The sequence below is a fragment of the Schistocerca nitens genome, chromosome 8 (genome assembly GCF_023898315.1).
Source record: "Schistocerca nitens isolate TAMUIC-IGC-003100 chromosome 8, iqSchNite1.1, whole genome shotgun sequence".
NCBI lineage: Eukaryota > Metazoa > Arthropoda > Insecta > Orthoptera > Acrididae > Schistocerca > Schistocerca nitens.
Window position 1 is genome coordinate 574,457,258 of NC_064621.1, and position 144,179 is coordinate 574,601,436.

Consider the following 144,179-nt stretch of genomic DNA (forward strand, 5'->3'; position numbering starts at 1 on the left):
AGTAGATTTACACAAGCACATACGCTGGTACGTAAATATTTGCGATTATCGTGCTATTGTAATATATGATGGGCAGCCAAGAACCTGCGCGTCTTGCGGCGGTACAGGTCATGTGCGCTCATATAACTCGGAGTGGACCAGCTAACTGCTGACGTAGCTCCTAGACTATGTTAACGTTGCCTTTAATTTAAAAGCTTCAGCCACTGGACAAATCCATAAGCGTCACGCTCCTGAATTTATCTAGGATCACGCTGTTCGCGGCAGTGACTGCTCAGTCAGTGTCGCCTGGCCACCAAGAGCTGTTGCATAGCGATTTGATTCACGGATCTAGTTATATGACTCCTTCGGTGTATAGCGTTTTTACGACTATGACGTGTAGGGCCTCAAGATGGCATCAATGTAATGCCGAAACTGGTAGCACATAAAAAGTTCATAAAATAAATTTCTACAATTAATATGGCTGTTGGTAAATTATTGCATCAAGAAAAATTTGCATTCGATATAAAAGTTAAGAAAATGGAGAGAGAATATGGTCCGATAAAAAATATTTCCAACAAGAAATGTACACCTAGAAAAACAATACAAAAACACTTTACCACACTTGTACAGCTGGAATATTTATATGGATGTGAATGCCTAACAGTGAACTATAAGCTGTAAAGATGGTGCTACATGAAATAAGGATTATTAGAAAAATAATGAGTGCAATAAAAACTAAAGATGGCTGGAAAATGAGTAGTAGTGAGCAGCTCTACAAAATTGTCGGGAATATTTCAGAGGTATTGTCTAAAAGAAGATTAATCTTTCTTTGAATATCTCTACGGAATGAATCAGAACAGACTAGCGAAACAAACATTCCCATATTCCTTGAAGAAGAAATCAGTAATAACATGGATTACAGAAATCAGGAAAATAAATAGAAAGAAATTATATAAAAAATCGGAAACAACAAACAGGAATATTTTTCAGAATAAAATACTAATGTTAGAACGCTTTCAATGCAGAGGCAATAAAAAATGAGGGTGACCATGAACAGAAGAAAGGAAATGACTACATAGGGAAAAGGAAATTAGTCATGAGAAAATAGGAAATGCACAACAAGAAAACAACAAGAATGGAAGTTGTTACGTGATTCTAGCTGTCCAATGTAAAAAATTTAAAAAAAATTGTAATACAGTGTAAGCCATACAGCAATTTAGTAACCATTACACAGTTATTTTTGTGCTCTCAGTCTGTTTCTTTGTTGTTGCGAAGAGAATAACTAAGCAGTTTCTGGCGTACTGCGGCCACTAAGTACGACTTACACATGGTATTTTCATGATGTATCAAAGCGTATGTGATGTATATGTCTCAATTTTACTGTCACAGATTCATGGTACAAAGTATGTGTGTTGTGGATGGACTACATGAGCAAAAAGGCAACTCCTGTAATTAGTTCAATAGCCCTAGGAAATAGTGACATTTGTAATGATATTCTAAAAATAATTTAGCTTGAAACAGAATTCAATATTTTTTGTTATACTTCTCCAAAAAATTTAATTTTATCCTTCAGAGCGTAATTACACCACCCCCCCAATTTGGGAACCACTGGTTTAGAGGATAGCTGTTTACAGAATTCGAGGAAATACTTGTCACCGATAAATCCAGAAATATTAAAGCTTATTGTAAAATCTGGGAGACCAATATTTTGCAAGAGTTCGTCTCATATGTCCACACAAGAAACGAAACCAAACTTTGAATCTAGTGAAATTATAGTAACTGAAAACGGTATGCCTTTGGCAACAAACCTAAATGCATGTATTTTACTCATACGCGTCTAAGTTTGTAACCTTGTACGCTCAGGGCAAGTTTGAACAAAATTCTTTTAGGTTTTTATGAGCTTCATCGTAAAACACTAAACAACTTCAACGCCGAGGCATCGATCGACTTGGGAACGGTCCTTGTCAGTCGCCCTAACACCTGCGACCTAATATCGAAAAAATTTTATTCTTATCCATATTCATTTGACATTGCCTTCGAAATAGCAGTCAAATGACATCTACAAGGAAAAATACTTACTGTTAGCGATTCACAGCTTCTGGTCCACCTCTGGCTGTCAGGAGGCGTCGCCACCTGTTTATATGCCATTAGCAGGTAGAGGGGAGGCCGTTATCCCCTGCGTGAGACCCAGTCGTGCTAGGAGAACACTAAACTATCTGTTAATACCACGGCAACAAAAGCGCTATAGGCTTCGAACAAGTGATAGGTGTACCTCACATATATATTTTATATAACGAATAGAAAAGTAAACACTCATCATTCTAAAGAAAATATCTGTATTAGTCCGCAGTTTTTCGTCTTATGTTAAGCAATTGACGAAAATAACCAGACATCACTATAAAGAAAATATCTGTACTTATCTGTAGTTTTTCGTCTTCATTGATGCAACAGACCAAAATACTAATTGATCACAACTGTATATATTACATTCGTACTGATACAGAAGTACCATTACTTCGCTGTTGAATTAAAAGTTATATGAATTTTACTGCAAGTATTACGATTTTAATTACAATATTCATCCTCTGCTGTTTCATCGCTGCCCATCCGCTCTTCCCTTAGGGTAAACAAAAAAACACGTAATCAATAAATATCTAAAAGTTACTAGCGGGAAAAGGCTTGGCGGGCGTAGTTAAATTAGTTAAAGGTTTCAAATTTCATTACATACTTTTTCAAATGCAAAATACATCAGCCTGAAAACATGCTATAACATTTTTTTCCTCTGTCAGCCACAACTAAAATCAGTTGCCAAACAGCTATTAGACACAAGTACATGTATATACAACATGAACTAAGAGTTAATAGTTTGTATCTTAAACGCTAAAATCTGGAAACATGTCGTTATATAAAATAATTAAAGGCTTTAAAAATTGTAGGCCATGAAATCAGTCAGAAAATGCCAGATATGCTCCGTTATCTTCACTGTGGTCTCCACATAAAAAAAAAAAAAAAAAAAAATGGCTACTGTCCAAATACTGTTCTGCCTTCAGTGACATTTAGTTTCCTTAATGATCCTTACGCAGGTTACGCATTTTAACATTTAGACGGAAGTTCGAAAATGAACTAGTGTTAATACAATGCATTAACATGTAGACCACAAAGAACTTATCAGTTAAACCCCTGTAACATGACTGCTTACAACTACAACGACCAGTGCGTCCACACTCTTTTAAAAACAGCTGACATCGTGCTCAAGGGCAAACGTATTCACCAAACACGGTGGGCGTGACGAAGATATACACATTACAACCATGCAGATTTTACTACTGTCTCTTACGATATGTCCAGAAAGGAAACCAAAAACTGTAAATGACCGGTAGCAGCGAACTCCAAGATCATAATACCTCGTGATCGATAGCAAGGACACATCAAACTTCCAACGACAGTTGCCAGTCTCCGTTGTTCGGAACGGAGTTCACGAGACAGACCTCAGTTAAAGAGAGGAACGTACAGTCTCAGCTCAGTACCTTGTAATTTGTAGCCAGAAAACATACGACATGCCACACAGTCCTCAAGGAACAAGCCACAACAAGCACCGGCTTCCACAACGCGTGACTCCAGTTACCACTTCCATGAATGGTCTAACCTATAGCTTCTTCCTTTTTACACACTGGCCGCTCTTATCAACTACGATACAAAAATGTGTTCTGCTGCACTTGCCGACCTCAAAACCAAGTAGAATAATCCTCTGCAGCAAAATCTCCCCTTCCGCAAACTTACGTCCACAGCCAATAATACAGCCGTTGAGCCCCGCAAGACTTAAACGCTCGCCACTAGCATATGCGAGCGCCGTTCCCGTATGCGGCCCTTGCGTACCATCAATTCACCGTAGACGACTTGCTACCCACTTCAGCTCTGACCATATAACCAACAACAGATATGAAAAGTGCGGGGGGACAGCGAAAAGGTAATAAATTAATTGAGGAGTGTTTCGCATTAGTTAGTACTTAGATTTGAAAATTCTGGTTTCATCACATTATAAGTTTCATTACGTTTGACTGTGAGATATAGTGAAAATAATTTCGCATGTTATTTCAATTTCTCTCAGCTGAATCTATGAAGAGTTTAATTAATGCATAAAAGTGTTGAGCCCCTTTCTATTTTGTCAGCAGGAAGAAATTTTTCCACTATGTGCAAAAAGCCTTCGAGATAAGACACAAGTGTGGAAGGAATATATAGAAGTCGGTATAGAGCCTGTTAGATGTAGACGCTAGTGCTGTCTTAAAAAGCGAAGAACCGACTCGGAAAAAGATGTTTGTGTCATATCTATTGAATAGCTCCTGCACTGTTCGTTGAAAAACAAGTGGAGAGATGAGAACATTTTGTAGCAGGCAATAGTGGAAATCGTCACATAACTGACTCATGTAGGGATGTTGCTGTTTTAAACCGACAAGACAACGTTATGTAACCTTGACGGGAGGGAATGTGGAAAGCTCCTCGTCTTAATGATGGCAGTTGCAGGTCGTCTGCCTTCCCACCGAGGACTCTGTCGTGACAAACATCCAACAGTGCCGATAAGTGGAGGAGGTTTCCTACATCCCAAAGACATTCACAGCATTCCTTTGTTCCAGCGGGAACGTCTTCTGACAGCTGGTGATTATAAACAGGCCTTTGTATTCTCTGCATCTGAGGACATCTAAGGAACTGGTCACGCAATGTGTGCAGTTTTATGACAGAAAATGACACAACGAATATCTCTTTCTGGGTTACAAGCGTATTAGAACATACTGATACAATTTTACGATCATAAATTTATTAATGCAATGAGCTTTTTTATCACATGGAAAGGCTGGCAATAATCTAAATTCCAAAGCAGATGTGTGAAAGTATTTTTTTTTAATGAAGGTTTATGTTCCCACTAAGTTTTTACATCTACAGGATCTTTCGAGTGAGGTTTGGATAAAACACCGAAGAAAGTGGCGCAGCGGTTGAGATCCTAGACTAGAAGTGTGAAGAAACTGGAATCCCCAACTAGTCAGTCCTTTGGTTTTGTAACAGCACCAGTCCATCAAAAGGCTAGACGCCACAACGATGTTACCTATTATAAGGATCATTATGCAGTCCATAGAGCGACGCCAAGCTGTGCCGAATGAGGAGCGTGTGCGCCAGTAGCTGCTCTAAGTTTGTTGACAGGCACAATAAAGTTTCTCCCATACCTCCACAGCAGTCATTACACACCAGACCGCTACAGTTTCCTTCAAACATCTTCAGACACTACGCCGGCACTATCCACTCATAAGTAATCCGCAATGAAGAACAGGATCATGGATATGTCCCGTGACATCGAGGTCATTAGTAACAGAGGACAAGCTCTAATTGTTCCAACGATAGGAACCAACCCGACATTTGACTAGAGCGATTTAGGGAAATCGCGGAAAACCTAGAGCTGAGCCGTTGTCCTCCTGAATACGAGTCCAGCATATTAGCCGCTGCGCCACCTTGTTCGGTATTATGGAAAAGCTTTCAAAAAATAATTCGAGCTCTTATCAGTTTCACTCTGCAACGTTGTTCCACCCGCAACTACTTCAAATGGCCCTCTTTCCCGACGAACAATGATATTTATTCCTAAGGCATTGTCATTGGTAATTCTTTCTGTTTTAACATCTTTTCTTTCAGAAAATGTGGAGGATATGAAAGTATTTTAATATTTTCGCAGTTGACATTATGTTCCACTAAAGTTATACTCAGTTTTGAGTGTATGTCTGGCGCTACCATGCAGAGAGATGCATTCGGAACTTGGGAAAAAATACTATCTACCGAGTAGCGCTTTTATAGAAGGCTGCGAGTGATAGAATGGAGCAGTGTGTGTTTATAGTGAATCTGTTTCACGAAATTCAAATCAAAACCCCATCCTTTGCATTTCAAGAACGTCTGAAGTAACTAAATGTGTCTTCTTACACATCATAGACGTTGTTTTGAAACATTACTATACACCTCAGTGATTTTACTGGTTGATACATTATTTGTGTGTAGTGGGGCGCGTATACCGCAGGAAACTTCACAGAATGTAGAAAACATTGGGATGTAGTACGTGAAAACCATCTTCAAATTTTATGTCGACAATTGTGTGCGATATTTCATGTTTTTCATTGTCAGAAAAATAAATGTTTGTTGGCACTGGTTTGTTATACTCTTTTCCATAATTGCCATATTGATGAAGTCATTCTAAAATTAAAAATTTAGCCCCGAAAATCCTAGTTTCACATGAAAAAATGAATCTGCTTAGGTTCATGCGACAAATGTGTCTCAGTTCACCGATTTTGAAAATCGGTGAGCTTAAATTTTTCTTGTAGTCTAAGTATATTATTTATCACAAAGCAAGACAGGTTCTGACCTTTATTTTTTAAATATATACTAAATAAATTTTTAACCATAATAATATTGACACATGCATATACTAAATACGTTTAATACTGTAGGAGCGATGTTTGTAGGGAATGTTGGTTATCAGTCTACATGATTCAACAGTAGGAATAGTGATTAAATGATCAGAGGGGACACCTCTCTTGCATAAAGGTGAAACTGTGTCTTTCCTTCAAGAAACGTTATAAATGTGACCTGTGAATGTTTGCCTGTGAATGTACAGGAGTAATAACTTGGTTCAAATGATTCTGAGCACTATGGGACTTGAAAGCTGAGGTCATCAGTCCCCTAGAACTTAGAACTACTTAAACCTAATTAACCTAAGGACATCACACACATCTATGCCCGAGGCAGGATTCGAACCAGCGACCGTAGCGGTCACGCGGTTCCAGACTGAAGCGCCTAGAACCGCTCGGCCACCGCGGCCGGCGAGTAGTAACTCCAACGTGCAGCCATCGATTGGCGATTCGTCCTAGGATACTCCCTAATTTTTGGAACGGCTCCAGTCCCTCTGGTAATGCTTTGTGTCAGCGGAAAAAATCAAGCTGTACCTTGATTCGGATTCCATATTAAACTGCAATTCTCCCTGTAGCAACAAACGCAGTGAGTAGACGCGGTTTTCCATTGTTACCCAGTCAACTGGTGCAAAAAGGCAGGTACATTATTCACTTTCAGAAACTTTCTACTAATTTCGTAATCTGCCGTACTGTCTGCGAAATGTTTTTTGTTCAGCAACCAAATAGAAAGAGTGAATGAGGTCAAACTTTATACACTTACGCAGTAAACATATTGTTATTAAGGGATTGAAATTAGTGCAGGAGTAGGTTTCGGCACACGTTTGTGTTAAACGTAATGGATTTCACGAAGCACAAACAGTTCCGAACAAATGTCGTATTTGGAAAAATTTTCTTCGTTAACGCCCTCACTAGTTCTGTTTCGGTGTAAGTCGCTAGCAGTTGGAAAATTACTGACCGCTACGCTGCTGTTTTCCCAACTGCCTATCTCGACAGAAGACGAGGCACTTCACTACATACAGTAATCGCTACTAACCTGGTGCAGAGAGTATAGTTGTGGTGTTTACCTTAGTTTTGAGAGCTTAGATTCAGAATATTGTAAAGTTCCGTGGAAGCACGTGCTTTAACTCGGATTGCCGTTAACCACCAGCCTAAAAGCTTAGGTCAGTGTCCAGACACATCACAAAGCTTTAAAATTTTAGTCACACTCGTCTCATAATCAAATAAAATCGAGGGCAGTTCCTCAGCTTCCGCCGTAGTATCACGATATAAAATGCACTCTGCTAAAATATGGCGTGCAGAGATTTGCAAGCTATAAACATCACAAAATTGGGGATTCTCTCGCCGTAGTACGAAGCCATGTGTAAGAGGGCAGTGCCCAATTCTAAGAGCTGTGAGGGTCTCTTCATCCCGCCTGAGCAGCCGGCATATGGTCGGATAGTTGACTTCATCAGCCACAGCTTATTTTCCCTTACCGCCAGCCATTCCTCATCCCGCATCTGCATGACCTTCCTATATAGCACAGAAACGACAGCCTGCAAGGAAATAGGACACTGTGCAACAATCTGTCCTCTGCAGGCCTCGTTGGTAGCGTGATCGGCCTGTTCATTTCTCGTATCCCCATATGTTCTGGTACTCAGCAGGATGACACCTACTTTCCCTGCCGTTGGAGCACGTATACTTGGTCATATATCAGCTTGGCCAACTTCTCAAATGGGTGCAGATTCTGTAACGATTGTAAGGCAGTAAGGGGATCGGAGCAGATGAGAAACTGTTCGCCCTGAATACGTTGCATCTGCTCCAGAGCCTTTAGGATCGCGTGGAGCTCCCCTGAGAAAATGGTATACTCGTCAGTAAGACGAATCCTGCTAACATGGTTGGGGAACGTGACAGAGCAGCCAAGACAATTCCTTTGTTTGGAGCCATCAGTGCACAGTACTGTGAAACCGTGATGCACATCTAAAAAACACAGATTGGAATTTAAAATCTTGCGTATTATCTTTCTTAACATTGCTCAGTCTGGGGCTCTTGAGGAGACAAGGGGGGTAACCTGCCCCAACTGCAATGAAAAACATTAATACCGGTCACGCCCATCTCTAAAAAACAGCCGGACTTTGTGGCCGAGCGGTTCTAGGCGCTACAGTCTGGAACCGCGCGACCGCTACGGTCGCAGGTTCGAATCCAGCCTCGGGCATGGATGTGTGTGATGTCCTTAGGTTAGTTAGGTTTAAGTAGTTCTAGGTTCTACGGGACTGATGACCTCAGAAGTTAAGTCCCATAGTGCTCAGAGCCATTTCAACCATTTTCTAAAAAACAATCACGTGCGCGAATCCCACAGGGCCCTCGTTGCCCGTTGCCACTTACGAAAAAGCTTTTCCATTGGAGGCCGGGAAACTGTATGGTATGCTGATGTGTGAGGCGTGGACAGTGTTTTATATTCCTGGCCCGTCTTAAGTATCCATCGCCAGATGTGAAGTGGCAGTTCTCTATCCTCTGCACATAGGCTTGGTATTGGGATATCTCTGAATGGCCCCACGGCCAACCGAATCCCTTCAGGGTGTACCACGTCCAACATCCATAAATAAGAGGGTCTCACAGAGCCATACACCATATGCCCACAACCACATCTTTAAGTAAAAGTGTCCGGCAAACCCATGTAATGGTTCAAATGACTCCGAGTACTATGGGACTTATCATCAGTCCCATAGAACTTAAAACTATGTAAACCTAACTAACCTAAGGACATCACAGACATGCATGCCCGAGGCAGGATTCGAACCTGCGACCGTAGCGGTCACGCGGTTCCAGTCTGTAGCACCTAGAACCGCTCGGCCGCATCGGCCGGCAAACCCACGTACCGTGCACCCATAATCTACCCGAGATTACACAAATTCCCTGTAAAACTGGGCAGGCAACTCTGGATAAGACATTTTAAAATACTTAGGAGCCTTAAGGGACCGTTTTTTCAGGTCCTTTAGATGTGGTAACCAGGTAAATTTACAGTCAAATATGAAGCCCAGAAACCTCACTGTGTCTTTAAAATTACGATCTGTGTCCCTCATCCTCAACTCAGAAGAGGTTAAAATGGAACGAGAATGGTTAAAAAGTGTGTTGTCACCACAAGGCACCACACTGGCTAGGTTGTAGGCTTCAAATCGACCGCGGTCAGTCAGCACACATCGGACCTGCGAGTCGCCACTGTCGACGCTATCAGACCGAGCGCCGCCACTCGGCTGGTCTTACAAGCTAGCACCTGCCCAGCTCTACAGCCGACTTTAATAGGAATGGTTCACTTGTTATAGTTTCAGAGATCTCATTTGCAGAGATGCTAGTTAGCATAGCCTTCAGCTAAGTCAGTAGCTAGGACCTAGCCAGGCGTCACATACAGTTTATTAATTGACAATTCATCTATATTTGTGAAGCAGTCAGAATTGTATAGAAGTATTCGCAGTTCAGTCTATAACTGCACTTGTAAATATTATTGTCAAAGTCAAGATCGACGTTCACCGCTGGTGCTGAATTAAAGCTAAATATTTAATTGTATTCTTGTCTACTATTACGGATCATTTACGTTGGGATAGATTTATTTATAATTTTTTGTTAGATGTTTTCGTTAAATAGCTGAATAAATTGTAATTAAGAATAATTTAACTAAGCAGAGTAGGGAAGATAAAGTCAAAGAGATGTTCATTGGGTGGACATTGTCGTAATGTAACGTCATTGCGTTGTTCGGTTGTTAAAACAAGTCGTTTGTGTTCCGTTCTGCTGTTCGGTCGTGCGCATATCTGAAAGGAATTAATTCGGGGACTAGAATAAACTGTCACATAATAGTTACGATTCGATGTTCCGACAAAAGGGGTTAACGTCAGTGTTAATTTGAATTGTGGGTGACAGGATTAGTTTTGACAGATACTTGAAAACGGACGTAACGAAAGTTGTTCGCATATCATCCTTGAACTTGACCTTTTATTTAATAAACGATTGCGGGCTCATTAAAAGCTATTATCTCATGATTAGGACCAATCCCTCTTTCCTCCTAGATAGTGATCAATCATTAACATTTACGTCATAAGAAAAAGGATTATTAATAAAAGTGATGTTAAATGACAATTATATTTTATTCCGTTAGTGTGGACCCGACTTAATATCTCTGAAATAACATTGATACATAATTTGTGTTAAATACTAAACTGATATAGGAAGTAAATTGAAATTAGTGAACATTTGGAGACTATAGAAGCAGAAGCGCTTAAGGTTTCTCTTCTCTAAAATGGCAAAATAGGTACGAACTTTAACTCAATAGTCGACATTATGTATTGCAAAGACATTAGCATTTCATACGTATTTTGACGACGCGCTGTTAAACAAGGGAACGTTGAGTCTCTGTACGAGTAATAAAATTAAATCTAAAAACATAATTAATAACGATGAACTCCGCTTTAACAAACTGTATTGCGTGTCGTCATCGGGCAATAACTGCTCAACCCTGGAGACGTGTGTGGTGAAATTAGAAGTCGAGCATATAAAACAAACTTAAAAATCCGTGCAAGCTACAGTGGAGTCGGTACAACACGACGTGGGCAGTTATACTACTAACTTTCTAATCACCTAAGATGTTCCAGATACATCGCGTCAAGTATAGTTCATCGATCCTCACGTCAGCCTACGTGACCAACGCGTGCAACTGTGGCCATACCTCTTGATCAGAATAAGAGTAAAATTGCGTGACTCAGCCGGGTCACTCCTTTTCCATGAGGCTCTTAGTTCCACCTCATGCACATCAAAAAGAATACACGCAGACTCCTGGATGAAAACTTAAAATCACCCATCTGCGCCCATTCATCCAAACGTCGAACAGTTAGTTGCCACTGACATGTTGTCGCTGAAAGGCTTGAAGAAGAGCAAAACACAGAGAGTTAATCCAAAAAACAAAGGACACTGGACTGGACTTTTTCACCAATGACGTAACTCCATTAATACCTATGGCAAAGACTGCCACACTTAAAACACTATCTTGAGGGGCACCACACTCCTTCTCAAACTGATAAGACAGGGCGTCACCGACTCGGTATCGAAAATACTCTGACGAGAGAAAGGACCGGATAAAATTGGGAAGACATCTACGAAAACCTCATTTGTGAATCTGCTCGAGGATAAGATGCCACCAAGTAGTAATGTAGGCCTTCACGATGTCAAAAAATATACATAGACGGTGACGCCGGTTCAGGTAAGCCTGTTGTATGCCCACCTCCAGGACGGCCAGGTTATAAAAGGTGGAGCCACACTGAAAGTGACTAAGGAGTTGCCTGGATTCTAATATACGGGCAAGGCGATGGTGCCTGGTGGCAACCTATATGAGCTATGCACTGGGACAGCAACGTCCAATCAATCGGCACTTTGCATTTTTCAATAATTAATTACAGCAGTAATGACAACCAGCGGCATGGATGTGAACAAATTTGCGGTTCATCGCGCTATGTTAACAGAGATGAGTAAGGAATGAGCAATGAAAATGTACTGCATTGTGTTAAGTGCAAATAATTTTTTTGGTTAGAGTTTCATGCGGAATTGTACTCAGGGTGCCGGTGGCGGAAAGCCAGCGGTGCGTCAGCCCAAAGGTCCAATTTTACAACCTCCAGCACTTCATGAGGTGGTGGTACCGCCAGGGCAGTCTTCAATGGCAGGGTTTTGATGCAACCCGACAGATAGGTAGCATTTCCGGCAGAATTTGTGGAGAGGCACAAACTTTTCAAGTAGGTTTCTGAAGCAGTGATGGAAAACATGTAGAAAATGCGGGAGGCTGTAGGGACTTACAGATATTTTTGGCCTCACCATAAGTGATACGCTTTATTGTTTTTATTTCCTGTACTTTGTGTTCCTCTAGAAAGATTCTGCAGTCCCTCCTCCAAACGGGGTGGTTTCCAGAGCAGTTGTTACATTTGGCAGGTGACGAGCAACCAACTCATTCATGAGCGACCTTACCATAGCTGCCACACGTCGCTTCTCCTTTACGCTCTGCCATGATAGATGGCATTTAAAACAGCGCATTGGGTTTGGGACATGCGGTCGTACGTTTAGGTGAAGAAAGCCTGCCTTGACGTGCTCTGGAAGTTTGGGCGTGTTGAAGGTAAGAATAGAAGAGTCGGGTTTCACCAGGTCTCCATCCATCATTTTCATAACGATCTGAACATCAATAATTCCCTCCGGAGAGCAAGCGCTCTTCAGCTCTTCGATAGGAATATCAACTAGGTCACTACATCACACAAAATCTTCGGCAAAGTTGAAAGCGCTGTGGGACTCTGCCTCGGTGGCATATTCCTCCAGCCACTTAGCACTCTGTAAGTTAATAGGTTGTTGCGAACTGCATGTTTCAACCAACAGCGGGCTATTTCGCAACCGCTGTACAGATTTTAGAGTCCTGGCAAAACTTTCTAAGCCTTTCTGGATGTAGAAAGGGAAAACTTTATCTAAACTTCCTTCTATCCTTTTTATTATTAAAAACATATTCTGATTTCCAGCCTGTGTTCTGTTACTCTTTACTGCGTTTTCCTTATTTACTCCCGCATCTGGAGGGCTGGCTATCTGAGCCCTCTTACTAGGTTGGGTGTTAATGCCTTCCAGTGGCCCACCATCTCCGCTGGGAGGAGGAAAAGAAAATTTCGGACGATCTATCCTGGTCCCACGAGCAGCTATGGAAATAATGGCCCACTCAGACACAGCCCCAGGTGCCTGAGTAAGCCTTATACAACTGTGGTGCGGCAGGTTCCTCAGAGGTTGTCCGCTAACGACTGACGGCTGTTCCACCTCAACTGCCGTGCATCTCATCAGCGCGCATTGTACCTTGAGATTATATATATATATATATATATATATATATATATATATATATATATATATATATAGAGAGAGAGAGAGAGAGAGAGAGAGAGAGAGAGAGAGGTTTATTCCATCCTCGCGATCCGGGCGCCAATACAGGGTCTTACGGACAATCAATCTTCCCACGCAATATTAATGAGTGGAGCAGGGTTGGGGGGCTCGGTTAGTGCTATGAAACGTACCCTCCGCCACACGCCATTATGTGGCTTGCGGAGTATGACGTAGATGGAGATGTAGGTAACACTAAGTTCCCAAGAAATTGTAACAGGTAGTCCCATACATCGCCACTTCATATTAACTTAGAGATAAGCCTCAATTTTTAGATGAAGAAAACTTTTAAACATTTCATCACTTACCTGAAGTTAAGACTCTCACATGACACAGCACTTGAACTCGTGTACAGAAAGGCTAAATAGGTATTAAAATACTTGGAGACCAAAACATTATATACAGACAGATTTCATCACTTACCTGAAGTTAAGACTCTCACATGACACAGCACTTGAACTCGTGTACAGAAAGGCTAAATAGGTATTAAAATACTTGGAGACCAAAACATTATATACAGACAGGATACGATTACTCTCACAGTGTCTGTGACACAGATGATCTGCTCTCCAGAATTCGGCTGAAGAACTGCACTATCAGGTACGACAATTTACCGGAAGGAAACTGCATTGCTACCAGCGGTTAATTCAAAACTCACATGTAACAGGTTGCCAGCTCTGGCCTCAGTATCTACAAAGTGAATTAAAAGTCATGCACATGAAAATTAATGTCTCTGTAAATGGGAATTGCGAGTAATTTGTTCAATCAGTCACCACAAGATAGTTACCAACAATAAACGGAGATGGTTAGCACACTGGACTCGCATTCGGGAGGACGACGGTTCAATCCCGTCTCCGGCCATCCTGATTTAGGTTTTCCGTGATTTCCCTAAATCGTTTCAGGCAAATGCCGGGATGGTTCCTTTGAAAGGGCACGGCCGATTTCCTTCCCAATCCTTCCCTAACCCGAGCTTGCGCTCCGTCTCTAATGACCTCGTTGTCGACGGGACGTTAAACACTAACCACCACCACCAATAAACGGAGATAATGTAACGTCTGCAGCATTGAGCAGTTCATTACCTGGTAAGCATCCTGTTTTGTCAAGAGGAACGAGCTCCCATTGCTGAACAGTATTTCCACTGTGATTCGTAAGTATTTGTTGTAGACATATTTCGTGGAAGACAGCTAAATGTTGCAGTCGTGAACAGTTTAACAGAACTGAAATTAATTGATCATTCCTGGGAGTGCTGATCAGTTGTAGACAAGAAAAGAGCCAGAAGACCAGCCATTTTCAGTCAGTTCACTTCTTGCTGAAGTTGGTTCTATGTTGCTGGAGATAGACATGTAACTCAAGGTAACAGAAATCTCTCTTGTTATCGAGGAATTTAGATTTTTTGGTAACGTGAGATGGTTCCTTTTTATGCTCTATTGTCTTGCACACTGAAACGATCTCCATGTGTGTCATATTTTCCTAAGTCAACAGAAATGGGTATGTGCTTCTCAGACGTGTTGGAGGCCTGTGCAATCTCCAAACGAGTCATATTTCATTGTGTTGACACAAATTCTCGTGTGATTCCTAATGTGGCTGCACCCTCGACCCAGTAATGCCAATAACATACCAATGTGCGTTTTGCACTACTCCAGAATAAATATTAACGTATTTTGAAAAATAATATAGAAAACTTTTTATTTATTTAAAATTTCGTACAAAGATAGATTTGTCATAGAAGAGTGCAGCTTAGCCTGTGAGTTTCCTCAATAATGCAAATAAGCGAGCTGTGTGTTTTGTACTGAGATAGTGAAATCTTTACCTATTTTGATAAATAACACAGACAATAAACACTGCTTTAGTCTGGTGAATTCTCTGACTTTAAGTGCGTGATCAGAAGTAGAACATTATTTTTTGTGGATTCTTGTCCGTCGTTGTCTTTGACATAAGCAAACCAAGCAGCCGCCCTATTTATGTAAAAACTTTTGAAACTAATGTGTGGCGTTTGGTGCTTTTGGAAGTTGTACTAGCATTATTGTGGTTTAATTGATACACTGCTTTAAATATCAATCTTAAACACATAATTTTTTAACGATTTGTTGTGCTAAATTGTCGGAAAATATGATGATCGTGGATGAACGTGCTGTATATCTCGGTGCTGTGTGGTAGTGGTGAGTGTTGTACCCTGGGGCACGTATCAGATGTTCGCCCGTAGCCAGCCCTGTAACAGGCGTTTAATATATTTTCTTGCGCTGGAAAAATACACTCCTGGAAATTGAAATAAGAACACCGTGAATTCATTGTCCCAGGAAGGGGAAACTTTATTGACACATTCCTGGGGTCAGATACATCACATGATCACACTGACAGAACCACAGGCACATAGACACAGGCAACAGAGCATGCACAATGTCGGCACTAGTACAGTGTATATCCACCTTTCGCAGCAATGCAGGCTGCTATTCTCCCATGGAGACGATCGTAGAGATGCTGGATGTAGTCCTGTGGAACGGCTTGCCATGCCATTTCCACCTGGCGCCTCAGTTGGACCAGCGTTCGTGCTGGACGTGCAGACCGCGTGAGACGACGCTTCATCCAGTCCCAAACATGCTCAATGGGGGACAGATCCGGAGATCTTGCTGGCCAGGGTAGTTGACTTACACCTTCTAGAGCACGTTGGGTGGCACGGGATACATGCGGACGTGCATTGTCCTGTTGGAACAGCAAGTTCCCTTGCCGGTCTAGGAATGGTAGAACGATGGGTTCGATGACGGTTTGGATGTACCGTGCACTATTCAGTGTCCCCTCGACGATCACCAGTGGTGTACGGCCAGTGTAGGAGATCGCTCCCCACACCATGATGCCGGGTGTTGGCCCTGTGTGCCTCGGTCGTATGTAGTCCTGATTGTGGCGCTCACCTGCACGGCGCCAAACACGCATACGACCATCATTGGCACCAAGGCAGAAGCGACTCTCATCGCTGAAGACGACACGTCTCCATTCGTCCCTCCATTCACGCCTGTCGCGACACCACTGGAGGCGGGCTGCACGATGTTGGGGCGTGAGCGGAAGACGGCCTAACGGTGTGCGGGACCGTAGCCCAGCTTCATGGAGACGGTTGCGAATGGTCCTCGCCGATACCCCAGGAGCAACAGTGTCCCTAATTTGCTGGGAAGTGGCGGTGCGGTCCCCTACGGCACTGCGTAGGATCCTACGGTCTTGGCGTGCATCCGTGCGTCGCTGCGGTCCGGTCCCAGGTCGACGGGCACGTGCACCTTCCGCCGACCACTGGCGACAACATCGATGTACTGTGGAGACCTCACGCCCCACGTGTTGAGCAATTCGGCGGTACGTCCACCCGGCCTCCCGCATGCCCACTATACGCCCTCGCTCAAAGTCCGTCAACTGCACATACGGTTCACGTCCACGCTGTCGCGGCATGCTACCAGTGTTAAAGACTGCGATGGAGCTCCATATGCCACGGCAAACTGGCTGACACTGACGGCGGCGGTGCACAAATGCTGCGCAGCTAGCGCCATTCGACGGCCAACACCGCGGTTCCTGGTGTGTCCGCTGTGCCGTGCGTGTGATCATTGCTTGTACAGCCCTCTCGCAGTGTCCGGAGCAAGTATGGTGGGTCTGACACACCGGTGTCAATGTGTTCTTTTTGCCATTTCCAGGAGTGTATAATGTTCACAACTGTAAGAAACCGTTCCAAGGTACAAACTGCTGAAATACCCAGTAACAAATGTCCTATTCAAATTTTATGGTGCTTTCAATGCTGTATTCAATAGTTATGTGTCATTAATCTACGAGTACTACACACCAATAATCAGTAAGTAAAATGAAATTAAGAAGAAATATTTTCGAAAACCAGTTTCAATTGGCGGCCAACAAAAATTTCCATTTTCACCACATAGAAAATTGTTACACTATTGTAAAAAGAATCAATTAATTTGTAAATACCATGTGCTTCGTTACAGAACACCTTCTTCTGCTTACAGGTGTAGAATGGTGCACGACCGACGAAGTGTGGCTTAATCGTTCACACATTATGATACTAAATTTTAAAATGTACAGTATTTTACTCAGCACAGAACTTTGTAACTGAAGAATTAACACCATCCTCCAAGAAATTTTAATTTATTACGCAGAACATAAATATGTAGAAGTCGCAATATTTACAAGCACTGAACAAAATGCCTCTTTAGAGCTATGGCGCTCTCTAGTGGGTATTCTTTCATGAGATTTTAAAATCAGTCACTGGATTGAAACACCGACAGGAAACGCGATGGGTTGCTAGGTACACTATCTTCCAGGCACAACAATCTCTCCTAGTAGAAAGGAGATACAGTCTGAATAATTTTTAACCCCTTCAGACCCTATGGCTACAATTACGTACATTAAATTACGTTAAGTGAAGAGGGCGGAGTGAAAAGTGAAAAGCTGGCGTTGCAGTTTGCTTGTGTGTACGTGTTTAGACGTTTACTTGAATTTTGAGAAACTTTCTCCTTCTTAAAGAAATCAGTGCCAAAGGTCACAGATCGTCGCATAAACCATTGTAAGCATCACATATTGCACCGGTGCAGAAGAAATTCTCTTGGTTTAGAATATATAGAAAAAAGCTACTGTTAGTGAGTGAATATAAACGGAAGATAGTAAACTGTTAGCAAACTTGCAAAACGCAAAAATTAAACCGATTTTTTAATTTGCAAAAAGAAGACTGCTGGAAATCTGACTTCAAGATAATTTTTATTCCAATGGAAAATTTATACATTTTACGTAAAAATAGTAAAAAAGTGTTTCTCTGATATCTCTGATATCTCACTCACGGAGAAAATGCATCTAACAGCTTTCATTAAATTTGTCGACAAGGTTATCCATCTGCTTGAGTGTTCAGTACGGTAACATATAAGAATGTATTTTGTTAAATTACAATTTAATGTTTTCTTCCAGAGCAGAGAAATATGAAAATACCAAAACAGTGTGAAGACTAATTTCTATGGTTCTATATACTTCTCAGCGCCTGTATTTTGCAACAAGAGTTAAATACAGTGGATAAATTATGAAATCACATTTTTTTACCAGCGGTTATCAAGTAGTGAATCCAACATTTTCTTATCTTAACCTTCGTCGCTTTACTTCCCAGTCATTTACTTTTAACGGTACTTTTACGTTTTCATAAAAGTATATGAAATGATTTCTATAAGCTTCATTTTATGTAGGAACACTCCTAGCCAAGGTAAAAACAATCCAAAAATTCCTTTCTAGGAATTACTTGTACATTCATTTTATTAACTACGGCTAACGCAGATTTCACTTGGTTATTTTCAGCTGTATTATTGTTTCTGCCTAGATATGACAGTTTCAGTTATCGAGTGATTACGGTTGAAGTACTTTTGCTGGATTCATCCATTGTGATCCACTTTATTTATCATTCTAAGACAGCCTGACCAGAAAACGCGTCGTCTGTACAATTGAAACATTTTGTTTGTGTATTTTTTTCAAGTGATGTTTTATTGGACCGTATCTTTGCGTGATCTGCTGTCTGAAGCACTAGTTTCCACACTGATCGTCTAGGACGTTTTGCATTTATCCCTTTGGGCCTCCTTCGACAGCTTGATGGACAATGTTTAAAGGGTTTCTACTTTACCTTATCCAGTTACATTTTGCAAATATCCCACTACCATTTTCTGTTCCCTTTATCGCCTATGGTGTAGAACTATGTCATGATATTAATTCGTATTGATTCCTAAGTATACCTCCCATTCAAATACTCAGCAGCTAAATCATTCTCTAAAGATTACATAATGTAAATGACATATAGGCCTACTCATGTATGCTGGTCTATTCTTGTGTACCTTCTTTTCTTTTAGGTGTACTTTGTGACAAATATATAAAATGAGTTTGAGAACTCCACCAGTCTCCACTCTTCCTGGTTTCCATATACTGATTGATATTCTCCTTCAATTCCGCTTTTTTTACTGTCTACCTGCCAGTAGACATGACTTAAGAGTATCAGATGTTCGAAGACAGTATGCAGAAGCAGAGACTGAACGAAATCTTGTGGTGTGTCTGCAGTGGTATGGGAAAGATATGTACGTTGAATACATGGAGTGGGTCACACAATAAACATGAAATAAGGTAGAGTCAGTTAACTGAATTTGAGGAGATCTGGAGTTCGCCTAAAAGATCGTAGTGACATATGCTGTTGCAGGCGTATTCTGGACGTCGCCATAGTTGACCTTATTTCACATTATATCCCGTTCTCTTACAAGAATGTACCTGTCATCAATCTGTTCCCGTAAGTTTCCTGATATGTGCCGATATTATGAGAAAGTAAACAGAGTTTTATTTATTATCAATATAGTTTTCCAGTTTGTGGGTTGTGACAGTCATTTCGAAACAGCGTATTTCCTATTCCTTGCATAAGCGATTTATTCAGTATTTATTCACTTATTTTATTTACTGGTGTCAAACAATGAAACTTTCAATATTATTAATAATCTATAAAATAATCTGTGTAACATATGTGTAAATATTGGGTTTAGCTGGGTCCTGTACGTGTTCAGTTATGACTCAATAGAAGGAAGCTCATTGGAAGGAAACACAGATTAGAAATCTTAGAAACAGCTTACTCAAACTTCCATTTGTCAACAAGTAAAGTATTAGCAGATTGCTTCCTTGAATTTGGATTTTTCCACTTCAGGATGTTCGTCAACGACCTTCCAGATTCGTTGGAGTACCTCAGCGCTGGGTTTCTTGTCAGTTGTGAAGATCTGGGCCATTTCTGCAAAAGAAAAGTTATTTATACGAAATGGGAGCTATCCATCTCACATTTCTATAAAACTAAGTACATGTACTTTGCTTGTATATGTACTACATTCGCAACAAAGTAGTGAATATAAAACAGTTGATCCGAAATGCAGTTTCACATTTTCTGTCAGAGCGTCATCTAAACAGCTAAGAGATCACTAGAGAGTTATTGGAAACTATACAGAACGCCAGAAAACGTTGCTCTACTACAGAATAGTGCAACAACATTGGAACGCTGCTTAGTTGTGAAAATGGTCTAGTCAGACTATTAGCAAACACGTTCTGCAACTTTATACTTAAAAGCTTAATTGTGTGCAAATCGTAAGGCTTCCGAATTACACCTTCACGTGATTAAGTTGGCCAGTGGTTTTTCAATGAACTGGTATTGGAACATATGAGTCCCCAATTTTTCACTTTGACGGAAGGTGCCTGATTTAGTCTCTGCAGATAAGGGAATTGTCAGAATTCCGATATTTCGCGCCAGAAAATCGTCATTTCTAAAATGAACAAATGTTCCATAATGTCAAGATGGTATTTGGTGCGTAAATTTAGCAGTAATAGTGCCAGTAACTTTCCATCTGAAACTTCATGGCAGATTAAAACTGTGTGCCGAACCGAGACTCGAACTCGAGAGCTTTGCCTGTCGCGGCAAGTGCTCTACCAACTGAGCTACCCAAGCACGACTCAGGACCCGTCTTCAGAGCTTTACTTCCGCCAGTACCTCGTCTCCTACCTTCCAAACTTCACAGAAGCTCTCCTGCGAAACTTGCAGAACTTGCACTCCCGGAAGAAAGGATATTGCGGAGACATGGATCTGTCACAGTTTGGGGGGTGTTTTCAGAATGGCTTTTTCACTCTGCAGCGGAGTGTGTGTTGATATGAAACTTCCTGGCAGATTAAAACTGTGTGCCGGACCGGAACTCGAACTCGGGACCTTTGCCTTTCGTGGGCAAGTGCTCTACCAACTGAGCTACCCAAGCACGACTCAGGACCCGTCGTCACAGCTTTACTTCCGCCAGTACCTCGTGTCCTACCTTCCAAACTTCCTGAGAAACTATCTGAACTAGCATTCCTGGATGAAAGGATATTGCGGAGACATGGTTTTGCCACAACCTGGAGGTGCTTCCAGAGTGAAGAAGAGCTTCTGTGAAATTTGGAAGGTAGGAGACGATATACCGATGGAAATAAAGCTGTGAAGACGGGTCGTGAGTCGGGGGCTAGGGTAGCTCAGTTGGTAAAGCACTTGCTCGCGAAAGGCAAAGGTCCCGAGTCCGAGTCTCGGTCTGGCGCACAATCTTAATCTGCCAGGATGTTTCATATCAGCGCACACTCCGATGCAGAGTAAAACTCTCATTCTGGAGCTTTCCATGTAATTACAAATTTCCCATTTGTGGAATATGATGTTGTGGAATAGTGAAAGGACTGTCCTGGATAGTCTGGTCTGGCGTTCTGTGACGAAATTTCATTATGACAAGTAGTTTCTTTCTGGTGTATCGCCCAACCTCTGCTTTGCCAATTACAACAGACATTGTAGTGTAGTGTTTCTGTCAGAAAGCATTTTCTGTCAAAATTTGTTGTTGTTATAATGTACTGTACGAAGTCCTGGATATGTATATTGAGCTTTGGATTTTCTTACGTCGCGGTGCTCCTACGAACAGACGAAAATGTTGAAGATGGGAGCCGGTGTGTCTCTTCCATCATGCAGCTTTGTGATGTATGTCTATATTGGAAACCGTGTGAGGTGTATGGTGTAATGGTTTACAGAGAAGAGGCAAATCTAACAGGAGCAGGAGGTGCATGAGATCCTCTTCTTTACTTCCTGACAGTTTCCCCAAATCATTTAGCACAAATGTCAGGATAGTTCGTTTCCAACGGACGTGACTCTCTTTCTTACTGGTGTTTGCCCATTCTAAGCTGTTGCTTCGTGCCTGGTGAGCGTCGATGATACGTACATCCTTAATTAGCCCTCTTTACTTTCTTCTGGAGGGGAGAAAGCAAACAGGGCACAGGATACGTCCTGCCCGCCAGTGACGACTCGCCTGGGCCTAAGAGCCTTGTAGGACTTGGGAGAGGGGCCTGAAGCTTGTTGTCGGCCAGCAGGTAACAGGGATATGCTCGAGCTCCATCCAGCTGTCGTAAGTAGTTACTAGCTATTGGAATATGGACTTTAGTTCACGCAGAGATGCCGTAAGTGACACCAGAGAAATTGCTTTGTATTCTCGAATGATTTTAGACGGAATATTTTTTGAAAATATCCGTGTGCATCGTCAAAGCGTGAGGAATATTTCTAGCGAACAATTCAACTTCTACGACTCAATCGCCATACTGATAGATCAAAAGAAAGAACACGCCTGAAGCGGATGTTTTACTTAAGTCCTTAGGACGAAGGTCAGTTTTCTCTGATTCTTGGGGGTTCTCGAGTGTAGCTTCTGACGTTAAACGGTACGTATACAGTGAGAGGTTTCTGATCCAGAGGTGCCAAGGAAGACTTCCTTTGTCGGTCACCCTACACTTGGTTCGAGATGTCGGTCGGCTCTGAGTTCACGCTAGACCGGTCACAACCAGCGGGTTGCTGCAGTCGCCGACCTCGCTCGCACGCAGCGTGATCGCCGTGCGTGCGCCGACAGACAATGGCAGCGCCTACCAGGTAATTAGTTGCGCTAACGCACTGTGGGAAAAAAACCGTCTGCCATTATTCAGCTCTGCCTCCGCTCCCGCCCACCCCCTACTAATAAATGGACGTAATCCAGAAATGTGACCTGGAGACTACTACAGACAGCCTGACAGTCACTCGAAGGACGACGTCCGGAAAGCTTCAAGGTGCCGCTTGGGAAACTTCGTCTACTGTCTTTCGTGGCAGAAGCTTAAAACATTTTTCAACTTCACACGTTGTGATCACGCTGATAAGGATGGGGAAATAATACATAGCCCGTAAAGAGTCATACCAGCAGCAATGAGGAACGTGCTTACGTCCGTGAATGAAATGGGAACTAACCTTTATATATGAAACGATGAGAGATACGCTCTTCTAAAAAAATTAACATTTATTTGCAATAGATGTAGATAGATATATAGTTATTAACAGAAATTGAATATGTTACTTTGAAATCTTTGTCTGCGTAGGAAGATAGCTAATCTTTTGCTCTCTTGCTCTTCTGCATACGTTTGGCGTTTCCCCAGGTCAGTCAACTTCTTCACCAGATTTGATTCCTTCTGAACTCGACCATACATTTTCTAGATACCACTTTTCGCATTAGAAGAAAACGTAGCAACAAAATTACTTAACGAAGTGTTAGTAAAAACGACATTTTATTGCTACGACGTACCCTTTGTCCGTCTTCTTCTTCTTCGTTTTGGGCTACTGAGGACTATGGAGCTTGTATCTAGTGTTCGGTGAAGATTTTCTTCTCTTCTTCTTTCAGTGCTCCACTTTCTGGTTGTGAGTCAGATTTATCTCGTATGTCTACTGTTACAAGTACTATGCGAAACCATTTCATACATGCTGGCCGCTGATGAATCGTGTATACGGTTAGAGTTAATCCCCTCAGCGTCAGCTAATGCCTGAAGGCATATAAGAAATAACATCGAAAGGATGACAGTAGTAATCCATTTTACTACGTAAGTGGACGGCCGAAGTCCCTCAATCCTTCTATGAGAAGAATGGACATACGAAAATCACCATTGTAGCTGTTCTTCAAATTAGACGAATTTCGTGGATATAAAGTAATTACAGTATGCCTTTGCAACATTGCTACATGTGCACCCGTCATCCTCATACTACGAATAATTTAAAATTCACTCCGCTAAATACATAACTTTAAGCAAAGCTCTTGATGGAAGTTCCATTAATTAAGTTCATTGTTTGTAATTTGATGTATTTCCTATAAAAATTTACGTCAGGCAGGCAATATAGAGCAATCTGCATTTACAAAACAAGTGGACCGTAAACAGATAAAAATCATTCTCTATTTGATATTTACACTTGCCCTAAATATAGCGCAAATGGAAAGGCAGAGTTTTTGAGATATCGGAATGCATATAACATGTAGGCTCACCATTTCCCAAATAGCAGAAGTGATCAATGAATATATCCTTGTCTCCGTACACCACATTATAGTCCCCAGTAAACTCCTTGTCCCCTGCAAAGAAAACGGCGAAAAGCATATATGTTTTGTGATCTACTTGAAGTCTAATTGTAACACATAATTAGCAATAGCTCATAGTATTATTTTACTTTTTATTTAAATTACAATTAATTTTTGGAACAGTTATATTGATACTGACGTGTAAGATATCTTGGAGAAAGTTACAATTTTCATTGTCTTTCAGAATAACCCGGAAAATAAGTTAGGCATAGATTTGTTCTTTAGACCAAGTATGTTCTCCTTTGCAATGTATTCTGCTTGTATCGTTTCTGTTTCTAATGTCAGTCTTTGTACCGCTGGTGACCAGTTATTTCCTATGTGGTTGTGAATGAGTAATATTGTAACTTGAGTAATATTGTGGCTTTTATACTATATGAATATGCGAGGAACCTGGTGGAACATATTATCCTTCACTTTATTATGTGTGATCTAGTATTACGATATCCACGTTTGGCATGTCTGAGACTTTGGAGAAATTATACTTCAGGGAAATGTTCTTGAAATATTTCACGATAGAGCTCCACTGGAGGAATGCAGTAAGAGTGACACTGGTAGAATGGAAACACTGAACTACCACTGTCTATATTTAGTAACACCATGTACCGATTTACGTTACAGGGTATTTTTGTAGAACGAAACGCGAAATTTCTGGTGTACTGAAACAGTTTATTGCTGGTATTCGATAAGATGTAGACTATTTGTTTATCGTATCTTCAGTATATGTGTAATAACTGACATTTCCCAGCGTTAATAATATATGTTTTGATGTTCTTTACGTCAAACCTAAGCGCAAGAGAAATCTTTAATGTAATATGAATAATACTTTAACATATACTTACATTTACCATCATATACCTTTATCATTCGGTTTCCTTTGAATACTGCATTACCTGACACAGGGAAACTGAAAAAAAGGTAAATAAGGCATTATTTTTTCTATTTCAATGAAGCAATACGTATTTGAAAAACATTTAAAATTATGAATGAGCATAGTGCTTTGATCTCTACAGCATTGTTCGAAGAGCGAATTTTATCAACAGTGGATGTTGTCGAACTCCGTGACTGTGCCTTTATAGGGTGTAAAAAAAAGTTCCCGCTACCGGTCGCAATAAAAGTCTGGTTAATTTACTCAAAACACAGTTGTGCGCTCCAAATATGCAGACTGAAAATGTTCTTCATTATCGATAAGCGAGTGTGTCACGCGTGAAAGTCTTTGTTGAAGCTGTTCTTAGCCTACTCACATCAAGACTTACAGAATCTTCTCCCTTTGTCATCTTACGTTAAGTTTCCTGACTAGTTACTGCTGCATTTTACGCTATTTCAAATACTGGAAGGTTATCATTTGAATCTCAGTTCCTGCTCATTCGTGTGAAAGTTTACTCTTCAGTTATTTTTCGTCCTAACCAGCGTGACCACTCCATCTAGCATTTAGTTGTCTACACCTACATCATACTCCGCAATCCACCAAATTGTGTGTGGCGGAGAATACTTCTCGTACTACCAACTGATCCCTCCTATCCTGATCTAATCGCGAAGAAGACTGATTGCCGCTAAGTCTCTGTATTGGCCCTAATTTCTCGAATTTTCTCTTCGTGGTTATTACACAAGGGGAGAAAGTAATGTATTGTACGATGATTCCTTGAAAGTGCTTTTTTCGAAATTTCAGTAGTAAAAATTTCCATAAAGAGCGAAGGCTCTCTTGTATCGAGTGACAGTGGAGTATGTTAAACAACTCGGTGACGGTCTCGCACCGACTTAACAATCCTGTGACGAAACGAGCCGCACTCCGTTGGATCTTTTGTCAATTGTACCTGGGAAGGATTACATATTGATGAACGATACTCTAGAATCGCTTAAGCAAGCGCCTTACAAGGTACTTTCTTCGTTGGTGAGTTACATTTTCTTAAGATTCTTTCAATGACTCTGTCTTCCATCTGCTTTTCCTATTATTTGCTTTATGTGGTCGCTCTGGATAGTTAGACCTAGTTATTGTCTACGAGTTCCTTAATTCTAAGTAGAGGATAATGCGATCATTCATTAACAGTGGTTTGTTTGCATTGTAAACAGTGTCATAAGCTACGCTGATGAAAAAAAATCGCAATACCAACAACGGATTTTGCAACTTAAACGAAAGATGGTAGGCGTGTTTCTGTATCTGAAGGATGGGGCTGTTCAAATTTCGCGCCAGTGGTAGAAGACTGGCGGTAGTAGCGCAAATCAGGCTTGCTCTAAATAGACACTGTTACAATTATGAGTGTTAATTAGTTTTGAGATCGGACGTGATGAGTTGATGATAGTTAAAAATGTCTTGAAGGAAACAAACCGCAATTATCAATGAAACTTAATATCTGAGGTCATTAGTCCCCTAGAACTTAGAACCACTTAAACCTAACTAACCGAAGGACATCACACATGCCCGAGTCAGGATTCGAACCTGCGACCGTGGCGGTTACGCACTTCCAGACTGAAGCGCCTAGAACAGCTCGGCCACACCGGCCAGCCGGTAGCAAAACAACTACTGAAATGAAATGTAGGCTGTCAGTAACTATACAATCGTTAGTGGAACAGATAAATTTGTTAATATAGAATTTAAACCTTAAGAAATCTTTTCTGGAAGTTTTCATCTGCAGTGTAGTGCCGTGAACGTAATTAAAACATCGACGATAAATAGTCCATATGAAAAGAGAATAGAAGTTTTTCAAATACGCTGCTACAGAAGAATGCTGAAGATTATATGGGTAGATAAGGTGACTGCCAAAGATATTAGGAAAAAAGATGTCATGGCACAAATTTTTCAACAGTTTGCAGATGCTGTAAAAAATATTTAAAGCCATTTAAAATAAATTTACTTGCCTCAATATCGATGTAGTATTCTAGACACAATGATGGAACAAAATCAGGTGGCCCTCTGTGTACTACCATTTGCCAAGACACTCTTTTCGGTATTACGAAATTATTTCTGGTAGTCTGGATTTTTCATAATTATTTCGATACTTACGATTGCTGACGCACTGCAATGCTGAAAGTTCTTAAATGAAAAACCTCTTTCGTATTGCGAGAAGAGTCCCACAGTTTACAGAAACGATGAAGTAGGTGTCGCGTTTTGGCCATGCCTCCTGCGTGGCGTGGTGTAGATTGTGTACTTACTCAGGTTGCCTGCTGAAACTGCCGTTGATGTTGAGTTCGTACGGATTCTCGCCGGGCGTCTGCGTGAGGGCGAAGCATCCGAGCCTCTGGTAGTCTGGCGCCTCATACTGGAACAGCACGTACCAGTCCTTCCTCTCCTGCGGAGAACGGAGCCGTCACAAATAGTTCTATAGTTCTCACAAGGGAACCTCCCCATCGCACCCCCCTCAGATTTGGTTATAAATTGACACAGTGGGTAGGCCTTGAAAGACTGAACACAGATCAATCGAGAAAACAGGAAGAAGCTGTGTGGAACTATGAAAAAAATAGCAAAATATACAAAATGAGTAGTCCATGCGCAAGATATACAACATCAAGGACAGTATGAGCTCAGGAGCGCCGTGGTCCCGTGTTTAGCGTGAGCAGTTGTGGGACGAGAGGTCCTTGGTTCAAGTCTTTGCTCGAGTGAAAAGTTTAATTTTTTATTTTCAGACAATTCATTTGTTGCAGTTTATGTGACAAACTCTTATGTTCTCATCACTTTTTTGGGAGTGATTATCACATCCACAAGAAAACCTAAATCGGGCAAGGTAGAAGAATCTTTTTACCCATTCGCCAAGTGTACAAGTTAGATGGGTGGACAACATACTCCTGCCATGTGACGCACATGCCGTATAGAATATAGCAGACGTGTTTTCCTGTGAACGAGTCGGTTGACCTATGACCTTGCGATCAAATGTTTCCGGTTCCCATTGGAGAGGCACGTCCTTTCGTCTACTAATCGCACGGTGTTGCGGTGCGGTCGCAAAACACAGACACTAAACATATTACAGTGAACGAACGGACAGATCATGACTTTGCGAAAATAAAAAAAATTAAACTTTTCACTCGAGGGAAGACTTGAACCAAGGACCTCTCGTTCCACAGCTGCTCACGCTAATCACGGGACCACGGCGCCCCTGAACTTATGCTGTCCTTGATGTTGTATATCTTGCACATGGACTACTCAGTTTGTATATTTTGCTTTTTTTTTTCATAGTTCCACACAACTTCTTCCTGTTTTCTCGATTGATCTGTTTTCCGTTTTCCAAGGCCTATCCACTGTGCCAACTTATAACTAAATCTGAGGGAGGTGCGATGGGGAGGTTCCCTTGTCAGACACACTCTCACATTGCGTGTGGCTAGAGGCCGCTCCTTACAAGACTAGATTGCATAATACATGGAATTTGTTCGCAACTGAGAATATGGACAACCATGAGCTATATAATGGAATGACGGCAGTGAAAATTTGTGTCTGACCGGATTAGAACCCGTGTAGCCCTATTATCGCGAGCGGCCGCCTTACCGTTAGGCTATCCGACCCAAACTTCCATATGTTGTCAGCCACGTGGCTGCAACGTGTATGGGTACATCCAGTATATATATTCCCGTGCAGGGGGAGACATTTTAACTGAAAGTCGTCTGACCGGCGTCGGAGGAAAAATACGGCATTGCAGTGCTTGTGTTTTCAGAAGTAGGGTGCAATGTTCCTTTCGGATATGGGTGCATTGTAGTTGCATCGCATTTCTGAACAAAACAGGCACTGTAATATGGTGTGCATTACATGAAGTTCATAACACTATTCGTCCAAGAATAAGGGGCACTCAAATGAAAGCAGGAACATGGAATAAAATAAATAAATTCAATATTCTTTCAAAAGTAGCCGCCAAATGTTAATACAATTATCCCACTGTGGGACAAGAAGGTCATTGCCTTCATAGAAAAACGTTTGCGATGGCCCACTGAACCAGTATTGTATCCTGGCGTGCACCTTTTCGTCTGTATCAAATCGATGGCCACGAATTATTCATCAGGACTCCAAATACACTCCTGGAAATTGAAATAAGAACACCGTGAATTCATTGTCCCAGGAAGGGGAAACTTTATTGACACATTCCTGGGGTCAGATACATCACATGATCACACTGACAGAACCACAGGCACATAGACACAGGCAACAGAGCATGCACAATGTCGGCACTAGTACAGTGTATATCCACCTTTCGCAGCGATGCAGGCTGCTATTCTCCCATGGAGACGATCGTAGAGATGCTGGATGTAGTCCTGTGGAACGGCTTGCCATGCCATTTCCACCTGGCGCCTCAGTTGGACCAGCGTTCGTGCTGGACGTGCAGACCGCGTGAGACGACGCTTCATCCAGTCCCAAACATGCTCTATGGGGGACAGATCCGGAGATCTTGCTGGCCAGGGTAGTTGACTTACACCTTCTAGAGCACGTTGGGTGGCACGGGATACATGCGGACGTGCATTGTCCTGTTGGAACAGCAAGTTCCCTTGCCGGTCTAGGAATGGTAGAACGATGGGTTCGATGACGGTTTGGATGTACCGTGCACTATTCAGTGTCCCCTCGACGATCACCGGTGGTGTACGGCCAGTGTAGGAGATCGCTCCCCACACCATGATGCCGGGTGTTGGCCCTGTGTGCCTCGTTCGTATGCAGTCCTGATTGTGGCGCTCACCTGCACGGCGCCAAACACGCATACGACCATCATTGGCACCAAGGCAGAAGCGACTCTCATCGCTGAAGACGACACGTCTCCAATCGTCCCTCCATTCACGCCTGTCGCGACACCACTGGAGGCGGGCTGCACGATGTTGGGGCGTGAGCGGAAGACGGCCTAACGGTGTGCGGGACCGTAGCCCAGCTTCATGGAGACGGTTGCGAATGGTCCTCGCCGATACCCCAGGAGCAACAGTGTCCCTAATTTGCTGGGAAGTGGCGGTGCGGTGCCCTACGGCACTGCGTAGGATCCTACGGTCTTGGCGTGCATCCGTGCGTCGCTGCGGTCCGGTCCCAGGTCGACGGGCACGTGCACCTTCCGCCGACCACTGGCGACAACATCGATGTACTGTGGAGACCTCACGCCCCACGTATTGAGCAATTCGGCGGTACGTCCACCCGGCCTCCCGCATGCCCACTATACGCCCTCTCTCAAAGTCCGTCAACTGCACATACGGTTCACGTCCACGCTGTCGCGGCATGCTACCAGTGTTAAAGACTGCGATGGAGCTCCGTATGCCACGGCAAACTGGCTGACACTGACGGCGGCGGTGCACAAATGCTGTGCAGCTAGCGCCATTCGACGGCCAACACCGCGGTTCCTGGTGTGTCCGCTGTGCCGTGTGTGTGATCATTGCTTGTACAGCCCTCTCGCAGTGTCCGGAGCAAGTATGGTGGGTCTGACACACCGGTGTCAATGTGTTCTTTATTCCATTTCCAGGAGTGTATATGGAAATCGCATGGGGAGAGACCAGGGCTGCATGGAGGATGTGTAAGGACTTCTCAGTGGAACTCCTGCAACGTAGGTGAAACAAAACAGGCAGCTTGTAGGTCCGCTCCTATGTAGAATACACAGTTTTCAGTTTGAAATACGTCTTTCTAATTTGCTGTCTTCCACATACATTCTTAAAGGACTTATTGAAATTTTCCACCTAGATTGTTTCTGACATGAATTCAATGTATTATATCATACACGACTAGCCAATTTGAGCCTTACAGGCCATTTTCGAGGACACTCCTTTCTCGTGAGGAAGCATCTCGATCATTTTCTTCATGCTGGGTAACACAGCTTTACATTTGTTAAGGGGCTCCGGAAAGGCTCAAAATCATGAAAAGTTCAATTTTTACCTTTTTGCGTTTTCTGAATCTGCAGACTATTACCTTTTATTAGATATATAATTTATTCAATTTCGAAGACTACAACTATTTTTAAATTTTTTTTGAAATGTGATCTACATGGGTGTGACCCACTGTGGCGCTGTTAAACTGCTGTCAAATGGTGTTATTATTAACGTCCGTGTTCATCAGGTACATTTTAGTGATGTGAGATAAAGTATGTGTTGTGGCTAGCCTGTGATGGTTCAATATATATCGCTGGTGTGATTGTCGATTGTTTCATGTTTATTTACTCTGTCGTTATCTCGAAAATATTCGTAATTAATTCTGTTTCTTGAGTCTCTGTTTTGTTGAAGTATAATAATGAGTAAAAGTAAAGTTATTAGAAATCCTCTGAAGGCTTTTAAGAAAAGGAGAAATGTTGGAAAGCCAAAGGTATTTAGAAATATGGGAATGAAGATAGGTTCTAATATGGTACGAGCGATGCTTGCTTTGGACAAGGAACGCCTTCGGGCTGCAGACAGGGCTGTAAAGAGTCTAGAAATACAAGCAAGAGTAAACAGGAGGAGGAACAAGAGGAAGCTGGAGGAGGAGTTTGCAGAGGATGAAGATAATCCATCCTATGGACCTGGAATGCACTAAAAAGTTAATCCAATCTTTGTCGCTCGATTCCCAAAACTTTTATTTTCTCATACTAATTACATGTTTTCTAAGGATCTTCCAAACATATTTCAAACTTTCAGTAAATGTTACACAGTACCTTCTGCATAATTTAACACAGCCTTTTTCCAAAAAACTGTATATTTTTGAATATATAAATAAAAAATTGCAAAAAATGTTGTGAATTATCATTACAATTGAAAAAAATCATCTTTAATAACTGAACTAAAATTTTGTAAAATCCCTGTGTTAAGCTGTAGCCCATATTCCAATAAATAATTTGTAAAAAGTTCAACTTCCTACCTCAAATACTTTGTGAGGAAAGATGTAATTTATAAGCGTTATTTTAACATTGCAAGTATAGGGCGTTCCGGAGCCCCTTAAAGGGCATTTTGATGTTTTACTTTGTTTGTTGCACAAGATGTGAATGGCTTATTTGAATTGTGGCTGTTGTTGTTGTGGTCTTCAGTCCTGAGACTGGTTTGATGCAGCTCTCCATGCTACTCTATCATGTCCAAGCTTCTTCATCTCCCAGTACCTACTGGAGCCTACATCCTTCTGAATCTGCTTAGTGTATACATCTCTTGGTCTCGCTCTACGATTTTTACCTTCCACGCTGCCCTCCAGTGCTAAATTTGTGCTCCCCAGATGCCTCAGAACATGTTCTACCAACCGGTCCCTTCTTCTTTTCAAGTTGTACCAAAACACGCCTCTTCTCCCCAATTCTATTCAATACCTGCAATACCTGCTCATTAGTTATGTGATCTACCCATCAAATCTTCAGCATTCTTCTGTAGCACCACATTTCAAAAGTTTCTATTCTCTTCTTGTCCAAACTATTTATCGTCCATGTTTCACTTCCATACATGGCTACACTCCAAACAAATACTTTCAGAAACGACTTCCTGACACTTAAATCTATACTCAATGATAACAAATTTCTCTTCTTCAGAAACACTTTCCTTGCCATTGCCAGTCTAGATTTTTATCCCCTCTACTTCAACCATCATCAGTTATTTCGCTCCCAAAATAGCAAAACTCCTTTACTACTTTAGGTGCCTCATTTCCTAATTTAATTCCCTCAGCAGCACCCGACTTAATTCGACTACATTTCATTATCCTCCTTTTGCTTTTGTTGATGTTCATCTTATATCCTCCTTTCAAGACACTCTCCATTCCGTTCAACTGTTCTTCCAAGTCCTTTGCTGGGTCTGAGAGAATTACAATTTCATCGGCGAACCTCAAAGTTTTTCTTCTTCTCCATGGATTTTAATATCTACTCCGAATTTTCTTCTGTTTACTTTACTGCTTGCTCAATATACAGACTGAATAACATTGGGGGAGAGGCTACAACCCGCTCTCACTCCCTTCCCAACCACTGCTTCCCTTTCGTGCCCCTCGACTCTTATAACTGCCATCTGGTTTCTGTACAAATTGTACAGCTGTGACTTATTAAACTGATAGTTCCGTAATTTTCACGTATGTCAACACCTGCTTACTTTGGAATTGGAATTATTACATTCATCTTGAAGTCTGAGAGTATTTCGCCTGTCCCACATATCTTGCTCACCAGATGGTATTGTCAGGACAGGCTCTCCCAAGGCTGTCAGTAGTTCTAATGGACTGTTGTCTACTCTGGGGGCCTTGTTTCGACTCAGGATTATCAGTGCTCTGTCAAACTCTTCACGCAGTATCGTATCTTCCATTTTATCTTCATCTACATCCTTTTCCATTTCCATAATATTGTCCTCAAGTACATTCCCCTTGTATAGATCCTCTATATACTACTTCCACCTTCCTGCTTACCGTTCTTTGCTTAGAAGTGGGTTTCCATCTGAGCTCTTGATATTCATGCAAATGGTTCTCCAAAGGTCTCTTTAATTTTCCTGTAGGCAGTATCTATCTTACCCCTAGTGAGATAAGCCTCTACATCCTTACATTTGTCCTCTAGCCATCCCTGGTTAGCCATTTTGCACTTCCTGTCGATCTCATTTTTGAGACGTTTCTATTCCTTTTACCATCTTCATTTACTGCATTTTTATATTTTCTCCTTTCATCAATTAAATTCAATATTTCTTCTGTTTCCCAAGGATTTCTACTAGCCCTCGTCTTTGTACCTACTTGATACTCTGCTGCCTTCACTACTTCATCCCTCAGAGGTTCCCTTATTCTCTCCCTGAAACTCTGTACAACCTCTGGTTCTTTCAGTTTATCCAGGTCCCATCTCCTTAAAGTCCCACATTTTGCAGTTTCTTCAGTTTTAATCCACAGTTGATAACGAATAGATTGTTGTCAGAGTCCACATCTGCCCCTGGAAATGTCTTACAATTTAAAACCTGGTTCCTAAATCTTTGTCTTACCATTATATAATCAATCTGATACCTTCTAGTATCTCCAGGATTCTTCCATGTATATAACCTTCTTTTATGATTCTTGAACCAAGTGTTAGCTAAGATTAAGTTATGCTCTGTGCAAAATTCTACCAGACGGCTTCCTTTTTAGTTTCTTATCCCCAATCCATACTCACCTACTATGTTTCCTTCTCTCCCTTTTCCTACTCTCGAATCACAGTCACCCATGACTATTAAATTTTCGTCTCCCTTCACTTCCTGAATAATTTCTTTTATATCATCATACATTTCATCAAACTCTTCACCATCTGCAGAGCTAGTTGGCATATAAGCTTGTACTACTGTAGTGGGCGTGGGCTTCGTGTCTATCTTGGCCACAATAATGCGTTCACTATGCTGTTTGTAGTAGCTTACCCGCACTCTTATTTTGTTATTCATTATTAAACCTACTCCTGCATTAGCCTATTTGATTTTGTATTTATAACCCTGTATTCACCTAACCAAAAGTCTTGTTCCTCCTGCCACCGAATTTCACTAATTCCCACTATATCTAACTTTAACCTATCCATTTCACTTTTTAAATTTTCTAACCTACCTGCCCGATTAAGGGATCTGACATTCCACGCTCCGATCCGTAGAACGCCAGTTTTTTTTCCCCTGCTAACGACGTCCTCTTGAGTAGTCCCCGCCCTGAGATCCGAATGGGGGACTATTTTAACTCCGGAATATTTACCCAAGAGGACGCCATCATCATGTAAACATACAGCAAAGCTGCATACCCTCGGGAAAAATTACGGCTGTAGTTTCCCCTTGCTTTCAGCCGTTCGCGGTACCAGCACAGCAAGACCGTTTTGGTTAGTGTTACAAGACCAGATCAGTCAATCATCCAGACTGTCGCCCCTGCAACTACTGAAAAGGCTGCTGCCCCTCTTCAGGAACCACACGTTTGTCTGGCCTCTCAACAGATACCCCTCCGTTGTGGTTCCACCTACGGTACGGCCATCTGTATCGCTGCGGCACGCAAGCCCCACCAACGGCAAGGTCCATGGTTCATTGGTTCATGGGGAGGGGGGGTTACAAGTGGTACAAATCCATTTTTGTTCATTCTGAGATACAGAGTCCTCAAGTTAAAACAGCGCTGAATAATCTGCAGTTGAGATACCAGAAATATTCAAGCATATGTATTCAAGTATATATATTCAAGTATATATATTTCTGGTATATATATCTCAACTCAGATCTTTTAACTATTGGGCTCTGTATCTCAGAATGAACAAAATGGACTTGTACCACTATCGAAATAAGGCCTTCATATAGTTACCTGAATTCTACTCAAAAACAGCTGAGGTGGAAAACTTCAAAATGTATTGCTGTGGTACCCAACATGAAGAAAATTATCCATATATTAAGGTTATAACGTGTCTGTTTCTGGTGAGCAACTTTTTTTTTCTCTTCTATCTGTGATCATTTATCGACTGCCGCTTATTTACTGCTGCGTGGATTGAATTGTTTCTCTGCCGGATGACTCTGAGGCGAGAGCGCCCTCTGAGCATTTGTAGCGACGGTGCGGTCACCACACGGTTTTGAGGGGAAGCAAAGCGTTCTGCTTCGTAGCGATTCCTTTTGAGCTACTTTCTAGTGAAGGCGTATTTTCGTTGCGTGTGATTTGGTGTGCTTTTGAACGCGTCTGCATTAAATTACACTGACAAGGTTGAAGAGTGGTAACTAAAGCCACCTTTTTATGGTTTTGTATTCGTCCAGTGGTGCTGAGAATTGTAATAATATTTCCTATACACCGTCCGCAGAATACAGTGTAATGTGTTTCTTTATTTTAAGATCTGGCAAGCTGTAGTGGAACGCTGTGGTTGCTTAGGTAATGTCATCAAATGAGTAACAGAGTGACACTCGAGGTTACGATCAATGATGGGCAGATTGCATTTTGTATTCGTGTGTTACGCACGATTCGTGATTGAATGTAGGAACTCTGTATCAATTTTACCAAAGGGTTTCGTTTCTTATGTGTTTTTCATATCTGCACTATGGACCAGGTCTTTCTTTTGTTGTGCTGGGAGCAAAACGTGAACCGTGCAACTGTAATCTGATTGTACTTTGTAAAATCTTTTTGTGTGTAGCATCCAGCAATAACTGTTAGATTAGTAAAAGGTCTCAGATCTTGATTTCTGTTTCGTTCCTTTCATCAGTTCAGCTAAATGATTTTCCGGTATGGTAGTACTGATTAACTATGAGGATTTGTATAAACGCCGGCTGTAAGAATAATTAGGGAAACGGTTTTATGCCTTTAGTTCACTTATTACATCGACAATAATGCTTACTCATGTCGTACGAATTATAAGTTATCTTAGTAACTATTTCGGATTGCAGTAGATAAGTTTGCTTCGCAAGTTTTAGAGCACAGGCTTTTACGTCGTCTTGTTTTGTTCCGTGACAGCCTTACGTTACTCACAAGCAGTAGTAGATCATTTCAGATGCATTGAGAATTTCCGTAGCGTTGCTTATGCGTGTCTGTGATGTCATTTCCAAAGTTTTATTCACTTGTAAAATACACCTCTTTAACTAGGGCAATTTCCAGTCCAAATTTAATATTCATTGCTATTATCAAAGTCACATCAAATAATTAATTTCTTATCAAGTAAATTTCGTTTCTATTATATGATTTTCGGTAAGGATAACTGACAGGTGCATGAAATTATTTATGTTAAGTATCGAAAGACATTTAGGCATTTACCTGAAGGACATGTTTCGAAGTATGCGTTTTCACTCAAAATTCTGAATTCTTATAATTTCTTTACTTGACTCTCTCGGTCTACAAGGGTGTTCAAAAATGGTAGACTGAACAGGTATCACATTTACGTAAGGTATACGTCATGAAGACCCATGTCTCAAACAGTCAATTTTTTGTGTTACTGTTGAGTCGAAATTTTATTTGCTATTAGCTTGCAATGTGTCAGTGCATTCATATTGTCTATTGCTATTAGAAACGGAAACCAAAAATTAACTATAGGGTGTAACATCGAAAAAAAGTTGATTTCCATGCATTATGAAACAGTCGTACATTGAAATATGAGTAATTTATAAGTATAGCTGCTTTGCGTATCCACAACGCGCATTTGTAAACACTTCTATGGCAACGTCTCTTCGTAGCTGCGTAGACGGCTATTGTTTTCGCCTACAGCCGTTTGCGCTTCCTCAGTTGTAAGCTGTCAAAAGCGCTGACAGGTATCAGGGATTTTATTAAGTTAATTTGAAGGCAGGAGTGTCTTAGTAGCGAAGAAGGAATGTATTACAACTCCATGCTTGATGCGGAATTTTTTCATGCATCTCAGTGTTTATGATGCCATATATCTAGGCATATGTGTCTTACAATAATGTATTTGTGCAGGTATATTCAGCGGCATGTGTGAATTCTGTCTGTGAAATACGTTGCGATTAGGTTAGTAGCAGCTAAGAAATAAATTTAAACGTTATGCATGATGCCCCGGTTTTTGACGCATCTCAAAGTTTTGACGTGTGATCTCCTGAACTATGATGGATAGATTGTTGCCTGATAGTAAGGGATACGTGTACCCAATTTGGTTGTAACCGGTCTAGCGGTTCAGCAGGAGATATTGAACGTATCTACGTATAGATATGTACGTACACCCATTTTTGTAATATATATGGGTTACCGAAAGCAGTTAATATATATGAATTCCAATTAGAATTTTATTGAATGAGGCAGATATTCTTTGCAAAATTCAAGCTAAACGCCGGCATCAACTATAAATATCGTGGGGGCTATTGTTGCATGTGATTTTCTTGCAGATACAAAGTACATAATTTCTCACAAGTATACTTCAAGGAGTGAACTGTAAACGAGGGAACATTCATTAGGATGGTCATGCTGTTTAAACATGCAAGGATATGGTATATTTCAACTACATTGTTTCAAGCAATCGTTACGATACGCACCACGCGTGGTTTGTGGCTTCCTCGTCTTGGAAGCCGGTTGAAAAGTTTTGGCGCTTTGGTACTGAAGGTAAAAGAATGACTGTGCCTTCCCAGAACGCATGATATATTCACTAGAAATTGGCCTTGGGGCCGAAGCAGGTCGTGATAAACAAACACAAAATTGCATTTAGATCGTACAGTTCTTCCAAAGATTTGTAAAGGGCCATATATGTGTGTCACTTTGAAGCGTAGTGGAGCATTCAGTACGATTTTAACTGGCCTGCCGCAATAACAAGCATCTTACTTTTAGATGTCGCCTGGTAGGTTAAACACAATCCATCACTGGGCTATTTTCCTCTGCGTAGTGCTGTGTGAAGCATAGACACATTTGGTGTGTTCCCGGATTAAGATGAGAAGTTGGGTTTATTTTGCGCATGTCCACTCAGTAACGTCTTACGGAATAATTTTCGGGAATAACACTTCACTTAGGAAGCACTGATGGCACAAAGGCGAGGAGTAAGCACAGTATGTGGTGTTCATCTACGGACGCCATGTTGGAACCTCTTCAAGGAGCTAGGCGTTTTAGCTGGGTCCTCACAATACAGCCAGTAGTTAATGAAATTCGTCATAAATAACCCATCACATTTTGAGAAGAACAATGATGTCCGTATCCACAACAGCAGAGGGCAGAATGGGTATTGTTAAAGAAGTTGAATATGCAGCAATAAGAATTATTGATCATTTGCCCAATAACATTAAATGACTCACAGGTTGCGAAACAAGTTTAAATCTAATTTAAAATCATTTTCCCAGGACAAATCCCTCTACTCCATTGACGAATTTCTACTTAAAAACCGGTGGTTAGTAAAAACAAACACAAAAAATAAAAAAAAAATGTAGTTGCAGTACTAGAATAATAATGTGTTCATCAATGTTGACACTAACCATGTATACATTGCGTGTAAACTTACTCGTCCCACATCATTTTGAAAAAAGCATCGTTCAGATGATCTATGGACATGTAAATAACTAACGACCGGAAGTCAGTGACAGATCGGTTGATTACGAGAGCATTGTACATGGGCAGTCCTCTAGTTTTAACTATCGACTTGAAAAACTTACGTAACGAAACTGTAGTTCGTTTGAAAGTATATATCTGCTCTTCTGACAAACGTTGCAATCCTAGCGCCTGCAATAGCGCGCACTCCGTTAAAGGAGGAATGTGGAGAGATGTCCATCTCATCAATAGGCTACGCTTTTTAGCTGCTCTAGTGCTGTGTTACTGAACTGTGGCTGAGCTATTTCTGTATATACCAACTCTTCAGAGATGTACTAGCAAACTAAAAAGAAAACAAATTACATATCTTTCATTATATATATATATATATATATATATATATATATATATATATATATATATATATATATATATACTCCTGGAAATGGAAAAAAAACACATTGACACCGGTGTGTCAGACCCACCATACTTGCTCCGGACACTGCGAGAGGGCTGTACAAGCAATGATCACACGCACGGCACAGCGGACACACCAGGAACCGCGGTGTTGGCCGTCGAATGGCGCTAGCTGCGCAGCATTTGTGCACCGCCGCCGTCAGTGTCAGCCAGTTTGCCGTGGCATACGGAGCTCCATCGCAGTCTTTAACACTGGTAGCATGCCGCGACAGCGTGGACGTGAACCGTATGTGCAGTTGACGGACTTTGAGCGAGGGCGTATAGTGGGCATGCGGGAGGCCGGGTGGACGTACCGCCGAATTGCTCAACACGTGGGGCGTGAGGTCTCCACAGTACATCGATGTTGTCGCCAGTGGTCGGCGGAAGGTGCACGTGCCCGTCGACCTGGGACCGGACCGCAGCGACGCACGGATGCACGCCAAGACCGTAGGATCCTACGCAGTGCCGTAGGGGACCGCACCGCCACTTCCCAGCAAAGTAGGGACACTGTTGCTCCTGGGGTATCGGCGAGGACCATTCGCAACCGTCTCCATGAAGCTGGGCTACGGTCCCGCACACCGTTAGGCCGTCTTCCGCTCACGCCCCAACATCGTGCAGCCCGCCTCCAGTGGTGTCGCGACAGGCGTGAATGGAGGGACGACTGGAGACGTGTCGTCTTCAGCGATGAGAGTCGCTTCTGCCTTGGTGCCAATGATGGTCGTATGCGTGTTTGGCGCCGTGCAGGTGAGCGCCACAATCAGGACTGCATACGACCGAGGCACACAGGGCCAACACCTGGCATCATGGTGTGGGGAGCGATCTCCTATACTGGCCGTACACCACTGGTGATCGTCGAGGGGACACTGAATAGTGCACGGTACATCCAAACCGTCATCGAACCCATCGTTCTACCATTCCTAGACCGGCAAGGGAACTTGCTGTTCCAACAGGACAATGCACGTCCGCATGTATCCCGTGCCACCCAACGTGCTCTAGAAGGTGTAAGTCAACTACACTGGCCAGCAAGATCTCCGGATCTGTCCCCCATTGAGCATGTTTGGGACTGGACGAAGCGTCGTCTCACGCGGTCTGCACGTCCAGCACGAACGCTGGTCCAACTGAGGCGCCAGGTGGAAATGGCATGGCAAGCCGTTCCACAGGACTACATCCAGCATCTCTACGATCGTCTCCATGGGAGAATAGCAGCCTGCATTGCTGCGAAAGGTGGATATACACTGTACTAGTGCCGACATTGTGCATGCTCTGTTGCCTGTGTCTATGTGCCTGTGGTTCTGTCAGTGTGATCATGTGATGTATCTGACCCCAGGAATGTGTCAATAAAGTTTCCCCTTCCTGGGACAATGAATTCATGGTGTTCTTATTTCAATTTCCAGGAGTGTATATATATATATATATATATATATATATATATATATATATATATATATATATATATATATATATATATCACCTCAAAAGCATATCAGCACGTATCTCCAAACTCTCTTTCAAATCAGGTAATAAAGCATACACAGTTATCAATGCTCATGCACCAACAAATGACCATAACAGATAAAAGCCACAATAAGTGGAAAACTTCTGGGAAGACATGGAAGAAGTAACCAACAACATTCCAGAAAGACACGTGAAAATTGTAATGGGAGATTTTAATGCACAATTAGGTAAAGAATGAAACTACAAACAAATCACTGGTCCGCACTCAGCACACGTTCGTACAAACAAAAATGGAGAACACCTCATAAAATATTGTAAAAATTTCAACCTCAAAGTTATGTCGACGCAATTTCAAAAGGTCAAGACGAAAACTTACAACATGGAAAGCACCCAACACCGTATGGGGAGAATTGCAGATTGATCATGTGGCTATTTCCATCAAACGTACGCCGGAAATTCTAAATGTCAGAACATGTAAGGGATTTTTCGAGTCTGATCATTATTTACTACAAGTTAAGATTAGGATAATCCCAAGACGGAAGAAAACAGCACGAAACGAAACAGTCAGACCTGATCCGGAATACTTGAAGATAAACAGGGACAACGTTGTTGAAGAGATTAATAGGCATTCAGCAGACACTTGGACAGACTTTGCGAAAACAATTCAGAGGTCAATGCGATTGTGGCAACCTCCTAGGAAACGAAAACATAGATGGTGGAACGCGAACCGTGATCTAGCTATTGAAAGAAAAACACAGGCATGGAATAAATTCAGCAGTAACCGAACATCAGAAACGTGGAAGGAATTTCACGCCATTCAGAAACAGTCATCAAAGGAAATCAGAATAGAAAAACGGGCGTATGACAACGACAGGTTGAAAGAAATTGACGAAGATTTCAAGAGAAATAACACTAGAAATTTGTACAGACCATTCAAAGAAAATATGAAGGGTTATCAACCTCCTAGCCTCTGCTTCCGAAGAACAGATGGATCCCTCAAAACGAACACGAAAGAAAATTGCAAAATCCTCAAACAATACTTTGATGAACCTCTGAATTGCAAGAAACCCATAGAAAAATTAACCTTCCAAAAGGCCACAACCAACCCAGATTCCAATCCACCCACAGTAGAAGAGATAGAGAGAATCATCAAACAAATGAAAACTAACAGAGCAGCAGGAGAAGATGGTATTATTGCTGAGATCTGGGAGCTCCAAGATGAAAACATCGCCAAGCAAATTTGCAAGATTATCTCAGAAATTTGGGTCTCAAAGAAGTTGGCAGAGGAATGGAAATGTGCTTTGATCCATCCCATACATAAAAAGGATGATAAGTCAGATCCAAATAATTACAGAAGTATTTCTCTAGTACCAGTCGCACACAAAATTCTCTCAAAGGTGTTATTAAACAGACTCTAACCACAAGCAGATCCGCAAATAGGGGAATACCAGGCAGGCTTCAGAAGAGGGAGATCAGGCATAGAACAGATCTGGAACTTGAGAACACTTTTGAAAGTCAGACAGACAAGAAACACTGTAGTTGACTTTGTTGCCTTTAAAAATGCATACGACGCCATAGACCGACAAACGCTCTTTGACGTACTGGAAGAATATGGCATCGACAGAAAAACCAGGGCAATTATTCAACAGACGGTCACAGACACCACCTCGAAGATTAAGTTCATGGAAGAAATTTCGGAGCCCTTCCAGATACACACAGGTGTCCGACAAGGAGATGGGCTTTCACCAATCCCGTTTAACATAGTCTTAGACAAGATTGTCAAACAATGGGAAGAACAAGTTAAAGGAATACAGCTAGGAAGAACACGTGAAACAAGAACAATCATAAAATGTCTGGCATTTGCAGATGACATAGCCATACTTAGTAGTAACACACAGGAGGCAAAGGAAGCAATGGAACATCTACATGAAATAGCTGCCAAAACAGGTCTACAGATATCGTATGAGAAGACTCAATACATGGAACGACAAACCAACAATGTACACATCATGCAAACGATGTATGGATCCGTAAAAAGAGTCAAAAATTTAAATATTTAGGGGAACACATACAAATAGGAGGATCAAACAAGGCATCGAACATAGAACGAACAGAAAGACTCCAGAAAGCATAAAAACTCACATGGTCGCATTATAATAAGAGAAGCATATCGAGACAGCCCAAAATTAGACACTACGAAACCGTTGTATTACCGGAATCACTATATGCGTCAGAAACGACCACAATTGGAGCATCAGCCATTATAGAGACAGAAAAAATAGGACGCAAAATTCTCAGGAAAATATTCTTACCAATACACATATATGTTATATGGATGAAAAGACCTACCAATGAGTTATACCAACACACTGACAGACTCACAGGCATGATCAGAAAACGCAGACTAAATTTCTATGGACACATACAGAGAATGGACAACACCAGACTTACAAAGAAAATATTTGATGTAGTAAAACATTCAAGCCTTAAAATAAATTGGTAATATGAAATAGAGGAAGGCATAAGGCAGATGGAGATCAACAAACAAATGATAAAAGACATAAAGGAATTCAGGAACAAAATTAGGAATGCAAAATTTTTGGTAAGTGAGAAGAGGAAGACGGGAGCATTATGGACGGAACAAAGGAAACAAGAACAGAGTCAAAGGATGAAGAGATTTTGGGAAGAGATAAGGAAGAAAGGAAAGAAGTGAAAATTGTGTCATCATGAGATAATTGATACACTGCCCGTAAGGGGAAAAATGATATGAATGAATGAATGAATGAACATATATAATTTAAGGGCTACCTACGTAACGTAGCGTGAGTTGCAGTTTTATCTGAGTTCCGAACTGCACCTGTCTTTAGGCACCAGCATGAAAGTCAGAGGGGTAAGTTTAGAGCTTTCGCTCCAAGTATACCACTCTGTGAAATTAAGGGTGGTATTGTCCTTCGTCTTCCTTCATTTCGCCAGCGCATAATATGATCCGCCACGAGGCTGGCATCTAGCACTGCTTCTGACAATGGAAAGTCCCTATCACACCCCTCTCAGATTTAGAAGTAAGAGGGACCAGTGGACAGCCCGTTAAAAACCGAACACAGATCAAGCATGAAAACAACAAGTTGTATGGAACTGTGAAAAAAAGCGAAACAGAAAGAGTGAAAAGAAGTACATCGATTAAAGGCGAAGAGCCTCGTCCACGTGGTTAAGTGGTCACGGTGATGGGTTCAAGGAGGGCAAGCCGTGTTCAAAAGCTCCGTCGAGGCATTTTTTTTTTTTTTCACAAAATGAAGAACTGTCTGTCCGGTCACTGACGTGTCTGTTCGCTGTATCCAAATTTATGTCTGTGTCGTGGTGCAACGTCCGTTTGCAGCAGCGAGGTGTGAAGGAGGGGACCTATAATGAAAGCTGATTCTGCACAACTACTCTGTTAGCAGCCGAAAGGAAGTGACAAGTCAACACGACAAGCGCGCCAAGTCAACCGAATCCTTCACCGTAAGACAAGTCTGGTGTCACACACACGGCATTAGTGACAGTACGTGTGTCATATGATAGGGATCTTTTATCGACGCACTTAACTTTTACGCCTGGTGAGTGAGTGAGATATGGCTCCTTGCCCGATTTAGGTATTCGTAAGAATGTGAATGTGATCGCTACCAAAGAAATGTTGGAAGCATAATTAGTTTGTGAGAAAAGCTGCACACGAATCAACGCAACAGTTTCACAATCACACAGTTGTCTCTGTGCTCTATCAGAAAAAACGCTTTTAACTTTTTGAATTTGCGTTCCGTTTTGGAAGTTTTGGCTCTTGAATTCCTTTGTTGTAATATTGTCCATACTCGCTTATTTGTTGTTTTCTTTTCTGTGAAAAGTCTATGTTGTATCTCGTCTCCTTGTACTATTCATAACATTTACTTGCGATGGTAATGTATTAATCCCACATGACTCATATTCTATAACCAAATTTATAGTGTGACAGTTGCCAAGACTACAGAGAAAGAACAAACACTTCAATGACGGGACGGTCAGCTCATAATTTTGTGAAAAAATTGGCAGGAAGGAGTTTTCTACACACTTCGTCCGCTTAGCTGCCCAATACTGTGACAACTTAACCACTGCCCTCCCCCCCCCCCCCCCCCTTTCGCTCATCGTATTTCTTCAGCCTGAACCGCTTACTGTTTCTGCTGTGCTTCTTTCTCACAGTTCAGTACACTTTCTTCCTGTTTTCATGCTTGATCTGTGTTCAGTTTTTGACAGGCTATTACTTGTCCATCTTACCACTACATCTAAAGGGGTTGCAATTGGGTGTTTCCCTCGTAAGTATGACTTATTAAAACGATGTTTCGACTCTACTTAACTTGCGTGGTATTAGGATCATTACATTCTCCTTAAGGAATTGTGCAGTATTAACTCTAAGAATGACTCAGGTCATCCGGGTAAGGCCAAAACAACAGAAAGCCGGTTTGCAATGGAGTATAAAATAAATAATATTCTAGAACATCAATACTATATATTTCTATTTTTAATTTGTGGAAGAGAACAAAGTACCATTGTATGTCTGTACTAGGTTTGTAGTTGTGGATGTTGTAGTTTAGTGTCAGTACGCCGGGAGCAGAGACATACATTGCTGGACTGGCAATACCGTGTACAGTTTCAGTGTTGTCAGTGAAGTCAGCACTTTAAAATCGCAATATGGCGGCGACCGCAAAGGGCGAGTAAACAGCTGCTTATCTACTGATAAAACAGCCGTAAGAAAATACTACAACTACGTCACCTTTACAGTTTTGACTCAATGGTCAATACATGAGACGTGTTTGGCTGTGATTTTTCGTACTGAAGATCAAAGATACAAGGAAAGGAACGAGTCTCAATGCAAGCATAACTAGAAACTAGAGACCCGCCTCGATTGCGAAAAAAGCACCTAGTGTTAATCTAGGTTTCGGCGTAAATAACTACACCTTCTTCAGAACAATAAAACCCACAAGTGCCTAAGAAGACCTTTGTCAATGATTAAAAGAACACCATAGCTATACATTTATAAACGAATAAAAGGAAAACACACGCAGTACATATGTACAAAGTCAAAACCACTACTTAACTTAATGGTGTACGCTCCACCTCACACCGGCCTATGTTCGATGGGCCATGACCCGCCATAAACTGCGTACACCATTAAGTTAAGTAGTGGTTTTGACTTTTTACATATGTACTGTTGGTTGTTTTCCTTTTATTCGTTTATAAATGTATAGCTATGGTGTTATTTTAATCATTGACAAAGGTTTTCTTAGGCACTTGTGGGTTTTATTGTTCTAAAGAAGGTGTAGTTATCTACGCCGAAACGTAGGTTAACACTAGGTGCTTTTCTCGCAATGGGGGCGAGTGTCTAGTTTCTTTTTAATATACACTCCTGGAAATTGAAATAAGAACACCGTGAATTCATTGTCCCAGGAAGGGGAAACTTTATTGACACATTCCTGGGGTCAGATACATCACATGATCACACTGACAGAACCACAGGCACATAGACACAGGCAACAGAGCATGCACAATGTCGGCACTAGTACAGTGTATATCCACCTTTCGCAGCAATGCAGGCTGCTATTCTCCCATGGAGACGATCGTAGAGATGCTGGATGTAGTCCTGTGGAACGGCTTGCCATGCCATTTCCACCTGGCGCCTCAGTTGGACCAGCGTTCGTGCTGGACGTGCAGACCGCGTGAGACGACGCTTCATCCAGTCCCAAACATGCTCAATGGGGGACAGATCCGGAGATCTTGCTGGCCAGGGTAGTTGACTTACACCTTCTAGAGCACGTTGGGTGGCACGGGATACATGCGGACGTGCATTGTCCTGTTGGAACAGCAAGTTCCCTTGCCGGTCTAGGAATGGTGGAACGATGGGTTCGATGACGGTTTGGATGTACCGTGCACTATTCAGTGTCCCCTCGACGATCACCAGTGGTGTACGGCCAGTGTAGGAGATCGCTCCCCACACCATGATGCCGGGTGTTGGCCCTGTGTGCCTCGGTCGTATGCAGTCCTGATTGTGGCGCTCACCTGCACGGCGCCAAACACGCATACGACCATCATTGGCACCAAGGCAGAAGCGACTCTCATCGCTGAAGACGACACGTCTCCATTCGTCCCTCCATTCACGCCTGTCGCGACACCACTGGAGGCGGGCTGCACGATGTTGGGGCGTGAGCGGAAGACGGCCTAACGGTGTGCGGGACCGTAGCCCAGCTTCATGGAGACGGTTGCGAATGGTCCTCGCCGATACCCCAGGAGCAACAGTGTCCCTAATTTGCTGGGAAGTGGCGGTGCGGCCTCCCGCATGCCCGCTATACGCCCTCGCTCAAAGTCCGTCAACTGCACATACGGTTCACGTCCACGCTGTCGCGGCATGCTACCAGTGTTAAAGACTGCGATGGAGCTCCGTATGCCACGGCAAACTGGCTGACACTGACGGCGGCGGTGCACAAATGCTGCGCAGCTAGCGCCATTCGACGGCCAACACCGCGGTTCCTGGTGTGTCCGCTGTGCCGTGCGTGTGATCATTGCTTGTACAGCCCTCTCGCAGTGTCCGGAGCAAGTATGGTGGGTCTGACACACCGATGTCAATGTGTTCTTTTTTCCATTTCCAGGAGTGTATTAACCAACGATTGCTGACGCGCTGCGATGTTGAAGGTTCTTATAACTAGAAACATCTCACACATTTTTGCTTTTGTTCCGTGTGGAAGCCTTAATAATGATATTATATTTTATGTTATCTGAAATACTGGAATTGTTTAAATAGTTTATGTATATAGAATCAGGGGCTCAATAAATCTAGTATTAGCAGACATAGCTTAATTATGTGTTTTTAACCAATTTTGATCAACTTTGGCTTTCCTTCGAATAGAACGCTCGTTACGAAAGTGCGCCTGTATGTAGAATGCTCTATTTTTCGTTGACAGCAAGTGTCTTTATGCATTTGAGTGTTCAGTCTGCTATAAACGTGTGTGTATGCAGCTTGATGTTTTCTCATAACATGATTCTATCATGTATGTGTTAACCTCAACTAGTACGTAAAAGTTTTCTGAACTGCAGAACTTGTTTACGCTACATCGTAAAGCTTAAGACATCATTTCGTTTCAGAAAATCATAGTAGTAGCATAAACAAACGTTTTAACGCTGCCGTTTTACCACACCAAACGTCAGGCTTCAGAAAAGATGTGCCTTTACTAGTCTAGTAACGTATGTCTGTCGGGAGAAACTCACCATCGTAAATGGGAGGTGCTCTTCGGAGGCGGCTGGCAGCGAACAGGTGGGTTCCCCCACCACAGCGGCGACACACAGTAACGGCACCAACAAGAGTAGGGCAGCCATCTGCAGACAAACAACAGGCGCACAGCGCAGATATTCACTGACTAACGACCGAGCTACCAACCACGTGAAAACTGTGTCATCGCAGTTATTCAATAAACAGTATATTGTATCTAATGCTTTTATGTATTTTGATTATAAACTAGGCGATTAACAATTGTAGTCTTTTACGTATTATATAGGGAAACGAATAAATTAGTCTAAAGTGTAAATGAAGTCCCATGCTTCTTGACAGAGCGTATGGGAACGATGCGGGAGACCCGCACCGCTGTACTATGCAAGGTCCTAACGGAGGTGGTTTGCGTTGCCTTCCTCCGAGCGTAATGGGTATGAATGATGATGACGAAGACGACACAACAACACCCAGTCATCTAGGGGCAGGTGAAAATACCTGACCAAAAAAGCATAACAGCAGTAGGTATACAAATTATAAAATGAAATCACCTACACATTTACTGTAATACTAAACTTGAACAGATAAAGTATTTTAGTTCCTGTTGCAAATTCAAGAAGGAAATTCTTGAAGAAGCAACATAAACTTGTTGGTGAAAGAAACAAGAGGACATCTCAAATCCATAACACAATACTTGTTATCTTGCCAGTGTGAATCATTAATTGTTATCTTGAATCGAGATCCAACGGGTAACTAAAGTCATTTTAAAATAATTGAGGTCAACCTGAATGATTGATAAGCTAGATGTCAGGACTATTTCGTCCTCCCTTTCCTCCTCCACTTTCGTCCTCACTCTTACGAGTGATAGTGATGTCTCAGTACCATTTGAACTCACTTTGGTTGAAGTTGCTCCAAATTGTGTAGCTTTGCACGTCGTTACTTGCAACCGCCAACCTTCCACCTCCTCCAAGACTGTCAATAATCTGGATTATCATCGATCTGCTGGTGACCACAAAAACTCTGGATTGAGCACTTTGTTCTGTTTTGACTACTTGTATGCGTGAACGCTTCATACAAATGTCTAACATTCAAGGGTGGTATATGTTTCTTAGCCGAGATATATCACCTAAGATACGGTGATAGTGAATGATGTAATTAAAACCTTTGATGATGTAATTAATGTCGCAAATATTGAAATGTACCTAGTACACTACATCAGTGTTTATATGATTCAAATATTTTTTCCTTAGAATTTAGTTCAACTACGTTGTTGTTGTTGTGGTCTTCAGTCCTGAGACTGGTTTGATGCAGCTCTCCATGCTACTCTATCCTGTCCAAGGTTCTTCATCTCCCAGTACCTACTGCAACCTACATCCTTCTGAATCTGCTTAGTGTATTCATCTCTTGGTCTCCCTCTACGATTTTTACCCTCCACTCTGCCCTCCAGTGCTAAATTTGTGATCCCCTGATGCCTCAGAACATGTCCTACCAACCGGTCCCTCCTTCTTTTCAAGTTGAGCCACAAACTCCTCTTCTCTGCAATTCTATTCAATACCTGCTCATTAGTTATGTGACCTACCCATCTAATCTTCAGCATTCTTCTGTAGCACCACATTTCGAAAGCTGCTATTCTCTTCTTGTCCAAACTATTTATCGTCCATGTTTCACTTCCATACATGGCTACACTCCATGCAAATACTTTCAGGAACGACTTCCTGACACTTAAATCTATACTCAATGTTAACAAATTTCTCTTCTTCAGAAACACTTTCCTTGCCATTGCCAGTGTACATTTTATATCCGCTCTACTTCGACCATCATCAGTTATTTTGCTCCCCAAATAGCAAAACTCCTTTACTACTTTAAGTGTCTCATTTCCTAATCTAATTCCCTCAGCATCACCCGATTTAATTTGACTACATTCCATTATCCTCGTTTTGCTTTTGTTGATGTTCATCTTATATCCTCCTTTCAAGACACTGTCCATTCCGTTCAACTGCTCTTCCAAGTCGTTTGCTGGGTCTGAGAGAATTATAATGTCATCGGCGAACCTCAAAGTTTTTATTTCTTCTCCATGGATTTTAATACGTACTCCGAATTTTCTTTTGTTTCCTTTACTGCTTGCTCAATATAGAGATTGAATAACATCGGGGAGAGTCTACAACCCTATCTCACTCCCTTCCGAACCACTGCTTCCCTTTGATGTCCCTCGACTCTTATAATTGCCATCTGGTTTCTGTACAAATTGTAAATAGCCTTTCGCACCCTGTATTTTACCCCTGCCACCTTCAGAATTTGAAAGAGAGTATTCCAGTCAACATTGTCAAAAGCTTTCGCTAAGTCTACAAATGCTAGAAACGTAGGTTTGCTTTTCCTTAATCTAGCTTCTACGATAAGTTGTAGGGTCAGTATTGCCTCACGTGTTCCGATATTTCTACGGAATCCAAACTGATCTTGCCCGAGGTCGGCTACTACTAGTTTTTCCATTCGTCTGTAAGGAATTCGTGTTAGTATGTTGCAGCCGTGTCTTATTAAACTGATAGTTAGGTAATTTTCACATCTGTCAACATCTGCTTTCTTTGGAATTGGAATTATTATATTCTCCTTGAAGTCTGAGGGTATTTCGCCTGTCTCATACATCTTGCTCACCAGATGGTAGAGTTTTGTAAGGACTGGCTCTCCCAAGGATTTCAGTAGTTCTAATGGAACGTTGTCTACTCCCGGAGCTTTGTTTCGACTCAGGTCTTTGAGCGCTCTGTCAAACTCTTCACGCAGTATCATATCTCCCATTTCATCTTCATCTACATCCTTTTCCATTTCCATAATATTGTGCTCAAGTACATCGCTCTAGTATAGACCCTCTATATACTCCCTCCACCTTCCTGCTTTCCCTTCTTTGCTTAGAACTGGGTTTCCATCTGAGCTCTTGATATTCATGCAAGTGGTTCTCTTTTCTCCAAAAGTTTCTTTAATTTTCCTGTAGGCAGTATCTATCTTACCCCTAGTGAGATAGGGCTCTACATCCGTACATTTGTCCTCAAGCCATCCCTGCTTAGCCATTTCGTTCAGTTACGAAATAACCCAAATTTTAAAGTAAACCTTCGAACGAACGCCATAAACATATTATCCTAATACCAGGTGGAAATGGGTTGGAATGGGAAATAGTTTGACACCTAATTAAGGGAGTTTAGTCCAATTCATCATATAATAGAATCACAGTTCTATAGTAGACAATATTTTTAAGGCGCAGAGCTTTAGAAGCTGTCTAGGATTATGACGCATACTCAGTGCAAAGGCACTCTAGTGAAGCAGCGAGGTTCAGTTACTGGTGGTGGTACTAAGCTTTAAGCCGAACATTCGTTGCCAAAGAAAGGGTAGGTGAAGTTTATAATCAGCAGACATTAGCTCAAAGTATGGGTTAAAGGCCCTTTTGAAACGTGTCAGAGAAAGAGAGCATGTGGCAAAATAAATGGTCAGGTTGATCGGAAACCTAGAATTGGGGAACTCGCGATAGTGTTAGAGTGAAGTCAACTGTGTACAGCACCGGCATCCGCCTTACAATTTGTTTAAAATCATGACCAAGAACATGAAAATTACCTCTTAGTAATACCAAAAGCACCCGGTTAATGGTAGCAAGTGCGGATCGCACTGTCAACCAATCACTCACGAATTAAATGAGACTCTACGACCGTCACTTTCAGGTATCAAGAGCTGTGCTATTTTCGGAGACTATCGGGGACTCGTCGATGAAATACTGTCTCTTGCACTCTTCCGCGTTGGTTGATCGTAACAGGAAGAAAAACGCAGAGTGGTTTCACCTTTGTACTTCAGTCATAGCGCCAGCTCTGAAAGTAGTGTAAATACGACAGGATGTTAACAGAACTTTATTGTATATGATATTTTGTTATGTAATCGTGAGCAAGTTGAATCTTGAAAGGAAACACGCCAAGGAAGAGGTGCCGAATAAATACAGCATTGTAAAGAAAAGTGTTCGCCATATGTGTGGTAGTTTGCCTGCATTCCAACCAAAATTATCTGTTCCATATGGCCAGCTTCCGAAGGAATTGAGCAGACGTCGAGCTATTGTGTGCTGTAGTGACTTCACTAGTGGCTATATTACACAATCCCTCAGCATTTTCTCCTAATTATGTCTTAGGCTTTCCTCGTGACCCTGAAAAAGAGAATAAAAACAACCTCCAGATTATTAGTAGCAAATCTTGTAGCAAGCGCAGAAGCAGAAGGCGTGGAGCTTTGATAGAGTACCTACTCAGTTACGTATGATCTGAGAACACAATTCTTCTACATAAACGTTACCTCGCTATTACGCGTGAAAGTTTGTTCGTAAAATTCGTGAAGAGCTGAAGAGTTGTGGCTTAGGGGATAAGTGGCGTATACTCAGGTTTTAATCCTTGGACAGTTCATGAACTATTTCGGTAATTTACGGCTTCCACGCACCTCTGCCAATGATCTGTATACGTGAAAAATGTAACTGCTCCGTGGCTGGGAGTCCACGTTTGACTGTAGGTTTCCGCGAACAGCCTGGGTAAACCAGGTTAAAGGTCGTAGGAAGGCAGGGGCATTCCATCGCCATCAGGAGTGTTGAAATATGTGTGAATTCCTAAGGGACAAAACTGCTGAGGCCATTGGTATCTAGACTTACACCTACTTAAACTAACTTATGCTAAGAACAGCACACACACATGCCCGAGGGAGGATTCGAACCTCCGGCGGCAGCGGCCGCGCAGTCCCGGACATGACGCTTTAAACCGCGCGGCCACTCCGTGCAGCACGCCAACAGGAGCATTTCTGTTCTATGTGTCGTGTCTGTTCTTTCGGAGATGTCTGAATCATGTAATAGTACCATATTACCACACATATAGTAATATACACCCTTTGACCGTATTTCATGACATTTTCAGTATGGATGCGCGCTAGGTCCGCCATGTTGTGGTGATAATGCTAAATGATGGTAGGAATTACAATGGTGGACAGTAAAGTACTGTGCAAAAAGTTTGGAATTTGGTTTGGAGGGAAGCGTGCTCGGATAGCCTAGGCAGTTGAGGCGACCGCTCGCGCTATATGGGAAATCAGGGTTCGAGTCCGAGTTCCACACAAATGTTCGCTTGTCGGCGCTGAATTATCACTGTGCCCTCATGTAGGTGACGTCTGAATTTCCCCTTCGCCATAAATATGAACAAGACTAATGGCAACTACAAGGCAACCTTCGGACTGAAGAAATAATTTTATGTAACAATTATTGTAAAGGAGCTTGTAATAGAATTCTTTGATACGGTGAAATTTACACCACTCCACCGATCAATAATCTCTAGCCTTATTACAAGACATCGGTGGCTCCAACATTCACACTACTGAATCTTGTACATTTTAACTTATTATACATTGACAGAAGCGGAACACGTAGACCCGGCAGCACCCAACTGCCTGTGGGAAACGTTGATTTAAGTTTCATCCTCATGCGAGCTTATGTTCAATACAGAAAAAAGCCGTTCCAACACAGGAAGAATGATGTGAGTACATGGATGGCTGCTGAATGTGTCTAACGATACTGGAAATCTCCAGGCGGAGACGGCAACACAGCATGCTCAGAGATCGTGGTCGTGCAGCTAGTCACCATCTTCCGGACTTTGAGAAAGAATCATAGGCGTGAGAGTCACGGGAGAATCCCACTGCCAGATCACACAGACAGCTGGTTGTAATGTAACGACTGCGTACGGAGTGTCATGGGCCCTTCCACAAGGACCGCACAAGTTCAGAGGACTGATCGACTGGCTCTGACGAGCAGATGGACGACAACCATCGAAATCCTGGATGAGTTTTCAGACAGAGTGTCACCACGAACCTTTGGGGAAAAAATTGATGGAAGCTGGGTGAAGATGTCGATTTGCCGATGCAAATTTACTGCTGATCCCATGCCTAAGACAACAGGGACCAGCATTATGCAAAGCCACGGGTAACTGAGCCCTAGAGTGGCATTTTGCGTTGTCTCGCCTCTGTTTGTGATGGTGATATCGACACCATCATATCTCTAGATGACTTGGTGAATGGTCAAAGAAAGTAGTGTTTCTGTAGGTCCACACGCCTTAAACTCATGGAACCATGTGTGGGGTTACTGGATACGATAACAGGACTGATTTGATGACATTGTAGAATGGATGCTGAATGATCGCAATGGTAAATTCTAATGTCACATCGTATGTTGAATTCTGTATTCCAGCAGTATAATGCAACACCCAGCACTGCTGTACATGCTAGAAATGCCATGAGAAATTAGGAGTTTCATTGTCTGTCTGGCTCGGTCCTTTGATTCGACCAGCTTACAATATGTCTGTGATGCGACTAGAAGCCGTATTATGCTGACCTCCATCCAGCAGACTGTTTGAGCAGATGTAGTATATGTTTCAGTCTTGTCAAGAATTTCTCTAGACGCCATTTGGAGGCGGTTGGTTCTCACAACGAATACAAGAGTGCTACCTCCTAGTGACGTTAAGTATGGAAATCAGTTCTAGATAAAATTGAAAGAGGACAAGTTACTCTCTCACCTATTTTTCACATATGGAAAATTATTAAAGATTTTATAACAATTTGATGCACCTTGAACGAGACTCTAGAAAGTTAACAGCTTGAGCAGATGCTGATGGAGACTGTTATGGCACTGAAAGGTTGAGGTATTTTTATGGTTCTTACCTTGTAGAAACGGCATGTTGGGAGTTGAAAGCAATCGGCGGCGAGATTATCCTTTAGTAAATATTGCTGGGCAGGCCCACAACCTTACACGGCAGACACAGCAGCACCTCTTTGAAACAGGTCTCCAGCAGAACAATGCAGTGATACCTACTGCGGCGCCAGCAGTAGCCTGAGCGGAGGGCTATGGTCTGAAGAAATGTGCCAACACAGTGGAGTTGTAAACTGGGCATTGTGTGCAGAGGCGCAAGTAATAAAATTTCACAAGTTTTTGTTTTCACCAAAAGTGCAAATAGGCCTGTGAACCACTTCCATCGGCCACCTCGGCTGTATAAGAAAAATCAATCAATAACTTGTTTAGCATAATTTATGTCTGTTTTGAAGGAAAATAAATGGTGTCACAACAATAAAATTATGCCAACACAATCAATCATTTATATAGTCCCACTAGGATTGCTTTTCAAAATCAAGCCGAATTCATGCATATTGTAGAAGTGGATTTGTGCATGTATGTATGTTCTATACCTCCAGCTAAACCACAGGATCGATTTCAATCAAACATGGTACACACGTCACTTACTGTTTGTAAAGCAACAGTGTGGCGCTAAGAACCACCTATCACCTGGAAGGGGAAGGGGCGAGTGTGAAACAGAAATCATTCTATATTCATCCAGTATCTGTGAATGAGAGCATTATGTTAAACCCTTAGAGACTTTTTTCATTGACACATCTCACGTAATGAAAGAAAAAACATTCATCACGTACTACTTTGTCGCTGTTCCTGCAGTAATACTGCTGCATCAGGCTTGACCTCTAATTTATTACTTCTTTACTGCTTTGTAACACAGTTTGCAGACATAATTCATATATAACACAGAATGTACCTGCAGATATGACACGTAGTTCTTGATATATGTCGTCATAAACACTGAGATGCATGGAATTTTAATTTATTACTTCTTTACCAGAAACACTGTTAGCAACAAATTTCTCAGCCAGTATCCACATACAGTACTGGGTGTACCTGCAAAATTATATCATTGTATGACACACAGGTCAGAAGATATGACATCATAAGCTTTGAACTATGTGAAAACGCAAGTACAGGACGCAAATCGCTACAGATACAGGTGCCATACACGTATAAATATGTAAGAAATACATATGTGACATGGAATATATGGATATATGTGGAATATATGTGACATGTATATACAAGGACAAATCGATGGGTAAAAAGAAGCTGCCTCAATGTCAACAAAATTTGGTGCACATATAACTTACTATATGGAAATAAATATTGTGGGGATATGATACCGCAATCTCCAATTGGTGGGAGTGATAAAGTGAAGAGAGAAGGGGGAGGAGAAGATGGGCAACCGGAGAGGGTAAGGACGAGCTGGACACAGAGGGTAGAAGGACATGGGTAGAGAGGGGAGGAAGGGATGGACAGAAAGGGAAGAGAAGGAAACTGATAGAGAGATGAAAGGCGAGGAGATGGACAGAAACAGGAGAAGATGGACAAAGAGAGGGGGAGGAAGAGACGGACAGATGCAGTAGGGTAGGAGGAGATGGACAGAGAGGAGGAGGACAAAATCAACAAAGGCAGGAAAGTGAAGGAGAGGACAGAGACAGAAGGAAGAGGACGTGGGCAGAGAGAGACTGCAGGAGCAAGGAGACAGTGAGATCAGGAGATGGACAGACAAAGGGAAGAGGAGGAGATGGACAGAGAGTGAGGAGAGGAGGAGATGATCAGAGAAAAGATATAGGTGATGGTGAGAGAGAGGCGGGATGATGTGACTGGCCATGAGAGGTGAGACAGGTTAATAGATACAGAGGAGGGATTGAGGAAGGAGATGAAAAATGAGAGGGGAAGTAGGATGGAATTATGGAGGTGAAAAAGAAGACTGAGGGGAGAGGAAGAAACTGGATTAGGGGAAAAAGTAGATGGGCAGCGAGGGAAAGAGAAGGCGAACAGAGAATGGAGGAGCAGATAGATAGAGAGAGGATGCAGGAGCAGATGAACAGAGAGAGGGGGGGGGGGGGAGCCAATGGACAGAGAGAAGTCCAGGAGGAAATGGACAGAGAGCAAGGAGTGGACACGGAGAGGGGGAGGAGAAGATGGACAGAGGGGGCAGGAGGAGATGGAGAGAGAAGGAGGGGGGAGATGGACTAATACAAGACCAGAATAAATACATAACCCGGTAATGCCAGGTGCTCAGCTGGTAATATTGTTTACATGTTGAACATCTCCACAAAGTTGGATTAATACCTGACTTGTGCTACGAGTTCGAAAAGGAGCAATGTAGGAACATCGTTGTTTCCATTAAACAAAGAGCCTGTTATTGGGGTATCAATAGCTGTGATTGGACAAGATGAAAAATTGTCTTTTCGACATTCACATTGACGGCTACACTCTTAACTACTTACAGAAGTCACGGATTACATAGACAAGGATTTGAACGCGTTGCTGCCTCTGTATCACAAGGTCCCGGGTTCGATGTCTGGCCGTGTTGGGGATTTTCTCGGCCCGGGGACTGGGTGTTTGTGTTGTCCTCACCATTTCATGATCACGATCACCATTCGCGGCAGTGGAATGTGTAAACAAACTGGACTGTGTAAAAATTGGAACTTTCTACGGGATCTATAGACCGCGCAGTTGGGCACCCCACAAACCAAACATCATCATCATCATCAGGGATTTAAAGCCCACTCCTCTGGAAAGCAAGTATAGCGTCTTAATCACGGCATCACCTTGCTCTGACATACTTTTGGTAGCTGAGTGTGAGGCACCAAATGGCAATTAACTTTGGCCATTGATATGTCACGTAGTGCGTCCTTTTGTTGCAACGTTTCACCGTAAGCGCAATTTCTTTTATACAACATAAAAGTTAGCTGTTTACCATTGATGTAAGAACACTATCGATTGCTGTACGGGTTAGTGCTGCAGTGGTTCAAGTAGCCTCCTGAATTCATACTACCAAGAGAAGAAAGTATCCCTATCACAATTTCTTCATACGTGAGGCATCCATGATCATTATTAGCTTTCATAAATGTGTTGTGCAAGTGCCCGTTTAAACCTTACGGTGAGGTAACAATTTATTACTTCGTATTTTTCAAAAGACTGCCTGCGAAGAGGTAAAGTTCTTGAAAAACGACGCACGATATGCCACGAAAAACAATTATTTAGTGATATACGTTAACTCCATAGCGCCTAACGTTTAAGTAAGAGAAACCTCTTTTTCTTAGACAGTTTAATTCTAAGCTACAAGACACAACTTAATTAGTCATAGTTTCTCAAATATGTTGAACATTGTCTCTCGGATTTAAAGAAATTTAAGTGCACACAAATCAGGTTTTTCTTGTACATTCGATAAAATAAAATCCCAATTAAAATGACTAAAGGAACAGCTTGAATATTTAATAACAAAATTAGAGTTGTTGCACTAGTTGGAAGGGCTAGCTACTTGCAGAATACCAAGAACTACTTCTGACCGTAAATCCAAAAACAATGAAGCTTATGGTAGAGTATCGGAAAGAAACGTTTGGAAACAGTTCTGCACTTGTTGTCTAAGGAAGAAACTAAAACAATCTTTGAATCTGGAGACATTCTAATGACTGAATACGATATGTCACAGGGAAAGAAGTTACTCGCAGAGAACTTACTCATACCTGTATAAGTTCGTAATTTTCAACGACCAGTACTTATTTGAATAATATCCTTTTGGTAGGCTGCTTCATTACAAAACATGAGAACAACTTCAAAACAGACCTGTCGACCCACTTGGCCACGGTGATCGTCAGTTTGCTTAACAATCGCAGTCTGATAACAAAAAATCTTTTATTGAGATTCATATTCACATGGCGTTGCCAACGAAATAACAGTCAGCTCACAACTACGAGATAAAAAAACTTACTGTTGGCGATTCACAGTTGCCGGTCCACCTCTGGCTGCCACGAATCGTAGGAACCCATTTATATGTCAGCAGTAAGTAGGGCGGCGGTTCTCCCTGTCGAGTTACGAGGACGCTAAAATGCGTATTAGTACCCTCTGCTACAAACGGGTTACAGCCGTTTGAACAAGTGATACATGTACCATACTGTCTATTTTATTTTACATGCTATATATCTTGTAATTTGTTCTAAAGAAGATATGTTTTTTCATAACTTTTTTTTATTTGTTTGGAGGAATTAACCAAAATATCAGTTGACTTCGACCGAAGGTATTATATCCAGTTTACAGAGTAGCTTTACAGAGCATAATATCAAAAAGTTTCCGGTAGGCCAATCAGAAAAAATCGCCGTGAGCATTGCGGAAATAATCACACCCATGCTCCAGATTGAATATACTCATTTGGTAAAAACACTGCGCCCTGCTGCGTGAAGAAGTCCTTAACTGCCTGCTGCACATTCTTCTACGACAGGATGGTCGACCTTTCAAAGCCTCTTTTTAGGGACCGAAGGTGTGATAATCGCGTTGGAAAAGATCAGGACTATAGGGTTTATGGTATAGTGTCTCCCACCTGATCCGGCCCACCTTCTTCGTACCTTCTGGTCTCCCAGACCGACCGCCGTCTCGTGTCGAAGCGCGACCGACAGGGAACTTGGAGCTCCATTCCGCAACACTGGTTCTTCGACAGACATGCTGTCCCATACACATTCTCCATTTTCCATCCGATCTCTACCGGTGTTTATCCTTCGAAGCCAAGGAAGGAATAGCAACACGTTGGTTCTGTTTGGACGCATTTTGTAATAATGTCGCAGTAGTCCGTCTTTCAGCGTTTCCTACACGTTTATCGGAAGGCCAAGAACGCCACACTAATCCCTTGCCTTTATGTCGGTGTTTATATACCCGCAACGGCATCGCGCTACGTTGCTTATGCGCTGCACCAATATCCTCAAACGGAGACTGTTTGATAACCTATTCTCGACGTAACGATTACATAGATGTATCAGAAAAATTTCAATTTTAATTATGTCCTTCATCCTCTGTAGATAAAATGTTAACCTAGTTAGTTTCTGACGAGTTACATAAGTTTCAAAATTGCAAATTCATTATATTACAGTTTTCATTATGGTTGGCTTCATTATGAAATGTAAGTAATATTTCATATTTAAATCTCTTGCTGTCCAGTTTATCTATAGCTGTAATACAAGTAGAAACATTGAATACGTTCTATCTAATCAACATGATGCAATTTTTCGCTCTACATTTTACCATTATTTTAAGCAATTGTTACTTGATTACGGGTTTACGATTCAGTTTACGATCGAGTAATCTTTTCGTGTTTTAGTAAGGTTACATTGCTATGATTCATGTTCATGGTTATAGTTTCATAGTAATTGTGAATAGTACCGGACTGTGAATTTACTTTCAGCCTCTCATGCATTACTCAAAATTATGTTTTGTCTTCCAAGGCAATAAAATGGTGCTAAACGTCTATTGTAATACGCACCTGCCTTCACATCGGACATGCTATCAGCCTTTTTCGATTAACATGTTACTGATGTCCACAGCATACAAACGAGTTACCAATTTTTAATCACATGATTCTGTACATGCGAAACACACCATAAAAAGATAAAGGTGGGGAACTAATACATTAAACAGACAGTCGGTAGTGAGCTTGTTAGATCTAGACACCATTGCGGATCTTACCGAGCGTAGAACCTATTCCAGAAAAAAAACCGCACCTATTAAAACTGTACCTGCATTGTTGGCTGGAAGGTGAGAAGAGAGGCAAGTACAAAATATTGCAGGCAGTAGCGTAAGTTATGGCATAAATGACCCATGTAGGGAAACTGCTTTAAGTACAGCTGTTCGTGACCGTAACGTGAGAGAATGTGGAAAGCTTCTCGCCTTAATGATAGTAGATGGAGACCGAATGCTTTTCCACAAACTTCCCGGCAGCGTAGATAAGACGAGGCGATTTTCTACATCCCAACGACATTTAGAGCCGTCCTTTATTCCAGCGGGAACGTCTCTTAACAACTGGTGAATACAAAGACATGTTCATAAATCGACGCGCTGGTTTTCTTTGTATCAGAGAACTTCTAAAAAACTGCTGACGTATTGTGTGAAGTTACATGAGTGCACATGTCTCGATGAATATAGCTATCTGTTTCACCAGAATACTAGAGCATACTGATACAAACATACAATCATCAATTTGCAAATGCAATGATGTTATTTGGCACACAGAAAGGTGTAAGAAACTAAACCTGACGAGAAACTGATTTCTATAGATAGTGCACAAGATGTCGACTTTTAAGTAGTGAAGGTTAATGTTCCATCACGGTTACTGCATATACTTTCGTCTGTGGTTTACACACAACAACAAAAATTTTGCATAACCCCGGTTCCAAGAACTCCTGAAGATAGAGCTTGACTGTGAAAACTGTATCACACAGTCCCTTTGACTGTTCAGATATGTCACTAAACCGGCCAAAAGATGTAAACAACCATGCATGAGCAGCACCTATTAGACGGAGGGGTCCGACAGCCGATCAGTTCCAGTCATTCCACCAGAAAGGAGGTACATGGCTCTTGTTGTCTGTAGTTGAACCATGCCTAGACGGTCAATACCGCGGCTCGATCGCGTCCGCATTGTTACTTTGTGCCAGGAAGGGCTCTCAACAAGGGAACTGTCCAAGCGTGTCGGAGTGAACCAAAGCGATGTTTTTCGGACACGGAGGAGACACAGAGAGACAGGAACTGTCGATGAGATGCCTCGCTCAGGCCACCCAAGGTCTACTACTGCAGTGGATGACCGCTACTTACGGACTATGGGTCGGAGGAACCCTGACAGCAACGCCACCATGTTTAAATAATTCTTTTCGTACAGCCACAGTACGTCGTGTTACGACTCAAACTGTGCGCGATAGGCTGCATGACTTCCGACGTTCATGGCAAGGCCTATCTTTGCAACCACGACACCATACAGCGCGGTGCAGATGCTCCCAACAACATGCCGAATGGACCGCTCAGGATTGGCATCAAGTTCTCTTCACCGATGGGTGTCGCATATGCCTTCAACCAGACCATCGTCGGAGACGTGTTTTGAGGCAACCTAGTCAGTCTGAACGTCCAGCGAGTGCAGCAAGGTGGAAGTTCGCTGCTGTTTTGGGGTGGCATTATGTGGGGCCGACGTACGCCGCTGGTGGTCATGGAAGGCGCCACAACGGCTGTACGACACGTCAAAGCCATCCGCCGACCGATATCGGCAGCATACAGGATAGGCATTCGTCTTCATGGACGACAACTCGTGCCCCCATCGTGCACGTCTTGTGCATGACTTCCTTCAGGTAAACGACATCGCTCGACTAGAGTGGCCAGCACGTTCTTCAGACATGAACCCTATCGACACATGACTGATATAGATTGAAAATTACTGCTTTTGGACGACGTGACCTACGAACCACTCCGAGGGATCTACGCCGAATCGCCGTTGAGGAGTGGGACAATCGGGACCGGCAGTGTCTTGATGAACTTGTGGATAGTATGCCACTACGAATACAGGCATTCATCAATGCAAAAGGACGTGCTACTTGATAATGAGGTACCGGTATGTACAGAAATCTGGACCACTACCTCTGAAGGTCTCGCTGTATGGTGTTACAACATGCAATGTTTGGATTTCATGAGCAATAAAAGGGTGGAAATTATGTTTATGTTGATGTCTATTCTAGTTTTTTGTACATGTTCCGGAACTCTCGGAACCGTGGTCATGTAAAATTTTTATTGTTGTGTGTTGATAACACACCACACAAAGAAGATCAGTGGTTGAGGTTCTGGACTAGAAGTCTACAGAAACTCATATTCCCACCAAGTGAGTCGTTAAATTTTGTAAGAACATGGATTTAGTCATCAGGCTCGACGCCATAAAGAGGTGGCCTAGTACGGCCCTCACGCCGCGGTCCATGCATCGACGCCAGTTTGGGCCACATGACGACGTCTCGTACCTGTAGCTGATGTAAGTTTGTTGGAACGGTAAAGAGTTTTTGCTAGCGCCTGTCTGCCTTCCTGTAGCGAACTTACTCTGCCGACGGCCTCCTGTAGCCCGTAACAGATAGGACAGCCGATCCCCATGCGAACAAACCCGAAGAAAGGCTCTTCCACCTATCCGTAGCAGTCATTGCACACTACGCCGCTAAATTTCCATCAGACTACTTCAGACAGACACCTGGAGTATCTACTTAAAAAAAGGAAAGGAAGATTAAGATTAGGGTTTAACGTATCGCCGACACGTAAATAAATTCGAAGCACGAGCTTGGAGTGTTTCAAGTACGGGGAAATCAGCTGTTCCCATTCTAAGGAACAATCTCGACATTGTCCTCGACCGAGTGAAGGAAATCCCTTACCCGGAACTGACCTGCCGTCCTCCAGAAAACGAGAAAAGTGTGCTATCCTCTGTGCCACATCCATTGGTAGCATGGGAAAGCGTTCTCGATTGGTGAAGAACTTTATTCATAAGACAACATAATTTTATAGTTCTTACTATATTCCACCGTTCCTTTCAGCAAATGTGGAGGACGTAAAAGTGTTTTTAACTTGCTAGTACTCAAGAACCGACAAAAAGGACATCTTCTAGCGGAGCGGGCATTGTAGGTTCGGTCTTACTAGTGATATATTTCACTATGCTACACAGAGAGAACGTTGACGGCGCGCCATCAGTCTACTTGCTACTGTTCTAGAAATTCTTATTCAACAGCTATGGTATGATCGACCAGTGCGCGAACGGCGGTTCACCCTATGGTACTTTCCATTAATAGAACGACTTCTGATGTGGTAATGCTTTGCGTAAGAGAAAAACTCGAAATGTAGTTTGATTCGGAGTCCACATTAAACTGCAATTCTCGTTGTAAGTGACTCGGTGAGATGATATACAAAGACGGGGTTCCGCATCACTGATCCGTAAACAGGTGCAGAAAGGCAAGTAAATTACTCAAATTCAGTGACATCCAACTAAGATCAGTCTGCCGTACTGTCCACAGAATTGGCCTTTCCTGAGCATCTAAGAGGAAATCGTGAACTAAGGCATTGCTGCTAACCTTCTTCTATTAAAAATGTTGTTATTAAGAGGTGTAGCTGAATGTACGAAGTATGAGGCTCACTTTTGCTTTAACGGAAAGAGACTTCATGAAATAATTTCTCAAAATCTCGGACTACTGGTGTTTCCAACAATTTAATTCAGTATGTTAGATATATACAGGGTTCGCCGTGATTTTTGGAGCACAATCTTTGAGTACTAATCAAAGTTGGGGTCCCAGATTAGAGCCCAGCACTGCTAAGAATCTGAATGAAAATCGTCAGCAATGGCGACCGAAGAATTCTCTTATAGGCTATATTCTCATTCTGACGAATATTTTACCGAAAGGACCGTAGGAGTGGATAGAGATACCGGGCGCCTTCTTAAGCTTAGCAGCAGGAAACTGCTCCTAAAAGGAAAAAAAAAACTAGCAAAAATGATCAAGAACGTGAGGATACAGAAGGCGATGAAAAGCACTGCATTAAAGACATACATTGTGTGTCAACAGGAAATGTGACTTGTAATTTAAAAGTGTTATGATGGTCTCTAATGGCAAAAGATTTTGGATTAGTTCCGCCGTCGGTATTCCCGGACTGTCTGCCACGTGGGAGGAGACCATACAAAAATGATTGGAAAACCGCCAAAGGTCGCTAACGGACGTTTATTGGACTGCCAGACACTTGAATACGGTAGGAAAGCTAGAATACCTAAGAAAACGAGGAAAAGCTCAATGTATAGCAGGAGACACTGAAGTGAAATGGGAAGATCGTAAGGATTTCTGGTGAGGGTCATATAGGGTAATATCAACATCAGAAGAAAATGGTGCTATACTCGTATGAGTAGGATTTGTTACGAATAGCAGAGCAGGCCAGATAATAAGTTATTGTGGATTATTCTCAAGTGATTCAACATACCAAGGCCATATAACCATACTGCGCAAGCCACCTAATGGTGTGTGCCGAAGGATACTTTCGGTACCACTATTTCATCCCTCCTACCCTGTTCGACTCGCGAATAGTACATGGGAAGAATGACTGTCGGTAAACCTCAGTATTGACTCTAATTTCTCGAATTTCCTCCTCCTATTCAATATGCGAGTTGTATGTGGGGGGAAGTAATACGTTGTCCGACTCCTCCTGAAAAGTGCTGTCCAGAAATTTCAATAGAAACTGTCTCCGTGATGCACAACACCTCTCTTGTACCGTCTGCCAGTGGACTTTGTTTAGCATCTCCGTAACGCTCTTTTGCCAGATAAACGATCCCGTGGCGAAATGCGCCGCTCTTCGTTATATCTTCTCTATCTCCTACTTGATATGGATCCCAGATAGATAAACAATACTCAAGAATCGGGCGAACAAGGATCTTATAAGCCACTTTTTTCGTGGATGATTTACATTTCGTGAAGATTCTTCCGGTGAATCTGAGTCTGGGGTCTGCTTTTTCCACCGCCAGATTTATGTGGTATTCCACTAAAGGTCGCTCTATATACACTCCTGGAAATGGAAAAAAGAACACATTGACACCGGTGTGTCAGACCCACCATACTTGCTCCGGACACTGCGAGAGGGCTGTACAAGCAATGATCACACGCACGGCACAGCGGACACACCAGGAACCGCGGTGTTGGCCGTCGAATGGCGCTAGCTGCGCAGCATTTGTGCACCGTCGCCGTCAGTGTCAGCCAGTTTGCCGTGGCATACGGAACTCCATCGCAGTCTTTAACACTGGTAGCATGTCGCGACAGCGTGGACGTGAACCGTATGTGCAGTTGACGGACTTTGAGCGAGGGCGTATAGTGGGCATGCGGGAGGCCGGGTGGACGTACCGCCGAATTGCTCAACACGTGGGGCGTGAGGTATCCACAGTACATCGATGTTGTCACCAGTGGTCGGCGGAAGGTGCACGTGCCCGTCGACCTGGGACCAGACCGCAGCGACGCACGGATGCACGCCAAGACCGTAGGATCCTACGCAGTGCCGTAGGGGACCGCACCGCCACTTCCCAGGACACTGTTGCTCCTGGGGTATCGGCGAGGACCATTCGCAACCGTCTCCATGAAGCTGGGCTACGGTCCCGCACACCGTTAGGCCGTCTTCCGCTCACGCCCCAACATCGTGCAGCCCGCCTCCAGTGGTGTCGCGACAGGCGTGAATGGAGGGACGAATGGAGACGTGTCGTCTTCAGCGATGAGAGTCGCTTCTGCCTTGGTGCCAATGATGGTCGTATGCGTGTTTGGCGCCGTGCAGGTGAACGCCACAATCAGGACTGCATACGACCGAGGCACACAGGGCCAACACCCGGCATCATGGTGTGGGGAGCGATCTCCTACACTGGCCGTACACCACTAGTGATCGTCGAGGGGACACTGAATAGTGCACGGTACATCCAAACCGTCATCGAACCCATCGTTCTACCATTCCTAGACCGGCAAGGGAACTTGCTGTTCCAACAGGACATTGCACGTCCGCATGTATCCCGTGCCACCCAACGTGCTCTAGAAGGTGTAAGTCAACTACCCTGGCCAGCAAGATCTCCGGATCTGTCCCCCATTGAGCATGTTTGGGACTGGATGAAGCGTCGTCTCACGCGGTCTGCACGTTCGGCACGAACGCTGGTCCAACTGAGGCGCCAGGTGGAAATGGCATGGCAAGCCGTTCCACAGGACTACATCCAGCATCTCTACGATCGTCTCCATGGGAGAATAGCAGCCTGCATTGCTGCGAAAGGTGGATATACACTGTACTAGTGCCGACATTGTGCATGCTCTGTTGCCTGTGTCTATGTGCCTGTGGTTCTGTCAGTGTGATCATGTGATGTATCTGACCCCAGGAATGTGTCAATAAAGTTTCCCCTTCCTGGGACAATGAATTCACGGTGTTCTTATTTCAATTTCCAGGAGTGTAGTTACGCCTAGATATTTTAGAGCAGACGGTGTCTACAGCTGTTTGTCATCAACAGTGTACCTGTACAGTAGTGGACTTTTTTCCCTATGTATGCGCAATGTGTTACATTTATTTACGTTCAGGGTCAATTGTCAGAGCCTGCGCCAATCACTAATTCTCTGAAGGTCGTTCTTACAATCTTCTGGCGTTGCTACGTTGTTATAGACAACTGAATCATCTGAGAATATACTTAAAGAGCATCCGACGCCTTCTACTAGATCATTTATATATATAGTGAACAGCAACGGTCCTATCACACTTCCCACTGGTACTCCGGATATTACTTTACATCTGTGGATTTTGTTCCGTTAAGAGCGTCGTGTTTAGTTCTATCTGCGTGAAAGTCTTGAATCGAATCGCAAGCCTGCTCCGATACTCCGTAAGCTTGTATTTTTTCATTAAACGGTAAATGCGGGACGGTGTCAAATGCCTTACGGGAATCAAGGAACACGGCATCAACCTGAGCGCCCTTGTCCACTGTACTGTGGACCTCAATGAGGAACAGAGCGAGCTGAGTTACGCAGTATCTCTGCTTGTGGAGTCCATGTTGATTTTAATAGAGAAAATGTTCGTTTTCCCAAAAAACGTAATAATTCTTGAGCATGAAACATGTTCCATAATTGTAAAACAGACTGACGTCAACGATGTAAGTCTATAATTGAGTGGATCTGTCCTACGGCATTTGTTAAAAACGGAAATGGCCTGCGTTTTTTTCCAGTCATGAGGCACCTTTCGTTGCTCAAGCGATCTACGATAAATTGCTGCTAGAAGGGGAGCAAGTTCTTTCGCATAATCTTTATAGAATCTGTGGGATCGTACCCACTTATCTCTTATAGAGTGCCTAGGAAACTCTTGTCTCGGATAGCTAAGACAACATACAAGCACACTCATATTAATGTAGTTTATTACAGTAATTGAGTTTGTATTTACAACGAGTTGTCTCAAGCAATTGGTGACATGCAGATAATCAAAGTCCTTCACAATATACAATGTGAATGCAAGTACTGAGTATGGATCACAAGTCGACTTTTCTAGTACTCTGTTCTAGTCCGGCTCTATTAGTGCGGCCGCAGCTAGGCGGCGCGTCGCTTTTATTCTCTTCGTGTAGGTGGCGCTCCTGTCATGGTGCGATCCTAGTCAGCGTGCTATTGGCTGACGTCGTCTCACAGCCGTCTCTGCTGTATCGTTCTTGATCATCGTTGACGGAGCTTTTCGTTACGCCGGGACAGAATCTTATACCTATCTCATCTGCTCCTGACGCCTTTCCACTACTAAGCTATTGTAGTTGCTTCTCAATTCCACGATCAGTTATCTCGGTATCTGCCAATTAGACGTTCGCACGACGATTGAAAGGAGGGACAGTTTTACGATCTTCCGCGGTGAAACATCTTCGGAAGACCGAATTCAGTATTTCGGTCTACTCTCTGTTATCTTTCGTTTTGGTGCCGGTGTGGTCGCTGAGAGAATTTGACCCACTTACTGATTTTACATACGACCAAAATCTCTAGGGTTTTAACTCAGGTCGGTTGACAACGTCTAATTTTGAAAATCATTGAATGCTTTTCTCATTGATCTCCTTACGCTCATTTTCTCTTCGTTCAGCTTTTGTTTGTCAGCTTGAATCCGAGATAAAGTGCACTTTGTTTACGTAGCACTTTCCTAACATGGCTATTAAGCCGTGGTGGATCTTTCCCATCCCTTAAAACCTTAATCCGAACATACTTGAACGATGCGTTTGAAGTTTTTCCATTTCTTCTTCATACTCATTTACGAACATTTGATGCTGACTGCTGAGGTCTTCTGAAATTTGTATCCTGTCACCCATGCTGAGCAAATATATCTTCCTGCCTTTATTGACATTCCTTGTAGGACCCGCCGCTATAGATGCTGTCACCGCCTTATGATTACTGATACCTTTCTCTACGTTAACTGATTCGATAAGTTAACATCTGTTTGTTGCCAGGAGTTACCGTCTCGAGTTGTTTCTCTAACTATCCGCTGAAGTTAATTTTCAGACAAGACATTCAAGAAAATGCCACACGAATACTTGTATCTGGCACCAGTTTTGATGGCATAACACTCCCAACCTGGTAAGTTGAAGTCACCCCCTCTTACAACGGCATGATCGGGAAAGTTACTAATGATATTCTGCAGATACTGACCCAGGTGGTCTGTAGAAACATCCCATCACCATTTTTGGCGGTTCTTTGATACTCACTTTTATCCAGATTAATTAACATTCGAAATCCGTGATAACCCCGCTAGATTTTGTCGAATTTTTTACTGCAATAAACAAGCCGCCATGATTAGCGACAAACCTATCCTCACGATAAAGATTCCAATCTGACCTTAGGATTTCGTTGTCAATGACGACTGGTTTCAACCAGCTTTCTATTCCCAATACTACCTGAGCATTATAATTTTCAGTTAGCGTTACTGATTCTGTGACCTTCCCCTGGATTCTCCAGCAGTTTACTAAAATCATACTAATCTTTTCTATCTATGATCTGCGCGGAATAAGATTCTCTGATATCACTGTGACTGATTTAACAGGAAAATCGTCTTTGCTCCCAAGGGAGGGGTTCTCTAACCTAAAAAAGCCCCATGTGCACGCCACACGTACTGCGATACCCTAGTAGCGGCTCCCTGCATGTAGTGCGCGCCTGACCTATTGAGGGGAACCCTACAGTTCTGCACCGATAGCGGAGCTCGAGAAATTAGCTTCCGATACCGTCGCTGAGTCATCTGAGCATCTGTTGTAGAGCTTCCACTCTGCTCCAAACCAGAGGACCGCGATCAACCCTGGGTATGAAGCTGCAAATAGAAAGCTTAGCCTGCACCCCGCGTGCGTTACTAGTTGCCTTAACCAAATCAGCCAGCCGCCGAAAGGAGCCGAGGATGGCCTCAGAGGCCAAGCGGCAGGCGTCATTGGTGCCGACATGTGCCACACTACATGCTGCCGGTTGCAATCAGTGCGGTCGATAGCCGCGGGCAGGGCCTCCTCCACATCACAGATGAGCCGTCCCGGCAAACATATGGAATGCATACTGGAATTCTTTCCCGCCTTGCCTGCTGTCTCCCTGAGGGGCTCCATCACCAGCCTAACATTGGAGCTCCCAATAATAAGCATACCTACCCTCTGTATTTGTCCCGATTGTACAGGAAAATCGACCGCTGGCCCAACAGAAGAGGCATCCCGTGCCGGCTCTGAGTTATCATCAACACTGGGTAGCACCTCGTGCCTATTGCTAAGACATAGGGGCCAGCCGCACGGCCTGCTCCCTCTTTCGCCTTCCGTCCAGTGACATGCGAACCCACCCCTGTCTGCCACGGACTGGTTTGATGTTGCTTATCAGAAGCCGCAGCGACACGTGGATCACCAGGGGATTCCAGTGGCGCCAAGAGTGTCGCAGGTCTCGTCACTGGCGCCCCGACTTCACATCAACTTTGAGCACTCACAACAAGCTTTTCGATGGTAACCAACGCAGCTTACAGCTGTTTTCGAACAGCAGACAAATCTCCTTGTGTTCGCCCACAACAAGCACAGTCCTTAGCCATATCGTACTGTGTATAAAATAGATATAAGGTCTCAAGTGGCACTAGTGAGTTTGAAATGTATACAAAATATACCAAAGTAGAGTAAAGTAACACTAAAAGTTGCTGTGTAGATTTCTCACTGTACTCTGATACCGCAAGCTGTTAAATACGAGGGCCGTTCAGAAAGTAACCTCCGGTTGATTTAAAAAGATACACCAAGTTAAATAAAAATATTTTAATATATACATCTTACAACTACATCTTTGCACTATTTTTCTACATAGTCTCCATAGCGATTGAGGCACTTATCGTATCTCTTCACAAGCTTTGAAATTCCTTTTGCATAAAAATCACCCGCTTGTGCCTGGAGCCAGCCTGTGACCGCATCTTTGAGCTCTTCGTCGTCATCAAACCGCTGTGACCCGAGCCATTTCTTCAAATGCATGAAGAGGTGATAATCACTTGGCGCCAGGTCTGGGCTGTAAGGTGGATGGTTGATAACGTCCCACTTGAAGGACACAAGAAGGGCCGTTGTTCTGCGAGCAGAGTGAGGACGGGCGTTATCGTGCAAAAAAACGATACCGGAAGTCAGCATACCACGGAGTTTGTTCTGTATAGCCCGTCGTAACTTTTTTATTGTTTCACAGTACACGTCTTGATTAATGGTCGTACCACGTTCCATGAATTCAACCAACAACACCCCTTTGGCATCCATAAAACACCGTTGCCATCAGTTTTCTGGCAGAAAAATCTTGCGAGGCTTTTCTTGGTTTGGTAGGCGAATTTGAATGTGCCCACATCTTTGATTGTTCTTTTGTCTCAGGGTTCACGTACTTAATCCAGGTTTCGTCACCGGTCACGATTCTGTTTAACAATGGTTCGCCTTCGTCCTCATAACGTGACAGAAAGTCTAATGCAGAGGCCATTCTTTGAGTTTTGTGGTGGTCGGTAAGAATTTTGGGCACCCATCGTGCACAGAACTTACGGTAACCCAATCTTGCTGTCACTATCTCGTACAAGAGAGTCTTAGAAATCTGTGGAAAACCAGTAGACAACTCCGACATTGAGAAACGTCGATTTTCACGAACTTTTGCATCAACTGTCTGAACGAGTTCGTCAGTCACCAATGATGGTCTACCACTCCTCTCTTCATCATGAACGTTTTCTCGTCCACTTTTAAATAAACGTACCCATTCACGGACAACTCCTTCACTCATAACTCTTGGTCCGTACACGGCACAAAGCTCACGATGAATAGCTGCTGCAGAATATCCTTTGGCTGTAAAAAACCTTATGACAGCACGCACTTCACATTTGGCGGGGTTTTCTATTGCAGCACACATTTCAAACTGCCACAAAAACTAAACTAGCGCAGGTACGACGTTCACTCGACCACGGCTTGATGCCGACAGACCTGTTGAGTGCGTGAACGCACAGATGGCGTCGCTACTCCCCCCACAACCCGCACTGTGACCAATCGGAGGTTACTTTCTGAACCGCCCTCGTAGAAATAAGTTTCTCTACTGCAGTTGATGTATTTACAGATACCTGTTATTAGAAATCCTGTTTACCGAAAAGTTACGACACGGGATAAATATTAAAACTAGAATGCACTGATCTAAACTCTATGCTGTCTACTAGCACAAAATTGAAACTTTGTGGCGTGACGAAGTTTCTGGCGACGGGAAGATTTACATTAGGAAGCCGCCTTACAGATATTCACAAGATTTACAGATAATTACTATTAATTTGTGATTCTTGAGTTTCTCCCGGCGTATTTGATAGTCAAAATATCCACGGGTGTACTGCCGGTCTACAGTGTCCAACGGGCAGAATATTTCGGCGATCATACATGTCGCCATCATCAGGTGAACTGACTGACTGAGCTCCTGTGAACGTGCCGGCCCAGTTCCCCCTGAGCAGCCATAGCGTACGGATCTCCGTGCCGGCACGTTCACAGGAGCTCAGTCCGTCAGTTCACCTGATGATGGCGACATGTATGATCGCCGAAATATTGTGCCCGTTGGACACTGTAGACCGGCAGTACACCCGTGGATATTTTGATTACTATTAATTTTCTAACCGCTAGCCTACACAGTAAAACACACACATATAGATCACTTCTTTGCAGAAGTACGTGAAAAAAAAACAGAAACTAAATTATTTACTGTTTATCAGACAAGTGCTGCTGCTCTGCTGTGCGTCCTCTCGGCTCGGCGGCTGCCGCTACATTGAGTAGTCTACGGTCACTTACTCAACTGAGTCACGCGACGGGTGACGTGGCGGTCTGGCGGCGGGAAAATTTACACAAGGAAGCCGCTCTGCACAAGGATATTCACAAGCCTTACGCAATAACCAAAACCTACGATTAATTTTCTAACCACTAGTCTACACGGTAACATGCACACGTATAGTTCACTTCTTTGCAGAAGCACGTGAGGAAAAAAAAAAAAAAACAAAGACTAAATTAATTCACTGTTTATTAAGGGAGATTAAAATATGATGATCATCGTGGCTTGGAAAACTCTTGCAGGGAAAGAGAAAGAGCTGCGATACGATGTGGGCTGTCTAGTAGAAATGAAAAAGGGGAAGGACTAACCGATGTCTGCAACAAATCTCAACAAGTAACAGCAATCACACTTTTCTAAAGTCACAGTAAATGGCGTCATACCTGGAAATGGTCGAGAGACTAGGGAAGATACCAGCTGGATTACATCATGGTGAGGTGGAGGTTATAAAACGAGATGTTGGACTGTAAGGAGTATCCACTAGAAGACGTAAAAGCATTCACAACATAGTAATGAAGAGACTCATATGGAAGAACCAGTGTGTAAAGATACGAGATATTTAAATATTCAGGAACGACTATGTGCGTTTTCAAATCTCAAATTTGTAGCCTGTGCCTTCAGTGACCGTAGAAATTTAGAAGAAATTTCACATACCTATTTCATCTTGTTTAATCACAAGCCTCCAAACACTCTGTTAATTTTTTTGCTCTATTGTTGGATCCTCTATGTTTTCCAAGTTGATGCCTATTTGTTCTCCTGTCGAGTCAGAACGCAGTTCACCTAGCAGAAGCTCTCACTGTATTTCCTCCTATCAGTCCTTCGCTTAGCAATGGAAATAATCTTTCCTTTCTAATTTTGACGCATTTTGTTTTAATCATTATACTTGTTATAACTGTCATTCCCGTGACCATCTCATTTTCTATTTCTTCACAATTTGCGTCAGACATCTCGCTTTAGCTTCCCTGGTCTTACTGCGTATTTAATTGCTGAGTTACTTATACCGTTGTGTACTGCTTGGAAAGAATACGAATGTTCAAACTGAGATCAGTTTAATTTTTTTTCTGGGCATGATAATGCATATCATTCATTTTTCACTCGTCATTCATAGATCGGAATTCGGAATAAACGACAATATTACTTGGATCCTGTACCTGGTAATTGTTACTTGGAAAAATGATCACGTCTGTCCACATTTACATACCACGCAAATGTATGCATGGGCTCTCACTCGAATGAGGCCCCGCGAACATGTGCAGTAATTCCGCTGAAATTGCAGCACGTAATCTGTGACGCTTGACGCACTAATACTGCACTCTGCAACGTCGTTTGACGGTACGACGTGTTTCCGCGCGTCGCTGTGGCTGGTGTTCAGTGTTCAGTAACAAAGTATCGCTATTCTGTCGAAGAGCGCGTGTTTCTTGCGGAACAATATTGGGTTATTTGTTCCATTAAGACATGTCAGCGAATGTTTGTTGAACGGTTTGATGACCACCATATACCGTCCAAATGGTGCACACAAAAGTTGTTGAACGAAATGGAGAGCAGTGAAACGGTGCTGGATCTTCACCGCGGAGGTCGGCCGCAATTATCGGAAGAAATAGTCACTCACATGAGACGACGATTGTTGGTCTCTCCTGCCGAGTCTGTTCGACGTTTATCTCAGGAATGTGGAATGTCAACGGAGCACATGTCATAGAGTTGCGAAGAGAGCCGTCATGTATCCATATACGTTTACTGTTGTTCAGGAAATGAATGTCAGTGACAAAGAGAAAGGCATTACGTTTTGCCATTGGTTTCAGCAATTTATTGCTCAGAGGCCAGAAATATTGTAGTACACGTGGTTCATTGATAACGCGTAGTTCCACCTGTCTTTGAGGCTGTGTACTGACGATTAAACAGCGATCGCTTGGCCATTGCTAGCACCACGAGTGTTAGCTTCCTGGAAAATATGTGAACTCTTAGCTTACACGTTTGTGGTGTATTGAAAATATACAAGCACTGGTGGAGCAACCGCTACATTCACAAAAGATTGGCGTGCTGTGCGAAATATGACAGCGTCGCATCATCAGACAATTTTTTATCGACCATATGATAAGTGCGGTTTACATCGAAATGTTTCAGTAATTTGTGAACCAGTTGGACGATGAACAACTTACCCTCGGCCGGCACCAACAGGATGGAACCACATGCCACGGTTTCGAATGAGCATGGATAAGGTCGAATCACTTCAGAGCGATTTCGAAACGATTGTGGCCACGAAGGTCACCTGATTTAACGCCACCTGACTTTTTCCTTTGGGTGGCCTGAAAGGCAAGGTCTACAGGAATAAATCATACTACTTGGAAGATTTACGAGAGAACATGAATGAAATCTAGGCAGTGACACCAGAGGTTCTGGCTGCAACATTCGAGAACCTGCAGCATTGTGTTCAACTGTGTTTACAAGTCGAGGGCGGTCACTTCCAGTACATTTTGTGGTTCACTGTTACTTATCCATTGAAACACGTATGTTGTGTGGCGGCGATGGTGAGGCATGATAAAATCTTTGACCAGAGTTCCTAGTCTGCGCTTGACCGCGCGAGAGAGCAGTTCTGTTGCAGTCGAGTTACGAGGCAGTTCAGTTGCGAGTTAGCGGTCGGGGAGTAGTACCGCGTGCGAGATGACGTAGTTGCAGTCGAGTTGCGAGAGAGTTTAGTTGTGTGTGAGCAGTCGGCGGGCGTCGACATGGCACTCTGGTCTACATTCAGGACGAGGTATATTATATTTTAAATAAGTTAATAAAGCAGCATTGCGCTCAGCTAATAATGTAAATTAACTGTAAATAATTTGTGCAAGAATCGCCCCAATAATAATTCTGTTTTCAAAGCAATTTTTTAACAAAGAATCCTTTAATGAAAGAAATATTCCTTTGCTATTCCTTAAAGAAAAGTTTCCCTTAAATTCAAAATTTTTGCAATAAATTTCCTCCAAGCTGTCGCGAGAAATAAGAGCAGATGCAGTTTTACTAAGGTAAGAATTTCAGTTTCATTAGTGAACAGGGCCTAAAGATCGACGTTTCGGTCTATATGCATTTTCATTGTCACTGAGATTTTATTATCACTGAATTGACTTTCATTTTTTTTTTTTTGTGAGGAACTTATACTTGGGTCAGATTGCTGATTTTTATTTAATTGTCATTGTCTTTAAAATTTATTTGTGGGGAGGTTACATTTAGCTCTAAGTCTATTCACATTTAAAATATTATCTTAAATTTCTCTGGGGAGGTTACACTTGGCTCCATTTCTAATAAATATTGTCTTTGAAATTTTTGTGGGGAGGTTACACCATGAACAAGATATCACGTGTTCATTTCATTTCCTGATTTTATTACAAAACCTTTAAGTGTAATTTAAGCAGATGTTTGTTTGTGAGGCTTCTTTCGAGTTGGACACCCTGAATAGTCATCATTATCATGCGAAACACTTGCGAGGTTTTTACACTGCTGAAAGTGTGTAGTGTTTTTACCTTGCAGTTTTACTGCTGCAGACCTCGGTCATAAGAGTGTTCCATTTGTGCACACTGTGATATCTGTCTTCGGGAAGCTAATGCTTGTGGTGCTAATATTGGTCGAGCGATCGCTGTTACAAGACAGTCAATAGCCGCAGTACTGTGTCCACGTAAGTAACCTGCACTGTTACCCTAAACGCGTATAACTCGTTGCTCTCATCTTTGTCACGCAAGAGCTTTGCGTCCTCTCTCTCTCTGTGTCTCTCCCTCCCACCCTTCCTCCTCCCCTCTGCAGCCCTCCAGACTCTCGACGGCAACTACTCGATATCTCCCACACAATTTTATAAAGTAAAACATTGTACTCTCCGTTCTCACTCTGTTTCATGATTCACGTAATATTTAGTCCCTGACAATACCAATGCTGCTACTGCATAGCTTTAAAATTGTTCGCATATTTCAAGTATTGTTGTAGTTACGAACATAAACACTGTCAATATGCACTTCAAAATAATTGAACAACATTCAGTTTCGTCGGTCACACTGACTAAAAACACAACTATGCATGCGATAAACAGTACATCAGCGTCGATAACTGTGTTGTAGCGTCAAACTGTCATCCTGTTCATGCTTCCAGTTATACTGATTTACTCGTCTTTTCTTCGTATAACATTTCCAAAGACTCAATATAGATATAGTATGGGTCAGTGAAATGAAACGGAAAGGAGACAAGGATTTCTCGTCAGATGAGTATAGGGTAATATCAAATGCTGCAGAAAATGGTATAACTGGTGCAGGATGCGTTATGAATAGGAAGGTAGGGCAGAGAGTGTGTTACTGTGAACAGTTAAGTGATAAGGTTATTCTTATCTGAATCGACACCGAACCAACACCGACAACGATGGTTCTGGTATTCATGCCGATGTCGCAAGCTGAAGATGAAGACACAGAGAAAGTATGTAAGGATATTGAAAGGGTAATAGAATACGCAAAGGGAGATGAGAATCCAATAATCATGAGGGACTGGAATGCAGTTGTAGGGGAAGGAGTAGAAGCAAAGGTTACAGGAAGATATGGGCTTCAAACAAGGAATGAGGGAGGAGAAAGCCTAATTGAGTTCTGTAATAAATTTCAGCCAGTAATAGCGAATACCCTGTTCAAGAATCACAAGAGGAGGAGGTATATTTGGAAAAGGCCGGGAGATACAGGAAGATTTCAATTAGATTACATCATGGTCAGGCAGAGATTCCGAAATCAGATACTGGATTGTAAGGCGTACCCAGGAGCAGATATAGACTCAGATCACAATATAGTAGTGATGAAGAGTAGGCTGAAGTTCAAGACATTAGTCAGGAAGAATCAATACGCAAAGAAGTGGGATACGGAAGTACTAAGGAATGACGAGATACGTTTGAAGTTATCTAACGCTATAGATACAGCAATAATGAATAGCGCAGTAGGCAGTACAGTTGGAGAGGAATGGACATCTCTATAAAGGGCCATCACAGAAGTTGGGGAGGAAAACATAGGTACAAAGAAGGTAGCTGCGAAGAAACCGTGGGTAACAGAAGAAATACTTCAGTTGATTGATGAAAGGAGGAAGTACAAACAGGTTCCGGGAAAATCAGGAATACAGAAATACAAGTCGCTGAGGAATGAAATAAGTAGGAAGTGCAGGGAAGCTAAGACGAAATGGCTGCAGGAAAAATGTGAAGACATCGAAAAAGATATGATTGTCGGAAGGACAGACTCAGCATATAGGACAGTCAAAGCAAAATTCGGTGAAATTAAAAGCAAGGGTAATATTATTAGAGAGTGCAACGGGAATTCCACTGTTAAATGAAGAGGAGATAGCGGATAGGAGAAAAGAGTGCATTGAATGCCTCTATGAGTGGGGAGATATTTCTGACGTGATAGAAGAAGAAACAGGAGTTGATTTACAAGAAATAGGGGATCTAGTATTAGAATCAGCATTCAAGAGAGCTTTGAAGAACCTAAGATCAAATAAGGCAGAAGGGATCGATACTTCCCATCAGAATTTCTAAAATCATTAGGGAAAGTGGCAACAAAGCGACTGTTCGCATTGGTGCATAGAATGTATGACTCTGGCAATATACCGTCTGACTTTCGAAAAGATATCATCCTCACAGTTCCGAAGAACGCAAGAGCTGACAAGTGCGAGAATTATCGTACAATCAGTTTAACAGCTCATACATCAAAACTGGAACAAGAATAATATACAGAAGAATGGAAAAGAGAATAGAGGATGTGTTACATGACGTTGAGTTTGCCTTTAGGAAAGGTAAAGGCACCAGTGACGCAACTCTAATGCTGCTCTTGATAATGGAAGCAAGACTAAAGAGAAATCAATACACGTTCATAGAACTTACCGACCTTGAAAATGCGGTCGACAGTGTAAAATGGTGCAAGGTGTTCGAAATTCTGAGAAAAACAGTTGTAAGCTATAGGAAGAGACGGGTAATATACAATATGCAGAAGAACCAAGAGGGAATAATAAGAGTGGACGACCAAGAACGAGATGCTCGGATTAAAAAGGGTAGTCTTTCGCCCCTACTGGTCATTCTGTACATCGAAGAAGAATAATGAAAATAAAATAAAGGTTCAAGAGTGGAACTGAAATTCAAGGTGAAAGGGTGTCAATGATACGATTCGCTGACGACATTGCTAACCTGAGTAAAAGTGAAGAAGAATTACATTATATGCTGAATGGAATGAATAATGTAATGAGTACAGAATATGGACTGAGAGTAAATCGAAGAAAGACAAAATTAATGAGAAGTAGCAGAAGTTATAACAGCAAGAAACTTGACGTCAGGATTGACGGTCACGAAGTAGATGAAGTTAAGGATTCCTACCACTTAGGCAACAAACTAACCAATGACGGACGGAGCAAGGGGGACATCAAAGGCCCGCATCTCGTGGTCGTGCGGTAGCGTTCTCGCTTCCCACGCCCGGGTTCCCGGGTTCGATTCCCGGCGGGGTCAGGGATTTTCTCTGCCTCGTGATGGCTGGGTGTTGTGTGCTGTCCTTAGGTTAGTTAGGTTTAAGTAGTTCTAAGTTCTAGGGGACTTATGACCACAGCAGTTGAGTCCCGTAGTGCTCAGAGCCATTTGGACATCAAAGGCACACTAGCACTGGCAAAAAGTGCATTCCTTGCAAAGAGATGTCTACTAGTATCAAACGTAGGCTATAATTCGACGAATAAATTTGAGAGAATATACGTTTGGGTACAGCATTGTATGGTAGTGAAACATGGACTGTGGGAAAATCTCAACAGAAGAAAACCGAAGCATTTGAGATGTGGTGCTACACACGAATGTTGAAACTCAGGTGGTTTGATAAAGGAATGAGGATGCTCTGCACAGAATCGGAGAGGAAAGGAATATTTGGAAAACACTGACAATGACAAGGGGCAGGATGATTGGACATCTGTTAAGACATTAGGGACTGACATCCATGGTAAAAGAGGGAGTTGCAGAGGGCAAAAACAATAGAGGAAAACAGAGATTGGAATACAAATGGTTCAAATGGCTCTGAGCACTATGGGAGTTAACTGCTGAGGTCATCAGTCCCCTAGAACGTAGAACTACTTACACCTAACTAACCTAATGACATCACACAAATCCACGCCCGAGGCAGGATTCGAACCTGCGACCGTAGCGGTTGCGCGGTTCCAGAGAGTAGCGCCTAGAACCGCTCGGCCACTTCGGCCGGCGATTGGAATACATCCAGCAGATAACTGAGGACGTAGGCTGCGACTCTGGGGTGAAGAGGTTGACACAAGCGAGAAATCTGTGGCGGTTGCATCAAATCAGTGAGAAGAAGACTGATGACGCAAAAAATTGCAATTCTTGTCAGGCCATTTCATTTGCAATATCCCTCTGTAACAAATTTCAAACGCTTAGATACTCTTGTATGTTGTATTGTTGTATGTTAACCGGGGACCTAGAAACGACGGAGAGGCTCCCTTCCCGCCGCAGCCGCAGTGGTCCACAACCCTACGACGACTACCGCAGTCCACTTCACCCCTCCGCCGCCCCACACCGAACCCAGGGTTACTGTGCGGTTCGGCCCCCGGTGGACACCCCAGGGAACGTCTCACACCAGACGTGTGTAACCCCTACGTTTCCGTGGTAGAGTAATGGTGGTGTACGCGTACGTGGAGAACTTATTTGCGCAGCAATCGCTGACATAGTGTCTTAGGCGAAATAAGTGGAACCAGGCCGCATTCGTCGAGGCAGTTCGAAAACCGCCTAAAAACCATCCACAGACTGGCCGGTTCACCGGACCTCGACACAAATGCGTCGGGCGGATTCGTGCCGGGGACCAGGCGCTCCCTCCCGCCCGAAAAGCCGTGCGTTAGACCGCACGGCCAACCGGGCGGGCTTAGATACTCTTCCTTTGCCTGTTTTATAGCAGTCTATAATTCAGTTCTGGTGCTCCAGATGTATGTTGCCAGAACTTCGTTCGTCAAATTAAGGCCTTTGATTAATACGTTCTAAGACACAAAGGACGATGCACCACGAAGGAGTTACGTAAATTGCTCACTAATTGATAATAGTACAATACTGACGGAAAATGTAGAACTGAAAACTTTGGCTGCTGAAGGCTAAGTGTGGGACGCGTAGCGCAGTTCCACTTCACAGTTAGCAAGTATAGTAAACGGGAAACATGTGGATACTAGATCATAATTTCTTAGAGGATACCATTCCGGGTAGTCAGGTGGACAATAGTTATGGCCCGCAGACAGATGCTTGAACAATGTACGCAGATGTCAGCGTTTGGCAGAGGACGTGTAGTTGGGCTCAAAGAAGCCGGTTGGAGTAAGCGGCGAATCGCTCGACGTTTGAATAGCAGCGATGCCACTATTGGACGACTTTGGCAGGAATAGGTGGTACAAAGCCGAGTACAGCGTCGAGCAGGCAGTGGTCTGTCTAGACAGACAACAGAACGTGGGGACCAAGCCATCTTCAAGACGTACTCAGAGCCATTGATTCAGCATTATCATCGATCAAACGTGCACCTGGTGCTTCACTGACGGCAAGCACCATTACAACGCGGCTCACAGAAATTAGGCCGCACTTAACGGCGCTCCTTGCACCGAATGCCGTTGAACTGTATACAGGGTGAGTCACCTAACATTACCGCTGGATATATTTCGTAAACCACATCAAATACTGACGAATCGATTCCACAGACCGAACGTGAGGAGAGGGGCTAGTGTAATTGGTTAATACAAACCATACAAAAATGCACGGAAGTATGTTTTTTAACACAAAGCTACGGTTTTTTAAATGGAACCACGTTAGTTTTGTTAGCACATCTGAACAAATGAACAAATACGCAATCAGTGCCGTTTGTTGCATTGTAAAATGTTAATTACATCCGAAGATATTGTAACCTAAAGTTGACGCTTGAGTACCACTCCTCCGCTGTTCGATCGTGTGTATCGGAGAGCACCGAATTGCGTAGGTATCCAAAGGGAACGGTGATGGACCTTAGGTACAGAAGAGACTGGAACAGCACATTACGTCCACATGCTAGCACCTTTTTATTGGTCTTTTTCACTGACGCACATGTACATTACCATGAGGGGTGAGGTACACGTACACTCGTGGTTTCCGTTTTCAATTACGGAGTGGAATAGAGTGTGTCCCGACATGTCAGGCCTACAGATGTTCAATGTGGTGGCCATCATTTGCTGCACACAATTGCAATGTCTGGCGTAATGAATGTCGTACACGCCGCAGTACATCTGGTGTAATGTCGCCGCAGGCTGCCAAAATACGTTGTTTCATATTCTCTGGGGTTGTAGGCACATCACGGTACACATTCTCCTTTAACGTACCCCAAAGAAAGAAGTCCAGAGGTGTAAGGTCAGGAGAACGGGCTGGCCAATTTATGCGTCCTCCACGTCCTATGAAACGCCCGTCGAACATCCTATCAAGGGTCAGCGTAGTAATAATTGCGGAATGTGCAGGTGCACCGTCATGCTGATACCACATACGTCGACGCGTTTCCACTGGGACATTTTCGAGCAACGTTGACAGATCATTCTGCAGAAACGCGATGTATGTTGCAGCTGTTTGGGCCCCTGCAATGAAGTGAGGACCAATGAGATGGTCGCCAATGATTCCGCACCATACATTTACAGTCCACGATCGCTGTCGCTCTACCTGTCTGAGCCAGCGAGGATTGTCCACGGACCTGTAATGCATGTTCCGTAGATTCACTGCCCCGTGGTTTGTGAAACCCGCTTCATCGGTAAACAGGTAGAACTGCAACGCATTCTCCGTTAATGCCCATTGACAGAATTGCACTCGATGATTAAAGTCATCACCATGTAATTACTGATGTAGCGACACACGTAACGGGTGAAAGTGGTGACGATGCAGTATGCGCATGACACTACTTTGACTCAGTCCACCGGCTCTCGCAATGTTCCGTGTACTCATGTGTGGGTTCATGGCAACAGCAGCTAACACACCAACTGCACCCGCTTCTCCTGTGACGGGCCTGTTACGGACCCGTTTGCGTGCTACGACCATACCTGTTGCATACAGTTGGCGGTAGATGTTTTGCAATGTTCGGCACGTTGGATGTTCTCTGTCCGGGTACTGTTCTGCATACACCCTGCAGGCTTCAACTGCATTTCGTTGACACTCGCCATAGATGAGTATCATCTCCGCCTTTTCAGAGTTCGAATACACCATGGTCACAGTTCCTACAACACTACACTATCACAGACGTCTGGTAACACGGTGTACTACAGTTGGTCTGCGTGCGGAGACGAATGCAAAATAAAAATAGCAGCAAGCGCTACATGCGGACACTGTGACAGCTAGACCAAACCACAACAGTGTACTACAGCCACACTCGTAAACACGGTCGTCATCGTAAACATGTCCCTGCAGATGCTGCTCGCCGACCGTGGCCCGTGTTTGTTACAACACGCAACTGAACGTCGGAGGTTTCAAGCGTCAACTTTAGGTTACAATATCTCCGGATGTAATTAACATTTTACAATGCAACAAACGGCACTGATTACGTATTTGTTTATATGTTCAGATGTGCTAACAAAACTAACGTGGTTCCATTTAAAAAAAACGTACGTTTGTGTTAAAAAACATACTTCCGTGCATTTTTGTATGGTTTGTACTAAACAATTACACTAGCCCCTCTCCTCACGTTCGGTCTGTGGAATCGGTTCGTCAGTATTTGATGTGGCTTACGAAATATGTCCAGCGGTAACGTTAGGTGACTCACCCTGTATATCAACAACCCCGATTGCTGTGGCGTCTTGCACACTCTGCCTGGAATCTCACTGTGTGAAGTAGAATTGTTTTCAGTGAATATACCGCCTCGAATTAAGCCCTTATGACCAGGGAAGACGTAACTGGAGATGCCCCGAACAATGGTGGCATACCAAACTGACTGTTCCCGCCATATGGCACGACAACCAGGAGTGACGATCTAGGACACCATTTTATTTCGTAGCATGACCCCTTTGATTGTAACACGCGGCAACCTTTCAGAACAGTGGTACGTCCACGATGTTTTATGTCCCGCTTTGTTTCCCTTCATGACATGCCATCCTGGGCTAAAATTTCAGGAAAATAATGCCCACCTGCACTGGGCGAGTGTTTCTAGGGTTTCTACTGCGTGTCTTCTTCTTTGCTAACCTCTGTCTTGCCCAGGTCGACGGATCTCTCCCCAATTGAGAACGTCTGGAGGAATATGGGCTCGAACCTCTCAAGACCACGGGATTTTAACTAGATAATGCGCCAAGTAGATAGAATTATTCGAGGTGATAGTTACACCATAATAATAACCCATCGTATTTGAGCCGTGGTAAAAATTGCCGTTTTGAAGACGCGCCGCAGCGCGTAGTGTAAAGCAGTCGCCCTCCGTTTCTGGCGGTGGCGCCGCTGTGGCAATCGCAGCTTTGGTGTCTTCCCCTGGTGTAAAAGGGGAAAGGTTGCCTGTTCACGTGCACTTAAGGGGCGCGATAAGCTCGCTAGTGGAGGTCAGTCGGGGTGAGGCTAGGTCAGTCTCGCGTCACCAGTTGCTGGTGTGTCTCTCGTTCGCATTTGTACGGCAGTTAGTGTCTGTCTGTCGTCGGACTGCGAGTATGTCTGTCGTTTGGATGAAACTTTAAGCCAGAAAATGAGAATCTTGCCACTCCGCCAGTAACAGAACTCAGCTAGTGGTCGCCCGGTAGCGGCTGAGTTCCTGCATCTGAGTCTGCGCGTTAGCCCGCCATTCTGCTCGGGCAACTGTCATTGGCGGTAGGATCGGTCGGTTGGTCGGTCGCGCACTGAGACACAAGATGACTTGTCCGCCTTGAGCGTCGGCGCATGTGAGGTCCCCACGTGAGTCTAGTGGGCCGCGCCATATAGAAAGGGGTAGTGGCTTCGCTGCCGACACGACAGCAACAGGAGTCAACCCCCGACATCGGGCTGGCCGGGGCGAGCTGCGACGCCGTGAGACGGGAGATTGGCGCGCCTTCCTGCTTCCGTTGAAGCGGCTGGCAGCGGACGGTTCGAGAGAACATTGGGGGTTCTGCGCCATGTCTTCGCCAGAAATCGCAGTTTATTAGAAGTTAAGTGATTGGAGATATGTTGTTTCATTTACTTCTTAAATTCTACTTGTTTTCTTGGTGAGGTCACCAGCCGCTTTGTTTTGGGGTCGTCCCACCATTCTTCTCCGTTTGCCCACCCGCGGGAAGGCGGTTATTTGTGAATTTGAGTGGTCCGTTTTTCCCTTTTGGAGTTGGGGAGGGTTAGAGCAATCTGCGGTTCGGGTTGTTCAGTAATCCCCCTGTCAATCTGCCATACGTTAATAGCTGCCTCTGTCATGTTTGTCGGATTCGGTGTTAACGAATTTATAGAATTAAGGTGTATAGGCCGAATTCCTGAAATATGTTTTTATCTTGCCTATCATCTGGCGAGGCGGTATATGTGTCATGTAGAGCATGTTGTACATTTTATGGAAGTCTGAAATTCATGGGTTTTATTTAAATAGTCATTTTTATAAAGTTGCCACCCTTCCACCATAAGAGTCCTTTTAAAAACAAATTGCACTTTCGGTGACAAATAATTTCTTAGTGTGAGCGTTTGCACCATTTCCATCCCTCTTACGGGGGCATAGTTGATGTGGCCGGCCGAAGTGGCCGTGCGGTTAAAGGCGCTGCAGTCTGGAACCGCAAGACCGCTACGGTCGCAGGTTCGAATCCTGCCTCGGGCATGGATGTTTGTGATGTCCTTAGGTTAGTTAGGTTTAACTAGTTCTAAGTTCTAGGGGACTAATGACCTCAGCAGTTGAGTCCCATAGTGCTCAGAGCCATTTGAACCATAGTTGATGTGTTTGTGTGAGTTGTTAAAATTTTTAGTTTAAAGTAATCTGGTGTGTTGCACATTTGCGCCAGTGTAGTCTTTCAGAGGTTGTTGTGAGCGGTCGTAACTAAGGCCGTGTTAAAAAGGGAGCGGCAAGCTTCTCAGCCCGAAGGCTCCTACTGTCAATATTGTTCTTTCTGCCTCTAAATAAAATTGTAACCTGATATTTCGAAGGTGCTTTTCTGCTTATAAATTTTAAATTTGTTTTTGAAAATGCTTTTATTAATAAATTTACATTTGTTGAAATTTAATTTCTTTTCCATCAGTTACCCACTGGCAACTACTTCCACGCTCTCATATTGTGATTAAATGTGTTAATGTTCTTGATGAATTGTTAGTAAATAAAGTAAATTCTTTAAGAAACGGTTTTGAAAGTAAACTCACGGTTCAGTATTTACAATGCTTCAGCTCTGTACTGTGTAGATACATATCATAAAAACGTATGAATGTATGTACATTCCATATCTCCTCCTAAGCCACTGGACTGATTTCAACCAAACTTGGTACAAATGTCACTTACTGTGTGGAGAGCAGTATTGTGGGGGTAAGAACCAGAAACCTCCTATTGGCGTGAGGGTGAAAAAGTGATGAGAGAATAGGTGAGGAAGAGTTGAACAATCAGAGTGGAGGAGATGGACATACCAGGGGGTGGAGCAGATAGACGAGAGAGTGGAAGGGGAAATGGAAAGAAAATGAGGAGATTCACAGACAGAGGAGAGATGACGAGATAGAGAAAGCGAAGAGAAGGAAACGAACCTAGGGGGGTGGGGGGGAAGAGGAAGAGATGGATTGCATAGGGGGAGGAGGAGAGGAGATGGACGGAAATAGGGGAGGAAAAAAGCACCAGATAAAGGAAAGAGAAGCAGATGAACAGAGAGAGAGGACGAGAAGAAGGCAGTGAAAGGAAAGGGGAGGAGATGGACAGGGACATGGGGAGGATGAGATGGACGAGAAGGAGGAAAGGACAGATAGAGGGGAGAAAAAAATAGAGAGGTGGAGGAGGAGGAGGAGGAGGAGGAGATGGACAGCGAGATTTGGGACGTGGAAATGGTACAGAGATGGGGAAGAGCAGATGGACAGAGGGAAAGGGAAAAAGCGAGATGGACAGAGAGAGGGGAAGGAGGAGATGTACTAATAGAATATTGGAATAAATACGTACCGAGGCAACACTGGACACTCAGTTAATTAATATATTATAAACTGAAACATGCCTTAGCACCACTATTTTCAATATATTCTGTAACTAGTACGATGGCTTATACCCTCTTCTTCAGATGCTGATAGAGTAATTCAGTGAATAAAATTTCCCATCAACGGATCTGGATATGTGCTCATGTGGCAAATTACACTTCACTACGTCCATTGCTGATGACAGAACCGTTTTTTGTGAGAAATATACCTCTGTCAGATGGTTCTCGGTGCCCAGTTCAAATTAAATTGGGATTGCGCAGTAGGAGATAATTACGATTCTTTAGAAATCTCCACATCAAAAAATCTCATGATGATAAATCGAGGGGATTCTGCGAGCTACTCCTTAATACTCCAGAGGAGTTCAAGCAGCTCAATGGCAACAGCAACTTCCGCCTCGTCTGTATCTCGTTTAGAAGACGCATTTAGTTGTTCTTTCCGGAGAATGGCCACTTGTTTGAACAGCTTATTTAATAGAACATTCCGCTACCAGAACATATATCTGAACACAGCCACTTATGTACAGTACGTTGCAACCACGACTAAAACTCTGAACATGTCTAGCTCCTTAATTGAAACACAGAAATTTGATCTCAGCTGTAATGTCCGTGGTTTCAGAACATCATCCCCATTACAGAAAAAAGTAATGTCGTATTTCAGAAATTATAACTCGTTGCTATAACTCACTCTCACGTTTACCAGGTTACATATTCGTTTCATTTATTTTGTAAGTTATACAGAAGTGTGTATTACGTTTCTCAAAAATGCAACGTCTCTATGATTCCATAATTTCACCAACTTCCTTAGTGTATTATCAATTGCTGTGGTCTTGATTATAATGAAAGTTATATCAGTAGGAAGTAAAGTGGTTCTGTTGAAGAGAAACCATCCTTTTTTACACTTGGTAACGGTGATAGTGTGCTTAACACTGTATTTAGGAACAAGTTGTAGTGTGTGCATGATCTGAGGTTGGCTGCTAATAAAAAAGAATTGGTTTTCATCTTGCGTACAAGACCATTAACATTCATAATAAACAATATATATTCCGTATCTCCCACACTTTACGATGTCAAGTTTTAGAAATTCCTAGTGTGTGATCTATGAGAGTAATGACAAGTAACTAAAGAAGTGTGTATATTTGGTCGTTTTATGATATGATGACGACTCCTGTTAGCTGTGTTGTACTGTACAACCTGGTTCAGATTTACACCAACTCTGAGGCCACACCACGAATAACTCGTCTCTCTTTCAAGTTTATTTACAATGTCGAGGTGTATATTATGATAAAAAATCCTTAATCGACGATACATTCCTTTGGAGAGTATCCTCTTTCAGAAACGAATGTTAAACACTTACATGCCAAACACCGTCAGCAAAGGTAAGGAGTATGAAATACAATTAAACACAATGATAGTTTATACTGAAGTTGTTTTATTTACGTTCAGAGATCGACAACGGTTAACAACTGACTTTCTGGAATTTGGATCTGTCGATTTCAGGGCGAGCGTCGACCTCAGTCCATATCTGGTTGACCAGATCGTCACTTGGATTCTCGGCAGTGGTGAAGATGAATGTCATCTCATCTGAAAAAGTTGGAAAAATAATAAGCCACTTGCACCTGTTTTTCCATAGAATGTTAAGTATGAGTTAAAGCTACGCAACGGGTAACAGGAACAAAGAAAAAGAAGGAATATGCATACTTCAATAATGTAGCTTACATACAGCATGAGAACCTTAACAGCAGCATTTGAAAACATTGTCAAGATGTATCCGCGTAAATCCAAGCCTGTTGTCCCCATTGGGTTTAAGTTTTTTGCTTTCCACATCGAGTTTAGATTGCCAAAGTTAATTTTATCACCCGTCTCCCTTTAAAATGCCTATTCTTTACACAGATGTTACAGAGTCAAATTTCCACACTTGGTTTTCTGAATTACGTATTAATAGAGACGATGTCCAGATATTCAACACGCACAGCCACAATGTATAGTATTGATGTAAGTATGTCCAGAGGAGCACTGTAATTTATCGCAGTACACTGCTGATTGAAACTTCCATGCAAGTCTTACTATATGAGCCCTGCAACCATTTTCACTATTCGCACCAAACATGAGTATGTGTCTCAAGGCTACGAATATCTTCAAGCTACATTCTTAATCTCGAATAATGATAGTGATAGCAGAGGGAAAATCTATTTCAGAAGGAGGCTTAAAGAAGGTCGTTCTTAGCGCGCATCATTCGCGAATGGAACAGGAACAGGCAGAACTGTCAGTGATACGCAAAGAACCCTCCGTCACGCAGTGAATGGCAGATTAGAGTATGGATATAGCTGTAAGAAAACATTCATGTAATCTTCAATGTCTGGAGTCATAATAAAAGGTAATGCTACTTAGTTCATCGCACAAAATTACGTAATAATTAATACGGGACACCTGCCTACGTGAGGGTAAAATAATAGAATTTTTAATACAGTTTCCTTCACACTGATCATACAGATTCAATGCTTGTAGCGTTTTGTGCTGACACATTGTTACGCTAAAAATATACGTGACAGCGTCAAAAATACTCTTTTCGTATGTAGCCCTCAGCTGTATGCTGAACTTCTGTCAAACTTTTTCTTTATCACCTGCAGCTGTGCAGCATATAATTACAGCAGATACCCCTGGTTACTGGTTGTAAATATGGTCTAACAAATTGACTGACAGACGAATTACACTGTGGAAACGCTGTTTTGTTTCGTAGGCTTTCGTTCCAAAGGTTCTGTAAGTCTGCGAATATTGTTGACTAGGGACAGGTGTGAATTTCAGTTTCCTTATGCAATAATTCGAGTGATGTTGGAAACATTTACCAGCACCACTAACTTTATGACAGAAGATTTCTACAGTCGTGAGGCATAAATGTGCAGCTTACCGCCACTTTCCATGCAGAAGTGTTCGATGAAGATGTCTGCGCTTCCATAGACGAGGTTACGTTCAGCAGTCAACATTTCACCGTCTGGAACATACGTGTCGAACTGGTAGGTAACTCATTTATAAGATTATGGAACAAGTTGCAAAACAGCAAAAAATTTATCGTAGACGAACACAAATAAGAAAAATGTTCTCAGTTTGTCTCATCACTGTAGGGCAATAAATAACGTATCTGATTACTTGGCGATGAAATAAATTACAGGTACTCACACGTGCCGTAGTAGGTACTGTGAAGTCTGTTTCCATCGATAGTGACGTCGGCGGTGACAGCAGCTCTGAAACGACGCGTTCATAACAAGCTTTAGTTTCACTATAAAACAGTATATTTACACATATGTATTACAGTAACGCGAATGCAGGAGAAGGTACGATTTTTTGATTTTAGACAATGAACTAAGACCTTTCTAATAGGTCTCCTACCGCACCTTAAGTAGGCACATTAATTAATCATTTGCACGACAACCGTCGGTGAAAGTCTCGAAACCTATCCTGTTGGGTAAAATTCGTTTTCTACTCCTTTTATTATTCTTCTGTATTCTATATTATTCTTTCCATCAGATTAGTCATTTCTCAAACTGACGGTTACTGATGAAATACACTTGCTAATTAAAGGAAGTAAAAAAGGCAGTTCTACTGTTGTCAGCGTGCGTCTGCACCTTAGTGTTGAGACTGGAGACTTTACGTCATAAATGATGATGACGTTACGTTACAGAACATTCCTCACTTTTGTAATTTCTCGTTTGTCAATATTCGACAGTCGTCAGTATTTCTCAGTTGTCGTAGATGTCATGCTGTTGTCCTTGTTGTTGTTGTGGTCTTCAGTCCTGAGACTGGTTTGACGCAGCTCTCCATGCTACTCTATCCCGGGCAAGCTTCTTCATCTCTAAGTAACTACTACACCCTACAACCTTCTGAATTTGCTTAGTGTATTCATCTCTTGGACTTCCTCTACGATTTTTACCCTCCAAGCTGCCCTCCAATACTAACTTGATGATTCATTGATGCCTCAGAACATGTCCCCCCAATTGATCTATTCTTCCAGTTAAATTGCGCCACAAATTCCTCTTCTCCCCAATTCTGTTCAGTACCTCCTCGTTACTTACGTGATCTACCGATCTAATCTTCAGCATTCTTCTGTAGCACCACATTTCGAAAGCTTCTATTCTCTTCTTGTCTAAACTATTTTTCGTCCATGTTTCACATGCATAAATGGCTACACTCCATACAAATAAATACCTACAGAAAAGACTCCCTGACACGTAAATCTATACTCGATGTTAACAAATTTCTCTTATTCAGAAACGCTTTTCTTGCCGTTAGCAGTCTACATTTTATACCCTCTCTACTTCGACCATCATCACTTATTTTGCTCCCTAAGTAACAAAACTCATCTACTACTTTAAGTATCTCATTTCCTGATATAATTCCCTCAGCATCACCTTATCTAATAAGACTGCATTCGATTATTCTCGTTTTGCATTTGTTAATGTTCATCTTATATTCTCCTTTGAACATAGTGCCCATTCCGTTCAACTTCTCTTCCAGGCCCTTTGCTGTTTCTGACAGAACTACAATGTCATCGGCATACCTCAAAGTTTTTATTTATTCTCCATGGATTTTAATTCCTACTCCAAATTTTTCATGTCGTGTCATATCGTGACAAAACACGAATCATATTCTTTACGAGTAGCGATTATATTTTGTAAGTGATGTTCTGACACACGTTTTCCCACATTTTTCTAAATCATTTTAGATCTTCAACGGCTTGGCCTCAAGGGAACTTGTAGTCGATTATATATTTAATCCTGTATTTATTTCTTCTAAAATAAAAATCCTTCATTTATATCAATTTTCAGCTTGTCACAGTCTGAACCACTGAAAACTTCAAAGATTTACTTTTCATGGTGCTGTTGGGAGTGGTTTTGTCTTGCGTTCTTCCGACCTTTGAAGTTATCGAGATATAGGGAGACCTGCAGTTCAGCTTGATCTCGCAGTCACAGTCAACGTTTCCGAAGGTGAAAGAAGCAGTAAATGATATAAAAAGTCCTAGGACCGACTGCAGACCGAAATTCAGATCTGTATTCAGAATGAATGTGAATTGTCCGATGAAGTGAAAGTTCCTGACAGGTGAAAACGAATTGCCAGGCCGATACACGTACGCCAGAGTTTTTTGCCTGTCGCGGGCATATGCTTTAGAGACTGAGCCATCCAGATAGGTTCACTACGAGCCTTACAACATTGTAGGCGGAAGCAAAGTTTTCATGTAGGTCGTGAATCGTGCCTCGATAAACTCGGTTGAGCATTTGCCCTCGGGTTTGAGTTCCGATCAGGGGCACAGGCTTATTCAGCCCCTGAAGCTGCTTTGGACTTGTAGTCTGATGCTTAACCTTTGAGCTAAATGTAAGGAAGACTCAATCATTATCTGAGTCAATAGAAAGAGATTTCCGTCGCCATAGAAATGGACGTCGTTTACTGATTCAATATGGAGGTACTCACGTCGAGTCCTGGCTGAAGGCACCGCTGAGCGTCATCTGGTTAGCAGCCTCGCCAGGGTCCTGTGTGAGGATGAGGCAGCCCAGGGGGTCCAGGGCTGCTGAAGAGTAGCGGTACTGCTGGTACCACTTCTTGTGGGCCTGCGGACCACACACAACACGTCTGCACTTGTCACACAGTCTCGGTCGATTTTAAGGGACGTAGAACAGCGTTATAAAAAATATTCATGTGTCATTACTAGGAAACTCCGGCGAAAAGCAGAAACAGTTTTACGAGAGGAACGTTGCAGCCTTCGTGAATCTAGGTCTTGACAAAAAGCGACATTCGTTTTAATTTTTACTTCTCCCTCACTATGGGAAGACCTACGATAAGACAGAAAGCATGAATCAGTGGAAATACGGACTAGAATGAAACTGTGAATATGTTGAGTGCCATTAGGTCACTGTTCGAAAAGTATAAAACTAGTATAGACGAAGAGTTTCTGACTGTAAATCAGGGGCTAATACAGGTGTGTGGTCTCTCACCAGTCGACACAGAGAAACTACTAATTTTCAGACTAATCGATTAATGGAATTCTGAAACCTCCAAGGAGATTCACCTGTGAAAGATCAAACGTGTTACCACTATTTTATTTGTAGACGCCCAGGTTCTCCTAGGAGACAGTGAAAGCGCTATAGGAGAATACGTGTTTACATTGAGTAACTTTTTGCAAACTTATAGCCTGTAAACGAAACAAAGGTAATGGCAGTGGAAGTGAAACATTCACAAAGAGCAAAAATAATGAACAATAACAGAACAAGAAAATTCGTTTAAATACCTTGGGGTATAAATATCAGTCTGCAAAACTAATTCAGTTCTGGTTCAAAAAAATACAGAAAAGTAAATGGTTCTGTATGGATGTATCTTGACAGAGTTATGGGGAAAGAGGTAACACTGAAACCACACATGTTGGCCAAGCCTGTTCTTGTGAATGTCAGTGAAAACATCATTCCAAGGAGAAGGTTATTGAATTGAAGCAGTTCAGGTGAGGAATCTCTGACAACTTATTGGACTAAAGTTAACATGAACAGTGAGAAGTGAAGACACAAGACAGCAACTAGATGTGAGGACAACAGCAGGCAATTAGATGCGGTAATGAGATCAGGCATTACAAGAAAAAAAATGGTGAGACCATATCAAAGAAATGGCACGTGGGTGCCTACCAAGGCCAACGTCAAAGTTTAATCAAACTGGAAGAGACGCTATAGGATGGCGAATGACACAGAAGAAAGTGACGAACAGCATTCGAACCAAATGCTGAGCATTGAGACAGTGCCCTGTGAGTGATGTACTTTGTAGGCAGCACAGACCCCACATTAAGGTACACTAGTGTAGGTAAGGGGAACAACGTGCACAGTGTTACTTTGCATCTGACCAGGCGCAGACTGCCTGGTGTCGGGGACTCACCGTAGTGACGCTGAAGGTCTCTGTGGAGGCGTCGGGCAGCGTGCAGGTGTTGGCCAGGACTGCCCCAGCCAGGAGCACAGGTACCAGCAGCAGGGAGGAAGTCATCATCTGCACAAGAAAAAGCCGTCACGTGTCAGAAATGCGTACTGTATTCCTGGAAAGTGAGTCGGTGAGTGAGCCTTAAGTGGTTTAATTCTCCATAACTTCTACCGTTGCTTCTTCAGTTACACAGGAGACTAAGCTAGCACTGGCGACATGGACTTATGGAAGTCAACGATGAAACAAGCACCGGAAACTAGCTGCATAGCTGCAACAGCAAAACTATCAAGTCTTTCCTCTGAAAATCTTAGACCCGCTTCCGTAGCCAAGGTCTACATGGCATGCCTTTGCTTTCCAGTCCTACAATAATTTCTAAATGACAACAAACCATTGCAGTTTCGGCCTATAATGCCATTGTCAAATAATTTTTAATAAATGTTTGAGAACAGTATATATTTTGAAAGCTGAAATAGTCTTGAGGTCATATAGATTGTTACAACTATCACCTGATAATGGCACAGTAGGGCGAAACAGCGATCGTGAATAAATCTTTCAACGGTTCAGGGAAAAAATATTGTCGTTTCTAAATCTTGACTTTGCGATACCATTCGACCCGGAATGAAAGGTTCGAGTCCTGGTTGACGTGCAAGAAGCCCTCCTCGCCAGTTTATGGGTCAGAAGTGGGAAGGGGAGACAATGACTGATCATCAGACTTCGCGGAAGCGTCCTGCGTTAAATTTCAAACCTCTTCACAGTGCCTCATGTGGAATGAACACGGGACGCTATGACGAATCGTTCGTCGCATATGGACGCTAAGCTCGAGCTCCCAATCGGTGATAATCTAAAAGAATAAACTCCATGCCCACACAGGATTGCATCCTCTCCATTTCCTGTCTTTCCGTCATCAAAACAAAGATGACTCAACACGCTACAGGCACTATTCACCGTCAAATGCACTAGGCATATACACTTCAGACGCAGCATTCACTCTTCACTAAGAAATGGCGCCGTTGCAAGCGAGGTTGGAGAGTGTTTTCAATCAGGCACCTGCACATCCCCTTAGGGAGTCTCCCAGCCCATAATGCAACGCGAGTTCACTCTGACTAAAGGGAAATAACCCTATAATGGAGGCGAGTCCAGTTTCCTTTCAAATTCAAGCTCTTGTTTCTGCAGCTTAGCTTCGACCTTCAACTTAAGCAGGACACGGAAATAATCTATTTTTGCCAATTTTTAGTGAGAAAATTTATAGTATTTTGTTGACAGTGAGGTTATTATTTGGGATGTAATGGAGGCAGCTACAAAACGCAAAATGAAATACAAGAAAGGAGCATAGGCGATGTATAAGAATAAAAGTCAGCTACTTACTGCTAACGATTGCTCTTTCGAATGATAAACTGTGAGAGCCTCAACGTCTTTTTATACAAACGCTCCAAACTTTCTCACTACGGCCACACAATACTACCAGCTGAACATACTGAAGAGGATGCGTCAAACGAGGCTCTTACGTAATTAATTTAATATTTATTTATCTGTATGCCTGTTTCGCGCAATAGTCAGATATGGACAGCTGTGACCTTCAATATCTACTATTTACACTTCTCGAACGAGCCATTACCGCCAGTAAGCGACCTTAGGTGTCATTCTTATTGCTACCAATAAGACTTCACATTATTGTTTGATTCTTACCTCGTACCTACAAAATGCCAATATAATATAAAAAAATAAATTTCTCTCTCCAAACCTGGAGTAGTGTTTCAGGTAGGTGGTTGTTTCTTGCTTTTTAATTGTGATTACTTCTCACTGCATTGTCGTAACGGTGGCCATCAGCGACATTTCATAGAGAAATAACTGAAGGAATAGTTCGGTGGCACTTTAAATTCTTTTATGCTACTTTTGATTACAACACTTTGATTCAGAATGCTGTAATTATGTCCTACTGTATCTCTGCACAGGTGTCCGGGGTGACTGAGCGGTTCTAGGCGCTACAGTCTGGAACTGCGCGACCGTTACGGTCGCAGGTTCGAATCCTGCCTCGGGCATGGATGTGTGTGCTGTCCTTAGGTTAGTTAGGTTTTAGTAGTTCTACGTTCTTGGGAACTGATGACCTTAGGATTTAAATCCCATAGTGGTCAGAGCCATTTCAACCATAACTCTGCACAAATATTCTGTATGTACATAGCAGCTCCTAAATGGTAAATATTTGCTGCATCTCTGGTTACAAGTTCCTCACATTTAAAAAAAAAATTACCAGACTCATGTCATGTTGCGTGCATATGTTTAGTTCCCACAAGTACGGGATGGGTAAATTAGTCCTCAGGTGAAATCTAGGCCAGAGCGTAGCATCACATTTCATACATGGATAGTTTCTATGTATATCATGACTGCAGTTCATCTTTCATTTATTAATTATCTTTAATTTCTTACCTCACTAATTAATGAATACCTCTAAAAAACATTTGCACAAAATATTAAAAATATTGGAGTACTGTAATTAGCGTACTGATCATGAAAAAGAGATAGAGTTGTCACTATTCGAAGTTCCCGAATTATTTCGTAACTGTTGATTAATTTTCATTGAAATCGAAATATCCACTTAAAATCGCTATTAAGAATACGTCCGACTGACTAAATAATACTGGAATACCACAGATGTACGCTTGAATACTGCTTTCACTATTACAAATATAAAGGAGCGCATGATGGACTGCTAGTTCTCACTCTCAATAACCGAAATTCTCAAGCGTGCCTCCACGCCTTTTGCTGTTTCATCTGAAGAGATCACTGCAAAACAAATTGCCTTCGCTAAATACATACGTTTTTAAGTCTCGCTTCTGCTATGACAGGTGACCTATTCCGCACACGCAAACACACAGTCCCACACACATGAAATAGGCACAAATCACAATATTATTTATGCAACTGTTAGAAGGATAAGTAACGTTCCTGTCTGACTGAATAATCGTGTATCACTATAATTAGAGAGGATTTCTTGTGTAAAACTGAGAATGGAGTGCCTGAAAGAAACGGTGAGGTGGAGTGTCCATCAGAAACAACTTATGGCGTCTTATATATTAAGTTCAGTTTCTGTGAATACATTTTGACGTCAAAGGATACAAGTGAACTCGTCTTTACACGCGGGTGTAAATTGCAGCGTTACTATATCCAGAGGAAGCCTAAAATGAACCCTGTTTAACACTTTGCTGTTAATTAAGGATAATTTCACCACTCGAGTTACTGCAGTGCGTCTTACGTTTTCACTGAAGCGGGAATATATAAGTTAGTTACGAGCTGTCGCTTAAATGAACACATCAACGTGATATACGCGATGTGAGCACTAATCAGCTTCGTTTGTCACATGTAACTGGCTAGCAAATAGCACTGTGCGTAAAATTCCTAGGTTAACTCTGCTAAAATGCACATTTCTCCCGTCGTCCATACGCCAGTTATGTTGTTATGTTTGTATTACTCATAAATATAAATTTCGATGTCACTGTACGTTGTGTAAGGTAAAGTGGTAAGTACCATGCGCTAGTCGATAAAGACTTGGGCTTAAGATAGTTCCATTACAAATAGTTTCCCACATAAGATAGAAACTGTCTCGTCATTCTCACTTTTTAGTAAAATCCTACCTCATTCTTAGGCGATCACTGTTTTTATTCAGTAGCAGAAGCTTTACAATATGTGAAATACAAAACTTGAAACAAGAAAGCGCAAAACACAATACTTCAAATAGTGCAAGCTGTCCTTTGGATAAAACCAATCGAAAAAATCACTCCTCTAAAAGAGCACAGTTATAAAAATGGAATATTATAGAATATTCTTCTATTGAACTATCAACAAAGTATCAGAACGTCTGAGAAAACGCGAAAGGTAGTAAAAAATTACTTTGATCTAGTGAGAGCAAACCACCGTTACTTAATCTGTTATTTTACTAATTTCCACATCCACCCTTTACGCTAAGCAGACGATAAAATCTGATGACTATACTTATACCATCCCTTGAAAGCATTAACGTAACTCTGTTATTTACTGACATTTAAGTATAACAAATTGTAGCAAGAGCAAAGCTTTTTTGATGGAGCCTCAATGTTGCATGTCACGGGACACTTTTGGGAACAGCGTTTATATATACGCGTTCCAATTGAGAGCCAAAAAGGGGTGTCGCGGCTATATACTAAAGAGAGATGACGTCATTTGACGTAGGTGGCGTTCTTGGTCTTATTGGTCCACTTTGAAACGCCCGTTCAGATCTAATGCGCTAAATATTGCCCTACAATTACAGAGAGACTCCTTAACGTTTTTTTTTTTTTTTCCACACCATGACGCCACAAACTCGGCACGCTCAACGCTCAACCTCCAACGCACGGTCTGTGTGCCGATGGCTTTACAGCCGATACTTCGGTAGACGTTCCTGATGTAGTATGGAGATGAGGCTTTCTGGACAAACTGATAGATTCTCACATTTCTTTCACACAAGAACAGACAACACCATAAATTTCTTTGGGTAGTGTGGTGTCTATTTATTAGCTTTTCACTGCCAGTTTTAATTATTGCTTTCGTCCTCACAATGAGTGAGTAGTGTGGCAATTACTGTGTCCATCTCCTCCAGCACGACAACCATACTCTGTCTCTTAGACGAAATAACGCCGTTATATCCTTCGTACAGAGTCTGTGCCGATGTATCAGATTTCATGTTCTTGTGGTGACAACTGCCAGCGACCCAATTGCCACCGACGCATTGTAAAATTTGACCTGCTATTGTCTTCTGTGGCGATGCTTTTACTAAAGGTTCAGTCTTGAGTCTTGACTCTTGCGGAATTCTCTCTTTGTCTCCACGTCGTAGTTTATAATTTCAAGTAGGATTTTCTTGTTAAAATTTATTAATTTATTCTAACCATAACTCCATGACAATCTGCTGTGGAATTCTTCGTTCCATTTGTCTTTCCACTCCTAAAGAGCGTCCACTATCTGTGTTCAATAATTCTCTTCTCCTAGTTGCGCCTTTCGACAGCTTCCGTTACGCAAAACACCGCTCTTTTTTCCACTAATATTGCGACAAGTCCCTCTCGTCGGTTTTCACTCTTTGGCTTGAATGGTTCCTATTCACTCAGTACTTTCATTTTGTTGCTGTCTGTGAGAGCTTGCTCTAACCTGTTTCTGTTTGTCGATATAAGCTCTGTCTTTGATCATTGTGACAGACTTGGGTGAGTCGCATTTCTCTCGACCAGTAGTATTCTTTCCTTGATGTGGGAGATGCGATCCTTCTTGTTTGAAAGTAATACCCCAACAGTCTTCGGAACAAGAAGTTCCGACTTGTAAAGGTAAAGTCTAAGAGGCACTTTGTACTGTGTTCTGATTCTGAGAAGTAAGTTGACTTTCTGTGAACGTGGTCTGCACTATTGAGCAGACATTACAGCGTGTATGGAAACGGGTAAACGCAACTCCTTTTATTTATTGTGAAGATGGTTAGCTTTAAGTGGCGAGATTAGATTAAGAATATTTGTTTGTGTTACTCGTCGTATAGATATCCGCTCTCATGTAATAGCTTCTCCAAGTTGCAATCACGTACTGTATGGCAGCTGCTTCTTGCATCATATGTTGCTTTATTTCACTCCTTCTAATAATAAATTCGTCCTCTCCCGAAGTATAAGATTATTTTTTTACAGGGACAGAATTACGAATTTCAGATGGCATTGCTTTGTTTTCTTTTGATACTTGAAATTGTCGGCTGAAATACCCCTACGGGGCTGTAAAGCTCTTTTCTTGTTTTTAAAGTCAATACATTAGCTGTTAAATACTCGTCTGACGAATTCATTTGTCAGAACCATGTCACTCATTGTTTTTAATTTTCTTGAAAGTGCCTGGCTCTCCAACGTCTTGCTGCCTTTATGTAAGTCACAACGACTCTGATGAAGAGACACTCGCCTACGGAGCTGCTGCTGAGAATGATAAACTACAGTACGTAGAATATATCCGCATCCCAATTAAGATTCAGGTGCTGATAAAGGGTGGTTCATAGTACAGGGTTATTACAAATGATTGAAGCGATTTCACAGCTCTACAATAACTTTATTATTTGAGATATTTTCACAATGCTTTGCACACACATACAAAAACTCAAAAAGTTTTTTTAGGCATTCACAAATGTTCGATATGTGCCCCTTTAGTGATTCGGCAGACATCAAGCCGATAATCAAGTTCCTCCCACACTCGGCGCAGCATGTCCCCATCAATGAGTTCGAAAGCATCGTTGATGCGAGCTCGCAGTTCTGGCACGTTTCTTGGTAGAGGAGGTTTAAACACTGAATCTTTCACATAACCCCACAGAAAGAAATCGCATGGGGTTAAGTCGGGAGAGCGTGGAGGCCATGACATGAATTGCGGATCAAGATCTCCACCACGACCGATCCATCGGTTTTCCAATATCCTGTTTAAGAAATGCCGAACATCATGATGGAAGTGCGGTGGAGCACCATCCTGTTGAAAGATGAAGTCGGCGCTGTCGGTCTCCAGTTGTGGAATGAGCCAATTTTCCAGCGTGTCCAGATACACGTGTCCTGTAACGTTTTTTTCGCAGAAGAAAAAGGGGCCGTAAACTTTAAACCGTGAGATTGCACAAAACACGTAAACTTTTGGTGAATTGCGAATTTGCTGCACGAATGCGTGAGGATTCTCTACCGCCCATATTCGTACATTGTGTCTGTTCACTTCACCATTAAGAAAAAATGTTGCTTCATTACCGAAAACAAGTTTCGCACTGAACGCATCCTCTTCCATGAGCTGTTGCAACCGCGCCGAAAATTCAAAGCGTTTGACTTTGTCATCGGGTGTCACGGCTTGTAGCAATTGTAAACGGTAAGATTTTCCAAACCGTCGGCTGTGGTACGTTTAGCTCCCTGCTTGCTTTATTCGTCGACTTCCGCGGGCTACGCGTGAAACTTGCCCGCACCCGTTCAACCGTTTCTTCGCTCACTGCAGGCCGACCCGTTGATTTCCCCTTACAGAGGCATCCAGAAGCTTTGAACTGCGCATACCATCGCCGAATGGAGTTAGCAGTTGGTGGATCTTTGTTGAACTTTGTCCTGAAGTGTCGTTGCACTGTTATGACTGACTGATGTGAGTGCATTTGAAGCACGACATACGCTTTCTCGGCTCCTGTTGCCATTTTGTCTCACTGCGCTCTCGAGCACTCTGGCGGCAGAAACCTGAAGTGCGGCTTCAGCCGAACAAAACTTTATGAGTTTTTCTACGTATCTGTAGTGTGTCGTGAACATATGTCAATGAATGGAGCTACAGTGAATTTATGAAATCGCTTCAATCATTTGTAATAGCCCCGTACGCTGGATGAGACTGCCACGAGACATTGGGTTGTAATGCCTCACTTAACTATTCAAATGTTATGCAAGAAGGGATTCCTTGATCAGTTTTCCGACTGCTTTCAGGCTGCCCACCAGGAAGTCTTCTCCTCTATCAACATATTCATTTCAGAGTAGCACTTGCAACCTGCGTCCTAAATTATTTGCTAGATGTATTTCAGCCTCTGTCTTCCTCTACGTTTTTGCCCTCTACAGCTCCCTATAATGCCATGGAAGTCATTCCCTGCTGTGTTAACAGATATCCTATCATCCTGTCACTTCCTATTGTCAGGATTTTCAACATATTCCTCTCCTTTCCAATTCTACGCAGGACCTCCTCATTCCTTACGTTATCAGTCCATTTAATTTTCAACATTCTTCTGTAGCACCACACATCAAATGCTTAGATTCTCTTCTGTTCCGGTATTCACTACCATACAATGCTGTTCCCCTGACGTACATTCTCAGAAATTTCTTCCTCAAATTAAGGTCTATGTTTGATAGTAGTAGACTTCTCTTGGTCAGGAATACCGTATTAGCAGTACTAGTCTCCCCTTGATGTCCTACTTTCTCTGTCCGTCATTGGTTATTTTGCTACCTAAGTGGTAGAACTCCTTAACTTTCCAAGATGCTACTCCAGGTGGGTGTAAACTGAATGTGCGCATCAGAGAATAATAAACGCAAAAATGAAGATTTGGCCCTGTCTGACTACCTCCTGAAGCAGACCTTAGGATCTCTTAATTCTATAAATTACAATCTAAACATAAATGAATGATGAAGACCACTAATCCTACTAAATGATACACCTTGTTCCTGCTTATATATTTACTGTAGCTTAGAAAAATCTTTGTATATACAAAGTTTACATTTCCTAAGTAAAATTACTAATCAATTGCCCAACTCTGCCCCTTATCATGACTGCGCCGTCGAATATCAATAACCCCAAATGACTGACATCATCTACGTACCAAACACTAGAAGACACTACTTTCAAAGATGATCTTCGGTGGTGTGGAACTTCAGTGGAAGTAAACTAACGTGTCACAGATGCAGGAATGCAGCAGGCGGTCCTCTGACTAACATATTCTAATACTGTCTTCTCCTGTCTGTTTTCTACAGACGAGAAACGCGAACTCCCGGCCACGAGGACGGAGTTCAAATAACGTCTCAATGTAAGTATAAGGCAGAAGAAGTGCTGTCAATTACTGACGCTGCATGCTCAACGATGACTTACAACCCGGAGGTGAAGTCCAGAGTCGCATAGGTTCGTAACAGTACAGTGCCTAACTGCTCTAACTATAAACTCTCCTGAGAGCAAAGACAGCAAGTCAGTCCGTACCAACAAAGCTGATATCGAGCGACCGTCCCACACGAACACTCACAACGGAAGACCACATCTCTCCAGTGCATGCTTCCCAGCAAGGCTTGGCTTCCCACCATCGTAATTCTGAAAACGAATCATATTCCAGAAACAAGGGAATATTCTCCTTCTCTACAGATTCTTCCTAACGCCAACCAACCTTATTTTAGTCGTTTGTCGTCCAGCGCGGAAAGTTTGCGAGGAAAAACCTATACTCGTACAATGAGTAAAAATCCTTGGAAATAACTCACCCTGCGTGGTTTCGAAGGGCCGCTTCTTCGTTCCTCTCACCTTCGTCCAAGATTTTCAGCGTTCGGAAGTATTTTATGGTTGTCCTTCCGGCCCCTACTACAGCAGCATCCGGCCATCACCCTACTGCCTACCGTGCTCCAGACCTCAGGAGCCACGACGTCTGTCTAGCTACTTCCTGTGTTTAAGCAGGACCAACACCTGTGCGGGCCTTCCACACAGAGCTTGAGTGCCTGCCGTTTCATCTCCACTGGAGTTCCAAACTCTACTAGTATAGGCAATCATTCATTACACCGTTTTTATAATAAAGACACTCCGTCACCTTTCATGCAATAAGAGTTAACAATTATTTACAAGATGTACGTGACAATGTTAGTCTCCTTTATATATTCATATATACGATGTACAACAAATGGCTCTGAGCACTATGGGACTCAACTGCTGAGGTCATTAGTCCCCTAGAACTTAGAACTAGTTAAACCTAACTAACCTAAGGACATCACAAACATCCATGCCCGGGGCAGGATTCGAACCTGCGACCGTAGCGGTCTTGCGGTTCCAGACTGCAGCGCCTTTAACCGCACGGCCACTTCGGCCGGCCGATGTACAACCTATCACATGATGCCTAATTGTGTTCGTAGATCTCGGCAAACTATGTGAATGAATTCTTGTAAGGTGTGAATTTATAGCCTAGGATGGGGTAATTCTTACAGTATTATCTCATCCAGTGCTAAATCATATACCCATCAATTATCAGTACAAGCGAACTAATAAGAATATGAGGGCAGAGTAACACTTGAATTATGATATGTTCTTCTACAGTCATTCTGCATTCATTAATGGGTTTACAGCCATAAATTTACTTATTAAATGTTTATTGTAGTCTGTCTACCCCTTAAGTTAGGAACTTTGTTCCGAGACGTGACAATTGGAATATACAATGTCAAAAGAATTTAACTAACGTTCCAAAATTTTATTCTCTTTCAAAAATGGCAGTTCCCATCTTTCTTTTAACTTAAGGCCCATGCTCTCTGTCATTCATCCATCCCTAAGATATAGGTTGAGGCAAGAAATATTAAAGTAAAGTATCGTAATCTTTCCAAAGTGGTCGACCAATAAATTACATGTGCTTCATTTACCCATTGATATGCAAATCAAGCAGTTATGTCAATTATTCAAGAGGTTATCTATTGGTCATTACACATTTATATAAAATTCTGTGAAACATCCTACGGAATTTCGCTTGGTCATATTTATGCTCTTGGCTTACATTACAGAAGAAAGCATCATTTCACAAAGTGATTGACGAAGACTAGTTTTTCCTTACTGTGTATAACCCTTCCACAATCTTATGTTCTAAAGCGTTCTTTGACAAACTGCATTTACATTTATTGTGACAATTAATATGTGTAATAAGAGTTCAGATCGACCACCAATTTTAACTAATATGCTTGTTCAAACTGTATAAAAATGTAATACATGAACAACATTGAAACCTGTAGTATCATGACAAGCAATAATTTTACATTAATTCATACACAAATAAAATTCTGGAAATACACAAATATATAAAACAGTGAAGGACATAGCATCATTAACAAAGAAAATGACAAACAATAATTTTACAGAAATACATTCACAAATAAAATTCTGGAAATATACAAATATAAAAAAGCAGTGAAAGACATCGCATCATTATCAAAGGCCATGTAAAACAATACTTTACATGAATACATGCACAAATATTTTCTTAAGACTATCCTGGAAAATAAGTACAAAATATTTACACAAATGATAGATATCGGAAACAGTTACTTTGTAGGTGTAACTGTTCAGTGTTCACTACATTATGCCACTTTTTTTATCAACAGTCTCACACTGATTCGGATTTCACAACACACTTTCATCTTCATTTGTGTACAGGGCTGGAAGCTATAGCTTTTTGTTAAATTTAGGACGCGAAGATCATTTGAGATTGGACAGGTTGACTTTGCAAGTCAGTCTTTGGACCCTCAACGCATTGTTGATTCCATCAGGTTACCAGCCTCTCGTAGAGTTGATGATGTCGAAGGGTCCTCGGAATATACAGCCAGGTAAGTGGATGTACGTTTTGAAACAGCCAAGATTTTTGTCGAATTTGCACACGGTATGGGGAAGGTACAGTCAGGTAGGATCTTTAGGTCACCCAGAATTCTTCTGTATTGGCTAAGAGAAGTGTAATTGTAACTAGTCTTCAGTTCTTTCTGTTTCTTCCTTTACTATGTTTGTATTTCTACTCTTATGTTCTACCTGTCGCTTCTTTCTCTTGATGTAAGTATTGTACTTTTGATAAGGATATCGGTAATTGTGGACAGGTAGGTTATCTGAAACTTCCTGGCAGATTAAAACTGTGTGCCCGACCGAGACTCGAACTCGGGACCTTTGCCTTTCGCGGGCAAGTGCTCTACCAACTGAGCTACCGAAGCACGACTCACGCCCGGTACTCACAGCTTTAATTCTGCCAGTATCTCGTCTCCTACCTTCCAAACTTTACAGAAGCTCTTCTGTTTGGTGACACTATACGTGGAACTTGAGTCATTGTATGTGACTCAGATTCCTCAGAAGTCAATGCAAGTTGACTGACTGCTACAGATTACGATGTTATCAGCCTCTGTCTGGCAGAAAACTGTAGAAGAAAAGCAAATATAGTTCACAGTTCCGTACAGCTATTAGCAGTTCTGCTGTAGGCTTAAGTGACTGTATTATGTGTGCAAATGGTTTACCTCGTCTCCATCGCGTAGTACAACAGTGGAGACAAATCATTAGTGGCCGTTCAAATACCACCTCTGCTGCGCTGGCCACGTTACCTGAGATTATTGTCTGCCGCCCGCGCGGGGTCTTCAGGCAGCCGATGAATAGCCCACGTCCTCATATCTGCCGCGACATGATTGACGGCGCCCCTTGCTTCTGGACCATTCTGTCTGCGCACCGTGTTGTTGTATCCAGTGTGTCTCGCAAAGTTTTTTGCTCATGCTGTACTCACTAATGTCCAGAATTACTTTCCGATTCACAACAAATACTATACAATACATAACACCCCCCTGCGGGTCCGGGGATTAGAATAGGCCCGAGGTATTCCTGCCTGTCGTAAGAGGCGACTAAAAGGAGTCCATCCCCCTCACGGGGGTAGTTAGCGCCTGCGTCCGGAGACGGACGGTTTCACGACCTATAATCGTGGTCTTTTTGGTTTTTCACTTCTCGTTTCTTCCTTCCTTTTGTTGGTTCCTTTCTTTGCTCTTCTCCACTTCACTGTCTTCCTTACTCTTTCCCTTGACTCCTCCTTGCCTTCTCATTGCCTTTTTCTCCTTGCCTTCTCATTGCCTTCTTCTCCTTGCCTTCTCTGGTCTCCGCCTCGGCGTTTGAGACAGTCTGTCCTCTTTCTCCCTCTCTCTTCTTTTTCCTCTTCTTCCTTCCTCCCTGTGCGTGTCTGAAGGCCGACCCACGCGTTCGCACGCGTAGCCGGTGACGGGGTAACGCGTAAGTCCCCGCCCTGGGTAGACATGTAAGGCACGCGCGTACCCCCTGGTAAAGGCCAGGCCCGGGGAGGGGTGATTGCCTGAGCTGATACCTTCTGACCATGCCGATTGGTCCCTCCGTCTGTTTCTCGGGAGGTGTGACCTGAGGTGTAGACATTCACCTAAGGCGGGAGTGCCCTCTGAGAGGGTCCCCACAAGGAAGGAGCGCGCCATCGGAGACGCTGGCAATCATGGGGGATTCCTCCGCAATGGATTCTACTCCATCGCTTTCGACTTCGACCCACAAACGGAAACGTGACCAGCCAACAGTGACAAAAATACTACCGCCTGCCCCACAGTTCCTCGTAGTTTCTCGATCTGAGGACGGAAAGGATTTTTCCTCTGTCAACCCTTTCGTTATCCAGAAGGGCGTAGATGCCATAGCCGGATCTGTCAAATCTTGTACCAGGTTGCGTAACGGTACCTTATTACTAGAAACTGAGAGTGCCTTTCAGGCACAAAAACTGCTTCGGGCCACACTCTTGTACACGTTCCCTGTCCGGGTGGAGGCCCACCGCACTTTGAATTCGTCTCGTGGTGTAGTCTATAGTAGCTCTCTCGACGGATTGACTGACGAGGAGCTTCAATCTTTCCTCGCTGAGCAGGGCGTGACGGCTGTCCATCGGGTCATGAAAAAGGTCAACAATGACCTTGTACCGACCCGGACACTTTTCTTAACCTTCGATAGTGTTAAGCTGCCATCGCGCATCAAGGCGGGCTACGAGGTTATTTCTGTTCGCCCCTATGTCCCGACACCTACGCGCTGCTACCAGTGTCAGCGTTTCAATCACACTCGACAGTCTTGTTCCAATGCGGCTAAATGTGTCACTTGTGGCAGGGATGCCCATGAGGGTGACTGTCCACCTCCGTCTCCTCGTTGTGTGAACTGTCAGGGTGACCATGCCGCATCCTCCCGCGACTGTCCTGTCTATAAGGAAGAACGCTGTATCCAGGAAATTCGAGTCAAAGAGAAAGTGTCCACCTCGGCTGCTCGCAAGCTATTGGCTAGTAGGAAGCCCACGCTGCTCCCAGCGGGGAAATACAGCACTGTCCTCGCCTCTCCTCGGACTACCCGGGAGGTAGCAACCCAGACATGCGATCTGACCTTCAGCACCACGGTCGTCCGTTCGGCCAGTGCTAAGATCGCGCGGTCGACGTCTCCTCTTCGTCCCATCACCCCACAGACACCAGCCCCTTCATCAGCTTCTGCTAAGACGAAGACCCAGAAGTCAGATGCACGGGCCTTCAAGAAGGAACCGTCCCGTGCAGACTTCCTACGTACCTCGACCTCCCAGCCTTCGTCCGGTACTTCCACCAAACGACCATCCAAGAAGGCTAATAGGAAGCACAGTTCTCCTTCTCCGCCACGGCGCATTTCTTCTCCTGCGCCACCCAGCGGTTGCCGCCCCAGGCCGTCATCCCTTTCGCCTGGCCGCACCGCTGGTAGTCGAACATCTGGCCGTTCACCGGCGGAGGAAGCTCCCCCTCCCGGCCATCTTCCCAAGATGGCCGATGAACCTATAGAACCAATGGACGATGACTGTCCGCCTACTGATAGCGGCGGCAGTGCTCGCTCGAAGCCAGGCCCTCAGCGGCCTTCGAGGTGACCCCTTCTCTCATCTTCCTTTTCTTCCAATGGCACTTATTAACTGGAATATTCGCAGCGTTCGCTCCAACCGAGAGGACTTGAAGTTGCTGCTCCGCTCGCATCGTCCGCTCGCCCTCCAGGAAACGAAGCTACGCCCATGCGATCAAATTGCCTTGGCACACTACACCTCTGTGCGTTTTGACCTACCCCCTGTGGTAGGTATCCCAGCTCATGGAGGGGTTATGTTGCTGGTCCGGGATGATATTTACTACGATCCCATCACGTTGCACACCGGCCTGCAGGCAGTTGCCATCCGCATTACTCTCCCCACTTTTACGTTTTCCTTTTGTACCGTTTACGCTCCATCGTCATCTGCCGTTACCAGGGCAGACATGACGCAACTTGTTGCTCAGCTACCTGCACCATTTTTGTTAACTGGAGACTTCAATGCCCACCATCCTCTTTGGGGCTCTCCAGCATCCTGCCCGAGGGGCTCCTTGTTAGCAGACCTTTTCAACCAGCTCAATCTTGTCTGCCTCAATACTGGCGCCCCTACTTTTCTTTCGGACACATCTCATACCTATTCCCATTTAGACCTCTCTATATGTACTCCCCAACTTGCACGCCGGTTTGAGTGGTATGCCCTTGCTGATACATATTCGAGCGACCACTTCCCGTGTATTATCCATCTCCTGCAGCATACTCCCTCTCCGTGCTCCTCTCGTTGGACCATCTCCAAGGCAGACTGGGGGCTCTTCTCTTCCAGGGCGACCTTTCAGGATCAAACCTTCACAAGCTGCGATCGTCAGGTCGCACACCTCACGGAAGTCATTCTCGCTGCTGCTGAATATTCCATCCCTTACCCTACCTCTTCTCCACGTCGCGTACCGGTCCCCTGGTGGACCGCAGCATGTAGGGACGCTATACGTGCTCGTCGACGTGCTTTACGCACCTTTCAACGCCACCCTACAGTGGCGAATTGTATTAATTATAAACGATTACGTGCTCAGTGTCGTCGTATTATTAAAGAAAGCAAGAAAGCCAGCTGGGCTGCTTTCACCAGCACCTTCAACAGTTCTACTCCTTCTTCTGTTGTCTGGGGTAGCCTGCGCCGGCTATCTGGCACTAAGGTCCACTCCCCAATTTCTGGCTTGAAGGTCGCGAATGAAGTCCTTGTGGCCCCTGAGGCTGTCTCCAATGCCTTCGGCCGCTTTTTCGCCGAGGTTTCGAGCTCCGCTCATTACCACCCTGCCTTCCTCCCCCGCAAACAGGCCGAGGAGGCTAGGCCACGTGACTTCCGCTCCTCGAATTGTGAAAGTTATAATGCCCCATTCACCATGCGGGAACTCGAAACCGCACTTGGCCGATCACGGTCCTCCGCTCCAGGGCCTGATTCTATTCATATTCAGATGCTGAAGAACCTTTCTCCTGCGGGTAAAGGTTTTCTTCTTCGTACATACAATCGCATCTGGATTGAGGGACATGTTCCCGCATGCTGGCGCGAGTCTATTGTTGTCCCGATTCCTAAGCCGGGGAAGGACAAGCACTTGCCTTCCAGTTATCGACCTATCTCGCTTACCAGCTGTGTCTGTAAAGTGATGGAGCGAATGGTTAACTCTCGATTGGTTTGGCTGCTCGAGTCTCGACGCCTACTTACCAATGTACAATGTGGATTTCGAAGGCGCCGCTCTGCTGTCGACCATCTGGTTACCTTGTCGACCTTCATCATGAATAACTTCTTGCGGAAGCGCCCGACCGCGGCTGTGTTCTTTGATTTGGAGAAGGCTTACGACACCTGTTGGAGGGCGGGCATTCTCCGCACCATGCATACGTGGGGCTTTCGCGGTCGCCTCCCTCTTTTTATTCGTTCCTTTTTAATGGATCGACAGTTTCGGGTACGTGTGGGTTCTGTCCTGTCCGACACCTTTCGCCAGGAGAATGGGGTGCCACAGGGCTCAGTTTTGAGCGTCGCTCTCTTCGCCATCGCGATCAATCCAATAATGGATTGCCTCCCAGCTGATGTATCAGGCTCCCTTTTCGTGGACGATTTTACCATCTATTGCAGCGCGCAGTGTCCACGTGTCTTGGAGTGCTGTCTTCAGCGTTCTCTTGACCGTCTTTACTCCTGGAGTGTCGCCAATGGCTTCCGTTTTTCTGCCGAGAAGACGGTCTGTATTAACTTCTGGGGCTACAAAGAGTTTCTCCCACCGTCCTTACGACTCGGTCCCGTTGCTCTCCCACTCGTGGAGACAATCAAATTTTTAGGCCTTACCTTTGACAGGAAACTTAGCTGGTCTCCACATGTGTCATATTTGGCCGCCCGTTGTACCCGTTCTTTAAATGTCCTCCGTGTTCTCAGTGGTATGTCGTGGGGAGCGGATCGAACCGTCCTACTTCGTCTATATCGGTCGATCGTCCGCTCCAAGCTGGATTATGGGAGCTTCGTATACTCCTCTGCACGGCCATCCATCTTACGCCGCCTCAACTCCATACACCATCGGGGTTTACGACTTGCGATCGGAGCATTTTATACCAGTCCCGTAGAGAGTCTTCATGCTGACGCTGGCGAATTGCCACTCACCTACCGGCGCGATATACTGCTTTGTCGGTATGCCTGTCGGCTACTGTCAATGCCCGACCATCCTTCTTATCGTTCCTTTTTTGACGCCTCTCTTGACCTTCAATACGGGTTGTATGTCTCTGCCTTGCTACCCCCTGGAGTTCGCTTTCGTCGCCTCCTTCAACACCTTCATTTTTCACTCCCTGCAACCTTTCGAGTGGGCGAGAGCCGCACGCCACCTTGGCTCCAGGCTCAGGTCCGCGTTCACCTCGACCTCAGCTCGCTCCCAAAAGAGGTCACCCCCGGTTCGGTCTACCACTCCCGTTTTTTGGAACTTCGTTCGAAGTTCAACAACATGACTTTCATTTATACAGATGGCTCTAAGACCAATGACGGGGTCGGGTGTTCCTTTATTGTCGGGGCACAAAGTTTCCAATACCGGCTCCATGGCCATTGTTCGGTCTTCACAGCTGAGCTCTTTGCCCTCTACCAGGCTGTTCTGTACATCTGCCGCCACCGACATTCTGCTTATGTCATCTGCTCAGATTCCCTGAGCGCCATCCAGAGCCTCAGTGATCCGTACCCGGTTCACCCTTTCGTACACCGGATCCAACGCTCTCTTCAGCAGCTGGTGGACGTCGGTACGCCGGTTAGCTTTATGTGGGTTCCTGGCCATGTCGGTATCCCTGGGAACGAAGCTGCAGATGCCGCGGCCAAGGCTGCGGTCCTCCAGCCTCGGACAGCTTCTTGTTGTGTCCCTTCGTCCGATTTTAGCAGGGTCATTTGTCGGCGCGTTGTGTCGCTGTGGCATGCCGATTGGGCTGCACTTCCCGACAACAAGCTTCGGGCCTTAAAACCTCTTCCCGTGGCTTGGACGTCCTCCTCACGCCCTTCTCGGCGGGAGGAGGTCGTTTTAGCAAGGTTAAGAATTGGACACTGCCGGTTCAGCCATCGCCATCTGCTGACGGCTGCGCCGGCGCCGTTCTGCCCATGTGGGCACTTGCTGACGGTTCGTCACATTTTAATGTCCTGTCCCGATCTTAAAACACTGCGCCTCGATCTTAACCTGCCTACTACTTTAGATGCCATTTTAGCGGATGACCCACGAGCAGCTGCTCGTGTTCTTTGTTTTATCAATTTGACAAACCTCGCTAAGGACATTTGATGATGTTTTTTAATCCTATGCCTGTCAGTCTGTCTTTTATTGTGTTTTCCCTTTTAGTTGTTGTTGTCAACTTGTGCCTCGCGGTGCATTCTTAGAGTAGTCAGGGCGATAATGACCATTGAAGTTGTGCGCCCGAAAACCACAAAAAAAAAAAAAAAAAAATACATAACACAATTCATTGACATTTATGAAACATAAAATTTTAAGATGTACTCACTAGTGAGGCCATTTACCTTTACATTTATTATTGTTCTATTTGTATTAATAGCCAAGACACTCACGTATTTACTATTATTATTTTGATAAAAAATTATTATGTGCAATGTAAATGTTACTTATAAAGGAATACGCCTCTGCCTATGTCAATGAATTATTAAATATCCGTCGGCACCTCTATACCTATAAAAATACATGTTCATTTGTTGTTCATACAATAATAGAATTAATCCTCACCAAATCCCAACGTTAATTCTTGCAAATACTACTTGTTAAATTATTTGTTAAAGTACTTGTTAAACTACTGTTAACTACTGGCCAATAGGATGTTTATATAAGTATAACTACTACACTGCCATGGATATCACAAAATCGTCCGACCTCATAGCTCTTGGTTTAAGTTTTGGATGTCGTTGTGAATATCTGTGAACGGTAAAGTGCACATCTGCACACAAAAACTAACACAAATGAATGGTTAGGTGGGCATCTTCTTCATTTCATGCTTCTGGCGTGCTCCCTGTGGACAATCATACTACGTAACAAGTTTAGTGCAATTACTGATATCTTTTATTTTAATCACGCTTTCACTTACCTTTTCTCATGGTTTTACACGGTAATACCTTCTCTTCTCTTTTCGGATCTGCTGCTGTTACCTTTCTCTGGTGGTCTCTTCTTTCCATCTTAATAAAGTTACACTTTATTTTATTAGTGATACCTGGAAATATAAAGATTTGGTACATTATATAAAATCACTGCTCAGCAACTCGGCTGCCATGTCCTTATGTATTACCCTCTGAGTCCTGTGCTTTGATCGTACAGCTTCATACTTTTTCTTTATTACATTTTAAGTGTCTATATCCCCATATTATACTTTCATTTCATGTCCCTGTAACACTCAAAATAATGTTTCGGTGTGCTCACATGGAATTCTGCAGAACTGGCCACCATGTACACAATTATTCCGTCTCTTTGGACAGCATAAATACAACTTCCCCATACAAATAATGGTGCACTCTCGCGTAGACACGCGGAGCTAGCCACCTATTTAACTCCCATTCTCTGGCTGGCTCAAATGGCTCTGAGCACTATGTGACTTAACTTCTGAGGTCATCAGTCGCCTAGAACGTAGAACTAATTAAACCTAACTAACCTAAGGACATCAGACACATCCATGCCCGAGGCAGGATTAGAACCTGCGACCGTAGCGGTTGCTCGGCTCCAGACTGTACCGCCTAGAACCGTACAGCCACTCCTTCCGGCTCCCATTCTCTGAATGGAGAAAATCATACTGGGACGACACACCTGCGTGTCAGTGCAAACCCTTTTAGTAAGTCACTCATTTATGATCCTATTGCTAAACATGTAAAACAGAGACTCATTTCTAATTTTTTATTTTTTATTTTATTTTATATTTCTTTTTTTACTGACGTTCTCTCCTAATAGGTTCCACATCAATTGCTTAGCAGTTTTTATCTATTCCCACATCTTTACAACATCTTTGCAGTACCACAAGTCTCTCAATTACGCTTTACTCCGTCATGACACATGTTAAACTGTAAACATCGTCTAAAATTGTATGCTCAGCTTACTGTGCACATAGTTATAACCTACTAAGAAACATACCCAGATTTTCTTACTCACTGTATCGTACCCTTTTATGTACTATAGTACCTCTTTTAACATGATAATATTATAGAAAATTTGACAAATCTACAGATCCCTTCAGTGTAATTTATAACTATATACAGTACTATACTTTTGCCATACAAGTTCCCTTCAGTTCCCCCTACGTATTCTATAAATGGCTTGAGATGGCTAACATGGTGGAGTCCCAAAGGTTTTCCTGTTTTCACAGATTCAATTTGAACAGCATTTGCGTGTGATCGTCTTCTTATACATACAGGGCCACCGTATCTTCTGAAGAATTTTTGACACAGCTTCATTTGGTTGCTAGACAACCGATAAGACTTCACTAAGACTTTTTGTCCAACTACAAATTCCCTTACGTGCACATTTTGGTCTGCGCGAACCTTGCGCTTTTCTCCAGCTACCCGAATATCGTGCAAAGCCTCCTCCACAATGACTGTATGCTGTCGGTGCGTTCTTTGTGGAAAATCAATCAGTCCTCGAATTTTATCTGGAGGGTCCCTATTCTTCGAAGCCATCATAGGTGGCAGCAGTGTAGTACTGTGGGGAAGCTCGTTTACCACATCCTGAAAATCTTTAAGAAACACATTCCTGCTAGCATGATTCTTTCCACTGTATAATCTACATAAATTTCCCAAATCTTTCATCGTTCTCGCTGCGGGGTTCGAACTTGGGTGAAACGTACTAATAAATGTAGGCTTTACCTTATACCTCCTTAGAGTTCTTTTCCATATCTCAGATTTATATTGAGTTCCATTGTCTGAGATGATACAGTCTACAGTTCCCACTTGGTTTATGAAGTCTCTGCATAAGGCTCTAATTACAGTTGCAACAGTCGCCCTTTTTAGTGGTGTCGACGTCACGAATTTGGATGTCAGCTCCAATGCTAACCATATACATTGATGTCCCCTCGGTGTCTTGGGCAATGGTCCCATTAAATCCGTCGCTGCCATATACCTTAGCTTCTAAGTAATAATTGGGTATAATGGAGCCTGGGTTCCTACTGGTATGGATTCGGCCTTTTGGCAGTTTTTGCAGATGGCTAGTACTTTCCGTATGCGTTTCTCCATGTTTTTAAAGTAGCAGACACTCCTCATTTTCATAAGACATTTTCGTGGACTGAAATGTGCGTAACTTAGGTGTGTATACCATATAACCTTATTTATTAATTCATTTGGTATGCACACCACCCACAACGAGTCATCGACGCTTGCCCTATAAAACAGAATTCCTTTTCTCATTAGGTAGTGGTGCCTTATGCAGCCCTGCGTCCAATCCTTCCATTCTTCTTTTATTTTGACTAAATCTGGGTCCTTGTCCTGTTCATTCTGGATATTCCGCATCGTTCCAGTAACGAATTGTTCAAATGCCACGCTTTTGAGATAGAACAACGAAAAGTTATCTTGCCCTAATGCTTCAGCCATCTCTTCTGTTATACCAATAGGTGAGCGGGACAGGGCGTCACCGATGACGTTTGTCGGACCAGGTACATAGACCGTTGAAAACTGGTATTCCTGAAGCACAACTAGCCATCTCGCTTGTCTTCCATGCGGAAATTTGGCGGTTGGGAGAAATTCTAGGGCCCTATGGTCTGTATAAACTTTTGTTTTTCTACCAAACAGAAATTATCTGAACTTTTTAAATCCCCATACTACTGCAAGGGCTTCAAGTTCGGTAAATAGTTTCTTTCACTGTTGGATAGTATCCTTCTACCAAAGGCGATTGTTTTGTGTACTGATTTGCCATATTGTTCAAACTCCTGAAACAGAATAACTCCCAGACCGGTCTTCGCGCGGTCAAAGGCCATACAAAAATCTTGTGATAAGTCAGGATGTCATGAAATAGTAGCAATGACGAGTGCCACGTTCAAATTATTGAATTCTCGGTCTGCTCACTCATCGCACACCCAGGGTGTTCCTTTCCTGTCAATTGGCAGAGTCGGGGACTAGCTAATGTTCCCACATAGATAAACTTGTTATAAAAATTTATTATTCCCAGAAACCCTCTCAGTTGTTTTAGGGTTGTAGGAGTCGTAAACTTTGCAATTGCTGCCATCCAGTCTGGGTCGGGACTAATTCCTTCTATTATCACGTGTCCCAGAAAGCTAACCCTACTGCTCCCAAAACAAGACTTCTCAATGTTTGCGATCACCTCATACCTTCTCAAATATCTTAACACTTCCTCTCAGAGTTTGTTATGTTTCTCCCAGGTATTTTCTACTGTCAATATATCGTCTACATAAGATGTGACCTTCTCTTTTAACTCCTCACTCAATATTTTGTTAAAACCCCTGACAAATGCAGCTTAAGATATATTTAATCCGAAAGGGAGCCTTTTTGATTGAAAACACCTTCCAAAGACAATAATGGCCTCATATTTTCGGCTTTCAGGATCGAGCTCTATCTTTCAAAAGCTCTAGCGCAAATAAAGTGAGGAAAACACCGAAACCCCCTGAAATCTTTGAAGTAGCTTCTCAAGCCTTTCAGGGCGATCCGTTTCTGGCACAATAGTGGAATTTATTTGCCGTGGGTCTAACTTCAGTCGAATTCCACCGTCCTTTATGACTACTATGCGTAGTGGACTATTGTACTCACATCTCGCGGCCTCAATTACACCTTCGTCCTCCATTCTTCGTAGTTCACTTAGGACCATGGGATGGCATAAGGGGGCACCCGAAAGCGTCTATGTTTCTTTACCTCAAATTTATATTGATACCCCTTAATGCATCCGGTTTTGGGTACGAAGATCTCTGTGTTATTTTTGAGTGCAAGCTCCAACCCTTTTCTATCCTTATTGTCTATGTTATCCAGATTCTCGAGTTTCGCATCAATCCTATTGTTAATTTCATTAATATGTTCACGTTCTGACGTGACCTCTGCTCTATTGTCATTATATTTTTCACACTCTTTCTGTGGTGTCACCGCCAGACACCGCACTTGCTAGGTGGTAGCTTAAATCGGCCGCGGTCCATTAGTACATGTCGGACCCGCGTGTCGCCACTGTCAGGATCGCAGACCGAGCGCCACCACAAGGCAGGTCTCGAGAGACTTACTAGCACTCGCCCCAGTTGTACGACGACTTTGCTAGCGACTACACTGCTCGAAGCCTTTCTCTCATTTGCCGAGAGACAGTTAGAATAGCCTTCAGCTAAGTCCATGTCTACGACCTAGCAAGGCGCCATTAGCCTTAGATAGCTTGTATCTAAAGAGTCTCACTTGTATCGCCACAATCTCCAGATGTCTCATCAAGAACGATGTATACAAGGATGTATTAAAAGTTAAGTATTCAAGGAGCTACGTACTTTTCTTTATAACATTCATTACGTATCCTGTTTCAGACCTCACTCCATCCTTCGTGAGTTAGCGCGTGCATCTTGGCCGCCTCTTTCAATTAGTGTACGTAGTGTTGGCAAGTCTGCCGACACTATAATTTCCTCTGAACTGCATGTTGGCCCGTGAATTGTATTTTCAAACAGCTTTCCGGAATTTGAGCTTTTATTGCCTTCTCATCATATCTGATTTTTATTTTATTCTCATTCCCTAACATTAACTCCCCTCTTCCTAAATCGACGAGAGCTTTCTGCACTGAGAGAAAATCTACACCGATTATTATATCAGTTGTTAGTTTCGGTATTACGAACACATTTGCAGTCGTATGGTGTCCTTGGCAATCAAAGTCTAGACGTGTTTGTTGCGATATTTCCATACTCTTTCCAACTAACGCACCTCGTACCTTTGTTTATTGTACTGTGAGCACCGGTGGATTAACTGACTCTTTGCATTTAGCGAACAGCCTATCTGAAACAGCTGAGAGTTCACTTCCACTATCTACTACAGCAGTACCCCTGATGCCTCCAATTTGTATTTTTACCACCCGATATATGTCCTGTATAGGTAATGTTTCGTTTTCTTCAAGTAATACCTCAGTCATGTCCTCATATTCTATAATATTTATTACTTCCTAGACGGTTTACGGGCGCATTGCCTCTAGTGCCCGTCGTCTGGCACAGTCATTGTTCATTTTCCATGTTATCTTGGCTAACTCTTCCAGGATTAGGTGGTCTAATTTCAATCGATTCTTCCCCATTCCTGTTGTTATTCATTCCACTCCATCCCCGGTCAGACTGTTGACGAGTTTCTCTATTGTCGCACCGTGATGCGCCACTATTTTGTGGCTCCCATCTGCGGTCTTTTGTTGCCTATATTCTCTACCATAGTTCCTCCATTGTCAATTATTCCCACTACGATCTCTCTTGTCCATGTTTTGGTGAGGCGGACGATTTGCATTGTTTTGCGAAGTATAGCCTCTATTATTCCCTCCGTCGTTCTCCCTTCTTTCACCTTGCATATCTCTCTGCCTAGGTTTTCCTCGAGTCTGCTGCTCGTTGAAAGCGAACTCTGCATCTCTTAGGATACTCTTGAATCCTTCTACATCACATCCACGGCCGATGAGTGTTTGCTGGTAGGAAATCGGCAGCTTCATGTAACACAATCTTATGATATCAGCCGGTGTGCATGGGTCGTCCAAATACTGATTCTTCTTGGTCAAGTTTTCGAAAAGCTTCACCGGACTACCGAACCCTGAACTCTCCAAGTCTCTGCTCATCATTATTTCCTATTTTATCCTGTCCTTTGTCTCCCTGGACCAGTATTTGTTTAAAAATGCGTCGCGAAACTCTTCGTATGACGTGCACGTTTTTGCAATGTTCCGCATGCATTCGGCCGTTGTTCCCTCGATATGTGCACATACGAAGTCCAGTTTGTACATCAGAGGCCAGTGAGGAGGTAATGATAAATGAAATTGACCAATAAAGGTTTTCGGGTGTAAAACATTACCCCCGTCTTTGTAACACTGAAATTTTCGTACAGTGATAAAATGCTTAAAATCGAAAATTTCATTAGAGTTTCTTCCCACTCGGCCTATCACATGCTCACTTGGCGCTAACGTTCCCTGTCTACCGTTAACTTGGGCATCCGCTCTTCTATTCTCTGTCACGTTTTCTCACTGAAAAAATGTTTCTTGGTGCGCATTATCGGATAATAATTATGCATAAGAAATATTTCATTGCTGTTCTCCGTATTCGCAATCTGCGATCCAGTAGTGTCCTGTGTAGACGCGGGGACCATATCTCATGCGACATTTCGTTGCTCTGCAGATAAGCTTTCAGTCTGTAGTTGACGAGCAACTCTTACATTCGGGCACATTCTAATATCGTCCGGGACTGGACATGATTGTGTAGAGTTTGAACTGGCTCTTTCGGTTTCTGTTGTTTCCAAATCGCCTACTACTTCTTTTCTGAGAAGTGATTTTTGCCTGACTTCCTGAGATAATTGCTTAATTTCGCATTCTATGTTCTGTTTAAATTGGGAGAACTCCGCGGTCAGTGCCTTGTTTGGTGCAGCTTCTGTCCTTTGCAGCTGTGTTATTTCTACTTGTCTCACGCGCCTCTGCAACTTCATTAATTCTCCTCTACCTTTGTCGCATTTTCCGTTTCATCTAACGTTTCAATAGCAACACGCTTCGCGCCCCTCGCTAGTAATCGCACCTCGCTCGCGGTTCTTCTGACCTCCACAATCTCTCGCTCTAGTTTTGTTCGGAGCGTCACTACCGCATTTTTCACTTCCCTCGTCTCATGTTTTATGGACTGTATTTCGGCACTAACATTTTGAATTTTACTTCCCATTTCAGAGCGTACATCTTCGTTCCCCTTTTTTATTTGACTTTCCAATTCAGAGCTCACATCCTGAATTTTACTTCCCATTTCTGAGCGTACTTCATCATTCCCCCTTTTTTTTTATTTGCTCTCTCAATTTAGCGCTGACCCCTTCAATTTTATTTCCCATTTCGGCACTAACATTTTGAATTTGACTTCCCATTTCTTTTAGGTATGCGTGGATGTCCGACACACCTGTGTTATCTAAATCTTCTCTCCTAGTGTGACTTTCCCTTATCCTGCTCTACGGTGACCTTCTCCCCTTTTTCCTTTCAAGTTCTTGGAATTCAAGATAGTCATCACCGAGTGCCCCTGATATGCCGCCTCGTGACGATTCCACTGACGGCGATCTACCAGAATTCTTAGTTGTTCTACGTCCACTTGGACTCCCTATGTTATAGTCCCGTATCTTTATGATTGCCTCAGTGTGTCGCTGTGCCTCATCTTCGCTATCAGATTGCCCATCACGGGCTTGACTGTGTCTTTCATCCTCACAAAATTCCCTTGGATCGGATTTCTCCTCACCAGTGCCTTGGCTGCTATCATAGCTAACTCTTTCTCGTCCCATAGGCTTTCTTGACTACCCCGTATATCTGCCATTTCTATATTGTTACAACAAGTGCTCTGTTGTGCTACTAAGCACTCTTTCGCCTCATTTCACATGGACTGATGCCTGATAACAGCTCTCTCTTAAAGGTCCACAATCTACACTACCCACATTTATTATGAGATGGGCATGTAACATAAAATATCTACGACAAAGAAGCTAAACTAATGGCAACGTCGTGAACGAGCAGTGTCGTTACAATACAACAAAATACACTGACACATTACATAACGTAAATCAATAAATTGCGGCTAGGGGACTGAAGCGCAACGCTTCTGAAAAGAAATACATTAAAATACACAAATATTACTTTTTAATGTGATCGCGTGGCTTTACCACTGCAAACCATACACATAAGCTGGTGATCACTATCAATAACACCTAGACACTAAAAGGGAAAATTTTTTTAAAATTTTCCGACGTGGCAAACCACTTTGTGACTACTATCAGAAGAGTCTAAGCAGGATCCTGGCAGGGTAGGAAATATCCAAGAGGCGACTCCTGGCGGGCGTAAAATGAATGGGCGCAACGGAGAATAATGAACCCTAAAATGAAGATTTGGCCCTGTCTGACTTCCTCCTGAAGCAGATCTTACGATCTCTTAATTCTATAAATTACAATCTAAAGATAAATGAATGATGAAAGCAACTAATCCTACTAAATGATAAACCTTGTTCCTGCTTATATACCGGGTGATCAAAAAGTCAGTATAAATTTGAAAACTGAATAAATCACGGAATAATGTAGATAGAGAGGTACAAATTGACAAAAAATACAAAAGTTCAAAAAATGTCGGACAGTTGGCGCTTCATCTGATCAGAATAGCAATAATTGGCATAACAAAGTAAGACAAAGCAAAGATGATGTTCTTTACAGGAAATGCGCAATAAGTCCACCATCATTCCTCAACAATAGATGTAGTCGAAGAATAATGTTGTGAACAGAACTGTAAAGCATTGGCGTCGGATGTTGTCTTTCAGCCTACCTAGAGATGTCGGTCGATCACGATACACTCGCGACTTCAGGTCTGGGGGCCTGAGAGGCCAAACATGACGAAAGTGGCAAACGTTCATCACCAAACGACGAGCGCAAGAGATCTTTCACGCGTCTGATAATACAGCTTCACTAAAAGCGCCTTTTTAGGTAACGTCAACATGCTGCGACTGCTGGCGCATCTGATTCTCTCTCTCATTACAGCTCCTTTCATACACGATTGTCATGCGCAGTCACTGACGTTATGCTCTCCAGCGCCATCTGTTTGACATTTTGTGAACTTAGTTTTTTTTTTGTTCAAATAAAAACCTCATGTCATTCCAAGAATGTGTGACAGTTTGTACCTCTCTATCTACATTATTTCGTGGTTTATTAAGTTTTCAAATTTATACTGACTTTTCGATCACCCGGTATTTACTGTAGATTAGAAAAACCTTTATATTACAAAGTTTACGTTTCCTAAGTAAAATTACTAATCAATTGCCCAACTCTGCCCCTTATCATGACTGCGCCGTCGAATATCAATAACCCCAAATGACTGACATCATCTACGTACCAAACACTAGAAGACACTACTTTCAAAGCTGATCTTCGGTGGTGTGGAACTTCAGTGGAAATAAACTTACGTGTCACAGCTGCAGGAATGCAGAAGGCGGTCCTCTGACTAACATATTCTAATACTGTCTTCTCCTGTCTGTGTTCTACAGGCGAGGAACGTGAACTCCCGGCCACAAGGACGGAGTTCAGATAACGTCTCAATGTAAGTATAAGGCAGAGGAAGTGCTGTCAATTACTGACGCTGCATGCTCAACGACGACTTACAACCCGGAGGTGAAGTCGAGAATCGCATAGGTTCGTAACATTACAGTGCCTAACTGCTCTAACTATAAACTCTCCTGAGAGCAAATACAGAAAGTCCGTCTGTACCAACAAAGTAGATATCGAGCGACTGTCACACACGGGCGCTCACAACGGAAGACCACATCTCTCCAATGCATGCTTCCCAGCAAGGCTTGGCTCCCCATCATCGTAATTCCGAAAACAATTCTTCCGAACGCCAAACAACCATATTTTAGTCGTTTGTCGTCCAGCACGGAAAGTTTGCGAGGAAAAACCTATACTCTTACAATGGTATGCTTCTGAGTAATAATCCTTGGAAATAACCCACCCTGCGTGGTTTCTGAAGGGCCGTTTCTTTGTTCATCTCATCTGCATCCAAGATTTTCAGCGTTCGGAAGTATTATCCGGTTGTCCTTCCGGCGCCTACTACAATAGCTGCCGGCCGTCACCATATTGTGCTCCAGAGCTCAGGTGCCACGACGTCCATCTAGCTACTTCCTGTGTTTAAGCAGGACCAACACCTGTGCGGGCCTTCCGCCCAGAGCTTGAGTGTTGCCTGCCGTTTCATCTCCACTGGCGTTCCAACCTTTACTAGCATCGGCAATCACTCTTTACGTCGTTTTTATAATTAAGACACTCCGTCACCTTTCATGCAATAAGCGTTAACAATTATTTAGAAGACATACGTGACAATGTCAGTCTCCTTTATATATTCATATATAGGATGTACAACCTATCACATGATGCCTAATTGCGTTTGTAGATCACGGCAAAGTATGTGGATGAGTTGTTGTAAGGTGCGAAATTATAGCCACGTTACAAGTTCATCTACTTCGTGACCGTCAATCCTGATGTTAAGCTTCTCGTTGTTCTCATTTCTGCTACTTCTCATTACTTTCATATTTCTTCAACTTATTCTCAATCCATTTTCTGTATTCATTAGACTGTGCATTCCATTCAGGATATCATGTAATTCTTCTTCACTTTCACTCAGGACAGCAATCTCATTAGCAAATGACTGGTATCCTTTCACCATGAATTTCAATCCCACTTCTGAACCTTTCTTTTGTTTCCATCATTACTTATTCGATGAACAGATTGAACAGTATGGGCGAAAAATTACATCCCTGTCTTAAACCGTTTTTTATTCGAGCACTTCATTCATTGTCGTCCACCCTTATTGTTCCCTCTTGGCTCTTGCACATGTTATACACACATCAAAGTTTTTTATGACCTCGGTTCTGAGAGTTCCGGAACCAGTACAGAAAATTGGAATTTAGATCAACATAAACATCACTTCTGCCCCTATTATTGCTCATGAAAACCACACATTGCATGTTGTACCACCATACAGTGAGTCATTCGGAAGTGGTGTCCACATTTCTGAACACACCGGTACCTCTAATACCCACTAGCACATCCTCTTGCATTGATGCATGCTTGTATTTGTCGTGGCATACTATTCACAAGTTCATCAAGTCACTGTTGGGCCAGATTGTCCCATCAGAGTGGTTGGTGGGTCACGTCGTCCATAAACAGCCCTTTTCAATCTATTCCAGGCATTTTGGATAGAGTTCATGTCCGGAGAACATGCTGGCCACTCAAGTCGAGCGATGTCGTTATCCTGAAGGAAGTCATTCGCAAGATGTGCACGATGGGAGCTCGAATTGTCGTCCATGAAGACGAATGCCTCACCAATACGCTGCCGATGTGGTTGCACTATGGGTCGGAGGATGACATTCACGTATCGTACAGCCACTACGCCGCCTTCCATGACCACCAGCGGCGTACATAGGCTCAACATAATACCACCCCAAAACAGCAGGGAACCTCCACCTTGCTGCACTCGCTGGACAGTGTGTCTAAGACGTTTAGCCTGACTAGGTTGCCTACAAACACGTCTCCGACGATTCTCTGGTTGAAGGCATATGCGACATTCATCGGAGAAGGGAACGTTATGCCAATCCTGAGCGGTCCATTCAGCATGGTGTTGGGCCCATCTGTGCGGTGCTGCATGGTGTCGTGTTTGTAAAGGTGGACCTCGCCATGCGCGTCAGGAGTGAAGTTGCGCGTCATGCAGGCTATTGATCACAGTTTGAGTCGTAAAACGACGTACTGGAGCTGCATGAAAAGCATTATTCAACATGGTGGCGTTGCTGTGAGGATTCTTCCGAGCCACAGTCCGTAGGTAGCGGTCATCCACTGCAGTAGTAGCCCTGAGCGGCCTGAACGAGGCATGTCATCGACAGTTCCTGTCTCTCTGTATCCTCTCCATGTCCGAACAACATCGCTATGGTTCACTCCGAGACGCCTGGACACATCCCTTGTTGAGAGCCCTTCCTGGAACAAAGTAACATTGCGGCCGCCATCGAACCTTCTAGACATTGTTAAACTAAAGATAACATGAGCCGTGTACCTCCTTCCTGGTGGAATGACTGTAGGTGATCGGCTGTCTTCAGGAGCTCTTGTGAACCTGGCTGATGCAAAACTTTTTTTGATGTGTTTATATTACTCGTGTCTCCCTATAGCTTACCTCTATTTTTCTCATAAATTCGAACATTTTGAATCATTCTGCATTCTAGAGCGCAGTTTCCATGTCGACAAATGCTATGAACCTGTCTTGACATTTCTTTAGGTTTGCTTCCATTATCAACCGCAACGTCAGAATTGCCTCTCTGGCCCTTTACCTTTCCTGTAGCCAAACTGATCGTCATCTAACACATCCTCAATTTTCTTTACCATTCTTGTGTATATTGCTGTTGTCAGTAAGTTGGATTTATCATCTATTAAGCTGACTGCGTGTTAATCTCGCACTTGTCAGCTCTTACAGTCTTCAGAATAGCGTCGATGATATTTTAGCACTAGACGCGTACATTCTACACACCAATGTGAATAGTCATTTTGTTCCAACTTACCCCAACGATTTTAGAAATTCTTATGGAATGAGATCTATCCGTTCAGCGTTATCTTCTACAAAGCTCTCTTAAATTCTGATTCTAATACTTGATCCCCTAGCTCTTCTAAACCGACTCCTGTGTCTTCTTCTGTCAAATCACACAAATCTTCCCCCTTTTAGAGGCCTCAATGTATTCTTTCCACCTATCCCGTCTCTCCTCTGCATTTAACAGTGGACTTCTCGTTGCACTCTTAATGTTACCGCCCTTGCGTTTAATTTTACTGTAGGCTATTTTGACTTTCGTATATGCTGAGTCAATCCTTCCGATAACCATTTCATTTTCGATTTCTTATATTTTCATGCTTCCGTCCTCTTGGTTAGCTGTTTGGTAACGAGCTTGTCTCCTATGCAGTAAGCCCGTGTTCGATTCACGGACGGGTTGGAGGTTTTCTTGGCCTGGACTGGGTGTTGTGTTATCTTCATCATCATTTTATCCTCATAACCTGCACGCAAGTCGCCCAGTGTGGCGTCGACTGGAATAAGACTTGCACTCGGCGGCCGAACTTCCCCGGATGGGGCCTCCCGGCCTTGAATGCTATACGATCATTTCATATTTTTGTCATGCTGCCATTTCGTCTTAGCTTCCCACCACTTACTGTTCATTTCATTCCTCAGCGACTTGTCTTTATATACCCCCCGGATTTCCCTGAACATTTTTTTTACATCCTTCTTTCATCGAGCAACGGAAATTACCAGGGTTTCTTCGCAGTTATCTTTTTTGTAACTAGGTTTTTCTTTCCAACTACTATATTGACCTTTTTTAGAAATGTACATTCCTCTTTATCTATACTGCCTACAGATCTGTTTCTTATTGCTGTATCTGTAGCCTTCAAGAACTTCAAGTGTATTTCGTTATTTTCTAGTGCTTCCGTGTGCCACTTCTTTGCTTATTGATTCTTCCTGACTAATCTCCTAAACTTCAGCCTACTCTTTATCACTACTACGCTGTGATTTGAACCTATATCTACTCCTGGTTCGCCTTACTATCCACTATCTGATTTCGGAATCTCTTCCCGTATCATCCGACCTTCTCCAATTGTACCTCGTCTTCTTGTGATTCTTAAGCAGATTTTATGAATGCAGAGTCTCGTGGCGATAACGTTGAATAAAATGTTCTCGGGTTTCCTACCTCGTCAATTGCTTAAAACTACACTTGCTTTCGGCGAAGCACTCGTTGTCCATTGTCAAGTGGTATGACTGCAAGTGGGCTGTTGGTGCTCCCTTATATACGCTAGCTGCGGTCTGTGACGTCACTGGTGCCGTGACATTGCCATATATGGGCATGTTTTGAGTCGGCGTTCGATGTGCCCTCTTCAACCGCGCGATCGCTGGATCCCACGCAGCGCTGAGCTGCAAGCCACCGTCTCTATTCAGGGTGTTTTCGGTAATTTTTATTTCAATAGCTTCCATTATTAAACTGTCCCAGAAGCAGACAGTGCGAGCCATGACAAATTTTATGTGGTGACCGTTTTCTAGCGCATGCTCAGCTAACGCAGATTTCTCTGGATAGCGTAGGCGATAATATCTCTCATTTTCTTTCCTGCGTTGTTCCACAGTGCGAACTGTTTGTCTGATGTACTTCTGTCCCCACTCACAATGTATTTCGTAGACTCCAGGTGTTCTGAGACCTACTGCGTCTTTAACTGGTCTCAGTAATTGACGGATCTTCGTTGGAGGCCTGAAGATTGAATTGATCTTATGTCTTTTCAACAGGCGGCTTATCTTGCCCGACAGAGAGCCACAGAATGGCAGTAAAGCAAGTTTCTTTTCCTGCTCTTCGTCGGTGGTCTTATTCTGATATTTCACAGAAATCACTTTTTTCACTTGATGGGCGCTGTAGCCGTTATTCCTGAAAACCTTGCGTAGGTGGCTCAGTTCATGGGGCAGGTTATAGTCGTCTGGTATTACTGTTGCACGATGCACCAATGTTTGTAATACTGTGCGCTTCTGTGCTGGATGATGATGGCTGGTGGCGTGCAGGCACAGGTCTGTGTGGGTGGGTTTTCTGAAGACGCTGTGGCCAAGGCACCCATTTCGTTTACAATGGACAAGGACGTCGAGGAAGTGCAATACATTATCTTTTTCCACCTCCATGGTGAACAGAATATTACGGTTGATGCGATTGAGGTGTTCCATAAGCTCGTCTAGTTTCTCGCGTCCGTGTGCTCACATGACGAACGTGTCGTCAACGTATCGAAAGAAACACTTCGGCTTCAACGGCGCAGAATCTACGGCAATATCCTCAAAATTCTCCATGAAGAGGTTTTCAACAGCTGGAGCCAACGGGCTAAATCGTTACACGTGCTGCCAAAACACGTTGTTTCAGATGTACTTGGGATATCGGAACTACTATACATCCTGCATCTCTGAGCTTACTGCACTTCTGATAACTCATTCCCATTTCTGTTACTGACTTCCGGGTCTTGCCCACTCAGTCATCACACTATTTTAATATCAATTATGACGACACCGAACGTAAGAACAACACCCCGATCCCGAGCGGAGAAAATCTCGGACCCGGACGGGAATCGAACGCGGGCCCCTTTGCTTACCAATCTGCGCAGTTACCTAGGCGGGCAACGCATTCCCACTGTGTCAAGTGATTAGGAAAGAACATCACGAGCGCTTTCCTAGCCACACGAGAGCGGTGAACTGACAACCCCTTTTTCTGCTACCACACACAGCTAAGTATTTCAAGTGGCTCTTCCTGTACGAAAGCTGAAAGTACACTACCTGATCAAAAGTATCAGGACACCATTACGTAATGCGGAATTGATCACTGGTCGACACGAGAGAAGGACTTCTCAGCATGAAAGTAGGCGGGGAGTACTGAGTTGTCAGTATAGACACAATAACAGCAGAATGGGTCGGTCAAGGGAGCTGATCGGCTTTAAAATGTATCAGGCATGGAATGTCACCCGAGAAACAAATCCATCAAGGGCGTTTCTACCCTTCTAAAGCTGTCCAAGATGATCAATTACAGTTAAAACAGGACGATGCAGACTTCACCTGTAGATGGACAGGAACCACAAGCATTACAGTAGGTGGTTGTAAAGGAATTCAGAGCTCCAGAGTGCGCCCTGACGTTCAGCCAGTACGATGACTGTGCGAATGGAGTTGAAAAGCATTGGGCGTAATAGCCGAACAGCTTCAATGAAGCTGTAGTCAGTTCTAAGCGACACTTGTCATGGTGTGAAGACTGACATACTGAACTGTGGATTATTGGAAACAAAACGTCGTTTGGAGTGCTGAATCAAGCTATACCGATGGTTGTGTTTCAGTTTGGTGAATTCTTGGAGAACGGTACCTGCAATGATGCCTACTGCCAACAGTGTTGAACGGCGTATGCTGAGCTGACCTTTGTGGCCGAGAGGTTCTAGGCGCTTCAGTCCGGAACCGCGCTGCTGCTATGGTCGCAGGTTCGAATCCTGCCTCGGGCATGGATGTGTGTGATGTCCTTAGGTTACTTCGTTCTAAGTCTAGGGGACTGATGACCTCAGATGTTAAGTCCTATAGTGCTTAGAGCCATTTGAACCATTTGAACGGCGTATGTTGTGTTACAGTATTGGGGTGCTCTTCGTTGGTTGTTTCATTGCGTATAACAAACTACAATGTTCGTCTACAGCAAACAATAGAAGAACACAACATGTCATAAAACAAACATTGGGAGGCAACGGTTAATGGACAATATCATTCCTGAAATGAGCTGGTTTGCCCAGTCTCCCGACATGAACCCAACGGAACTGCTTTGGGATGAGTCAGAGATTCGACAACGCTCCAGGTCCCAGCGTCCATCGGCATTACCTTCTCTGGTTACAGCTGTCGAGGAACATTGTGGTGGCATTGCTCCACAGACATTCAGCCACGTCAAACAGCTTTCAGTCTGTAGCTGAGTGTGCGCTGATTTGAAACTTCCTGGTGGATTAACCGGGACTCGAACTTGCACCTCTGACTTCCGCATCGATGCAGTCTACAGATTGACCCATAAAAGCGCGACTCATAACCTTTCCTCAAAGTTCGTCGCTCACCAGTGCTGCATCTCCTACATTCCTGCATTAGAAATAGTCACCGAGGTGGCGGGTAAGCCATGTCACCACAAGATCCTTTCTGCCAGTAGTGCTGGTCCAGTAACGTACGCAGAAGAACGTGTGTGAAGTTCGGGATGTAAGAGGTGAGATGCTTGCAAAATTTGAACTGTGAGGGCGAGTCTAACTAGACCTGAGAGGAAGAGCCGTGAATAGTGTTTGGATAGGTCAGTATGTAGATCATTACTGCGTGAAGGTCAAAGGTCCGAAGTTGGAGTCCCCTACTGGCGCACAATTTCAATCTGCGAGGAAGTTTCATTTACAGATGTCACTGAAAGAGTCCCCAGGAGAGTCAAGCCGTCAAGGCGAAGGGCGGGCACGATCCACATTAATTTCCACTAACAATTGCCCAAATGCTTTTCATCGGATAGTTTTTGTGTGGTTTTAGGACACTTATTATGAGGCCTTAAAAATGTCAAGCTTAACAGACTAGGTAACTAACAGTGTCTACAAACTCATTCTATAATGATTTTCAGTAGAGGTAATTGTTTAATGGTCGCCGGTACATTGTGACATTGAGATACGCTATGTGATAAAAAGTGTCCAGACACCACCAAAAACATTGTGCTGCCAGCTACTCCAAATCAGTGACCTCAGTAGTCATTTGACATTGTGCGGGATCAGAATGGGACGCTCCATGGAACTCACGGACTTCGAACATGATCAGGTGGTTGCGTGTTACTTTAGTCATACGTCCGTATGCGAGATTTCCACAATCCTATACATCCTTAGGTCCACTGTTTCCTATGTGATAGTGAAGAGGAAACGTGAAGGGACACGTACAACACAAAAGCGTACTGGCCGACCTCGTCTGTTGACTGACACAGACCGCCGACAATTGAAGAGTGTCGTAATGTGTAATAGGCAGACATCTATTCAGACCATCTCACAGGAATTCCAAACTGCATCAGCGTCGACTGCAAGTACTATGACAGTTAGGTGGGAGGTGAGAAAATTTGGATTTCATGGTCGAGCGGCTGCTCATAAGCCACACATCACGCCGGTAAATGCCAAACGGTGCCTCGCTTGGTGTAAGGAGCATAAACACTGGACGGTTAAACAGTGGAAAAACAGGCCTACATTGAAGTTTTAAGCACGTTTTTGCACGGCCTGTGGCGGAGTGGTGACACGACAATAACATTCCTGTAATGTACTTGCCTGCACAGAGCCCTGACCTGAATGCTATAGAACACCTTTGCGTTGTTTTGGAACACTGACTTCGCGCCAGGCCTCACCGACCTACATCGATACCTCTCCTCAGTGCAGCACTGCGTGAAGAATGGTCTGCCATTCCCCAACAAACCTTCCAGTACGTGATTGAACGTATGCCTCCAAGAGTGGAAGTTGTCATCAAGGCTAATGGTTGGCCAACACCATACTGAATTCCAGCATTACCAATGGAGGACGCCACGAACTTGTAAGTCATTTTCAACCAGGTATCCGGATACTTTTCATCACATAGTGTACTTACAGCTGGTGGTACAGCAAAAGGTTCCTTTCTTCGACGATGGCCAACATTATATAGCGCTAGCCAAAGAACCTTTGTGTTGTAAAGACACTTAAGTAAACAGTGGCAAATCATACAGGTGCAGTGTTAAATCAGGTGCAGCTGAAGACGCAGTGTTTACACATTTGGTAACTGCGACTTTGCCATACGTGATTGAAGTACAGCAATGGCAAGGATATTTGATACATCAGAAACTTATGCTCCGTCCCACAACTGTCTAACTTGGGCAGTAGAAAAAGAAATATCTTGAGAGTTATTTTTATAAGTAATCATATCTTATGACTTTTCTGAAAATTGCAACAGATATACAAATATCTCAAAATGTTGTAGATGTTAAGTAGAATGAATTATTTTAAATCCTGCAATTAATTCACAGATGAATGTAAATTTACTCAAAATTATTTACTTAAATCAAGTCCAAAAACTGGAACGACAGAAGGAAATATCAAAGTAATGCTTATGTCAGTATTAGACTGACTTTAGATTTATTGCATTGCTCAAGCAAGCATTGCCAAGTATAGTAAAATATACTTTAAGAGAAATTTTCGTGTGTGATGAGTGGTGCAGCTGTTTATTACTGATGCAAAGTAGTTTAAGGAACGGTTTTCGGCAATGTGGAATGGATTTTAAAAGAGGCTAGTAATTATATTTATGTCCTGGATAGTTTATGGCCAATGTTTCTTGAAACACGAGATTCATCTTATATTTAATTCCGTGTCCGTTTTAATTATTTGAGTATCAGACCCGGCACCTTCAACGACCGTTCGATTAGTGACACTAGGGTAGTAATTTTCTTCGTTGCCATCACTTATATATCCTTGTAGCCTGTAAGGCACATAGACTATACACATCTATGGAGTGAGCATAGCCTACTGCGCATGTTCTCAACATCAAACTTGGCTAGTCACGTGGTAGTGGGACGTAGCTGCTTGTCTGCAACTTGTGGTAACAGCGAAACTTTAATATTACACGGCCATGGCGCAGTATTGTTGCTTCTACGTGTGTAAAGAGAAGAACGTGAAAAGATGACCGGATATTTTTCACAGGTACGTACAACAAATCTCTAATAGTGAATATCATATTGATGTGAGGTGCTTTATATATGCTCAAAAACATCGAGACGTGGTATTATAGTATCTTGTATTGTAGAGCAAATTTCTGTGATAATTTTTTTCTCTTTTATTTGGCCTTGTGTTTACACGAGAAATGCTATATAAATGTGCAATTGCGTGTAAGCTGCCAGTCAGTGTCTATCAAATACACTCCTGGAAATTGAAATAAGAACACCGTGAATTCATTGTCCCAGGAAGGGGAAACTTTATTGACACATTCCTGGGGTCAGATACATCACATGATCACACTGACAGAACCACAGGCACATATACACAGGCAACAGAGCATGCACAATGTCGGCACTAGTACAGTGTATATCCACCTTTCGCAGCAATGCAGGCTGCTATTCTCCCATGGAGACGATCGTAGAGATGCTGAATGTAGTCCTGTGGAACGGCTTGCCATGCCATTTCCACCTGGCGCCTCAGTTGGACCAGCGTTCGTGCTGGACGTGCAGACCGCGTGAGACGACGCTTCATCCAGTCCCAAACATGCTCAATGGGGGACAGATCCGGAGATCTTGCTGGCCAGGGTAGTTGACTTACACCTTCTAGAGCACGTTGGGTGGCACGGGATACATGCGGACGTGCATTGTCCTGTTGGAACAGCAAGTTCCCTTGCCGGTCTAGGAATGGTAGAACGATGGGTCCGATGGAGACCTCACGCCCCACGTGTTGAGCAATTCGGCAGTACGTCCACCCGGCCTCCCGCATGCCCACTATACGCCCTCGCTCAAAGTCCGTCAACTGCACATACGGTTCACGTCCACGCTGTCGCGGCATGCTACCAGTGTTAAAGACTGCGATGGAGCTCCGTATGCCACGGCAAACTGGCTGACACTGACGGCGGCGGTGCACAAATGCTGTGCAGCTAGCGCCATTCGACAGCCAACACCGCGGTTCCTGGTGTGTCCGCTGTGCCGTGCGTGTGATCATTGCTTGTACAGCCCTCTCGCAGCGTCCGGAGCAAGTATGGTGGGTCTGACACACCGGTGTCAATGTGTCCTTTTTTCCATTTCCAGGAGTGTAAATAAAGCAGGTGGTGTAAATTGCTTATTTACAGTAACAATACCATTGCCACAAATGCGTTTTTGCCCCCGTTCCTGTGAATCATCGACGCCCAATACAGTGTCATTGTGACGTAATTAATTAGAATTGAGATTCGAGAACATGAATAGTTGCAATAGAAAACCTAAAAAGATATTATTGGCTGTCACTTCTCTTCCCGCACCCGAAAAAAACGTAAGTAAAGTGGAACTGTGCTATGATACTGTGGCGAAAAAGCCCAATAACCTTACTCTTCATAGCTTTAAAACTATTTCAGTTCCAGGCATAAAACTGTTAAGATGTCTATGAAACGCATATAAAAAATTTCAGGATAATTCTGAAAGTGATCTATCTGTTCTAGAGGAGTAATAACATTCAAAATTCGCTTAGCGTGTAAGGTGTCAGGCAAATCCAACACCTTCCATGAAAACCCTGACATGATAAGCAAATCCGGCAATATGTCACATAGCTCCGAATAAATCCTGACATTAAATTAACCAAAGTAATACGAGTAACGAGTGAGCAAATGGAATACCACAGACTAACACAAGAACGCCTAAATGCATGTCATACCTTCCCATCGTGAAACAGACGCAGTTCCGAGGGAAGAAACGAGAACAGAAGCCGAGAGCAGAACCATGTTAAGCTAGAAGGCCCTACGATAAGGGACGGACACCCACGTCGCCAGCCAACCGCCAGGACCATCCCCCAGCCCATGTTAAAAGATAGAGCCCTTCAGAAGAACAGCATAGATCTTACGATAACACTAAAAGGGCCACACCAACTGCAAGTTTTAGTGTGAGACTTTTTCACGTCCCTGTGGCGTAGCAAACATTAAAAACACTGACCCACCACGAAAAGCATAACGTTTCTCATTGGATAGACAGAAGTTTTGTAGGCGGAGCTTAAGGTTAACATTGAGACCCTGATTGGTCAGTTGAAAACAGAGCCAGATAGCTTTTCTAAAACCAACTTCAGTAATTTGTAGTAAGGATAAGTTAGGAGGAGTTACTTCCAAAACGGCGAGGTGCGTGGAGCTATGTCGCCCGCCATCCCCTGACGCTGCCTTAACACCGACAAGGTAATGAACGCACGCGATGCCACATTTTTGAGCGCATAAGGCATCACTCAGAACTGCAGAAGTTTCATCTGTTACATCCCATTTTTACGTAATACTAGTGTCGATCGTCAATTAAATCTCATGGTGTTCACATTTGCTACTTGAAGTAAAAATCTGAAACGCGATGATTTTTCTGTTATATAATTATTGAGAAGCCACATCAGCCACTGTAATTTACAAGTTAGATAAGTAATTAAAGATAATTGAGGGTCACTGTAGACCATTTTGTTAGTTTTCTCTTTTATGAAACTTAATTTAAATCTAGATTATAGATGTGATGTGGCATAGGTCATCCGTCGATCCATTGTAGAACTTGGAAAGCCATTCAGGGAATATTCGTTCACATTTTTGTTGAAAGCAGTTGGTTTTTATCATTCTGTATTACAATATTTCCTTTTATCAATAGTGCAATTTATAAACAACGTTTTGTGAGTAGAATAAAATTTCCAATGGTAAACTTAACTGCTTTTTCGACTTTATTTTACCAGCTAACTAAAAATAGAAAAGCCTTGAACCCCTTCCACTAAATTTAGTTAGTATTAAGATTCTTTTACAGGGAGTGCAATGGAGCTAACGCTGAAATCATTAAGTATTTGGTTATATCATCGCTAGTCTCACTGAACTCTTCTGAACTCTACAAGTCATGTGTGGTCTGGCGTCTCCTTACCAGCAACAGGTTCCAGGTTCAAACTATTCAATTCCCTAAAAAACACGCTCAGAGCGTCGTTGCGCGAAAGTGGTAGGGAGACACGACTTAGAACAGACAGATACCACGCAGAATGTTAGAAGCGCTAAACGGACTAACATGCGCCGTCCCAGTACCACGTGACTTGAGCAGCAGGAGATGGTACGGACAGATTTCTCGTTCTGCACCTCTAGATACTCACTTCATAGATATTTATACTCTATGGTTTGGCATCAGTAGTGCTGTCTGGTTTGCCTGTTGATCCCTCAACATTGATATAGAACCCTGCCAAGTCGTCGTGAAATTGTGGGGTATCTAGGAAACCTCTTTCTCGGATCGCTAGACAACAATTCAAGCAAATCGTATTAATGAGTTTTATTACGAAATGAACAATGACAATATTTAACTCTTGATAACAACAGTGTCGCAAGCAAAGAGGGACGTACGAACCAACCAAGCTTCTTCAGTAGAAACAATGTGACATAGTACTAGCGTAATTTTATTTTATTTATTCGTATTGCTGGGGCCCTCCGTCGGGCAGACCGTTCGCCTGGTGCCGGTCTTTCAATTTGACGCCACTTCGGCGACCTGCAGTCGATGAGGATGATAATGAGGACAGCACAACACACAGTCCCTGAGCAGAGAAAATTCCCAGACCAAGCCGGGAATCGAACCCGGACTTAAAGTATTGACAATCCGTCACGCCGAACATTCAGCTACCGGGGGCGGACACTAGCGTAATGACTAGTCCTGAAGCTGCTGTAGTATCGGGAGCGGCTCTTACGTCCTCTTCGCATAGAGGCCGCTGTTGTCGAGTTGTCGTCCCGGAGAGGGTTCGGTCAGCGTGCAACTGGCTGACGTCTTCTCACAGCCCTCTCAGCTCTCTTGTTCCCGAATAGCATGCCGACGCTTGACTTGAAACCTTCCCGTCTCCTCTATATCTCTTCTGTTAATGATAACCTCCCCTTTTACAATAAACTATGAAACCTTTCCTTAGGATTTCTATCTCTTGCTTAATAATAACAAAATGAAATCTTCCCTTTGAAATTTATTCTCTTTCTCAATCTTCGCATACAAATTTGATTGCTGCTTTTTAAAAATGATTTTTGTATTATTTCGACGAAACATAGAACGTGTCGTCGTCGTGTGGGCCTCAGTCGTTATCTGCAATAACCCAAAACTGTTCCTTACCTTTCTTACTGTTACTGGATCGCCATCTGACTGCTACATCGAACTGCGACATGAATATACTTACTCTGTTTTACTATACTCTATTCGCTGCTGGTGGGCTTTCATAGTAAGTGGCTGTATTTATTACCAAAGCTGACGTTATTGTTTAATAGTAAAGCTGACGTTATTCTTTAATTAATTTGACTGAAGTTACGTAATTCATAGTTAAACTTTTTCTTGACAACAATAAAATTTTGCAAAGTTTTACGTTGATGGTTTTTGGGATGGATTATAATTAGAAATGCAATATTGCTGGCAAAAGTAAATTATATTCTGAATGAAATGATTTTACAAACGTTGAAATGGGACTTACTTTTTACAGTACTATTACAACTAGCAAAACTCAAACATACCTTCAGTAGTCTTGAGTTTCTCAAAAAATTTATTCAATAATATTAGTTCCTCTTATTATAGTAGTTAGCTGATGTCTCTGTACATCCGTTTATAATCTCTTGGAAATCAAGGCTGGTGGCTGGCAGGTACACCGCTCCTCTCAACCTCTCGCTTCAGACCTGCTACCGACTCGCTTCACTTCTCGCTTACTACTGACTTCCTACGAACGCTGAGGTGCGGTCTCTCCTGCCAACAATGCTTTCTGGTGCAGACAATCCCTGCCACCATTACAAAATGTATGAATGCGCGGTCTTTCCCGCTCTTTTCTTAAAATGTATCCATACGCGGTCTCTCCCGCCCTTTTTAAAATTATATCGATATGCGGTCTGTCTTGTCTTTGGTGCAGACATTCCCTGCTACCACAATTATTTCCAACATGACAAATATTAATTATTCCTACTTAATCCTATTAATAAAATATAAACATCATTCATAAATTGTGATTTGACAATAGACAATAGAAATATAGACGTCTCACAGACTTTACGCCATAACAATTAAACTGCTTTTCGTGCTTTTCAAATAAATTATCAGTAAATCCCATTTCTCTCATTTTGAAAATAGGGCTTCTCTGACTCCGGAAGTGGCAACTCGACAAAATTGTCCACACTGCCATTTGTGTTGAGTCCACAGCTCGCTGAAGGCACTGCGGACGCTTCTGTGCTCACGAAACGACCGATTCCGCAGATAATCTACAGATATCTCCCACATAATGGCCTTCCAATAACTGGGAACGGAGGCGTACTCCGATAACGCTAGCTCCTATGATGTTACACTGTGGGAGAGGTCTGTCCATTGCCTGGTGATTCGTAAGCTCAGCATCGTCCGTAGAACTTTCATGAAGCTCTTGACTGCAGATGGAAGTGTGGAGAATCTCGGCGTATTGTCGCGTCCAAAATTAGAAAGGCTAAATTCACAAATCCTTTCGAAACCGAAGACAATTGACGGAAAGTCGGTGACATTGATCATGATATGATCTGGAAAAGCTTTCATTTTCGAGTAATATCGTCTCATTTGTGCGAACAGATTCGTGTTTTCCTGTCAAAAAATTTACAGTTTCTGCAGACTGGGCAGCAAGTGAAACAGAAGTAATAACTAGCGCACTCCTAGGAAGAAGGCGATCCGCTCTTTCCAATCTATAAAAAAGAGTTAGGTGAGAATTCGAGCAGCCTTTTTAGATTGTCTGCAAATGATGTTTTCTTTTTATGCCTAGTAAATTCATCAGAAGATCAAATCTATTTGCAAGATGAATCATAGAAGACACCTGTATGTTGCGAAAAATAGCAGCTGGTTCTAAATAATGAAAAATGCGGGATCATCCACAAGAGTACTAAAAGTAAGTATCACACGCGAATGACGGATGACATCGAAAATGTTTAAGTAATGGCAGCTCGTTTTGTATTGGGGTGAAGTAGGGGACAAAGTGTCACGGAAATCAGCTGCGAGTTAATGTGGCGTTCTTTAAAACTTAAGAGTAGAAGTTTTCACTATATTTCAACCACAAGCTCTCTCTTCTACATGCAAAACTATTCTGCTGACGGTCACCTACATTTCAAAACATGATTATAGCAGTAGGACAAGAGAAATCAGAGCTCGCACGGAAATATTTAAGTGTTCGATTTTCCTGTGCCCTGTTCTGGAGTGAATCGTAGAGAAATAATTTGTAATCCTATGGTGAGCAAACATCTATTAGGCGCGCTACGAATGTAGTGGTGTGGACATGTTGGGAATGTGGATCTCACGGGGAGCGTGCAAGGGATAAGTCCCTGCAGATGCACTATCCTCTGTGCCCTCGGGTGCTCAGATGGATAGAGCGTCTGCCATGTAAGCAGGAGATCCCGGGTTCGAGTCCCGGTCGGGGCACACATTTTCAACATGTCCCCAGTGAAGTATATCAATGCCTGGTTGCAACAAGGGTGTCTATTTAATTATCATTTAATCCTATGGGCTTGTTTCGTAATAAATGTCTGCAAGGACATAGTAGATACTATATAACCAGTTACCCTGCTATGAGTACCATTTTTTTTTTTAAATTTGAAGTATACGTCTATTTGAAAACGTGTGTGCAAAATCATATCATACAACATAACTTAAGTCATAAGATATTCTATTACAGATAATCTGATGATGGCTGTATAGCTGAAATAGGCCTGTACTTCATATAAAATAATAATATTCATAGCAGCGTAACTAGTTATGCTAGTTACACTTTTTATACAAAATTACGTTCTTCGTAGAGAAATAGTCTGAAAGGGGTTCGTTGAACCCTCTTGTTGCAGATAATTAATTGTGAATTGCAGAGTTTTCATGTAGGTGTCAGTGTAGGGAGCGGACTATGTCCCAGCACATGTCATACGATCGTTTCATTAACAGAAAAATCTTTTTAGATGCGCAGCCTTACTGTATGTATAAACACCAGAAACGTGACACGGATAAGCAACATCAACTAGGAGAAGCTTCACAAAGTTCACAAGTTGCATTAATTAACAGATATTTGAGTATTAAGTATTTCTGTGTTTATTTTACGGTCTTCTTCTCTTCGTCTTCAGTTTGCGGAATCCTTCCTTTCACGAGAAGAGAACCAGACCCGAAAATAATCGCAGATCTACTAAAAGAGGATCACATTAAGAACAGACGAGCTATTGAAATTAGAAATAGGTTTGCCGCCCTGGAAGAAGAGAGAGACGATACTGACAAGTTATGGTCCAATCTCAAGATTGAAATCGAACACGTCACAGATGAGGTGCAAAAACCAATAAGGAACACAAAATGGTTTCACGGTAGGTGTAGAGATGCAACTGACAAGATAAATACAGATAAAGTGTTACTCCTGACAAACGAACAAGGTCAAACAACAAGTTAGGGAAACATGGAAGTAGCTACAGAATCAAGTAATGTCCACCGAAAAGGAAAGCGCGTCTGTTTAATCAGCGAGATAACGCTGGCAGAAAAGGATCGAACAGTAAACAATACAAGAGACTTACAGAAGAAAGTCAGAGTCTTAAAGAAACGATAAAATGCAAGGATTAATGTGGTCAAATTTCAGGCAGAACTAATGATAAGAGATGAAGCGAGAGGTGTGCAGGAATGGAAAAACTATTTCGAAAATCTAGTGAATGTAGATGACATGCTCGACAACGTTGAGTCAGCAGCGTCAGAACAAGAAGAATTTTACAGAGAAAATGAAGTGACAGTAGCAACAGCGGAGAATGAAACACCGATTATGAAACAGAAAGATGAAGTCAGAAAAATGTTGAAGAAAGAAAATTTACCAGGAATATACGGAATACCTGCAGAGATGCTGAAAGAGTGAACAGATATCCTACAAAAGATAATATACAATCTAATTTTGAGGAGAAAAAAGGATCCCGGCAGCTCCGATGCAGTCTGTCATCTGTGCAATACTTAATACACGAGACCCCATGAGCTACATCTGTAGAATAATTACCGTACTATGGCCAATTTATAACATATGGAACATGTTGCTGCTGAAACGGAGATACTTGGATTTGAACAAGCAGGTTTTCGAGAGCGAAAATCAACCGTAAACCAGCTACACACATTAAGGCAAGTGTTATCAAAAAGCTTGGAATCTTTTGGTGGACTTCCAAGAAGCGTAAGATAGTGTGAACAGGCCAGCACCGTGGCCAGAACCGGGAAAGGTGGGTTTCCTGGAGAACTAATAAAACTAACACAAGCAAATGAATGGAAAGACGATGGAGAAGCTCAAGTTGAGAACATCTGCTCAATTTGATCCTGGAAAGAATGCTGAGGATAACCCAGCGAAGAGGTATTCAGTTGGTTACAGGGAACAACGCCGTTGACTATACTGATAACGTAGTATTACTAGCGCAGAAGGAGCAACATGTGTTACAGATAGCAAAGTGTTGATGGAAGGGGTCACTGAGAGCAGGCTTGAAGATGAACATGGTTGAGAGCAAATACCTCGTAGTGAACTAAGCGAACCACTACAGACTTTTATATATGGATGGCAAAATCTTTGAAAGGCTAAAACAGTTCATATATATTAGGACAGCACTCAGTGAAAGGAATAAGACAGGCCAGGAAATAACAACAGGAATTCAACTAAGAAACAGTTTCAGGTTTGCACTCGCCGTTCTGAGACCGGTCTGTGGACTACTGAAAGACAGAAACAACTGAAGAAAACGGAAAAACCACGAAATGTACAAATAGCGACCCACTGTGTCTGTGATTAAAGAAAGGAGGCTGAAATGCTAATGAGTCGAGAAGTCCGGTTCGCCAAGCAGTTGGAGTAAAAGCGGACATCAGACTATAATAGCGAGAGGAAAACCACGGCTGAGATGGATCGACGGAATCCGAGGGGATACGATTACAGTGCGACCAGCTGGAGAAGAATGCATGGACCGAAGAAGATGGACGTGGCTGACGGGTGAGGCCAAAGACAGACTGAGGTATCTGATGCCGACCTAGTAAGTGGGTAAGTAAGTTTGTATGACAAATGATGGAAGACGAAAATTATTACACCCAAATACTAAACTTAAGAGGTACACAACAACCGAGCACCGTGCTTGGAAATGCGCAACGTAAGATATAACATATTAACGGCTAGTTACAGACTACAGAAATGACATATAACTTTTCACATTTACTGCTTATTTTTCTGAAACGCCCATCTATAAAAGCGCGTATAACATATCTTACAAAATGGTGAAACACAAAACCATCACATTTTGTGTGGTAACAAAAAAGATTAAAAAGATACAATGATACAATACACAGGGAAGTAACTTTGTTTCTCCAACAGCAGTCTAATTAGAAACTGGTGAGGTAATAGTTTTTATGAAAGGAACATTTTTCATCTCCACTGGTATTCCCAGAGTTTACCAAGAATTTTCTGCAAACTGACATTTTCTTATTTGAATAATTTACAAACTAATGTGTTACTTCAGTAAAAGTATACGTTGTAGAATACAGAAGGACCATTACTTCAACGTTATTATGCTGGATTAATGAAGGAAACATGTTTTTTACATTGGAACGTTCTTGAGAGCGAATATTTTGAATGTGAATAACGTTTGAACCGGTAAATTTTCGATACAAGCAAAACGTTTTCTTGGAAGAGGAGAGTAAGGGCTTTCAGTCATACTGTGTCGAGCCTTGAAGCAATTTTGTGCCTGTACTTAATTTCTACGCCCAAGTATGTTGTGGGTATAGTAAATTACGAGTTTTCCTCTGAGTGAAATAATTCGATAGGAACTAAATATACTCTTGTCATCAGCTAGCTGTAAACTGTTTGTGAGAAAGAAAAGTATTTAATGAAATTCTTCAACAAGAATTTGGATATTTTATGTACACATGGTTTGTACACTACCTGTACAATGGAAAAAATAGGAAGAAATATATAAGTAGCAGAATTTTAGCATGTGGGGTATCGTACCTCGCTACATCCAAATACGTCTCACGAAATGAGCGAGGTGAGAATAACAGAAATCTTAGACCGCAAAGGCTTCGCGTCAATCGTTTCCACGTATGTCACGAATGGCAGAGGAAATGATGATGTCATGGGATGGCTTGTGGAGCACATATGGGGCTATAGATAAATGGTAACTAACATTTAGACAAAGAGAAAGACACATTCAGATAGAGACGTATTTGATTTACTTTTACATGAATTTTTATAGACCCATTCAAGTGAAAACCGCAATGAGATAAAAACTAGAGTGCTCCAATCATTCCCACAGTTCCATAGGATATTTGTGCTGTACCGACACGGGGCTGTCAAGAGAGGCTCGTGCAGTTAGACAGCAGCTGAGTAATCAAAGACGATAATTGTCAGCGCATATGCGTCCCCAGTACATAACACCTTGTGCAGGCACGTGTCACCACGGAACTGCACTAGGATCACTGTTATCGGTTACTGGGTTGTGGCAGAAAGGGATCGCCGGCTCCAGCTACAGAACTACCCCTGCTAGAGTGCCTAAAACCAATCAGAAATTATTTTAAAGTACGGCAACGTGTCTGTCCCATTACCTCTGAAAAGTCTAATCTGCGAATACTCAGCATGTATTTACAACATCCGTTTGAACGTTAGCGGATGTAAAGGCTACAGACGCGCACGTTGCTGAAGAATAAATACTATACAACAGACAAATGTGACAGTATATTGTCAAGAGTACATGAGGTATTGTATTGTGTATTGAACCGGGGACCCAGAAACGACGGAAGGGCCTCGTCCCGCCGTAGTCCTCAGTGGTTCACAATCCCACAACCGGCCACAGCAGTCCACTCACCCCACCGGCTTCCTCCCCCCCCCCCACCCCCACACACACACACACCCACGTACCGTACCGAAGGTTATTTGCGTGAAAGAGTAAACATTGTGTAAGCGTACGTGGAGACAGTGTTTGCACAGCAATCACCAACATAGTGTACCTGAGGCGGAATGAGGGGAACCAGTACGCATTCGCCGAAGCAGATGGAAAACCACCTTAAGAACCATCCACAGGCTGGCCGGCACACCGGACCTCGACACTAATCCGTCGGACGGATTCGTGCCGGGGACCAGGCGCTGCTTCCCGCTGGGGAAACAGCACGTTAGACCGTGCGGCAAGCTGGGTGGCCTACATCTACATCTGTCTACAGGGATACTTTGCAAATCACATTTAAGCGCCTGGCACAGGGTTCATCAAACAACCTTCATAATTCTCTATTATTCCAATCTCGTATAGCGCGCGGAAAGAATGAACACCTATATTTTTCCGTACGAGCTCTGATTTCCCTTACTTTATCGTTGTGATCGTTGCTCCTTATGTAGGTCAATATCAACAAAATATTTTCGCATTCGGAGGAGAAAGTTTCTGATAGGAATTTCGTGAGGAGATTCCGTAGCAATGAAAAACGCCTTTCTTTTAATGATGACCAGCCAAAATCCTTTATCATTTCTGTGACACTCTCTCCCATATTTCGCGATAATACAAAACGTGCTGCCCTTCTTTGAACTTTTTCGATGTACTCCGTCAGTTCTATCTGTTAAGGATCCCACACCGCGCTGCAGTATTCTAAAAGAGGACGGACAAACGTAGTGTAGGCAGACTCCTTAGAAGATGTGTTACATTTTCTATGTGTCCTGCCAGTAAAACGCAGTCCTTGGTTAGCCTTCCACCACAACATTTTCTACGAGTTCTTTCCAAGTTGTTCGTAATTGTAATACCTGGGTATTTAGTTGAATTTACGGCCTTTAGACTGATTTATCGTGTAGCCGAAGTTTAAGGGATTCCTTTTAGCACTCATGGGGATGACCTCACACTTTTCGTTATTTAGGTCAACTGCCAATTTTCGCACCATTCAGATATCTTTTCTAAATCGTTTTGCAATTTGTTTTGATCTTCTGATGACTTTATTAGTCGATAAACGACAGCGTCATCTGACAACAACCTACGAAGGCTGCTCAGATTGTCTCCCAAATCGTTTATTTAGATAAGGAAAAACAAAGGGCCTATAACATTACCTTGGGGTACGCCAGAAATCACTTCTGTTTTACTCGATGACTTTCCGTCAGTTACTACGAACTGTGACCTCTCTGACAGGAAATCACAAATCCAGTCACAGAACTGAGACGATATTCCATAAGCACGCAATTTTACTACAAGCCGGCTGTGTGGTACAGTGTGAAAAGCCTTCCGGAAATCCAGAAGTACGGAATCGATCTGAAATCCCTTGTCAATAGCACTGAACACTTCATGTGAATAAAGAGCTAGTTGTGTTTCACGAGAACCATGTTTTCTAAAACCATGTTCACTGTGTGTCAATAGTTTTCTTCGGGATAATTCATAGTGTTCCAACACAATACACGTTCTAAAATCCTGCTGCATATCGACGTTAACGAAGTGGGCCTGTAATTAAGTGGATTACTCCTACCACCTTTCTTGAATATTGGTGTGATCTGTGCAACTTTCCAGTCTTTGGGTACGGATCTTTCGTCGAGCGAACGGTTGTCTATGATTGTTAAGTATGGAGCTAAGGCATCAGCATACTCCGAAAGGAACCTAATTGGTATACAGTCTGGATCAGAAGACCTGCTTTTATTAAGTGATTTAAGTTGCTTCACTACTCCGAGGATATTTACTTCTACGTTACTCATGTTGGCAGCTGTTCTCGATTCGAATGCTATAACATTCTTCTTCTTTTGTTCCGGTAGGCTGTGTTCAGTAAGTCTGCTTCGGCAGCACTGTCTTCGATAGTATCTCCATTGCTATCACTCAGAGAAGGCGTTGATTGTTTCTTGCCACTAAAATACTTCACATACGACCAGAATCTCTTTGGTTTTCTGCCAGATTTCGAGACAAAGTTTCGTTATGGAAACCGTTATAAGAATCTCGCATTGAAGTCCGCGCTAAATTTCGAGCTTCTGTAAAAGATCGGCAATATTGAGGGTTTTGCGTCTGTTTAAATTTGGCATGTTTATTTCGTTG

General features: G+C 43.0%; 2 protein-coding genes across 2 annotated transcripts; both read right to left on the minus strand.

Moving 5' to 3' along the window:
* Positions 1 to 19,741: 19,741 nt before the first annotated feature.
* On the minus strand, positions 19,742 to 72,703 carry LOC126198513 (uncharacterized). The gene is made up of 6 exons (XM_049934898.1): positions 72,595 to 72,703; positions 48,219 to 48,326; positions 27,437 to 27,573; positions 25,129 to 25,193; positions 24,200 to 24,283; positions 19,742 to 20,118 (listed from the first exon to the last, which is right to left on the minus strand). Exons 2-6 carry the CDS (start codon positions 48,324 to 48,326, stop codon positions 19,997 to 19,999), a joined length of 516 nt encoding a protein of 171 aa, XP_049790855.1. The 5' UTR covers positions 72,595 to 72,703; the 3' UTR covers positions 19,742 to 19,996.
* A 15,508-nt stretch (positions 72,704 to 88,211) lies between these two features.
* On the minus strand, positions 88,212 to 95,157 carry LOC126198509 (uncharacterized). The gene is made up of 6 exons (XM_049934893.1): positions 95,110 to 95,157; positions 93,706 to 93,813; positions 92,263 to 92,399; positions 89,977 to 90,041; positions 89,708 to 89,791; positions 88,212 to 88,383 (listed from the first exon to the last, which is right to left on the minus strand). The coding sequence occupies exons 2-6, from the start codon at positions 93,811 to 93,813 to the stop codon at positions 88,259 to 88,261; spliced, it is 519 nt and encodes a 172-aa protein (XP_049790850.1). The 5' UTR covers positions 95,110 to 95,157; the 3' UTR covers positions 88,212 to 88,258.
* Positions 95,158 to 144,179: the final 49,022 nt, after the last annotated feature.

What these genes read in the sequence shown, in the direction of transcription:
- LOC126198513 (XM_049934898.1), bottom strand. Translation starts at nt 48,326, where the DNA reads ATGGCTGCCCTACTCTTGTTGGTGCCGTTACTGTGTGTCGCCGCTGTG. An exon ending in AGTTTCAGCAGGCAACCTGA is followed by an intron (nt 25,194 to 27,436) that starts GTAAGTACACAA and finishes CCTTTTTTTCAG; the next exon opens with TTTCCCTGTGTCAGGTAATG. An exon ending in CTTCTGCTATTTGGGAAATG is followed by an intron (nt 20,119 to 24,199) that starts GTGAGCCTACAT and finishes TTTCTTTTGCAG; the next exon opens with AAATGGCCCAGATCTTCACA.
- LOC126198509 (XM_049934893.1), bottom strand. Translation starts at nt 93,813, where the DNA reads ATGATGACTTCCTCCCTGCTGCTGGTACCTGTGCTCCTGGCTGGGGCA. An exon ending in AGACCTTCAGCGTCACTACG is followed by an intron (nt 92,400 to 93,705) that starts GTGAGTCCCCGA and finishes TGTGGTCCGCAG; the next exon opens with GCCCACAAGAAGTGGTACCA. An exon ending in CAGTACCTACTACGGCACGT is followed by an intron (nt 89,792 to 89,976) that starts GTGAGTACCTGT and finishes CGTATGTTCCAG; the next exon opens with ACGGTGAAATGTTGACTGCT.